Source organism: Tyto alba, unplaced genomic scaffold (assembly GCF_018691265.1).
Source record: "Tyto alba isolate M040663 unplaced genomic scaffold, T.alba_DEE_v4.0 Super-Scaffold_10, whole genome shotgun sequence".
NCBI classification, from domain to species: Eukaryota; Metazoa; Chordata; class Aves; order Strigiformes; family Tytonidae; genus Tyto; species Tyto alba.
The window spans coordinates 2176311-2318262 of record NW_024881262.1 but is presented as its reverse complement, the minus strand read 5'-3'; the positions used below and the strand labels follow the sequence as shown (position 1 = coordinate 2318262).

At 45.6% G+C, this 141952-nt stretch overlaps 3 protein-coding genes across 7 annotated transcripts; 1 reads left to right on the top strand and 2 right to left on the bottom strand.

The window, feature by feature from the left end:
- Positions 1–21290: 21290 nt before the first annotated feature.
- On the bottom strand, positions 21291–38745 carry LOC104360584 (lysosomal amino acid transporter 1 homolog). 4 transcript variants are annotated; one of them, XM_033000074.2, is made up of 11 exons: positions 38520–38745; positions 35799–35922; positions 34274–34357; positions 34016–34151; positions 32644–32773; positions 31385–31475; positions 30001–30012; positions 29504–29628; positions 28505–28600; positions 27315–27500; positions 21291–21559 (listed from the first exon to the last, which is right to left on the bottom strand). In XM_033000074.2, exons 3-11 carry the CDS (start codon positions 34347–34349, stop codon positions 21431–21433), a joined length of 981 nt encoding a protein of 326 aa, XP_032855965.1. In that variant the 5' UTR covers positions 34350–34357; positions 35799–35922; positions 38520–38745; the 3' UTR covers positions 21291–21430. The 4 variants fall into 4 exon arrangements, with proteins under 4 accessions (XP_032855965.1, XP_032855967.1, XP_032855968.1 ...); XM_033000075.2 differs by lacking the exon at positions 21291–21559 and adding an exon at positions 21688–26765 and having other exon boundaries at positions 34247–34357; XM_033000076.2 differs by lacking the exons at positions 32644–32773; positions 35799–35922; positions 38520–38745.
- Positions 38746–53864: 15119 nt separating this feature from the next.
- VEPH1 (ventricular zone expressed PH domain containing 1) lies at positions 53865–141089 on the top strand. 2 transcript variants are annotated; one of them, XM_033000091.2, is made up of 14 exons: positions 53865–54011; positions 59170–59461; positions 61508–61723; positions 66148–66322; positions 80309–80475; positions 82004–82213; positions 90626–90846; positions 97243–97452; positions 98322–98716; positions 113822–113961; positions 117799–117933; positions 124327–124444; positions 135480–135616; positions 140186–141089. In XM_033000091.2, the coding sequence occupies exons 2-14, from the start codon at positions 59324–59326 to the stop codon at positions 140420–140422; spliced, it is 2499 nt and encodes an 832-aa protein (XP_032855982.1). In that variant the 5' UTR covers positions 53865–54011; positions 59170–59323; the 3' UTR covers positions 140423–141089. The 2 variants fall into 2 exon arrangements, with proteins under 2 accessions (XP_032855982.1, XP_009973891.2); XM_009975589.2 differs by lacking the exons at positions 53865–54011; positions 80309–80475; positions 82004–82213; ... (6 more) ...; positions 135480–135616; positions 140186–141089 and adding exons at positions 56196–56258; positions 68736–68881.
- Positions 70620–75541, bottom strand: PTX3 (pentraxin 3). Its single transcript, XM_042800199.1, has 3 exons — positions 75209–75541; positions 74281–74814; positions 70620–71476 (listed from the first exon to the last, which is right to left on the bottom strand). The coding sequence occupies exons 1-3, from the start codon at positions 75354–75356 to the stop codon at positions 70863–70865; spliced, it is 1296 nt and encodes a 431-aa protein (XP_042656133.1). The 5' UTR covers positions 75357–75541; the 3' UTR covers positions 70620–70862.
- Positions 141090–141952: the final 863 nt, after the last annotated feature.

Below are 141952 nucleotides of genomic sequence, written 5' to 3'. Positions count from 1 at the left end.
TCCTTTGCCCGGGAGGAGAAGGTACAAGGGCTGCTGCTGGGGCGAGCCGGGCTCCCAGCGGCGTCACCCCCCGGTGCAATCACCTCCGGAGCTGGAGGCTGAGCTCCGGTCACGGGGGCACAGCACCAGCCTCTTGGAAAATCCTCAGCAGCACATGCCTAGGAAACCCCCCCCACCACCACTGTGGGATCTCTCAGCGATAATTCCAGCCCCAGGGGCAGGGGCGAGGCTGAATTTCTGCACCAGCGGTGCCGGGCTGAGCCCTGGGTCGGTGCACCCCGAGGCGCTGCACCGTGGTTTCCAGCGATCCGTTTCTGATCGCTGAGGCTCACCGTCTGTCCCGTCACCCTCTGCAGTTTCTGCTACTTTCCCGTCGTGATTGCTTTGAAAATACTTTTTTTTTTTTTTTTTTTTTTTTTAATAAATCACTAGAGAAACTCTTTTAAGATCAATTGTCATTTCCCTGGGGGATGTAAGAGATGCGCAGCTGGTGGCTTGGTCCTGCAAACCACCTGCGCAAGCGCGTTGCTCGCTTGAAACCAGAAAGGACCAGTCACCCGAGGAAAATCAGTCACCTAACGCAGCAGCACATGCTGACTCCGCGATGAAAGTTTTGCACAGGCAGGCCACCATCCAGGGCAGAATGGACATGATTTTACTGACCCATCTCTCTGGCATCAGTAGGCAATTCTTCATCAGACACTTTTCTTGAGCCAAAAGGTAATGGGGATTAGCCAAAAGGTACCAGGGATGAGCCAAAAGGTACCAGGGATGAGCCAAAAGGTACCAGGGATGGGCTAAAAAGTATAAGGGATGGGCTAAAAGGTACCAGGGATGGGCTAAAAGGTACCGGGGATGAGCCAAAAGGTGCTGGGGATGCAATTTAAGATACAGAGGAAATCCTGGTATTTAAATCCTTGCATTTGGAAACGGTACGGTGATGTGCTCATCCCCCATCTGGACCGTTCTATTTGAGATGAGGATTTGGCATGCAAGCTCCAGGTAACTCAGGGGAAAGGGTGCCCCCGGGACCATGCCCCAGTGGGGGCTGTCACCACGGGGAGCCCTCCCACAGTCCACCAGCACCTCCCAGCAGGAAGCCCTGGGGGCGTGCGAGGTCCCTTCACACCACAGTGCTCTGAACTTGGGAGTCCCGTCGCCGCGGGTGCCTCCTTTGGGGGTTCAGCTTCCCGCCTTGCTTGAAGTTGCGCTTATTTTCACCTCCCCTCACCAAATGCCTCTGCTGAGTTTGCCCGGGTTGCTTTGGAAAGCAGCAGCACGACGCGTGGTGCTGAAGAACCTCACCCCCGAGGCCGGGTTGCTGCTTCTTAAGGGATGAAAAACAAGAGGCGCAGTTATAAAAACAACGCTCTTCAGTCCTCGCTGCCAAGCCCGTGGGGCCACCGGAGGAAGAGTGGGGAAGGACAAGCACACCCTTCCCAAGGTACCCCCAGCCCCCTGGTACCCCCAGCACCCCAAAGGTGGCTGATGCCTGTGGCCAGGTGGGTGGGAGCCTGTGCCGGGACACCCCCCCCCCCCCCCCCCCACTGCTCCCAACAAGCAAAGGACCAGTTTGAAAAGCAAGGGAAAGCAGAGAAATCGTATCTTTAAAGAAATCGATGATGGGAGGCAGAGGAAGGAGAGGACCAGGCTTCTAAGAAGCAGAGCACATTTCATCTCGGCTCCCCGTCCCAGTCCCTGCAGGACCCGCGCCGGCTGTGGCTTCCGACAAACCGGCGGTTTCAATCGCAGCCGCGCCGCTCTGCCGGCACCGCGTTTGAAGATGTCATGGGAGAACGGGGCTCTCTGTGAAGCCCGGAGTTTCAAGAAAATAGTCTGTTCCCTGCCCCTGTTCAGAGACGAGCTCTTTAAAGCCTTCAGAAACGCCACCAAAACGGCATCGCTCCCCTTCCCGAGAGCGCTGACGTCCCGCTGCACCGCGACTGCTCTCACCTGCCTGGCTTTATGCTTCAGAATGGATGTGGGGAGGCTCTTAAATAAACCTTTTCTTGCTTTCTTCCTATTTAGATTAATAAGAAGAAAACAAAAAGACAACTTCACTCCTTTTTTTCTGACAACATATTTAAAGCCATCGCAGTATTTTCTGCAAGGCGGAAGCCCCAGGGTCTCCTCCTGCTTGCCCAGGGAAACCCTCGCGAGCCCAGCAAAGGTCTGTGATGGGCTCTGGGTTTTTTTTTTTTCCCTTTTCTGACCATGCAGGTGGGGCAGGAGGTGAAAAACCCTGGCAGGAGCTGCCCCAACCCACGGCCAGCCCTGGCAAAGGGCATCTCCCACAGCACCCACGCTGCCCCCGCACCACGGTGGGACAAGGCACTTCTTCTGGTTCCATCCTGGTCCCCTAGCAGCACCAAGCCTCGTTTGATTTTTAGCATTTTTTTCTTTTTAAAGAACAGTAAAAGAAATTATTTACGAAGCTCATTAGGTTGAAAATTTCAATAGGTGTTTGCTCTCTTTTGGGGAGAGCACACGAGCCTCCAGTTGCCGGCGGCGAGGGCGAAGCTACACAACCTCACACCCCACGCCGCCTGATTTGTCCCTTTCCCAGTGACTCCAAAATATCCGATATTTTTTGGTGCAGAAAGCTTGTGTCGCGCTAGTTGACTTTCAGTGAGAGGGAGCCAGCTGATGGGGATGCTTTTGCAGCTCTGGCCCAGGGTGGTGGGTGCAGGATGGGTGCTGGTAGCCAGCCCGCGGGGCAGGTCCTGGGTGGAAACTGCCCAGGGAGATATTTCACTCTTACTTTGGCTCAAATATTTGTAATGGGGGAAGGAGGGAGATTTTACTGAACCTGAATGAAAGAGACTTCGTGTCAAACTTCCTAAAGAAAACAAATGCAAATTTTGCTAGAAAATTTGCTAAAGAAAGCAAATGCAAGTTTTGCTAGAAAAATTTGCTGTTAATATTTTTTTGCTATTCATTAATTTTTGCATTGGTGAGTAAAGGGCCTTTAATATCATTTAATGCAGTTCCACAAGAGACAAGCGTTGCCCCGAGTTCTTGAGAAGAAGACAGCAGTGCCAGGGTTCCCAGGCTCTGTTCTCCCACCAGGACAAGCGCAGTTGCCACCGATGGGGACAAGGGCAAAGGGGCCACATCCTTCAAGCTCCTTTATTTTCCCCACTGCGTGTCAGTCCGGTGCCTAGAACCCGCAAAATATTTACACGAAGGACTCAGCAGTGGAAAAAAACTTCAGCAAAAGGCTGTGGTTGAAGGCGACTGAAACTTGACTGAAATAATCCCCCCGTACTCAGCAGCCCGGGGAGGCTCTGCAGTGATGTAATGAAGAAAGAAAGCAGGAAAACTCCTTCCTGAATGCCAGGGACGTCCCATAACTGAAACGGGGTCAATATTCACTATATATTCACAATGGGTTCAAGATCCACTAACACTGAACCTCCCTGCGCTGTGGCTTGTGGAGATTTGAAACCGAGTAAGAAAACAGTGGGAAAAATACCTGATAGCGTGATCCACATCGCCGTGCAGAGAAAAATATTTTAAAAAAATCACCCAAACCCAAGGCTTCTGGAAGAACCGGTGGTTTTGTTCTATTGGCACAGGCTGGTTTGGGGAGTTTCTGATTTTATTTTTTTGTTTGCTTTTAAGCAAGGTGCCGTACCTTGCGCTTCTTTCCCCGGCGCGGGAGCGCTGGCGGGGGGCTGCGGCAGCCCTGCGGCCCGCGGCTGGTGTCACACCAAAATCCCAGATTTCGGGCGGCTGCCGCTGGAGCCGGGCCCGGAGCTGGTGTTTGGAGCTACTCAGCATTCAGTGGCACGGCTTACCTAATGCACGTGGATTTAATTCATTTCCGATTGATCCCATAATTACAAAATTTGTTTAAAGCTGTTATATTATCTCCTTATTTGACACAATATGGCACAATTTTGTTATAGGATTGAAAACCAAATAAGACAACTGCAGTTGGTAGCGTTTCAAAGAGATATTCCCTTTAAGATGAAATCAATCCTGTTTCAAGTTTATTCCCTTGCTTTATGACTGAGGCTCTAGGGGTGCATTTTGCTGAAAAACGCCTTTTTGATTTGTCAGGATTTCTTTAGATTAATATGCAGCTGTCATTGCAAGGCAAATCCAGACCCGCTTTCATGTGCCTCCTCTCTCCCCGGGCTGTGGCGAAGTGCCTCTCGCTGCCGGGGAAGGAGCCGCGGGGCCGGCGGGCAGCGCCGGGCACGGCCGCCCCGGCCCCCGCGCTCCCCTCGCCCCCCGCGCCCGCTTCTCCCCCCTCCTCACGCTCACCACCCATTTGTAACCCAGGCGCGAAGCGCAGCCCCGTGGCCCTATCAAGCGCGTTCGGGCCCTTTGTGTTTCCCTTTGCAAGTCACTTTGACTTGCAGATCGTGCCGAATAAACTTTCCGAGGGGGATGCTGCTGAGTAAATAGACGCCGAAGGCCGTTCAAATGTTTATGTCGATATTGAAGCGCTTCTTATTCTTTCGGCGGCGGCGGCGGGCGATCAGCCCGGCTCGGAGGGCGCATCCGCCTCCCCGGTTGGTGACGCCGGCTCCGTGCACGGCGCTGCCCGCCCGGCCGCGGCCACGGCAGGGATGGGAAGCGAGCGATGCCCCGACGTGGGGCTGCGTCCTCTTCGCCAACGCCATCAGCTCCCCCCCCAAGTTGCCCGCGAGCGGGGCGTCCCCCCGTGTGTGTCCCCCCCCCCCCCCCTCCCCGCCCCGGGGAGTTGATGCCGATGGCACCCGCTGCTCTCCCGGCGCCGGCAGCATCATCCATCACCCATCGCCAGTGAGCGGGGAAGGGTTGGGGGCGGAGAAAGTAGATTTTTGTTGCTGGGAAGGGGAACGTCGATCCAACGCGGCGGTGACGCTCGTGCGCTTGCGTTAGGGCGAACGGTTAAAAGATGGATTTTCATTCCGTCAGCCGTGTTAGATGGAAAAGCGCTTCCCGGGTAGCTCCGTTAAAGCAAATTATCAACCGAAACCCACCGGGGAGGGTGAGCCCAGCCGGGAGGCAGGGGAGGGGGTCGCGGGGGCCGGGGGCACCTCTGCTTGCCCCACGCAACCCTCAGGCTCCTGAGAATTTATCTTAGGGTTTCCAACTTGATACCAAAATAGAATTTATCAGGTCAGCAGAGCAGTGTCAAACTCAGCCCTGCATGTTGGTTTGGGGCCAGATCTCACCTCGCCCCCCCCCCCCCCGACAAGGTTTGTGCCATTGCCCCCAGCACGGACGTGGCAAAGACACTGCATATAAAACCGCATTAGGCAATAGCAGGATGGATAAAAACCTGCCAAATGTGGTTCCGGTGCATCATAGAGATTATTTTAAGAGAAGAGAGATAAAATGGTGTCACCGTTTTCATGAAAAGCTCTTTGACTTCTCTACGTTCCGGTCCTGCCCATCCACCGCCGCCCTGCCTGCTCAGCGAGCAGAGATGCCACGTGCGGGGCTCCCCTTGGTATTTAACTACTCATCGATGAAGTTCGTATGCAAATGAGCCCCTTCCACTCATGACAGCAGCGGGGACGTGGGGAGCAGGGTGGGCCCGGGGAGCCCGGCCAGGAGGGGGGACCCCGGGTGCTGCACGGAGCAGGATGGATCCCGGCGGCGGGAGCAATGTGCCCAAATCACCCTGCGCAGGTTTCCGTGCGATTTCACCAGACATTAATGAAAACTATTATTTGGGAGAGTTTTTGCATATTTTATTCCCTTATCTAAACGGGAGCATTCCAAATCAGGCATTTCTTCTGTTTCAAAGAATGAGAAATGCTGTTAGGGAATAAAACATTAATAGCTGAAATGCTGCACACACTTGCTTTAGTAAGGCTGTTTCTGCACTGGCTGAATAATTCTGTTGATTCCTTCACTTTAACATAAAATTTGTATTTGAACTTCTTTCTCAGAAGCCTTTGGCCACAGCTGGAATTACAGGATGAGTCAAAACAAGAATATATGAACACAGAGAGCACAGGAGTGGGAGCATTGTGTGCAGAAGTGCTCATCTCGCCCTAAAATTTGACTCTTCTTTTCTTTGTACTCTGTTTCATTTCCCTTTTTCCCTATTTCCTTCATATTTCCATTTTCCTTCAGGGCAACTGCAAACAGCTCGGCTAGGTCAGGGTTTATATCAAGTATCAGGAGTCTAAGTTTAGCGTGGTTGGAAAATGCAAAAACCTTTTGCTCTTCCTGAAAATAAATATCAGCAGTGTGTGTAATCAAGTGCTGAGAAATTTTCCAAAAATCCTTATCAACAAATTTTCTTGACAAGCCTGAACCCAGATGCTCAAAACCATTTATCTCGTGGCTGATTATATATCCCAGCTAGGTTTACAGCTGCGGCCCTCTGAGCCCACAGCACTGCATTCCTGAGGAACGGCAAAAATAAAGGTGAACCCCCTCTCAAACGCTTTTCTGACTGCACCCTCCATCCCGAGCAAAACCCAAGTACCCAAACCCCAACCTCCTGCTGTAGATGTGGGGGGAACCAAGGGAGCAGCACCGCCGGCACCAGGAGAAGCAACTGTTCTCAGAGATGCTGGAAATGTAATGTGTTAAAGACCCAAAGTTCCTCTTTTTTTTGGTTTTGTTTTGTTTGTTTGTTTGGGGTTTTTTTGGTTTTGTTTTTTTTTTTTTTGTTTGTTTGGTTGGTTGGTTGGTTGTTTTTTTTAAAAAAACATTCAATAGTTTTTCCTTACCAGGACAATATCCCTGAAAATTTCTTACTGGAGGATACTGCATACTACACACGCAAGGAGCATGTGCATACTTTCACACAACCTATAATTTTTCCTGCCTAATATGGAGTGTTTTATATAAGCAAACATTCAGAAGGGGAAAGGGTGAGAGGAGCTTTGGGATGCTCACTTGTGCTAATGAAGCACAGACTAACAAAAACTTAAGAAAAAGAAATTAAAATGCTTGTTTTCTGTCCTGACATCACTCACTGCAGATCCAGCCCCTGGTCCATGGCCCGGGGCCGCATCCTGCGCGGGGCTGGGCAGCCAGATCCCGGGCATGGCACTGGGCACTGCACCCCCAGAGCTGCTCGCCGGCGCTAGAAACATCTTGGAGGATAATCCTGAGAGGAGCTGGATCTTTTCCAAAGGAATTTCCCAAACTCCTCCTCCTCCATGTGTTTTATTGACTGTGGTCTTATTATTTAAAATGATTTACGACGGATTTTGGCTGATGCTCCTCGCTCAGCACCACTTTCTGAAGGTTTCATAATTACTGCGAGGACAAACCTCGGTTCCAAGAGCAGCCGTCGCTCGTGCCGGGAACGGACGCGTGCTGCGGGCCCGGCTGACGGCTGGGCATCGCTGCGTTGCTCCACGTCCCATCGCCATTTTCAGTGAAAAAAAAAAAATTGCAATTCGCATTAAATGAGCGTTTGGGAGCGCTGCTGCGTGAGCGTCAAGGCTTTTCTTCTGAAATACTGAAACGCCGGGCAGGAGGCAGCGAAGCTTCCCAGCCGGGGAGGAGCCCTTCGGCAAACCAGCCTTGGTTTCTAGTAAATGAATTTGGGGTACGGGTGGAGATCTGATCGTGTAATTAGCGAACGCGGATTGAAAACCCGCGCAGCGTTCACGGGCCGGTCGTCTGCGTTTCCACCGGCACGGGCGCGGCTTTTGTTTGCTGCGGGGGCCGCGGGAACGCTGGTGATTTACACATGTTTCGGATGAAGGACGGTCACGTGCATCTTGTGCTTACAACGTTTTACATTACTCTAGATTATACATCTGTCATGTTGGTTATTAAGTCGCTGCAGATTACATTGCATCCCCGCCTAACAAGGAGATGCATTGCAGAGCAGGGGAACGCCGGGCTGGTTCCAGCAAAGGACATTGTTTTCCCATATTTCTCTAGAAAGATCACACATTATAATCGCTGTATACAGTATACCATGTAAAATGATCCCCATTTATTTCATACAATAGATACTGTGTCGTTTAATTAATTTAGACTAAAGAGGAACGATCAGCATTCACTAACAACATCACCTTTGGGACTGTAAATGAAAAACCCTCATTCTGCACAGCAGCCGGAGCCAGGAGAGCACCCCTGGAGAGAAGGTTTGCACAGAGAGGAAAACTGCTCCTGCACCCCTTTTCCTCCTCCCCACCCCCTAAAAAAAAAAAAAAAAAAAATTACAACAAATTTATAAAATGGATCTAATGCATCTAGAAAGTCAGGAAAGCTACAGCACGGCGTGGTGCCTAAGATGGACCCACAGAAGAACTGGTACCAGTAGCACTGCTTTCTAATTCTAATACTTGTACTTTTTTAGAGGTTTGGTTTTTTTTTTTTTTTTTTCCTGTTGTTCTTAAAAAATGTGTAATAGGAAAATATAAAGGTACAGAGGAACATCTCTAAGGGTGATGTTTATGGTGCACGGGGCACCACACCAGCGGCTGCCTGAGGTGGTGACGCCGCCTTTCAGCATTCCTGTCCCTGCAGAATCCGTTTCTATATTATGGAGATTTCTGCAGATCTTAGGCCTTGCTTATTGAACAGCCCTCACCTCTCACGGCTTCTCATTGACCCAGAGTACAACACAGGCTTTTTTGAACATAAAAGCATCATCGACAACCCCTATATTACTCCAAGATATTGTTTACCCATGTGCTAGAGGAGACTTTTAAACTTGCCGCTAATTAGAAGTACATTAGCAAGGCCAAGCCTTCAGTGGGTTATCACAGCTCCTTCGTTGTCGCTTCCATTGGAGACAGCCTCTGAATCATGATTGCCCTGGGTCTGATGAGCCCCGAGGCAGCACCCTCTATTTTGTTTGCTGTTTATTTTTTCCCGCGCGAAGCCGGGGGGGAGCAGACCCCGAGCCGCCCCTGCAAACCCTCAGTGTGTCTCATACCTCGCCCGGAGCTTTTTCCTCTCACATTTATAGCTCCGTGCATTTACTGCAAGCGCTATTTTCAGCGTGCATTAAGTGAACTATTTTAATCACGAGTAGCAGAGCTCCTCACTCCAAACCAGTTTTTCTCCTTGGGAGAGATGATGTGCGCTGGAGGCCTGGGTTAGCCTCCGCGATGCTCCTCGGTAAATTGGCTGTGGAAAAGTCTTTCACTGGAGCCTTTAGCAGTTGGAGTATTTAAATATAACCACACAGCTTTCATTGGATGTAATAAAAGATTCTCATCCGTATTACCGGGTTCGATATAAGTGGTTTGCCTCTCAAATGTATTATAGTTCATTTCATATTTAGTGATACGGTAATAGCTTAAATTGTGCATTGAGGTCAAGGACAGGCATTGATCTGTTTAAACAAATACTGCTATTAATTAGAGGTGGGCTCGCACTGGAATACCTGGCCTTTGTGGGACACTTCAGACACCCCCGAAGAACAGCCACTGGCAGTTATTTTCCCGATTACTCCATTGCTGAGGAGATGATCACTAGAATGTGAACCCGGGTACCCCGATCACAGGATGAGGAAGGGTTGGGGGATCCCCCAGGGCACCCCACAGCCGAGCTCCAGCCAGCTCAGCTCAGCCCACCACGGTCCCCGCTTCCTTTCTTCCCCCAGTGGCGAGCAGTAGGCAGCAGAACTTTCCCAGAAGTTCGATTTTTTTTTTTTTTTTTTTTTTACATTTTCCAGAATTTCCTTACTAATGCTCTTGTAAACCCTGTTGTGCCCGCAGGCGCTAAGCCGGAATGTGCCACCCTGCAGGTGCGGGGAGCGGGAGAGAGCTCACGGTAACGAACCCCAACAGCATTAATTACCTACCACGCCCGTACCGGAGGATGCTCAAGCTCCCCGGGGTGAACCACAGCCCGTCCGGGGCCTCTGCAGCGCTGCCCAACCGCGCTGCCCTGGCCCGTGGGGCTGCCCCGTGCTGCCGGCCCCGCGTGGGCGAGGGACGGCTCCTGCCCCACAGCCCACAGCGGATCGAGGGTAACAACCTCAAGGACAACCTCAAGGATAACCTCAAACCTCCTTTCTCAGCCCTTTCACTCCACTTCCCATCAATCCTCTTCCCACAACTTTTTTTTCTTCTTTCCTTTTTAAAGCTACTGCCTAGCCAATTCCTTTTAAGCGAGGAAGACTTTACAAAGCCTCATGGGCCATTTCCCATGTCTATAAACGTTTTATTACTCGGGCAATATGGCCAAAGCACTCACTTGTCTCCTCTTCAAGACCTCAAACACAACAAAACAACTCCCCTAAATCCTCACTCCCAAGTGCACACTCATTTCCTTGCCACCACCTTAATGAAATCAATGAGTCTATACAAGCAACACTAAGCTGTCCAGAAAAGTCTTTCTATATTAAAGAAGTGATTTTATTAAAATGTTTCAAGCGAAAACAAACAAAGAACTTAAACAGGTCTGGTGAAAGAAAAAAGTCATGGACAAGAGATGGTGGAAAACACTGCAGTGTCAGACACAGCGGCTGCAAAGATCAGGGGTACAAGCGGTGTTTTGGCCAGGTCTGCTCCTTACCTAAAGGTATTTGCTTAAGAGCAACAGGCTCCAGAAAGGTTTTGCTACTCTCAGCATCATTTGCAAACAGTTTGCTCTGGCACACACAAGGAGCTGTTGACGAATAACTCCGACGCCACGAGCTCCCAGCCTTGGTTTACCCAAATCCACTTGCGAGAGCAAAACCTCGCCTGAACCGGGGTGTCTTGGTGCTTTCCCGTGGGGTTTCAAGGGTGCTGGCCAGGAGCTTTGGGGCTGGGAGCCTGCAGGGAAAACGCGCCCCTCCAGCAGCCCCCCTGCCCTCCCCCTGCCCACGGCGGGGAGGAGGAGGAGGAGGAGGGAGGCAGGCGGTGAGCGCGCAAAGGCTGAGCGTGGCCCCACGCGAGAAACCCGACACAAACACAAAGCAAAGGCCAGAGAAACCAAACCTGCTGCTGAGAAGTTGCAGAGGTTATCCATCACTGTCAAAGCTCCCTTCGCAGCATAAACCATCAGAGCAATTCGGAATACCGGCAGCTATAGCTGTTCCTACATCTTAAGGACATCCTTCTCAGAAGACATCGCTAACAACAACAACACCAACAAAAATATCCCTCTTTTTAAGGGTCTCGTGACACTGAAAACTTGCTTGAGTTTGTGACAGCACTTTTACATAAAGATAAAAGAATTCAGAGTTTCCCCATAACGTGGTACCAAAAATCACATTAGCAGATAGTTGAGCAAGAAGATCAACATTTAATATGTCCCCATCATATATTCGTTTTTAAGTATAAAATTAAATATTGGATAAAGAGGGCTTAAAATAAAACCTGTCTCCAGCTCTGTGCTTGGGGCATCTCCGTGCAGCGGTGGTAGCCGCCAGGACTGCATTATATTTGTTGGCGGTTACATCGGGTTCCAAAGCACAACTGAAATAATTTGTCTGTTGTAGGTAGGGAGATTGAACTGATACACGTTGGCACGGGGAAGATTAGGAGAAAAGACATGCTCTAAAGCTTAGTACATCTGGAATATATATATTATAATCTATTCTAAACCAAACGCTGTGTGTGTGCGGCAATTGGAGTTGGCACTGGAGGCCTGGAGACCTCGGTGCGACGCAGACCCCCTCCCGAGCCCCTTTAGCTCACACCGTTCCTAAATTGAGCCAGACATGGCATACCAGAAGGAGCAGGGGCACATATCAGAGATCTGGGCTCAACGCGGCGTGACTTGCATCCAAAATTAAATCCCTCTTTCTTTCGGCGGGCCGCGGATTTGACACGGGGCGCGGACGGGGTGGTGGGTGCCGGCAGAGCCCAGCCCCGGCTCGTGCTGCACGTCGCGGTCATTGCATCGAGCAGCAAAATGTGTGTTTTAGCAGCACCCGGATCTGTTATTTGGGTGCCTGGGCAGCACGGCAGGAATCTGCGCGTGCCTATGCCTGCCCTGACGCTCCCACGGCAGCACCAGGAAAAGGCAGAGAACAATCCGGGGGGAGTTACGTGCACAGGCGATTTCGAGGCCGACAACACCCTTTTGTGGGGGGTCTTTCGTAGCAGCAGCAGCCCGACATCCAAGCGATTTATCGCAAATATTTGGCTGAGACACATCTCCCAGGACAAGCCGCGGCTCCTGTCCCGCTGCCGGCCAGCTCAGCTGCTCTGAGGTCGCACTTTGCAGAAGTTACGGCAGTTTTATAGGCACAAATGGGCCGAAGATGTCGGTTTCTTTTGGAAAGACTTTGCCCCATCCCGTCCTCCCGACCCCGGGCAGGAGAGCTGCCTGCTCCCCAGCACTGCCCACCATCCCGCAGCGGGACCCCGCCGCCTCACCAGGAAAAGCACGAAGGACATTATCCACCAGGAGAGAGGGTGAAGCGTCCACATCTGTGCAGGGAGAGAATGCAATAAATAACAGATGAGATTAGATTATATAACATAATATTACTTTCAATGTAAAAATGAATTACGCTGCATGCAATAATAAATCAAAACTTTACATTTCACCAGCACAGAGCCAGTTCTGAACGGCAACATCTGGAGCTCTGGCTGAGCCTTCCAACTTTTGGGGATACCTGGACCCCAAGCTTCATCTCCAGGGGATCAGATGAAAAACTTGAGCCTGATTATCATGAAAGTACCTGCTTGTGGGAAGAAGGCAATTCCATGGCAATACGCAACCCTTGGAAGAAGGCCAGATGGGTTGGGAACGATTTTTTTTTTATGGGAATAACAAAGAAAAGTCAAGAATCCCTAAGCTTGGTAAGTCGAACAAGTTTCTTACTCTGGTTGCAGCAGCACATGAAGGTATCGGTCAGTGATATGTGTGGGGTCAACATGATGGGTCGTCCTCCTGGGGAGCAGCACCTCTCCGCAGCTGGGACTGGGGGAAAACTCCCTGCTTTCTGTCACAGGGCAGGTGCCGGATCCACCAGGAGCAAGGGCGTGGGATGGGATTTAGGGCAAAATGCAGACGAGGCAGGTGAGCTCAGCGCCGATGTTTTTCCAGGCCCCAGTGCTGCCCCGGTGGGCGAGCAGGGTCTGGCCGAGCGTGGGCATCCCACTGCGGGGGGTCACCGCTCGCCCCGGCGGCCCCCCCTCTCCCGTACAGAGCTCTGGGGAACGCACCCACCGGGTCAAATACCCCGCACAGGTACCCCTTACCCACGCCACGTTGCCGGTGGCACCCGTGGAACCGAAGCACAAACCTGGCTGGCGCAGGGCGAGCTGCCCAAATCCGTGTCCCCCGCGCAGCCCGGTGGGTGCCGGAGCTCTGCCGAGGGGGGTGGCTGCTGCCCGGGCAGCGCGGCGGCTGCTCCCACCCGGGGAAAGAACCACCCGGGGTCTGCAGCTGGGTCACGTTTTAAGTGTTGCGTGATTTTTAAGCAGCTGTTTGGCATTTTTGACGAAGCAGGTGGAAGGAGACAGTTGGCTAAAAAAAAAAAAAAAAAGGCGCCGGTCCCCTGGCGCCCCAGCCTGTACTGCAAAAAGCAAAGTTAGAAAAAAACAAACAAACAAACAAACAAAAAAATTAGGCAGAGAGGCTTGGGCGCGTTCGCAAAGCCAAAAAGCAAAGAGAAGGATCAAATCAGAGACAGTGCTTCGGCAGGGCTGTCACAGCTCTGTGATTTTTACACCAGATTTACACCCCGGGAGAAAACACGAGATCAGCTTGCAGGGCACTTGGTGAGGATGCGCTGCAGGGTCCCTCTTCTGGGCGCCCCCCCCCCTCCCGGGGGGTTTGGGGGTTTTCCCAGCTCGGCAGCACTGGAACGGCAACTGCTCCATCTGGTGGGAACGGCTCTGTCTGGGTTGGGCTTGCAGCTTCATCCCGGAGAGCCGGCAGCCCCATCGTGCTGGGAGCCCCTGAGCCGATGCAGCAAAGGCTGGACGAGGGAAATGCGCTTCTTGGTGAAGGGGATGGGGGAAAAGAGGAGCAGAACGCCGAGGATGGACCGGGGGTGAAGCGTTTACCCTGCGCTACAAAGGGGAACTGCTGCTCCTTGCACAACAACGGGGAAAGGAAAGCAGGCGTGCTGGGAAAGGTATTGGAAGGTCCATCCAAGGGGGGTTTGATGAACAAGGCCAATGCGCAACCGGCCCAACCGCGGCAGCGAGCCGGGTCAGTGCGGTGAAACGGGCGTGCAGCCTTAGCGACCAAACCCCCGGCACGAGGGAGAGACACGGTGAGGATGTAACCTTAAATAAACCCGAAGCCAGGGCCGGCTTCTTTCTGGTTTTCTGCGTATGACATTAGAAAGGTTTAAAAGGAGGTTTCACGGGCGGGCGGGCGGCACAGCCCCGGCATCGCGGCACGGGGCAGGGACGGGAGCGCACGGCCTGTGCCCGGGCTCTGCCTGTGTTCGCTGATTCTTGGGCGATTGGTTGAACAATCTTAATATTTAGGGGAAGGAAAACAAAAAAAAAAAAAAAAAAAGAAAAACAATGAGCAAAGATAAAAGCGGAAGGAACTGCTTTTACTACAGCTTCAGTTCAAGAAACTAAGCCAGTGGCGAAGCGGTGGTGTGGCCTGGCTGAGCGGAGCAGCTCTGCCACTCCAGCTGCCAACAATTCAACAGCCCGTTACCATTTCGTCCTACAGCAAACGTTTCTTGCTTCTTCCCTAGAAATACATAAAGAAGAGAGGACTGCAGCACCCTAGGACTTGTAGAAAGCTTCCAGCTTTTGTACTTTAAAAAAAGAGGCACGGAAATGCAGAAAAAACTTCCGTGTCCGGCATTTAAACTTTCCTTCCATGTGAGTTTTTGCTTGCTTGCAAGGCAGGGAGAGTGCTGAGTGACGAGGCTGTAGTGCAGGACTCTTTTCCAAATTAATCATCATAGATGTGCTTAGACATCATTGACTCCATACATTTATCCAGCGCCAACTCAAATGAGCCCATGCAACAAAATGGGTCAAAACGGTCCTTAGAGGTGTGATGGGAGAGGTGGCCCGAGCCCAGCCCCGCTGGCCCTGTGGCCGGGGGCTCGTGGTGGGTTTCTGTGCCATCCAACACAACTGATGTGCTGTATGGAGACACACAAACAAGCAGAGATGCTGGAAGAAGAGGGGAAGAAATACTTGCTTGCTTTCTAAGCGTGGCACTTTTGTATCTCGGCGAATTGGCGTAACTACAACTGGCAGTCCTTATTTTAAATTATGGGCATTTCTCTGCTGGAAATGCTAGCCTCCACTATTTCCTTGATCTGAAAGCTGCAAGTGTCAATACATCAGCACTGAAATCTGCTGAGTGCCTAGAAATAAGGCGGTATCATTTCCAAAAAAAAAGTGACCACCCGGCTGCTGTTAGCTCTGCCAGCGCAGAGGGAGAGATGGCTTTTTGCAGCTTTGATTTACTGGCAATTGTTGGAAAAGAAGCAAGCAAGAAATGAAAACCCAATATTTCCATTACAGTTTACTTAATAAAAAAATATTGTAGGGAAGTCAGACATCATAAAATGCCCATCTTCCCCTCTGTATTTACAGGATCATACAATAACTTGAGCCAGGCCAGTAATCAATTTTAAAAAGCCCTTTGCAATTGAAGGCGCAGACAAGGGAGTGTTCAATAGCCCAATAATGTCCAAACCAGCGGCCACACTTCGCCGGAGCGCCCCGAACATGGCCAGAGGGCGTTACAGCAAAGGGCAGAGGGTAAAGAAGCACCCAAAGGCTGCTGGCAGAGGGCTCCAGAGCGGGACACTGTATTTCCAAGAAGCCTTTTTGAACACTGAGTGGTTTTGCCTCCAACGTGCCCAAGAGCTCTTCTGCATCATCCATTCTCCCCACTTGCAAAACACCTTCCCTCGTTGATATGGGGGGGATATTTTTAACGTCAAGATCCTGTGCTATGGGCAATCCATCAGGCGGCAAGTGCTGCCTATGGCAAAAGAAGATTAATTCTGACTAGGAGCTTCTCCTCCCCTTCAAACACACCTCCCTCTCCTCTCGCCCAGCATTACACCCCCTTTTCCTTGGCTTCTTCTCGTCCTTCCCATTATCTTCACTTACTCCTGGGCCTGCTAAAGTCTTTGGTTTTGCTGCAGCTACCGTGACCTTGGTGCTGGGGGACTGTCCTGGAGGAGAGGGGCTGTGGAGGACCATGTCACCCTGCCCAACTGCTCGGCTCCAGCATTCCACTCCTCCTGCCACCACCCACACCGGGCGCTCTGCCCTGGGGGGCTGCGGGTGCCTGGGGGTGTCCCCAGCCTTCCCGGGATCTGCCCTGGTTTCAGCTGGGTGTCCTACCTCCTGCTGAGCCGATGGCCCCGATGGCCCCTGGGCTGGTGGGTTTAGGGCTACGACGGGTCCATCCACACTCCACCTACGGCTTTGCTTGTGCGGCGGTCCCCGTGGGCAGCTCAGGCCACTCCCGCTGTTCACCTTCATCAGGAAAACTGAGTCATTTCATTTACGAGTCACTTTGGGCCGCATCTACAAGAACGTCCCTTAAGAGGAGAAAGTTCAGGCTGCCGCTAAAGGGAATGCAACGAGAGGTGCTGAGAAATAAAGGCTCATTTCCCAGTGAGGGCTGCTCCCTCGGGGTGTGTTAAGACCCTGGAAGCTGTCCTTCAGCCAGACAATGGCGTGAGCTCCGAGCAGGAGCAGGTACAAGCCCTTGACCCATTATCAGGTCAGACAAAATGGTGCAGTGCTGCTTTCTTCCTGAAGCCTGCAACCTGTCCTCCAAAGGCATTTAAGGACGAAATGCGCTGTTACAAAAGGTGCTAATTTTGAGGCACGTGATGCTCATGAAGAACAGCAACTGGTGCGTGCCTGAACCTCCACGGAGCAGCAAGAGGTTTCAGGGGGCAGGAAGGGAGCTGCTGTAAAGCCAAACCAGCGCTCCTGCCAGACTCGACCAGCGTTTCTTATTTCTCAGTCGATCGTTTAATCTATTTTAATGATTATCAGTACTGATGTTGAGTGTAATCACCTTGTCTGATACGATTGCTAGAATCTAAAAGTCAACTTGATTTTAACGGTTTATCATTAGGAGTATTATTTAGTGGGATTAAACTGGTCTTAATTCCTCCGCAGTCATCATTTAGAAGCTGTTGGGAGCACATTACGGTGACCCCCCTCATCACAATATGAATCAATGCCCTGTCTCCATACCATATATTTTCAGCAGCATCTAGCAAGCAGCCACACGGATGGACACCCAAGTCCTACGAGCTATTAACATTCATGAACCATCCCAACCACCATTAAAAGTTCCTTAAAATGCACCAGAGCAGCCGTTGGCTTTACCTCTCCTGGAGGTGGTGAGGCCCATTAACCCCTGAGGGTCTGGCTGGGAAAAGCTCACGAACGGGGATTTGGAGGAGGAGAAGCTGGAGCAGCCCTGGCTGCAGTGCTGAGGAGCTTTTAGGGGCCGGATGCGGCCCCGTTGGAGGAAGAGCTGTGCTGCAAAGGCAGCTCCGGGCACATCCCCAGGGCTGACGTCCCCCACGTGCAGAGCGTTCATTGCCCAACCCTCTCTGCCGCTGGGAAATCAGCGGGGAGGATCTGTGCTGCTGGGGGGAAATTGTGCTGCTCGCTTTGGGAAGCCGCCCCAGCGTGCCCGGACCCCCGGCTCGGCGTCGTGCCACCCGCTCACTGCAGCCATCAACCCAAAGCGTTTTCCACGCCTTTTCCTCATTATCCATTAAGTCATCGTCCTGTTCTTACCCGAGTGCTAACAAATGCCATTCGAAGGGACCCAAGCCCTGGATGTGGGTAACGGTTTCTCAGGGTTCACTCAGTCAAGAGCTTTGATTAACTTAACCCGCCGCTTCTTACACACAGTGCCGCATGGGTGTTTAGCTCTTAACCTAAACATCTGTAAACTAAAAACATCACGGATGCGTTAAGTCGCGCAAAGAGGCAGCAACAAGGCACAGGGCACAGCTGCCATTTTTCTCCAGCACAAGCGTTGCTCTGCTAGAAAAATGCTATTTCATACCTGTAAGAACCGCTGCTGTAACAAACCACGATTTTCTCTTGCATCTCTGAGGTGACAGAGGAATCAACAAGCAAATCGTGACGGAGTAACTACAACAAGGCGGCCGTTGCTCCCTCTTGGATATTCTTGCCTGAGATTTTAGCTAAATTCCAGCTAAAGCGGCGACCTTGCGCAGGTTGAGTCACAGCCCTGATGGCGGAGAGACGTGTCGTCGGCTTCTGCTCTCTGAACCTGGAAAGCAGCTTCTTTTTCTTGCTGTACTTTTGGCACAGCTGTAAACAACCCCCCTCTCAGCGGTATTGTACTAAAAAGCTTGTGGGAGCGTCTTTTGTCGCTTCCGCAAGATGCTGCAGACCTTAGAAGCCAGTTAGTAGGAAACAGAGGGAATGAGATGCTGGAGCAGCCAACAGTGCTCCATGCTTCTTAGTAAATGAACCAACTTTCTTTCCTTTAGACTAACAACACGTTTTGTCAGTGAGAATGCAAGCATAAATTTAGAATAAAAAAAAAAAAAATTCCAAGAGATGGTCAGAAGTGGCAAATTAAGTACCTATTTTTCTTACTGAAACAAGTGACCAAAACCGATGTGTAACAGCCAGGAGTCCATTCCTGGGAGAATCTTCCTTGGATAATGGAGAACTATGTTAGCTAAATTATGTGATTAATTTGTTTAAAAATAAAGCCCTGAAGATATCTTAGATGTTTCCTTTAGTTAATGAAATTTCCATAATAGTTAAAAAAAATTAGAAAACAATGGCGTTAATCTTGGATTACATGCAGCACGAGGGAAGAATTAGCAGCATAAAGCGAGAAGATTAAGACACTTTGCTTTCCAGCAAAGTAGCTGGGAGAGCAGCTACGTGCCGTATTTTCCCAAGATTAACAAAGAGGTGACCAGGATCTGCCCTTTAGTCTCTCACCTGGTGGGCCTGAGCACGGCTCTACCTTCTGCTTCCGACCGGGCAGCGTCTGGTCCTGAGAAAATAATCACGGGCTGAGCAAAGGGGTGGCCAAGATCTTCCATTCTAACAGGCGATGGGAAACAGCTGGATGTATTTGAGCAGCACTTGCAATCAAATAGTTAATTGGATATAATGTTTTTTCGAGTATAAGTATTCACTTAACCTGTATACTAAATATTACATATTCATGAACTATCAATAAATAACTATCATCGCTTCACATTTTAAAATATTTTCCATTAAAAGTCTCAAATTAAATCGCAGGAACTTTATATACCCCGTATTTGGCTGTTCCAACAAACGGCAGTATGAAACGGGGATAAGAAGCCGTCCCAAAATAGGATGACATGTAGCAAAAAAAAAAAAAGAAAAAAAAAAAAAGGGGAAATAATCTTTGAAGAAACGACCTAAGAGCAAATTCTAACCGCCTTAAGGAGTAACAAGTGGTGGTTTCAAGCGCCAGCGGGGCGAGAGTCTGGTAACGCCCCGGGCACAGCGCACAGACCCGCCAGTGCCGCAAACGGCCTTTGAATTTCTGGGGGGGGGGAAGGCTGACCCACTTCTCGCCCCCCTCCGCTCGCCTCGGCAACGTTTGGCCAGCGCTCAGCTTCCCCCAACACGATGGAACAGAGCCCCCCCGCGGGGGGGGTAGGTTTTTTTTGGGGGGGGGGCAGGCCTGTACCCCCCCCCAGGGCGAGGGGAACGGCGGGATGGATTCATCCCGTTAGGCCCCCAGCACCCAACCCGCCACCTCGCCGGCGGGACCCAGCTCCCCTCTAGCAAGAAAGGGGACGCAGTGGCTCGTGCGGGTCACAGAGGCTGGAATTAAATATTCAGGGGTGAGGGTGCCCCCCACCCCACCAGAGCCACCCAACCCCCCTTCACGGGGCTTTCTCAGCCCTGCGCGAGGCTCCACAGAAGCTCAGAGGTGCACACGCTTCAGCTGTAGGGCACGCTTCTGGCAGCAATTTAGATATGGTCAGTGGCACTCATTATTTTAGTATTTTAAAATAAGTTTATTATTTGTTTTTATTTATTATTCTTTTTATTATTTAAAAGCAACTTTATTGGTTTTATTTATTATTCATTATTTTAAAACAAGTTTACTATTTATTATTTTTATTATTTAAAACCAAGTTTATTCTTTGTTTTTATTTTTTTTAATTATTTAAACCCAAGTTTATTATTTGTTTTTATTTATTATTCTTTTTATTATTTAAAACCAAGTTTATTCTTTGTTTTTATTTTTTTTATTATTTAAAACCAAGTTTATTATTTGTTTTTATTTTTCTTTTTATTATTTAAAACCAAGTTTATTGTTTTTATTTATTATTCTTTTTGTTATTTAAAACCAAGTTTATTATTTGTTTTTATTTTTTTTTATTATTTAAAACCAAGTCTATTATTTGTTTTTATTTCTTTTTTTTTTATTATTTAAAACCAGAATTTTAATCCTGTCCCTGTAAGCTACCTGAAATCAAAGGGATAACCCCACAAACGTATAAAACGCTCACACTGACCTTTTTAAAAAAGCAGCCCTCTTTTTCCACAAACTTCTTTATCGAAGACTTAACCATTATACATACACTCAGTACTAACAAGAAGGTTACTGAGATAACTTTATTAAAGTTTTCTTCAAACACAACCCAGCACTGAAAAAAATCTGCAATTGCAAGGTACAGTCTCCTTCGCATCCAATTCTTTTTTCTCTGCGGTACTTATCTAAACCAGAAGCTTGCAAAGAAAATGCGTGTTGTACAGAAATATAATCTGGGGTATCCGATGACATATGGCAATTACAGTCCTTGGAACACACAGGTATGGACGTATAAATGCTTTAACTCTTAAAAATAAAATGCAGAGTGATACTCTGGCACCAGGCTCCCACCAACGTACACCAGGATTCTGCTTTCGCATCAATGACGGATCCTCTGCACCAAAGTCACTTAATTACAGGATGTTTTCAATTCTGAAGCACACCGAATGGAGTATGAAGAAAAAAAAAAAAAAGGCCAAATCTTATCATTCCGTGCAGCCGGACTGAACAGTCTGTAACTGCAGGCCACGCTCAAGGCACGGGGACCACCTCCCCCGCTGACGTTAGCCCAGCCACGCCACCGCGAGCTAGGGGCAGGTGGTCACCTGGAAATAAAGAGTCCCCCCGCGACGTGCACTGTCTCGTGATGTCAAATGGATATTTCTACAGCACCTAGTGCTGTGGCTCCGTATCGCACTTTGGGGAGAAACAGTTCAAATCGGTGGCAGGGCCGGGTATCTGCCCTGAAACGGCACGGGAAATATTAAACAGCTCATTGTTGGCATGTCATTTGCCACGAAGTGATGAGAAATTAATGACAAATAATAAAAATAAAAAAAAAAACACAAACAGGCAATAAAGGCGGTCGCCAGGCACCTGCGATCTTAGCTGCTGGACAAAGCCATCCCAGAGGAAAATCCGGGGCGAGCGGGAGCGGGGCCGGCGGCACTAGGCAGGCTCCCCCGGCCCCAGCAAGGGTTCCACCTCCAGCGCCCCCGCCCCGCGGCACCGCTCCCGGGGCTGGCGGTACAGGAGGAACTGCACGCTCACCTGGCCTCTCGGGGTAAGGAGGTAATTAACCGCGGTCCTTGCTTTCAATTAGAACCAAAAGAAGCCGTGCAGAACGCAAGCAGCCAGCCGTTTCAGTCCTGGCGCTGACTCTGAATGCCGCAGTCCGCAGAGGAAAGCTTAAAACTCGCTGAATCTAATTCGTGTACTGTAATGGAAGTATGCTCCATTTATTTAATCCCGACTGTGGAATTCTCTACATTAGCATATAACCTTTTCCAAATCCTACTTAACGTTCATTTTCAGTAACTTCTTTCCGGCAAAAAAGTTTAATCGTATTTTACTTCCACCACTAGAAAAGGGAACATACAGAAAAATTCAAACTCACAACTTCAGATCCCCTTAGTTACACGGCTCAACCACACACGAAATATCCTTTACTACCTCATCTGGGTGCTTGCAAGTGTGAAACTGCTGAGTAGCAGCGCAGGAGCAACGGGGAATCCAACGTATTGTCCCATGCTGCTCCAGCCTCGGGGGTCTAAATACTGCAGGCTGGGCTGTGGGGGGGGGGGGGATGCTGGCAAGGAGGGGGAGTTATTCGAAACTTCTCTGATCCAAAACCAACCAAACAAAAAATCCTAATCCAAAAGCAAAATTCTCATTTCCTGCAAGATTCTAGGCGGTGGGACATTGACAGGCCCTGCCACGCAGACAACACTGTGAGTCAGTATTTAACACTGTTTTCAACATAGAATTGTGCAACTAGACATAATTATTTATTTCTACTGTAAAAATAGACCATTGGAAATACTGCTAATGTAAAAAGAATTAACAAATACGTACTTGTCCTTTTTCTCGATGGTTCCAGCTCTCAAGCGGAATTATTGACTTGGAGCATAGATAGTCATTAAATAAAAAAAAAAAAAAAAAAAAACAAAAAACAAACAGGGGTGTGCATCTCGAGCTGATAGGAGAGGTTTCTTACTCTTCAGAATTTTTGCTAGTTGGGGAGTTTTAGATTCGAGTACTGAACTTGATCCAAACCACTTTGTTCTCTGCTAGAGCTACCATTTTAAGACGTAGATATTGTACCAACCTCTCCAGCTACACCCTTCCCTTCCATATTCTCTTCTATTCTATTCTACCAAATATCTCCTACTCACAGCAGATGAGACAGAAGCCACGTGCGATGCAAAGCAGCAGGTACCAGAAGCTGGCTTCACAAAGACAAGCCACCGCCGGCCAGCAAAGCCGCAATCCCCTCTGCACGGCTTTAGGCTCCTACTTTTTTTCCCCCTGCTCACTTGAGGCACTTTTTTTTTTTTTTTTTTACTTTTCCTAAAAGATGGAGTGATTTCAGCAGCGGGCTGTGCTAAACCCGGCACTGCTTGCTATCCGGCTTTGATGAAGGCAGTTTTAAGGAGGACATTAGCTGGGTGGAAGCAGGTGTCGTAGATGAGGTCAAGCAGGGAACCTCCGACACGAGGATCTGCATGCAAGCGGGTTTAAAGGTACGTGGTGTGGAAAGAAGTGGCCAGCTGCAGAGCCAGGTACCTTGCACAAAATCCAACGTATGCTCAGGGCGGGTGAGGTTTCAATAAAGCCTGGCTCACCACTACCGTTAGATGTAATATCCCAGTTTAAAAATTAAATCGTTTCGCTGGGAGGAAATCTGACGTGTAGAATTCTACCAGAAACACTTTAGATCAGTTAAAATAACTTGGCTGGTAGACAAGGGTTGCGAGAAGTTTGATGCTAATGTATGTAATTATTTATACAAATAAGGAGGGGGAAAAAAGCAAAAAGCTTTCTGGGAGGCCTGGATGAACGGAGAGGAAATTCTCTACATCCCAGGCAGAGCCCCAAGAATTATCCCACCTTCCCAAAGCTTTCCAGCATCCCACCGCTGAGGCCCCCCAGCTAAAGACTAGACAGGATTTCCTTCAGAGACAGCAGGTCAGCACTCCTTTTTCAGTATTTCTACAGTATTATGTGGGGAATGCTTTCTTCTTAGACCTTAGCAAATTAGTTTTATAGCATATATACCTACCACTTAAATTTCCTGCCTTTTTCTTCTTTCATTTTTTATAGGCTTTGCTGCGCTTGCAGCTGAGCACCTCCCCGAGTCTTAATAGTTGCACTGGTGGAAAAAGACACTGGGAACTGGGAACCAAATTTGCTGAAATCACACTGTGGGCTTGGGGCGAGCCTGGGCTGCAGCACCGCACGTTATTGCTCGTAGCCACCAAGCTGGCAACAGCAAATGGAGCTTTGAAGGGGGAATAAATTATAAACACGAGTTACGTGAAGCTTATCAAACAGTATTTCCAGAATAAGTTTTGGTAGCATATGTACTCAGCTGCTCATGTTTTTTAAATAAATGCCAAACTGCCAAGACTACTTAATACAGAAACTAATTTGCTGCTCAAGTCTGATTTTCTGGAGGAAACTTTTAAGACCTAAGCGTGCAGACAGCCCGAATTGGAGGAGACAACCAAACTGACTTCTCAGAGTCAAGTTCGGGACAGCCACAGAGGGAGTGCATCAAATTTGTTTCATTACTTTAAACAACGTAACAACAATTCAAAAAACTAAACAGTTTTGAGACAAAAGCGAGTATTTGCACAGAGAAGTGGTATGTTTGGCTGGGAAATTCTCCCGGCTGAATTGTCAGGTCAGACTTATATTCTTCGCACAGTGTAATTAAATTACAAAGCGCGATGTTTTGTAGAAGTACATAATGGATTCCAAGTGGTTGCCCTGCAAATCACAAAAGGTGCAAGAGAAGAGTCTGTGTACAACAGCTTGGCTCTTGCTGAATAAACTTTGGCTATCTAGTAACAACCTGGCTCCACTTAATGAAAAGAAGTGCATGTGGAGGATCTGAACACAGCTCTCCGACAATAGGGTGATGTCAAATAAAAAAATAAAATAAAGGCAAAAATCTTGGTAAAGGGCTTTGTCTGAGCTAAACACAAAGCAGAGTTGTTTGGTTTTGGTGGGAGCAGGGGAAGAAGGAAGCAGGGTGAAAGAGGGTAGCAGACTTACAGAAAAGGATGAAGTTTTCTGGAAAAACTTGCACTAGATTCAGTCTCTTAGAAACTTAGCGATGGCTGCTGCTGCAAGTCTAAGGGCAGAACTGCTCATCGACTGACTAAAACACAGAGTATTACATCCTTGTGTACAAGTGAAACATTAAGTCATCATGCACAGAAAATAAAGCTCTAATAATGTTCACCGTGGAACCCTACCGTAGGCAAACCCGGACTAAGCACCCCTGGCTGCCCGGGCGCCCCACCAGGCCCATCTAAAGCCCTGGCTTTGTGGTTTCTTGAGAAACTCCAACCACCTTCCATGGCAAAGGTGCAGTTGGAAGGAAACATTTGCTGGAAAAGAAGATCGTGTCCAATTTATAACTCAAATGTGGAATGCTATGAAACTCCTCTTAAAATGAAAAAGAGGACAATTCATACTTTACAAACAACGGGGCACTTCCATTTACTGAAAATAACTGGCTGCTTATGCAAGCAAATAACTGTAACTGTGGACACCAAGGGAACAGGATGACTGTGTTATCCTCTTAAACTGGGCTGAAACAACTCCTCTGTAATCCCACACTAAATAACGCTGGAGCTGCTGTTACAGCCATGATCAGGAGTCCATTTGTTTCTAAAAATAGTGCCAGCCATGTCAGACGGAAGCAAAAGAATACTGCAGCAGACACAGAGTAAGTGAACTCCTAATCCTGGCTTGGACCTTGAGAAATGAGAGTTTGTTTTCCACCTAATGAAACTCTGGACACTATCAGGAATAAGGTCTACTAGAATTAGGCAATTCCTTCGACTGTTCCTCAAAACAGAGCCTGTCTGTTACACGAATGATCACTTATGAAACACCTCCCTCTTAGAAATGATGACCTTCTGGTTTCATTCCTCTGCTTTCCAAAACCCAGGTGATCCCGCTCTTTGTTTTCCGGTCTAACGTGATATATCAGTTTGCTAGATTTTTTTTTTTTATTCTCTTGCTTGGCAAGAGACAGTAATGAAGCTCTCTTTTTAAAAGCACTGACTTCCTTACCTTCAGGGCTTCTCAAAGCAGGAGGTCTGCTTTTGTTTTCTCTTGATTACAAATACTTCATAGATTTTCAACTAACACTATATACTTGACTAGATTCCTATAAGCTCCTCAACCTGATTTAGAAGCATCTGTTTTCAATATAATTTGAACTGGAGGACTATTAGCAAGATTGGATTCAGGCTCCAATCAAGACAGAACCCAGAAATGAAAGTCATGTGCACACTGGCACTGCAATCCTGGGGCAGGGCTCGCAGAGGGGGGCGGTTTGTGGCCAATATAAAAGTCCCTTTTCAGAGTACATCATAGAAAAGCATCTGCAAATACGCACATAACGCACTGTAAGGGTCATCAAGATCAAGTTCTAGGGTTTGTTGGGTAAATAAATACTGGCTGGTTTATGTTTCCAGCTGGGGGGGGGGGGCGGGTGGAAGAAAGAGTCACTGCTTCATTTGGGGCACGAAAGGCCCGAGCGCTCCAAGCAGCCACAGGGGCTGGCAGCCCCGAATCCCTACAGCCTGCTCGTGCAGAAGGAACGGCACTGTCTCGTACAAGATAAGGCTACAGTTCATTTCCAAAAGCAAAAAACCCAGACGGCTATTCTGAACGACAGCATAATTTAACAGCCCAGCCAAAGGCCAGGGTCGGCTGTCCCATCGCTCGTCTAATTGGAGGGGCTTATGAAATTACTTTAATCAGAAAGACAAGACTGATGCCTGGGAATCATAACTTCTGGAACTGTTCCAGGTAAAGCTGGTAAAGAACTTCCTTTTAATATGGAACGGATTAACACAATATGCTTCAGCATGGTCCTGAAATCACTCTTCATTTTATCCTGTTTGCTAGTTTGAGCTCATGGAGCGAAGTACCGAGATGTTTTCAGACACAAACCTAAAATTCTTACTTCAGGAGAAATCAGAAAATCTCCTCTTCCTACCCTTTTAAGTGAAAATACACGCTATAGTAACAAGACAGGTGACTATAAACCTCCAGTGAACAGAAAGACCAAGTACCACCACATTACTGTTCACTAGGCTTTTAAAGCAAAAACCCAAAACTACTCTAAACATTTTACTTTTAGTATCTTGATCGCAAAATGCTAATGTTCCATCTAGAAAGAGCACAACTAACAATAACTAATATATCGTGGGCATCTTATGTGTGTCCCCTGAACATAATAATAAAAAACTATAATGTTTTGCGTTTGCTCAGGACTTTCAAGAAACTGGCACACTGATCTCGGTAACTGTGTAGCTGGCTGGCCCTTAGCATGACTCCATGAGCATAGCGGCTGGTTTTCAGAGGCATTGGGTGTCTCAATGCATCTGATTTTGCCCCGAATTGTGCAGTTAAGGGTAGCTGCAGCATTTCTTTGTTACGTGCTATTTTCTGAAACTAAGTCTGCCAAAACCTCACTGTTTGTCTCTGATGTTAATGCAATCTTGCAGTAACGCTTACAATTTAACCAAATTCTCAAAGCTATAATTCTGTATTTGCATTTAAAACCAAGCAGGTTTGGGGTTGGCTTGTGTTTGGGGTTTTTTGATTTTTTACATTTATCAGATAGCAAACCTAAGAAAAAGAGCACAATGTGCAAACGCCTTCCCTGGCCAACTTTAAGTATACTACATGCTGGCTACAAGATATAAATTAGCCTGTGCAATGTAGCTTTCACATAGATATTTTCTATAAACTTGTTACTCTGACCAAGAAATCTGATTATAAAAACCATACGAATCATTGCTCAGAAAGATTTTATGATCAGGGTTAGAATCACGGAAAATCTTTTCATTAAAAAACCATCCACTTCATTTCTGATCTACTTATTGACAAGCCCACCCTGGGAAACTCTAGCTATAACAGGAAAAGGATACAAAAATGTCTAGAAACAAGACTCCAAAGCTCCCAATAAGCCACGGAAGATGGTGTAAAAAGTAGAGGGCCCAGAAGGATTTGGTAGCTGGCATCTTTAAAACAAGGCTCAGCCCGTATGTACAGTTTCCCATCATGGCCAGTGCAAACAGCAGGTAAGAGGTGCCTTCTGTTGATCTTCTTCGGAACTAAATACAAAGAAGTTTTTACAAATACAGAGAAATGTTAAAACATGTATGACCGTAGGAAGTTATAGTTAATTTTGGCATTTTGCACTAGAAAACATCCAGAGACTTTCAGTCATTCCTGTCCATCTCTTCCTGGGCTCTGAATCCTCCAAGCTTAGTACTTTCACCACCTATCACTGAAAACTACTGAACCTGTTCCAGTTCTTAGAAGCAGCTTCAGTTAACGTAATTTTGATGTAAGTGCAAAGAAGCAGGAATAATCTGCTTCCAAGTGATACTTAGTTCTTAAGAAATCCGTTGCCCTATCAATCTGTTTAGCAGATCTTTTTGAAAATATTGTTGTATTCCAGCTGTGAAGGAAAAGGTAGAGGGAATATGAATAGTCTTGGGAATGAACTAATCGTTTCTATAATCAATTAAAATGCCCGGATATAACTGACAATGTAAAACCTAGTCTTTTGTTGTGTTTGCTTTTGGTGTGGTTTTTTTGCTTGGTTTTGTTTGTTTGGTTGTTTTTTTAATATACCGATAGTGAAGAAGCTGTGAAAAAAAAAGAAAAGTCAGTAATGGCATCTTTGTGAAAAGGGAATAAAACTCTAAACTAATCTTCCTCTAATTCTAACTTTCGATCTCATGGTTCATTACTTACGGGAGAATATTTTAGGGAAAGAAAAGGGGAGGTATCACTTGCTCATGACAACAATCACACGAAGCATGTTTCTGCCCATATCTGATAAATCCAACTGTAAATACTTCACTTCCTCTTCCCCTGCCAATCAGTTCTCTTCCATCACTCAAAGACCATCATTTTCCTAAAATTCTCACCATCCTCCTCTGAATGGGGAAAAAAACCTTTTTTTTTTTCTCTACAGTTTTAGACAGTCACAAAAGCAAAATAGGCTTTCAAGTCCAAGAGGGCTCACTGTTAGGGAGAATCCAACATCTAAAGCAACAGAGAGTATTTTGTAAAATATACAAGTATACTTAGCCAAAAACCTACTTACATTTTTATACAGCTGAGGAAATCTACTTCCCAAGTAAAACACACAGGATATATAGCCACAAACGAAGCCTGACATTTCAATCATATCAAGAGAGTTCTGAAAAAGAAAGGTACGTATATTTTGGCAAGAATGTTTTCGGGCATTTTAGAGGATTAAACTGAGAGTCCACTGGCTGATTTTCTGGACAGAACTCCTTTCAAAGCAGTTTGGTGCTGCTCTTCAAATGACCAGAGAGGGCTAGAAAGGGTTTAATCTTTATCTCACAACAATGCACACTGCTGCATCATAGCCATGACTGAGATCAAAACTAGTGCTGGGCTTTAGGATACGACACTAATATCTATCCAGTCCTCCTGCTAAAAAAGCCTGGGCACAATAATTCAAACCAAAACTAAGAACTGTAGCTAGGGCCACTAAAAAAAAATGAATCATCCTGTCTGGAGAAAGCAAAATAGTCATTTTTCACAGTTTAAGAGTTGCTAGTTTTCTCACTCTAGCTGTGTTTTGAAAATAAGCTGCTTCCCTGCTGGGCAATGTTGCTGGATTACAATTATTTTACTGGCATTAGTATGAAGGCCAAATTGTTAAAATAGCCTGTGAGCTTTCCTGCTGAAATGACAGCAGCAGCAGGTACAATTGTAATTTTCCACTTTTATTGATTTCACTTGTGACTATGTAGTCTCTACGTGGATGCCTACAGTATTTAACACCAGCAGAAACACAACACATATACGTGTTATTTTGCCGAGCAGCACATCCTAGGGACCAAAGGGACAGAATAAACCCAAAACACAGGAAGCTGCTGAAAGAAGCAATTTTATAAAACTTCTTTATTTTGGGATGTATGGTCCATAGTTAAAACATCCACAGTGCCACACGTACAACTTCTAAATCATTGTTAAAAACATCATGCAGATTTCTTTAAAGCTCAGAGTACACAATCTTTTCAAGACACTTTTGGGAGGGATTATTTTGGAATGGAAGCAGGCAAGAACTTACATTACTTCTTTGGATTACTGTAGTCTGGTCTTGGTTTCTTAGTGACAGTTGACAGAGTAAAATAACACACAGCGCTATATACACTATGATCCAGGTTACACAGAAATTCTTCAGGCTTCTGCTGCCTAGAATGACATACAAACAAATTAGCTGAAAACCAACATCTGCCATTGATTTGAGGTTACTTTTTGTTTGCAATAAATATGCAAATTTAAAGGTAAAATTTCTGTTATCTTTTTCTTGGCGCCAATGCAAATCCACCTCTTCTGGGTTCTGTGCCCACCCCTGCTCACTCTCATAGCTGTGCTGTGTCTTTGTGCAACAGCTGAGGGTAGCAGTGCAGGAACAGAACTCCTTGAATGTGCATTGTTACTAAGAGAAAATTTTCATACTCAGCTTCTCTCTTATATTAGCTCCTAGTAGTTTACGGTTAAATAGGAGCTGATAAACAGAAAACTGCTAAGTAGAATAGAGTGTAACAGTTTCTTTCAACATACCTTGATTAAAAACTGCAAAAGCAAGGATATTTGAAATATAAATTAATGAAAGTATCTTTCAGATAAATATGTAATCTAAGTGCTGTGCTGAACCAGTCTCTGTGTCCACGGTCAGCTCGATACCGAGCCTTCCAGAGATCCACATATCCAAAGACACAGATCCCATGCAGCAAATCTCCACAGCCACCTACAAGAGAACCTGAAAATGGCAGACAATCCTACAGAACTCTGGAGCTACGTAAGGTGCTGGTAAAGTCCTGCAGCCACTGTTTCCAGTGGAACAAATTGCTGTACGGCATTAGAAAGCCTACCCTAGAGACCTGAGGTCTAAACAACACAGGCTGAGCAGTGCCGTCCCACAGGCTGCACTTTGGGATGCAAAACTGAGCAAGTTGTGTAGGGTAACTGCTCCAGAAGTGGGTACTGAAAAGCCCTTTCTTGTGGCTTTAATCACGGTGCCATTCCTCCCTCTCCAGCTATGCAAATCATTGAGCTGAAACAGGGACTGGCAGTTAAAATGTACAAAAGCCTGTGTTTGTTTTCAAGAGTAGGCAGCAGGAAGGAAATATCTTCAGCACTGACCTATCTCCAGGTTTATTATCAGTTCCATATTGAATGAATCTGCTTTATCCCTATTTAGTCTCCTGGGCAGGCATCTGTTTTACTTCAGCTTTTTGTTACCTCTGCTGTACCATGATTTTCTTTGATACTTTTTTTTTTTTTTGTAGATCGATGAGTTAATGTTTTTGATTTGATACAATGTGAACAGAGCTTTCTGTCTTCCATTTCAGTCAAAACAGTAGTCCATTCGTAGGCTGAATACTACAACCAGTGCCAGGATTTTATGAAGCACAACTCAAGTAATTTCATTCCCCTTGATTATGTTTTTTAACTATATGTATTGAAACAGAACACATGAAGATGTCAAGATATTTTATGTTATAAGCAAACAAAGCCAGTTCTCAATCAACATGCAGAAAACTGACCCACAGAAAGAAATAATGCTTGCTTTCAACTTACACATATATTTAGATAGATGTAAGTAGAGAGTAAAACCATGGAGTAACTTAAAATATGGAACCAGATTCCACAAAACTATTGCATTTTGAAAGTCTATATAATCTAAAATTACTACATGGAAAATATTTACAGACATTACGTGGGTAAAAAAAGAGAAAGGCAGGGAGGAAGAGAAGAGAAATGGCACGATTTTCACAAGACCCTGAGAAAACTGGCAGTAACAGGCCTAACAACTTCAACCAGAATTTGTGCACTCTGTTTTCTGATCCCTCTGAAAAAAAAATGGATTTAAATGCTGTAGACAATATTAAAGCAAAGAGTGTGCTACCTTATGGAGAACATTTAAATTGCTGAAAAACCTTACATTTTGTCATCTTCTGATTCTTGAGCTTATAGTAGACAAATTGTGAAATCATAATTATATCCATGTTAACATAAAAAATGGCGGTGACAATCTGAAAGAGAAGACACATTTGTTTGTTCAGTATACAAATAGTTCAAAATACCTTATTTTAACTGCATAGAAACTGCTTCATAATAATAATGTGAATGACAAATACCAAAGTACTGCCAAAAGAAAAAAAAAAAGAGGCAAGCTTTCCCGGTACCAAACAAGTTAGGCCACTGCAGATGAGTGCAGTGTAAACCTTACGCAACAGGGACTTGCTGACAGAACTGCAATAGTTGCTCATTTCCCAGGATGTGTAGCACAAACTCCTACCTGGCAAACTGATAAATCCTTCCTGCCCAGAAGCTTACGCCTGGCACACCTAGTTTCCCAGCACTTTGGAAGCTACGAATCTTTCCCAGTGCTTCTTGTCTCAATAAGAGAAAACTAACATTCTCTCTTCCCCCTTTCCTAATGGGGAGATGGAACGGTTAGCTCCACGTGTGAAGTTGTAAAAGAGAAGACAACTCTGTCCACCCTTGGGTCCACCTCCACCTTGTGAAAACATCTGCAAGTGGCTGACACATAACCCTTTCTCTTTTAATTAAGAGTCAAAGATAAAAAACACAGATAAGAAAGTTTCAGACACAATGAATGTATCGCAGGGAAGGACTGTTCCTTTCAGAGAAACCCTCCCTTTAACGAAGAAAGTACATTTTCAAATTAGTCAGATATTAACAGCTTTGAACTAGTATCTCCCTGTTAATAAATAGTCTCCTTACAAAAAAAAAAAAACAAAACAAAACAAAACAAAAAAGACAAAAAAAACCAACCACCAAAACCACAAGAGGAAGTATAAAGGGTAGCTGCCCCAAAACAGCTTGATTATGACAAGCTAAACAACACAACTTCCTTCCAGCTCTATTTGCTCTGCAAGCTTACTTTGAAGCTGAAGTTCAGATGAAAATTCCCCACTTCATTCATCATTGAACAACACCCAGTAAGTCTCTTTGAATGCTAACTGCAAGTGTGAAATGGTTCCTAAAGCACATAACAGTATCCATGTAAATATTTGCAAAATGATGACTTGTTTTATAGATGGTAGATCAGTTAACAGAATACAAAACTATTTTATTTCCCAATATGTACTTTGCTGTGCAATATTCAGTTATCCTAGAGTTTAAAAGGACAGTCTAAAAAGGGTAAATCAAAAGGTAGAAATATTGACAGATTACCTGAATCGGCAGTTGATTTGTTAAATAACAGCCTACAAAATTTGTAAGATCTCCAGCTATCCAACACAGCAGAAAGCCCAAAGACAGCGCTTGATCCACTCTTCCACTCCGATAGGCAACGTAAATTTGACTGGCACAAATTCCAGAATTAATTGTAAAACAGTGTAAGCAAAAGACGATTCATAAGCTCAGAAGTACATTTTTCAAAAATCTGAATAAAGAAAGATTAAAACTCTAGCCACAAGAGACTGATCCCAGCAACACTCCCCTTACCTTTTGAAGAAGAACTCAGTATCACTACAGCTCACCATGTCTTCCTCTAACATAACAAAAGACTCAAATCACAACCTCATTACTGCTTGAATGTGCTCCTTTTTTGTGGCCTGCACAGAAATACCATTTTCTGGTCACTGGAACTACGCTGTAAGCATTTTATATTCATCTGCTGTAAATACCAGCCTTTAAAATACTGAAATAAAAAAAACACTCTCATTTAACATAGAAGGGCTAAGAAATAACAAAGCTGCTAAAAGAGTTGACAACTACACTTTCAACTCTAAATTGGAGAAGTATTATTCAGATTCACAATGGGGACTATGAAGCACTCCCAAACAGGAGTCCATTAGACGTATCTTGATGAATTCCATGCTCACCAACATGACAGTTTTAATGTAAAGCCCCCTTTCAACTAATATTTCTGAAGCTCAACAGCTTACTAAAAGTGGTTTTATTTTGCTTGATTTCCATAGCCCTTTGAGTAGTTCAGTAAATTATATCCCCCTTATGGGGACAGACTTTGGAGTCAATCCCATTTTGTTTCAGGCATTTTCACCTGCTGGGAGCATTTCTACTATTCCTTTGTCATCTCCTACCTACATCTTTGAAACCTGAGCCCAGTGCCAGCGACCAAACAGCAACTGATTTAGCACTACCGAAGCGCTAACTCATGTGCCGCTTCTGACCTCTTCCCGGTCCAAATTTAATTGGCAGGAGCCAGCACAACAGTACTGGTGACATAGCACGTGGTTTAAATAAACACCGCGCCTGCTGCAAGTGTGCCTGCGCGTGCACACGCATCTCAGGGTGGAGAAGATAAGAGAGAAGAGGTGATTTATTCTCATTTGCTCTAAGTGGCAGAGATTAGTGTCAATTCGGTACAACGGAACAGTACATCAAGCTCATTTGTCAACCACCAAATATTTTTGCAAACACGAGCAACATGCTTCTCTGGCATATTGTATCTGCATTACACAGATGGAGAAACGTATCCAAGATAAAATAAATAAATAAAATAAAAGGCAGCTTTTGAAAAAGGCTTCAGGCAAGATTACTCATGTTTGAATCTGAGGACTGCTTAAGACTTTAAACTTACGGTAGTGCAGCAAACAGAAAACAGACAATGGAAATCAGTCCGATGACAACGCTCCAATACTCCCACGCATTCTCGACACATTCTTCTAGGAGATGCCAAATCCATGGTGTTCCATTTATGCACAATCTCCTATTCTCTATTGGGGAGATATTGAAAGCATGTGTATACAGCTGAGAAGCCATCGTTCCTGGACCGAGATTCAATTCAGTTTATTTCTGCCTCCATTTTTACCCCATGCAAATCCGCAAATCCGTTTACCAATGCTGAACATCCTCTGTGAAAAGACCTCTGCATCCAGACGGATGCTTGATATCACAGTTCTTTCCAATCTCATAAACGAACCTGCCAAAGTCAAAGAAATAAATATAGCCAGTGTGAAGAAGACATTAAGCGTACAGTGCTTGCTTATATTTATTGCTTACAGCAGAGAAGTTAGTCTTCCAAGAAAGAAAAATACTTTGTGGTCCATTGCATTCATTAGCTCTTGACAAATATGCAACACTCGAGATTTATATCAATACAGCATTTTAGTCTGAGGTTGTGTTAGACTGAGACTGCCAGTTACACTGCGGTGCCAGCAGTTTGCTACAGGGTAAAGTAAACCAAGTAATTTATTTGCACTTAAGACCAAAACTCGGATTTTTATGTTCAACATTATGCCAATAAAGTAACAGCATTTTCTTTAATGGTACTAACCCAGGTTCCGAACACTCTACTCATACTTACAAAACATAATGTTGCTTTCTATGCAACTAATTTCAGGATAACGTTATGAAAAAGAAGTCACTTGTGACTCAGATTCCAGATAAGCTCTAAGGTCTGCTCGAACCTATCTAGCCCACCACACTAACTAGTCATTCAACACAGGGTCAAACAGTTTGCATTATTCAATGCTTCAGCGGAAAGACAGAAACCATAAGAAACTTGCAGAAAGCAAATGCAGGGTACTCCTGCCCCCCAAATCCCCAGAATGAAACGTAATAGTACAATATGGCTTAAATTTTGAAGCAAGGGAGGGTTGGGTTTGACCTTTAAAAATATTTTACTGTAGCCAATTATAATAATTCTGGATGTTTTTTGCTCCTGCTGAAATATTCATCCTTATTGAAATTTTAATATTTACTTAGAAGGCTAACCACTACAAAATTGAAGAAAACTTTAACAAAAACACAGAATTATCTATTACTATTTATTGAAATTTTATAGTGACAAAATCCAGCTGATATTGTGCTCATTTGGATGATAATTTAAGTCCTCTGAAGGTTAAGAATCCCTCATACAGAGGAATCTAAAATCAATGAGCTATTAAGGAAAAAAGCCAAAGCAAACGCACTGCTTAAAAAAAAACAAAACAAAACAAAACAATAAAATAAAATAAATACTATACTAGTAAGTTCACCTGTTTAGTATTTAAAGACAGATGTAGAACCAGTAACAAGAAAGATGGTGAAAATTTTTAAGACCATTTGGAACATCTCAGACACACAGTGATTTAGAGAAACAGGAAAAAGTAATACTGAGGTGCAAGAGAATCCCTCTAGAAGTGAATAAAGTTATGCAGTGTCTCAGACACCAGTCCCCGAAGGCCTGATGTTCATGGCTGGGATTTTTGATGTTCTTCACACACATGGGGACAGGACTTGGAAGGGCTGACAATATACCCTTTCTGCAACGTAACAGGTTGGAGCCATCCTCATTATGCATCAAACTACTTCCAAATCTTGATAAAGTTTCACAGAGTTTGTTTTCATAGAGCAACAGTCACTGTGAAGTTAGGACTCACTTTGCTAGTCATCGAGAAACTTTCTTTTTCTTTTCCTAAGACTTCAGGTATTCGTGGCATTAAATGCTGGAACAAGTTTTCTGCAGAAACTGGCTGCCTCTCAAGAGAACTGTCATCATTGGACCTAAACCAAGCAAATGATAAAAAAAGAATATGTATTCGTACACTGAGAACTCACCTTAGCCTATTAGACGTATTCAGTTTATTCAGCTTACACTAGTGAAGTTATTAGACTTTGTAGCCATCTCTGAAAATAAATTTTAAAGTTAAAAAAAAAAAAAAAAAAAAAAGTTGTGAGTAATGTTTCAAGTAAGCTTTCCCATTCTGGTACTCTGCAGCCGAGCAGGGTTTTACCAACCACTAAAAAGGGAGAAACATCAAAGCACACATACTACTTAGGAGACAGGTTTTAGGCATGAACTTTCAACCATTCATAAACAGTGTAACAAAAACCTTATACATTTTCTTAAGCTTCATCCCAAAATGCGCATTTCAAGATAAGGGAAATAATTCAGATGTAAAAAAATAAAATAAAAAAGGTTGAACATGGTATTTTAAAACCATGTCTGAAAAATTAGGTTTAACATGGTATTTAAAACCATGCTTGAATATCATAATTGCAGTTTGACTCATGCATGCAAAAATTCTCCCATAAGATCAAGGACTATGTGGCAGCAAGTCTAAACAAGGCAATTCAGACTCAACCACCTGATCTTATGCAATACCCTGCTCCAAAACCCTGCAGCCATTACGGAAAACCAAACAGTTTAAAAAGTGGTAGGAATTAAGACAGGCCACTGACGCTTCCCAGATGAGCGAAGACTTGAGCGTTGGCCTCCTGCCACACAACAACACATTTAAAGCATGTGGATATTCTTGGTTTGCTACAACTTAACATTTATGCAGCAGAATAATGTTCATCTTGCCAGTCCTCGGGACTGTATTTTTAATCTTATAATAATTGCTATTTTTCTTAAATCCCCAGCAAAATACTGTGTCCCAGTAAGAGCCCAATCGCCAAACCCAGCAATTCGACCAGCGGCAAGAACTGGATGTCATCAACTAAACGTATCTGCCACAAAACCTGCCCTCCTCCTGCCATGGCTGGAAAGGCAAAAGGCAATGGTGTCAGTGTCTGAACTCCAGTTATTTTCACCCCTGGACTGGGTGTGCCGTATTAGCATATACCCTTCACCAAATAACTTCTGTCTTCTGACACGGAAGTACTTTATAACTACACATCAAGCTTAAAAGAATAATAGTGTTTGAGCTAGACCAATACAGATGGTTCCCTCCTCCAATATGTAAATTCTTGCATAGAGAATTGAGTTTTCCCTCAACGTGAAAAAAAAAACCAAACAAACCCTTCCACATTTCTTTTGTTGCATTGAATGTTTTCCACCTGAAAAGAGGATAAGGAGACTCCTATGACATTTCTTCCTGTAGTATTTAAGTTGTCAATGATGAGAAAATAAAATAATATTAAATGGTGATTCATCTTCCTATAACAATTCCCTGCCTGTAACCTCATATTCTTTCTCTCATTACTGCCCAAATACTAGTTACTACCATTTGGAAAAGTTACAGTAAAGCTGTTACTTTCACAGAACAGTTAACTTAGAACCTTGACATCATATCTTTCTGAAAAGGTGCAGTGTTTGTCTATCTAGAAATAAAACTGTTATGGTGTAAGATATTCAGTAATAAGGAATCAGTAGCATGAAACTCCTGTTTGGACACTTTTTCTTATTTTAATACCTTATTCTGGAGTAAAAATGTTCACACAGAACTAGTCAATGGTTTAAAAGTGAAAAATCACTAAGAATAGCATCACAGTGAGGATGAGGAAAAGTAAGCTTTTCCTGGAACTTGGGGCACTTGCCACAGATTCTTTGCCTCTCCAGCTGCCAAGCTGCCACGAACATCCACGCGTTGTGGCTGCTGTGTGTTCCGAGATGTCAAATAACGAGACATTGCTAGCAACGTGTAAAGATGTCAGATATGTGTGTTTGGCAGATTTGCACGTTCTCTAAATAGCAGCTAACAACAGCTTGAAATCTAAAAGGATGTTCAGTTGTACAGTCTCCATAATTCAATTACTCTTGGGTGGAAAGGGCTAAAAATAAAAAAAAAAAAAAAAAAGTGGAGCTAAACTAAGGAACAATTCAGGGCTTCTTCAAACACTTCCCAGTATTAACCTGGTCATCGTATTTTGTCTCCTGCTATTTTCTGAACACATTGCTACACGCCCTTGCTTGTTAACGCTGATTCTTCAGAGCTGATGATAAAGCATGACCAAATTTTACCTGGAAACCAAGCCCAGTTCTCACAGAACACTTCCAACTTAGATTGGTAAAAAAAAAAAAAAAAAACCAAAAAAAAAAACAAAACCAAAACCAACCATGAATAAACCCAACAAAACACAAAGAAGCACCTTTCCTCAGGAGAGTCCAGCAGGCACCCCAGCCCTAAAGCCGCCGGGGAGCCCCATCCCTCGGGGGAAGGTGGGTGCAGGAGGCAGCCCCGGGGTGCCCCGGCACGGGTGGCAGCACCGGGGCGCCTGAGGAGAAACGGGCAACGTTCAAGGGGTAACGATGAAGAACGGTTTGAAGGAAGGGCAGCGGCCCCCCGGCTCCCCGCAGACGGGCGCGGCCGGCTGGGCGCGGAGCGGGCTCGGCCCCGGGGGGCGAAGCCACGGACCCGAGCGCGGCGGGCACCGACCTGGCGAAAGCTGCTGCTGCTGCTGCTGCTGCTGCTCCGGGGACCGGCGGCGCCCGCCCGGCGCCGCGCACCTCTCCTCCCCGCCGCCAGCCCCGGAGCGCGGTTTCGCCGCGCTCCCCCTTCCTCCGGTCGCCCACCCGCGGCGGGGAAGGCGTGAGGGGGAGAAGGGCCGGGCCGCCGCCGTCCCTCCCCTTCCCGCGCCGCCGCCATCAGCCGCCGCAGCGGCGGGGCCGGGGCGCCCCCTGCCGGCGGGCGGGCGGGCGGCGCCGGGGCCGCCCCCTCAGGGGAAGGCGGGCGGCGGGGTGTGAGGGCGCCGAGGCTGAGGGCGCCGAGGATGAGGAGGCCGAGGATGAGGAGGCCGAGGCTGAAGCTGAAGCTGAAGGAGGCAGCGGTGCTCTTAGCGTGAAGCTCCGTCGTTTTTCTCCTCCCCGGCGTGCGGAAGGCCCGGGGGAGGGTGAGGAGCTAACGCAGCACGGCCGAAAGCGCGTGAAGCGGGGCTTAGTGCTGGCGAGGCGCAAGCCACGGTGGTATTTTGAAGACCTGGGCGCTTACGGCAGCGGGGGATGTACGTTTTTCACAAAAAAAGAAAAAAAAAAAATAAAAAAGTGGCTTTCGGGGCGGCTTGTTGTGAGAAATGGGGAAGCAATGGAGAAGCAAGGGTTTGCGGGGCCGATGCGACCTTTGCAAGCTCAGCTTCTGCTCTGGGCGCCCGATAAACGCCACAGTGACCTTTCCGCTGCGGTGATAGTGCCCACCGGGCTTGCCGAGCCTTTAAACACCACTTTTTAATCTGAGCGGGAACAACGGCTAGTGATCCGCGATACAAAGAAGTCTTAATGAATAATCCTGGGGATCTTTGTAGGAGACGTACTTTCGGACATGAATATTTTAAAATATTTTGATAGGAAAGAGTGTTGTATAATTTACTGAATTTTTAATATAATTTTACTTTTTATTCTCATACAGGCTGATCATTTCTGCAGCTACTGCAGTCTAGCTAATTAACACAGGGTTGAGAGAATGATTAAAGGAAGGCTCCGGGTATCTGCATTGTTCTAGCTTAATTGCTGCTCAAGCAATGAATCAGTGTTGGTTTTGGCAGTTGAGCAGCATTTGTCTGGCACTGTGTAATTCCCTGTTTTATGTCCATGAGACTCATCTGTCGTTGATGGGCAAAAGCATGCAGATTTGTAAAATTTTTAGTGGCATACAGACTTGTGGAAGAAATAGGTTTTGTTACTTGCCTTACAATCCTAGAATGGGTTGCGTTGGAAGGGGACCTCAAACCCCCCCAGTGCCCCCCCCTGCCCCGGGCAGGGCCCCCTTCCCCCAGCCCAGGGGGCTCCCAGCCCCGTCCAACCTGGCCTTGAACCCTTCCAGGGAGGGGGCAGCCACAGCTGCTCTGGGCACCCTGGGCCAGCGCCTCACCCCCCGCACAGGGAACAATTTCTGCTTTAGATCTCATCTAAATCTGCCCTTTTTTAGTGCAAAACCATCCCCCCTCATCCCATCCCCACCCCCTGACCCAGAGTCCCTCCCCACCTCTCCTGTCCCCCCTTTAAGCCCTGGGAGGCTGCTCGAAGGGCTCCCCGGAGCCTTCTCTTCTCCAGGCTGAACCCCCCCAACTCTCTCAGCCCGGCCCCCCAGGGGAGCTGCTCCAGCCCCCCCAGCATCTCCGTGGGCTCCTCTGGCCCCGCTCGAGCAGCTCCGTGTCCTTCTGCTGTTGGGGGCCCCCGAGCTGGCCCCAGCACTGCAGGGGGGTCTCCCCAGAGCGGAGCAGAGGGGGAGAATCCCCTCCCTGGCCCTGCTGCCCCCCCTGCTCTGGCTGCAGCCCAGGGCACGGGTGGGTTCTGGGCTGCGAGCGCACGGGGCTGCCTCACGGGCAGTTTTCCCCCCCACCAACACCCCCAGTCCCTCTCCTCGGGGCTGCTCTCCAGCCACATCTCGCCCAGCCTGGGTTTGTGCTTGGGATTGCCCCGACCCACGGGCAATGTTTTGGCTGAGATGCTCAGGGGGTGCCTGTTGTTACAGAGCCTGCCAGCTGGAGTCTCCTCACCTGTGCAGGTAGAATTGAGTCCTGTGGCCAGTGCAGGGCAGGAGAAGAGGGGAGCAGGCTGGAAGGAGCCAAGGCTGGAAGGAGCCACCGCGCTGCAGGAGGGGCTGTGCTGGCAGCAGGACTGCAGAGGACTTGCTTCTTACACCTCCTCAGTGCCTAAAGAAGAGCCCTCTCAGTACAAGGAACCCGTGTGGTACCTAACCCCGAAGTGGATGTGAACCCGAAGCATGCAAGGGCAGTAACTGGAGAGACCATGCAGGTGACCGGGGAGGATAAAATAACCTGCAAATGCTCCCCATAACAATTTATGAAGGCGAACAAAATTTGAGCAAATGGGTAATGGAACCTGGAAAGCGTTTGTGCTCTGAGGTCACCGAGAGGCCTCGATGGCCCTGGCCAGCCCCTCCTGGGGCCACCCCCCCACACCTGCCCGAGGCCCCAGTTCAGCTCAAACTGGGTCCCTCGGACCGATGCTGTTAGCAGCTTGGCTCCTGGATGGACCCTTCGTGCAAGAACACCATCGCTCGCGTCCAGCCCTGTTTCCTGGGTGGGCTTCGGCCCTTTGCTGTAGCTTTGTCACCAGCCCTGTCTCTGGCTTTGTCTCTTTTTGCTCCTGGCTGGACTCCCGGGGCGTATTTGGGACTTGGTTCACCACTTGACTCTCCTGGGACCGTTGGTGGCCGGTGTTGCCTGCACCCGGCTCTGCCAGGCCAAGATCTCCCTCTGCTCAGGGCTTCCCTTGCTCTGAGATGCCGAGTAAGGAGGTTTGAGTACTGAGGCCTTATTGTTTAAGTCAAAACCCCACGTCCCATTACATACACGAACATAAGCATGCCGATGATTAGATACAATTTGTTGACCTCAAATGCGTTAATACATTTAAAAATACATAAGGTTAATTGTAAGGAAAGAGGAACAAAGTAGCAGTTTATACATGAAAAAATAATGTAAAGATACCTCCAGAATCCTTCCAGAAACTAGAAAATATTTTCAGAAACAAAGGTTGAAATTCATAGGTTTATCCAGGCCGGTTGCTATCTCTGTTCCTGGAATAAACACAGCTTCTATGTCATGAACTGCATTTTATGACATCCGCTTAAAAAAAAAAGTGAATAAAGAGAGGATAATGTGGTGAAAGACAGCCAATTATTTCATAAATGTAAACTACATTAAAAAGTGGTGTACAACATTATATATTTATGGATACAATTTTGTTCTGCTGTCACATAACAAAATGAATAATACATTAGTCCAAGAACTTGTCATTAAGTGAATTTCTTTGTTGCCTTGCCATTAAAATAAAAAAGTCCTTGGCCTGTGTATATGCATGACATTAAACCCTTTTCGGGGAGCATAATGTAGGGTGGGTGAAGGTACTGTTAGACTGCAAATTGGAAGTAGATTTTAAAATTTTTAAGGTGAAATAATGCTAATGAAATTAGTGAGTTTTGAAGACATTCAGGAAGGCTTTACAGTTTTTTTCTGTTAATGAGATGTGATAAATAGAACTGATATTGGATATTATTTAGACCAGAAAATGTTGCTCTTTTTTACCCTCTCTATTGCCAGAATATTATGCCGGTAATCTGTAGGCAAGAGTTTCTTTGCAAGAATTAATGAGAATGTGGAGTTGGGGAAGATTTATTTAAGCATCAGGAACCTTCCAGGTAAGGCTGACAGTTCTGTTTGATCAGTTTTAACTCTAGAATACCAATTATTTTTCTCTTGTAAGTCACCGTGTATTGCAATACCAGTATCACACTTAGATCTCTCTTGTTGTAATGAGGTTGCGTCCGCTTGTGACAGCCATGACTTTTCTCTGTCGTGCCTGCTTATGTTGCTCTAAAGCCCGATTCTCACAAGTAGTGAATGCAAACATTTGAAAACAACGTGTGGGAAGCCGAACCAGTGTCTACAGAAATTTATGGATACAGAGGGCTTCCAGTGGCTCGCGAGCCAGCGATGTGCCCTTGCAGCACACCGGGCTGCCTTCGGCAGAGCGTCACACGCCGCTGGAGGGAGGGGATCCTGCCCCTCTGCTCAGCACCGGGGAGATGTGTCTGGAGCGCGGGGTCCAGCGCTGGGCTCCTCACTACATGAAAGAGAGGGACATACTGAAGCGAGTCCAGCGAAGAGCCGTGAAGGTGGTGAGGGGGTGGGAGCATCTGCTGTGGAGGGGAGAGGCTGAGAGAGCTGAGACTGCTTAGCCCGGAGGTTCAGGGAGATCTTACCAATCTTATCAATAAATACCTGATGGAGAGGAGCGAAGCAAGACTCCTCTCAGCATCATCCAGTGACGGGACAGAAGGCAGTAGGCACAAGCAGAAATACAGGCAACTCCAGTTAAATGTGAAGAAAAACTCCTTCACTATGGGGCAGGTCAAACACCGGACCAGGCTGGCCGGAGGGACTGTGCACTCTTCGTCCTTGGAGATGTTCACAGCCCAACTGGAGGTGCCCCTGACCAACCTGCTCTGGCTCACCCTGCTTTGAGCAGGGGGTTGGACTAGATGATCACTGGAGGTGCCTTCCAGTCTCAACCATGCTGTGATTCTCTGACTCTCTGAAGTGGAGCGATGAATAATTAAAAAGAACGAGACATACTCATATGATTAAAGTTCATATTGTTCAAGAATCTATTGACTTAAGACATAGTACCTCCTAACAATGTCTCCTAAGTTCATGGTATCTACCTCTAACTTGTATGGGTTTCAATCTTTTTCCATGTCTTTTAATTCTTGTCCTTCCAAGAAGCGAGAGGATCATTGATTTACAGTCTGATGAGGAAGACTGAAGGGGCAATCTTACTTGATGATTGGGAGAAAATTACCTTTATGGTTCAAGTCAGTCAGACTGGATATGGGAATTTCAGGCCCCAGCCTAAATTCTTGTCTCATCCCATGAGTCCTGATAAGGAAAAGAAGAAGGAAACCCTAATACAGTTAGATGATGATATAACTGTTTCGATATTGAGCCTTCCAGGTGTTCTGAGGAGTTCTCCATGTAGAGGTATGTGATGAGTTTGCACCTTTCAAAAGTAAGATTAAACTTACCTGAAATACCATTTATCTCAGAACACATTAATCTGATTTTTTTTTTCTATTTTCTCCTTTTTCTCCCTAATGTAATTGACAGCAAAATTGAATCAGTTTACTACCGAGTTGGACTTGAAAGGCGAACACTGAATTTTCTATTACTTGATTTTAATGCAATGTGTACACCTCACTATTTGATAAATTCAGAACTGCTGGGGAAAAACTGAAAACCACCTTTTGGACACGAAAGATCAGATGTTGCGGAGACTATTGGTTTAAATTTTTAGTTTATGAGAGAAAAATGATTTCTCTGCAATATGTTTTTGAAAATTCAGGGAGTTGGTTTCATAGCAGAGTCCCTGCAGCTGGCCGTGTGCCATGTCTGTGGAGCAGGAGGTCCTCAGGCTAGGGGGAACGCGTACGGAAAAAGACAATGGGTAGAGGGGTACCACTCCCAAAAAAACGCAACCCCCCCAAAAAACCCAAACTAACAAAAAAAAAACATAAACATGAAGAAATGGAGGTCCTGGCCTGAGGTTAAGCCAAGTGAACAGGACATGAAAAAGCACTGGGCACAACGTGTGAAATTGCCAGCGGTGACAGCTAAGGGTGTGAGAAGCTCACAAATGGTACAGGTATGGGGGGGCTGGACTGCACAGCTGGTTAAGAGGGGCTGTCGGGGAAACCCTCGAACCTCAGATAATTTGGGGGGAGTACTGGGGCTGGGACTCTTGCAAGGCCAGCTGTATCTGTAATCCTATTTGAAATTGAGTTTACCTGGATAACGGTAATGGAAACGGTAGCGGAAAGGGGCTGAGAGATTGCAGGAAAGGGTCCAGAAGGGGGTTCAACAAGAAAGAAAAAAAGCAAGAAAATAATGAGAAGGGTGAGAAACTGAGAGAGCTGCTTGCTCCGAAAGGAGAGGCTTGAGCGAGCAATGAATCGTGAAGTCAAACACCATAACAAAACAGCGATCTGTTGTCCTCTGTTTGTCTTGGAGTAGGAAGAAGTCTGGCTACTGGGTAAAGTCCTGATTATGAAGTGTTGAAAAGCTTTGCTTAGGGAACCAGGGTCAGAACAAACCTCACGTGTGCCTAGACCTGACAGCTCTTGCCTCACCATAAGGAAGGAGGTTGGATAGTTTCCTGGGAATTTTCCAATCCTACATTTCGATGATTTCATGCTCACATATTTATAGAGAGGATTTCTTCTATAAATCTAGCAAACAAAACTTCATCCTGGAAAGGCATTTACGTAGCCATATTAGTGCTGATATTTATTAATTTAAATAACATGTTCCTATGAGGTGCTGCCTCTTGTTTTGTTTTGTTTTTTTTCTGTTGTCTGGTTTCCTTAAGCCTCCAAATCACAGCCTCTACTTAGCTCTGATGCCTTTATTGAAATTAGTTTCTGGAAATACTGCTCCTCTTGCTTGTCTTTCAAAGCATTAGTGCTCATCTGTGAGGTACAGCGTTAACGATGGTAAGCTTATTAAGCACCTGAACAGATGTTTTAGTGTTTTCTGAATGCTGGCTCTTACTGTGGCATCTCTCCCTAACCAAGAGGAGAAGCCGTGCACAAGCAAGGTCTGAGCGCAGTGTATTGTGTGCACTGCTTCTTTCTTGTAAGTTAGCATAAATGCCTGTATTAATTTTAAATGTGAATCAATGGTGCAGATTATCTGGTTTCATTAGTAGCTTCAGAGGGTAGGTGTTTAATATTAATAATCACTGCTAGCCTATAGCCTTAATTAGGATGAGAAACAGCTGGATGCTGTGCAGAACCAGCCTTGGCTCCAGACGCTGTGTCTCTGCAGCAGGCATGCCCTGATTGCTGAGCTCTTAACTCGTGGCAGCTGAGAACAGCATGTCCTCATGGTTACTTATCAATATTGCTTTTCCTTCCTGCTTCTAGGAACTTTTTAAAGGCTTCTGGCTCTTGACCAGAAACTAGGAGCATGAGCACCTCTTGGAACAGGTCCTTGGGGTCAGGCAGTTTTTCTTCTGTGTGGGAGTAGCTGCATTTGTTCTCCTAGGGTAAGTTTTCTTGACTTCTGCTCTCAGGGACAGAATACAAGGGTTACTTGGACTGTCACCAACAGTTTAATTCATTTGTCCTGGCTATGCTTAAAAAAGGGGATATTTGCTTAAGCCAAATACAAATTTCAACCCATTTGGGTATTACAAAGTAGGAAAAACATACAGAAATCGAAGAAGTGAAAAATACAGTAGAACTGTTAAAATATTCCTCAGCTTGCAGAGCGTGGCAGAGCTCCAGCACTTGACGCTGTGCTTGGTACAGCATATAAAAATTCAGCAGCAGAGTTACGTAGCTCAATTAGCACAGATCATAAACTATGCAGCTCAATTAAGAAAGCCCTGTATGTGGGATAGCGAGTGAATGGAAATAGATGCCTGAAGTAATAAAACATGCAGTTCGATTGGAAAATGATGCAGGTGGTTAATGAAAATGTTATCTGATATGCAAAATATGAGCGTGAGGGTGCGTATGCACGTACATGTATATGTAAAAAGGAGATTGGGTGTGTTTGCAGTTTGTCCATCGCAGCGAGGGAGGCTGTGCAGCGTCTGAAAGTCCCGTCAGATGGGCCTGCGGTGGCATTTGCTAGTTGCCTATGAGTATTCTGGAACTGTCTCCAGAACAGCAGTGGCTATAAAGAAAGGAGTATGCAAACTTTTTCCATTTCTGGTATACTTTATGGACGAGATGGCACCTAGATGCACAGCAGATGTTGTCTTTTGTGATGCAGATGAGCCTTTTGGAGCAGTGCAGCTGATAATGAGCTCTGTGTATTGTTATAAGATAGGGCTGCCAGGCAATAACCACCTACGAACCTGACGAAGGAACAGCTAGAGTGCTGATGTAGGGTCTAGCTCCTCTGAGACAATGGGTCAAATCGTATAGTTTTTCGACTTCATTTGGGGAAAACCTCTTTTAATTTCAACAGGAGCTCTGACTTTGTCTGGTACACAGGATTTGGCCTTTAGAAAGAAACAGCTATGCTAAAAGTGTCAAGCAAGATTGCTGTGCTTTGCCAGCAGTTGAAGTGGAATATAAGCAATACTTAAGATGAGGGGGGAAAAAAAAATTAGAATAGTTAGAAAATAGCTGTAGTAATTAATATGGAATTTGATAGAAATATTAGGTTGGCATGTAACATTTGTTATTTGTCAGGACAGTTTACAATACTGGATCTTTCATACACTTACTGTATGAAACTATGCAAGTACATTAAATATTGTGCTGCTGCCAGTCAAATGCATGTCCCAGAGGTGCTTTTTGTTACCTGGTCCATATAGAAACCAAGGACTGCTTTCTAACTGTCTGTGTCATTATCCACTCCATCTGGGACAGCAAATAGGCATAAGGTAACTTCAGAAAATACCTACTGGGAGAACAAAATAGCCTATAGATCCTTATAATGGCAATAAGAGTCTCTCCATTAACTTCAGTGGGCTTTTGAGAGGCTCTGTTATTTCTGGAGAGAAATATTCCAACCTCACAAGAATAGAAACAACAGGATGTGTTATCTTCAGGGGAGGAGGGGTGAAAATCAAGTAGTAGGTCTCCTATTGTGGTAGAGGAAACATTGCATCCAGTTCTACAATTCCTGGACAAAATTCCCAATGTCTGTGTAAAAGATGCAGCTGTGACTTAATGAACAATATGGCACGTGATAAATAAGGAACTTGCTTACACAGGAAATGTTTTCATGGTCCTCGAGGTAGTTATATCCTTGTTGATTCCATCAGAGTCAGAGGAATGTTGCCAGGTTTTAAAAATATGAGTGGGTTAGGGGCACATTCATCAGTGTCTTGCTTGGCGAGAGTTTGAGAGCGTGAGTGCGCGTATTGGAAGGACAGGAAGAGGTGGTGCCCCATCGTGTGCTGAACCTGTCCTCTGACAACGCCGTCGCCAGGGACAGGCTGCCAGGTCCTACGACACAGAACAGAATTTTGCGATGTGAACTCGGTATTTATTGCAATGCAGACTTTAACTTCAAAATCGAATAATTAGCAGTCAAACATTCAAACCATTGGGAGGGATGATCTGTGATTTCTGTACTATTCTTCTTGGCTTTCCATGGCTGACTCTTGGCATTCAGCAGATTTTTGGCATCGAGGCAGACTGCAGGGACGTAAACCTGTTTTTTCCATTAGCCTTTTCTCTTAGTAGGTTGGGAGGGGGTTGGATTTTTATGAATACTCTAAATTAAAGAGACTCCAGCCTGACAGTGAAATTAATAGAGCTATCAAAAAACCCACTGTCATTATACAACAATTGTTAATTATTTACAAGCAAACTTCTGCAAGAACAGTATTGTAGCTGTCAGCATTGTCGTTATTAAAACTAAAGCGCTTTGTCTGGGTAGAAGATAACATGACTCATTTAAGCTAAATGCAATGAATATGGAATATTCTGTTTCTCTTCACCAGTTAGTCAGAGGGAGAACAATAGTATGTCTTTTTCTTAACGAGATGTTTATTTTAAAAAGGCTAACAAAATAAATATTTTCAGGGCTTTGTTTAAAAATGACATAAATTCATTGTAGCTATTCTAACAGAAGTTAAAATCAAGGTTTGTTGTGGTTTTTTTTTTTTTTTCTAAGATGGTAAAAACTGTTTTCATAAAGTACCTACATTTTGCTATCTGAAAATGGAGTACGTGTGAATCTTTGCCTTATTATCAAGATATCTTGGTTTGCTTTATCATTACAACATATTGTTTACCACGTGCATTAGAGTTGTGAGTTGCTGACTCTGATTTCATTTGTCTTTCCAAGCATATCCTGGTTTAGTGGTGTAATTTATTGGTTCTCTGTGTGGTTAATTACAATTTTTATAAGCAGCAAGAGGAGAGTCAGAGAACTTTTGACTGAGCTGGGTGGCTTAAGTCAGTCTTCCTGCTGTGTTCTTTTACATGCCATCTTGCATTAGCTAAGATTTCGTTGTCTTAGTGACATTAATGGCTTATAGCAGTGAGTCCCCTGAAAAAGCAGAAGCAAAAGAATTAAGGTATGACTATGTCAGGGTTGCAAAGGATGATGCCAGAATGGCAAACTGCTGCAGGGAGCGTACAGATCGGGAGAGATCCAAGTGCCTGGCTCGGAAGGGGCCAAGTCCCTGTCTTCCTCCAAGGTAATGCCATCAGTCTTCTTTTCAAAGCTCGTTTGGGTCTCTCTCGCTGATCCTTACTTTGCTGCCTTACATCCCCCAGCCTGCTGTCTGTCTTGGTTTTCTTACTGAGTGTACAGATGATTCTGGGAGTGGAGTCCATTCACTTCAGAGCGAGAGGAACTCCTTTCTACTGTCCACTTTGTGACATTAAGAAAACGGGTTGTCTGAGAAGACAATCAACACTGGTCTCATCCTTTCAATGTAGTTGTCAGGAAAGGTTTTCTGTGTAAATCTTTAGAGGATTGTCATTAGCTACAGCTGTAGTTGTGTTTGCGTAAGTACGAAACCAGCTTGTGGTTCTACTTTTCCTTCCACGTGAAAAATTAAAAATTGTCAGACACTGAGGGGGAAATGTTACTTTGGTTGCTATAAGAAGTCACAGGTAGGCTCACGGTGAGTGAAGGAATCAACCGCTTAATTCTTACTGTACAATGACTTAAGTAGTTATTGGATGCAGAAGTAAAATCCAAGACCCTTGTTTATGCTCTCCTAGTTAATCCACACTGCCTTTTGAAACTTTTTTTTTTTTTTTAAAAAATCTCTTGTTTGGAAAACAATTTTTGGAGTGACAGTGTTCTGCTATCAGCCTGCAAGTTTTTTAGTCTGGTAGAGGTAGGTGGGAGAGAAGCAAGCTGTGTTCGTAGTATGCATACTAAGTTAAAAAGAAGATGTAGAGAACACACAATTGCGTTTTCCATGACTTTTTTAACATCGTTAAAAGTATGTGTTCACCCACCATTAATTCATTATTTGGTTGGAGAGGCCACGGTGCAATGAACAGCAGCAAAAGAAGCTGATTGGAGGATTTGCCATCAAAATTGAGGACTTGCATAACTGAACGTGTATTCTAGGGAGCAGATTTTTTTTTTTAAACCATATAATTTATAAACCCTTTCTGTATTACGAAAGGACAAAAGCCCTAACAGGAGTGGTACAAACATGCCGCCTCCTTATCTTTGGGCAAACAGTCTTTTTCTTTTCTTCCAGCAGCTGGCTAAAAGTACTTGACCTTCCACTTTGCTGTTCTGCGAGTTGGTTCATTTGATACTACTTTGGCAATTATTAGAAAAATGTCGGTGCTGGGACACTCCTGGGGTGGGTTTGCTCCTGTGGTCCCTTGGGAGAGGAGGACATAGCCGGTATCCGTTCCATCAAGATCTTTCAGGCCTGTGTGTAGGGTAGGCTTTAGTTATGGCCGATTTGTTGGGAATCGGGGATTTCTTTATCAAAGGAAAGTTAAGGGAGGGAGTACGCGGGCGTGCTTAATGTGGAAGGAAAGCACGTTCTGCTTGCGCACAGTGTTGCCGGAATGATTTGGAAATCCTTTCTCCGCCACGGCTGCCAAGCTGCGGAGGTGTTCAGGCAGGTCTGGGGCACTGGTTCCACCTGGGCAGTTATGTTTTTGAAAGGCTGGCTGAAGTGCTACGATTTGGTGAGATGCAACAGGTGTCAACCCAAAGAATGCATTTTCTCCAGCGTCCTGCCCTTTCCTGATGTTTCTTTTGGCTAATGTTTCCTCCAAAGACACTAAAAGGGTCCAGCCTTCTCACCGACTTCTGAGCAGAGGCCCCATAAGTAATATTAACTTCTGAAATTTCCTCGTTACTCTTAAGCAAGTTATTAATTAACTGAATGTAACCACTGGCTGTTGATAAATCCTTTTAACTAATTCAAATTCCATATCAAGCTCGGAGCATTTTCACTCAAGCTGCTGCTGAAGTTAAGCTTTGTGAAGAATTAGTTCTGATCTGTTTTTGAGTGCCGGGGTTGGGGAAAACAGAGAGAAGATATTTGTTTGCTTGATTCCACATGACAACTCCAGGGTAACTGAATAGACTGTACGGTTGGTTTGACAAGGCTGTGCACCGAGCCAGCAGCCTTGCATACCAGAGACAGGGGGATGGAAGGGGGACTGACAACTGTAATGGATTTTATCAGAATTTCTCTAAAGAGCAACAATTTGCCTTCAATTATTAATGTTTTTCAGAGGTTTCTCTTCTGAGAGGTATGAATAACTAACTTAATATGCATTCATGTAACATTTTCAATAGCGAATAAATTACTGCATGGCAAGAAGTTGAGTAGCAGATCCAAATGTTAAATAATGGAAGAGGTTTTTGAGAGCGTAGGAAATGTAGTCTTTAATAGTGTGACTGTTACTGGTTTTTCTGCGAATGCAGGAACTGGGGCTATTATATGTATAAATGCATTACAATGACGGTTGTGAAAAGCGTTGTAAGTTACCTTAAAGTGCCACAGAAAGAAAAAGCAGTGCCTGCCTACTGTGGTGTGTGACAGCGTGTACGTTAATCCTGTGGAGCTCTGGGCTCATCCTGGGGCTCAGAAATGGGTGTCACTGTCCTCCCCGAGCTCAGGAGGCACTTTGTGCCCAGGGCTGCAGGATTATTGCATTACGTTAGCGGAGCTTTGAAAATGCAAGTGAGAGAAGCTGTTGGCCCTGCTAAAGCTTGTGCTGAAGAGAAACTGGAGTGGGTTTCCAGGTGGGAACCTTAGGAAGTTCAGTGATCAGTGACTGCTGTTCAGGAGACTCTGAGGGACAATGACTTTACATTTATTTATTGCTGTAGTCCAGTGACTTTACACTTATTTATTGCCGTAGTCCAATTTTCATTTCCAGAGTGGCATTCTTAGGGACGCAATCCTGCAGTCCCTCGTGCTCTGTTCTGTTTAGTTTTTCACTCTCTTTAGACAGAAATACATACTTCTACGTTTTGTAAAATTTTGTATCAAGTTCTCTTTCTGTAACATCACTACAGTCTTGAAAATTTGTCACAGGTATGAAAGCTCGTAAAACAACACTTGAAAAGAAGCAGCTTTTGACAGCATTGCCATGACAATGAGGGTATTGGTGTTTGTTATATGAAACAATTCATTCCATATTAGCAGTCTATTTATTTTAATATCACAAAGGTATTTAGGAATGGAATTCTTACAGATCTGTCGTTCTGATGTTAAAAAATGCTAAGTGTTATGAAGTGTTACATACAGTATTGGTATGTTCCAAAACAGCAGTCAAATAGAAGCCTTTGTGATTTCTTATGTACTGAAAATTGTAGAAAACTGTTTTGACAGCACATAGGTTATCAGGTAGATGTTTAAATATTAAAAAATCGGTCAAGTTGTAAACCGTTTGCAAAAGCAGCACTTGGCAAACTTATAAGTACATTCTTCCCACTCTGCATCAGTTGGGTTCTACATGGACTGTGCAGCCTAAATTCTCTTGGAGATCTGTGAAATCTGGTTCACTTAAAGCAGCACCTGACCTGTAAAACCTACCCATTAAGCCACTCTATTGCAGGGGAGAACATTAACATGTCGGTTTACATGTCTAGGAAGAACACTGAACTTCAAACTGAGGATGGTAGTATAGCCCTGCAGTTCTTAAAGGTGGATCCTAAAAGAGGCTGTAGAATTCCTCTGCTTATTTTGAAGTTGTCTCCAATTAGACTACTGCTTCCTTGTGTATAAGAACTGGATGTTGAGAGCAAGTCAGTTCACAGCAAGGAGGATTGCAGCAAGGTGTTTTATTAGCACAACACCCCCCCCCCACCCCCCCCGAAACCAAACAACTCCCCCCCCAAAAAACCCAACAAAACAAAAAACATTTTTAACCTTAGCCTAATCAATAGACTTCCTAATTTATTGTTTCATCATCTGGTCCAGCTCAGCATCCATGGGATTTCTAGCCGACATGAAGTGTGGAAACCTGTCATGACAGAAGAAAAACAGAGGGGCTTGTAGGAAACAATGGTTGTCTTGTGGGAAGAGATTAAATATATGCAGCTGATCCCATGGGAACTGCTGTAGTCTATTCACCCTGTGTGAAAATGATGTTCTTTCAATATAATCTTTAATCCTTTTCTTTCACTGAAAAATGTGAGAACTTTATTTAAAAGTTTTGAAAGAATGTTCTATTTTAGAGAGTAAATGCTTTTCAAACGTAAAAATAAATCAAATTATTACTGTAACACAGAGGGGGAAAGTTCTCTAAAATATCTTGCAATAGTCTGTCCAGAAATTGTGTATGTGAATGTTCTTGGGAAAGTTTCTGGCTGAAAATAACCAGGAAAAGTATCCAGGCTTTCTTTTTTTCCTTGATGAGTGTATGTGGGGAAGGAAGTATCCAGCAGCCTTGGAGATATTACAGACTTCTGTAACTGTTCGAGACATACTTTTCCTAATTCCACAAAACAGATTTTTCCTGTGAGGTGGGGGAGAAGGTTTCAAGAGAAGGGAATCCTATCATATGCACAGAATAAAAGTTTGCTTTTAAGATGATTCTAATCTTCCTCCTGCTCACAGAAAAGTAAAATTAAACTAAATATGCCGTTGTTGAAAACATTTGTCCCCACCCCCAGAGAGAATGGAAATCTAAACCTTGCTTTGTTCAGTCCATGCATGTGTGAATAACATTGTGAACTCCCACAGGGTTTAGTAGAGCTGCTGTCCTGTTCTTTTTTTTTTTTTTTATGGGACCATGTCCTAAATATTAAACCCTGTTTGGTGAAATACACAGTTGTATTCCTGGAGGTACCATGCAGCATATATTTTATAGTCTGCACACTGAGTGCTGAAAGGCAAAGAGTTACTAATACTATTCTGCTTTTGCTTTCCTATAGCGTCTTTCATCCAAGGCATCCAAAGCACTTCATACAACCCAGTGTATTAAGCATGGCAATGTGTCTGCAAGGTAAGGAAATTGATTATTTTTTTTCCTTTTTTTTTTTTTTTTTTTTTTTTTTCCTTTTTATAGATAGAATAGCCAAAAGCATTGGGCTGTGCTTTGCCCAAGATGACCATTGTAAACAAGACCTCTGGCCTCCCAGTCCTTTAACGCAAGCCTCTCCGTTTCTAGAGGAATTCTCAGATCGCCTTCCTCTCCCGTGTAATTTACTTGACAATTAAAGTTACTTTTTTGAACCGGGTGCTCGGTTTCTACCTTTCAGATTTCTTGAATATCTCAGAAGAAGAGCGTTACCTGTCATTTGTCAGAGAGCTTTGGTGCCTGGGGTAGCCTGGTCCTTCGGTACAGAACGAGAAAGCCCGGCTGGAAGTGCTCCAGTCAGGAGCTGTGCTGTGGTGTTTGAGGAGAGCCCTGCCTGGTGCCCTCCGCAAACTGAGCGTTACAGAGGAGAATGGGGCTTGGGGAGAGCTGAACGGATCCTGAAATATGCAGCAGTATGTAAGTTCCTGTACAAACTTGGTTCACCAGTATAATAAGGTTTTAATTGCCTCTTGTTTTGCAGTGAGCAAACCAGAAGATGCTATCAGGTTCACTGAACATGAACTCTAGGTGGCCTGTGTTTCCTAAAATTCCTTAAATATAGTGAGGGTTTCCTCAACTTATGTCGTTTAGCATGGAACTAGATTAACAATGTTATTGCACAGTTCTTTGAAGGTTGCGCTTTTGTTTTCAGTGGAATAGCACTATCTGTGCAACTGTACTTACGTTACAAGTCTCTTGAAATTTAAGGAAATTATTCTAATTTCTCGTAGAATTTCCTTCACTGTAAATTTAAAAATTTTTATCCTCTCCCCTTCCTCTTTGATTTAACAGTGTTGGGTGTGTTGGTTTTTTTTTTTTTTTTTTTTGTCCTTCTAATGTCATTCTGCAGAATCCAAGTTCCTGATAAAACTGTAAGACTCAATCTTTTAGCTCAAAGTTCAATTGGCTTTTGGATGCCCTTAGGTCCAACTGCCCTTTTACATGGAATTTTTATTGTTAATCTTCTATTATTGGGGGAATTATTTTGCAAACAGACCAATTCAATTGCTTCAAGCTCTGAAACCTGTCAGGCTAGCTTTTATTCTGATTGCTTCTGATAAGGAGCTTTGGTAAGAATGCTGTGCCTCCAGCAAGTTAAGAGACTCACCTTGGAGGGGAACAGCTTCAAGGTCCCAGGGAACGTATGGCTCTTTCAGCTTGTCATGAAAAGGGAAACTAGGTGTTGAAAAATCAGAATCAAAACTTTGAATTAGATGTGGGACTTCCACCACGAACCAGTGGAAATTGGCCTATGTTACAAGCTGAGTATTTTTTTTTTTTTCCCCTGCATAACGATGAGTTGAAGCTTGCTACAAGAGCTGGAGTCACTGCTTTGTTTCCCACCTTTTGACCATAAGAAGGTACAGATCCCTGCTGTGACCCCCCCCAGACACTGGGCCGATGGGGAGCCACGTGGCAGGTACAAACTTTGGCAAGATCCTTTGCCTCTTTTCCCTTGCTTTGTCTGACAGATAATCTCAGTCCTATCTAAATGAGGAGATACTGGTAGGTGATATGGGGTCAAGGTGATGAGACATCTCAGGAATCACACTCTGAAGCAATTTTATCATCTAACCTGACCCTTTTTTTTTTTTTAAAGGACATTTTAGAAGACACATGTATGACATCTCTCCTTTCAGTGCCAGCTACCTATTAGTAGGAAACAGTACAGTCTTGTAGTAAGCAAGGAGATACTTAAGGGACAGGTCTCTCTTTTTAAGATCTATGCAAGAAAAGTATTTTCAGCACTGTTACATAATGCAATTATTAAGAAGATTTGCTGTGATTCCATTTCACAGAGCTTACAGTAGGTAAATGTTTTTCTATATTGTCCTTAGTGTTGTCTGTAAAACTTACATAAAAAGCATCTGCTCATCAGGTAGAGAACAGGGCATTTCTGAGAAACTCTTCTGCTGCAGAAGCACAGTGAGTGGAATATCATTTTCAAAAGGTCAAGAAGGGGCTGCTGTGTTTCAGTGCAGCTCATCAAAAAGAGGGTTCAAATGGATCTCCGTTCCTAGAGAATTTTTCTAAATTATAAGTAGCACAACAAAATCTGCACATACGAGAGTAATGTTAAAAAGCCAAAGTGAACTTCAGACCCTCTTTTGTATTAGTGTTCCAGAATGATAGCATATATTTTTTTTTTTTTGGACAGAAAATCTTTTCTGTAGCAAGTTTGTTCGCTTGTTCTTTTTCTTTCAAACAGTGTGAGCTTACCGAGGGTTTTTTTACCTTCTTCCCAGGGAAGGATAGCTTTCCACTAACACAGAGAGTTCTGTTTTCTCTATTAAAAACAACTGCCCTCAAGTGGAGTAGGCTTTGTATTTTGTCCTAGGAACAGAGCGTTTCATTCAGAGATAAGGCCTCTCTGCATTTAGGTTCCTTTAGTCACCTGACGGAGCCGCTGGTAACTTTTAGGCTGCTTTAGTCTGCATTCCTGAAATGCCTTGCTCCTGGCACTGCAATTAACAGCTTCAGGTTCACTGCTTGCCACCCGAGTCCCGGCTTTCCGCTCGCTGTGCCCTCGGATGCTGCCGCTGGAAGGGGGGGGGGGGGTGTAGGTAGCAGGAGAGCAAAGCTGATGGTCAGGCTTTGTTTCCAAGATCACAAGCCTTGCACCTGTGACCATCATTGAGGATGTCGCTGTGGAATCGTGAACAGGTAAAAAAAAAAAAAAAAAAAAAAAAAATCAGCTTGTGTCTGCGGCTTTTGGAGCTCTTACTTTTAAACTTGAGAATTGCAGAGTATGAGTACGATGGGCCCAATCTTCTCTGCATTTACACCATCCCCTTCAGTTCCGTGACTGGCAATTTATGCCATAATCATTTTCAGGAGGATCTAGCCTGTTGTGCTTTGGGGTTTGCAATCTTATTTGCTCTTTTCTGCTTCTGTCATGCTGGAAATAATCAAGGTAGAAGTCCTGTGTAACGATATTGATAGATTTGGGAAAATTAATAACCCCTTACAATCGGCTTATGGCAGACCAAGTGCAAGGTGCTGTCTATGCTATTAAAATAAAGGTGGTTTCATTATTTCCAGAAGGTTCTCAGCATTGGTTTTGCCCCTTATTTGACATTTTGCCTTTTTTTTCCTGAAAAATAGCACAAAACAGAGTCACAGGGATTAAGGTGCTCAGCATCTTAATTAGAAAAATTAGAAGCGATCTAGTTTGTGACACTGTAGTACTTGGTTCATCAATTCAGGAGAAGAACCTAGAGGAACTGGCTGTGAATCCGCATGGGCCCCCTGGAAGATGTGCTTGGTAGTTCTCTTCCTAGCCTCAAACTCCGTGAAAATTCTGTATCAGTTGACTAAGTGAGGCCAGAGGGAAAGTTTTTGGTTGTGCTGTGATGTTTGTACTTTAATGCGTGTTCTCGTGTCGAACTCTGCCGGGGTTTGTGGCGTGCCTGTGGGTCTTGCTGCCGCCGCTGCCCGCTCCGTGGCCGAGCTCTCTGCCTGCCCCGCTGGGCTCCAGCCCTCGGGCTGGCCGGGGCTGTGAGCTGCTGTAGCAGGTTCACCTGAGGCAAGCCTGGGTGGAAAATGCGGTCGCGTTTGTAATTTGTCACTTTTACCCAGCCTCTTCATCGCTCCGTCCAGATTACAAATGCTTTTCGTAAGATTCCCTTTTCCCCTGTATTTTACTTCAGGTAACGTATGTAAAATCTTCTCAAACATTTCTCTTTCCTCTATATAAAGATACAGGGAAATTTTACTCGTTGGAAACACAAAGTCATTTAAGTGATGTGAGCAAACAAAGGCAGAGTGATCCAGTTCTAGCAACTGCTTTTCCAGTGCGTGGCATTTGCAGCTCACTCAGACTCTTGCATCATATTTAGTGTATGCCTACCTTAATGGCATAATTTTGCCAGCTAGTTAGTCGTGTGTGTTGTATTCCTGCAAAGACAGCCACTAGTGGCTAACCTGAAACTTTGGATTATTGCATACCTAAAAGTAAAGGAGAAACACATAAATACGTGTATATATGTATGTTCTTTACATTTAGGTACGTTTACTTCAATTCAGAAAGACATTTTGATTCGCAAAACAGCAACTAACAGCCCACTTGGCAGTTTCTCTGATTGATGCTGTGTTTATCTCCGCACGCCTCATTATTGAGAAGATATTGATGATGTGGAAGATGTTGGTGTTGAAGGAGTGAGAATAATTGCTTGTATACTAAAAGACTGGCTAGCCCAGATGCAGTTTAAAGGGAGCTTGAAGGTGACTGAAGAGCAGAGCTTGTCTGGGGTGAGGTCACAGAGCTGTGCAGCAGCTTCCCTGGGGCACAGAGGCATTGCTGTTTGAAACCTTCCCTTTTGTGTCGGTCTGAGCTTACTGAGCCCCTCTGGCCAGCGTGGCTGCTATGAGTGCTGGTGACTGTCCTCTGGCTCTCCTACCTCCCCAATTCCCTTGCAGCTCTGCCTGAAGCACCAGCAGCCCGTGGAGGGCCCCACACTTAGAGGTGGTCTTTGTGGCTGAGAAATTGTGGCTTGCTGGGTTTCTTTGTCATGGCAAATTATTGTTGGTGGGAAAGGATGGAAGAAAAGTAGTACCATCAGGAGCTGGGGGAGGCAGGACCCTTGTCCTGTTCCTACTGGTAGGGCTGTTGTGGAGACCCTTGGAAGGCTCAAGGACAGATACCTTCTGCCTGCATGGATTTGGATCTGCCTCGGTGAAGTCCAAGAAGGGTATCCAAGCCCCATGGGATGTTCTGGGCTTGAAGGACCCTGTGCTGCTGGTGCCCTTCTCATGTGCACTGAGGTTGGCCATGAAGACCCTCGCTTCAAAGGTGTATGAGCAGAGGGGACCCATCGGCACGAGGCAAGTCCTGGCAGTCTTGGAATGACAAATAGCACTTTTGAAATGTGGAGGAAAAAAAAAAAAAAGGACTTCTATAAAAGGCAAATGTCTCCTCTGCAGATGCTTTAAACACCAGAGTTTTGGGGCACAAGTACAGGACTGTCCTCTTCCACGAGTGTGGGCGTGGTGCTGAGCCCGGCCCCACTTGGCTCAGCTTCTGTTAAATTCCTCAGCCAAGAAGTGCATAGTTTCAGCTCAGCCAAGTGTTTGTTTTACATGAGTTGAAAAGGCTGCAGGGATCATTTTGGCAACGGAACTGACTGTTTTTTCTAAACAGAAGTCATTATCTTCACAATCTTGCTAATAGTGTATTTTTGAAGTCAAGACACAACAACTCAGAAAACAAAGCGGCTTCCCCCGCCTCCTCTAGCTCCGCTCTGCTACTGACCAAGGGAAGGCGGTTTGTAATCCTTATCAATTAGTCTAGTCACCATCCTGCCCAGGTAATATGCGTTGAAATAAATAAAACCAAGGTTTTTTTCATTAAAAGTTATGCATTGTTTAGCTAATTATAAGCTGTTTTAGTGTTTGAGGGCCAAAGGTCCTTCAACACTCAGTTCATGGTATGTTCTGAAGGATGCCCCTGGATCAGGGGATCCTGTACACTCCTTACACACACCCCTTAAAAATATTTGCTAAGATGGAATATGATGGTCAATATATTTGCTAATTTTTCCCCCTTTTTATTTTTTTTTTTTAATTTTCCTTTTAGATTGGGGCCAAGGAAGTCTTGAAATATGCCTCAAATTTTTTCCTCGTGTTAAATTGATCGCTAGTCCACAGGATTGTTTCCATTCTGTCCTCATCTGAGTCGTTCATGCACATGGTGCACGCAGGGGTCTGGCCGAGCGGCAGTGAACGCAGCCATGCATCATCTTTTTGGGCTGGTTTTGGCACAAAAAGACCTTTCACGTGCAGGGGATCTCTTTTCCTTAGAGGATGCTGAAATCGAAGGAAGCCTCTCAGAAGCTCTTGAACAAATAAGAATAATTAGTTCATCTGCGGTAAGTGAAACACTGTCCTTAATTGTTTTTCGTGAATTTAAATACATTGTATAAATAAAAAAAAAAAAAAGCAGGGACATACACAATTTAAGTTTCTAAAAAACTCAAGAATGTCGAGCAAAGTGTAAGATTTCAAAATGTGGTAACCGAATCAAATTCCCACTTGCTGGATTTCCTTTAAAGATATTTCAAGTTCATCTTTATCATAGGGTTTATTAAATAGTTCTTTAAGGCATATTAAAGATTAACAGGAGGTTACAGGTACACTGTATGTATAGTGCGTGTTCTGTTTGGAGCAGAAAGTGTTCTTAATGATGGTAGGCTCATGGATTTTTGGTAAACTCTTTTAAAGTGTTGTCCAAAAAAAAAAAAAATCTCCCTATCCTTCCTGCTTCCAGTCTGCTGAAGGGAAGGAAGATCTCTTTTGAGCCTTGGGATATTCAGTTAGCAACACGCGTTCGTGTTCTCACAGCTGCACTTTTGTGGCACCTCATACAGCACGTGACTTTGGAAATTGGTTTTGGCAATGTGCAAACCTCTGACTCTCAGAGCCTTGACCACGGCATTGCTGATTGCACCAAGAACGGACTCGTCTATCAGGACACAGGCTCCTCAGGCGCTTCTTTGACAACAATTACATCTGCACAGTCTTTCAGAATATTAATTGAGTTATTTTGGCCATTGCCTCTGCTGTTTGACATACTGTTTAACTCACCTACCTGCAAGTTATCAGGAATTTTACACACATTCCCTCTAATATGCTTTTTGAGAAAAAAAAATGCCTGAATTTGCTATGAAATTTTTTTAGGAACATGCCAGTGTGAGCGAAGCAGCTGAAGCATCCTGCAGAGATGCTCCCTACCTTGGAGCTGCTGAGCGGAGGCTCCTGCCGGAGGGGTCCAGAGATTGGGGACCCACTTCTGGAGATTGGGGACCCGCTCCGGTGTGACCCCGAGTGGGCTGCCTTGGACAGAGGGCTTTCCCCAAATGCGAGGAGTTTCACAGCAGCATGGGCAGGACTGCTCTGCTCTCCGTGTCCACCCAGGACTGTGACTCCTTTGCCCTTGTGCTGTCCCAGCCAGCGGCTGTTACCTTGCTCACCTCTTTATCAGTGGGTAACCTACAGAAGAAAAAGTGTGTTTTCTTATTTTGTTTGTTTATTAAGTGCGTTGGTTTTTCTGTCACGCCAAGCAAAGCTTGTAGGGGGCTAGCTGTGGATAAAGGCAGAGAATTGCTTGGAGACAGACCCCAAAGTCGTGGCTTCTGCCCGCGATACACCGTCATGATACGCTGCAGCGCGGAGCCCCCGGAGCTGACTCTGGAGCTGGGCTTCTGCAGCCTGGTGCTGAACTTGGCTCCAGCCCTTTAAAAATGAGCACGCTTTATCTGGGCAAAACAATGACTTTTGGTTAATAGCACAGTCTGTCTTTATCTTCATCATTTTTTAGGGTGGAACAGCATAGGGGACTGAGGGACTGTGATTGTGTCGTCTTTTAGTTATTGCGAAGCGCTGCCACTTCATATCCACGTGGCATCTGTGGTGGTGATTATGGGGGATTACAGGATTTTGTGAGAGCGCCTATTTAATTCACTTTTATTCATGTTACACTGATACTAATTGGAACTAACTGTGTTTACATCAGGGACTCGACGTGATGTGAAATATCTGCAACCCTGCATTTGGGTATATATATTGTGGATATAACAATTCCAGTTTTAGGATGGTTATGGGAGAAGAGGCCTGTGTGAGTGGTTTGAAGGCTGCAATCCTTGGTCAAGAAGGCCATGCTTCAAGACAGACTACCAAAAAATAATTTGATTACATAATCCATACCTTTACAATAACAAGAATTAAGACCTAAACTAGTGAAGTGTCTGTGGGATGAGTGGTTTTGGCGTTTAATAGCACTAAATCTTTGTTGTAAAGAGAGAAGTGAGAAAATAGACACTGGACAGCTACAAAAACTTCCTGTCCTCAGGCTAATTTTGTGGGGTCCTTGAAAAGGATGGGCATTCACTGGCAAATGTCTCTTTCATTTGAACCAGGACTACCAGACCAATGACAACGACCAGGCTGTGGTGGAAATCTGCATCACTCGCATCACCACTGCCATCAGGGAGACGGCGTCCATCGAGAAGCACGGGAGAGCCCTCGTGGCTCTCTGGGAGTCGTGTCTGGAGCACAACCTGAAGCCTTCTGGAAAAGATGAGGACACACCGCATGCGAAAATAGCATCCGATATCATGAGCTGTATCTTGCAGGTGAGACCGAGCTGGAAGCAGGGGAGTGTAACCCCTTCACTGGCTATTCAGCTTTATCTTTTAAAGTGTGGTTGTGCTTTAGGTTTTCTGAGGGTGCATGGGAGTGCTTGCATGTGTTTGAAACTGAGTATGACCCCGAATGTTAATGTATATCTATTACATGTATACGACATCCATTGCAGTGAATCAAAAGTTTTGGCAGCTTCCTTATCTTTAGAAGTGTCTTGACTATTTAGTGCCAGATTTCTTTAATTCTCCATTAATTCTAAGTATTTGCATTTCATGTAAATATTAAAGTGGGAAAAATAGAACTATCATTTTCTGATGTTATAAAAAGATTCATTTGAAAGCACTTAATATCAGGGAAGAGCTTATTTTTTCTAATCGTTCTGGAAGGCAACAAAATGCCAAAGAGATTTTAATGACATGAAATTTAGGTTATTAGATATGCTGTCGGTAAGGAGGATCTCCCTTAACATTTTGACTGTAAAAGATACAACACAGAAAACTGACTTCTGAACTGCAATCCAATTACTACTACTCTATTTAGAGGAGTAGAAAGAAGTTACGCTCTGGCCAGGAGTGTTGGAATAATTTCTTGGAATGTACTAAATGTTAGAGGCAGCAACAAGATAGGAAAAGTGTTTAGGTTCCGAAAGCATTTGCTAGAAGAACAGCTGAAATTGGGTCGCATTTGAACTCAGTAGTCAGTGCACTATTGCTCCCTGTGAACGCAAGGCTAAAAAGAAGATATCTTGGTATATAGCAGCCTTGTGGGGATAGGAGTGGGCAATTCCAAGGCTTTCTAAGAAAGGAAGCTGAGGGTGAAAAGCCATTTAAAGTGGTGGGGAAGGGGGAATCTGGCATTAAATCAGGGTGTTTAGGGTGTTTTTTGTTTGTTTGTTTGTAGTTTGGTTTTTGTTGTGTGTGTTTTGGTTTTGTTTTGTTTTGTTTTTTAACTGGGACTGCAGGCAATACCATTCCTTGCTAGGAAAGGACTAAAGTACACCAGAGAGACACACAGAGAATGTGCACAGTTATCTACCTGGAAGCAGAAGTCAGGGTTGTCTCCAAAGTTTCAGCTGTGGTTACAATTCATGAGGACCAGCTCTGTGTTAGATGGAGAAATAGTTGCTAGGAAGTGCCTTTCTGTACGGGCTCCTCTGGGGTGATGCGTGCAGTTTGTCCACTGTTTCACAGTTGACTTCTTTACCTCTGCCTCTTAAATCAGATCTGGGATGTTTTTGTTTTTTTTTTTTTATTCTTTCATTATAAAATTTCAAACGATAGTGGCGCAAGTATGTCACTGTCCCACGAAAGGTACTGCTTAGCCCCTTGTAGGATATATTGTTCCATAAACTTATTGAAATTCCTCATCTGGTTTGGCTGAAAGCGTTTGAAGTCCAAAAGAAGCGATGTGTTTCAGAACAAATAACACCAATGCCGAATTTGCTTCAGTGAAATTTTACTTTACAATGCTTTAGTATGGTCAGTTCTGTTTACCTCATCTGTCACTCTGAAGACACACAAAAAAGTGTATTATAGCAAAATATTAAAAGAAGGAAAAAACCTCCTTTTCTGAAGCCTGGGTTCTTGTTGATTTTTGGTTGGGGTACCATAAAAGTTTATTCTAGCCAGGTATTTGGTCGAGACTGAAGATGAGGTTTAGCAAGACTTCTTTTGTTCTACACTGGCAGCCCTGAGCCGCCATCCCTAAGCTGCGCCCCAGCGCAGGGCACCGTAACACAGCCTGTGAAGGTCAGTGGTGTATCGGGGGGGGTTGTGTCCCCTCCTTTCTCTGCAAACGGCTGGCTTTGGTAGGGACCATGCTTTCTGACAGGCGACGAGTTCCTGGGGGAGTTGCCTCCCTTCCCTGTGTGTCTTCTGTCCCTGGAGGTCAGACAGTAACTGGGTTTGGCTACCAGTAGCAGCACTGCTTAAACTTTCCAGACTGTGCATTGTAAAATCACATTTTGTCTTTGCAGTACTAGAAATCATATTTCATGAGAATACTGAAGTATGCAGTGGCTTGTCTAAGCTTTCGGTTTGTGCTGTTGGCAACTGTGTGACTCAATCAGGCTAGCTCATATCCAAATGTTTTGGGGGTTGCACTGTGTTGCAGATGATTTCAAGAAAGGAGTTCATTGAAATGAAAAGAGAAAGTTATAAAGGTACATTCACTGCTCCCTGAAACAGAGCTATTATCAGCGAGTTTCTTTGCATAATAAAAGAAGGCATAAAATGAGTTTTTTATACAATACGTGAGGCATAGTTGAAGTAGTAATGAATATCTGACAGCTGGGTTGAATCTCACAACATGTCCCTGTTGATATTAGCAGCAGGGAGTTCCCCTAGGTTTGCAAACATCACTATATCATATTATTGAAATCTGTTTTTCATTGTCACCTTCACATTTTCATAAGTGTGCATTCATGCCCTGATATTTATAGTATAACAAAGGAATCCTTTCTCTTCCCTCTCTTCCCATCTGAATTCAAACCTTTTCTTAACTAAGTATTTTATCTTTATTGTAGGAAAAGAAAAAAAAAAAAAGAAATTGTTCTTTGGAATTTTCTTGGGTCTTTTAAAACCTAGTCAGAGGGCCAAACCTTATCTTCCTGTTCTTTCTGCATGGAGTCCTAGAGTATAACTTGGAGGCAGAATTTGGCTCCTACTCAGTAGTGCCTTTCTGCCAAATATAATGAGGCATTAGGTTGATTTAAACATGCTGCCACATAAAGCTCTATTTGTAAGGGCTTTTTTTCATTAAAGATGCAATTTTTGGTCATATGGCAGTTACCCCGATGAGCTATCTCGACACCTAGGAGTTGCTAGTCCTGAGGGTCCAAGCAGAAGTGGCTGCAGCACTCCACTGCTTGGCAGGTCTCTCTTGCAAGGTAAAATCCTCACAGCCACTTAAACTTGGCTCTTGGGTTGGTTAAATAGCACAGTGCAGCCGTAATTAGGGTTAGTCCTGCTCTCCGTGAGGCTGATGGCAAAGGCAGTTACTGCTGATGGAGGCAGAGCTGGCCTAGGAGGCAACATAACAGAGTTTATGGAATATCAGATTTGTTTTTTCTCAGGTCTAAACTTACTTTCTCAGTGATGCTCCAGAATGATCATGTGTTAAGTCTGGACTGCCTTTCTTCGCACTGTTTTGTTGCCTTCTGAAACATCTGGGTTCCAGTGGTTGCCTGTGATTTCAGGTGCTAATTAAATATAATCATATTGCAGGATTATTTTCAAAACCAGTGAGGTACTCCAGTTTCAAAGAGATGTTCAAAACTGGGTGAAGAGGAAAAAAAAAAACCACTGAATAAGGAGGCTCCAGAGAGAATGTAGGTCCTCAGTTACACATAAACATATCCTACTAGTTTCAAGGGCAGTTAGGTATGGGAGCTTACTGGGCAGTTGATGTGTCTAGCCTGTGCACACAATTTCACGTATACAAATAGTTGCAGGAAACCTTTTCTGACCTTAATGTCGAAACCTAAGTGCATGTGCAGATACCCCTGAGATTGCGGAAGCTCGGTGCCATTTTGAAAACAGAAGTTAGCGGTCCCGAAAAAATTCAGTTGACCCTGGCGTTCAGAGAAACTGGCTGGAGTTTTAAAAAGGAAATCTTAATTATTACTGGACAATTGATGATCAATTCTAAGGCTATTACCCAGTGAACAAGTCTCCCTACGCACGAGTAACTGCGCTATCTTTTTCCTCATTTGACCAGTTTGCCTTTGATACAGTCCTAGTGGTTTAGCATGAGGTCTTCTTCTGGGAGCAGAGGAGTCCTTTCTTCTCATGGTCTCTGCCAGCACAAAGGTAGGCCACGACTCGGAGTAGCAGCACCCTCTGGTTTAGGTGAGGGAAGCTGTGACTCGTGCTGGGGAAGATTTACCCGCCCTTGAAATTATTTGACTGGGGCAGGCTGCTGCGAGGCCAGAGCGGAAGGCAGCAATGCCTCTCTTACTGCAGGGAGCAATATTTAACAGTCAAGAGCATGAGCGACTGCTCCAAGGTGTCTCCTACGCTTTGGGAGGAAAATGACTTACTCTGTGTGGATGATGGATACAGCTTCTGCTGTCTTCTCAGAGAGCACCAAACACAAAATGTCTTGTTAAGCGTTAACTGCTATAACACTTCTAACTAGTACACTTCATATCATGTTTTCTCCTCCTCTTGCAGAATAGGTGTGTTATTAGCATTTCCTGATGCAGTAGACTTAAATTTCTCTATTTGCACTTTCTTTGAAGTCTGCTTTTGGTGGTGTTACCAAAACATAACCTTTCTTGATGTTTTTTCCTTTTTTCCTCTGCTGTTTTAATTTTTTTGTTTTGCTTTGTTTTTCTACTCTGATCAGCATGAAACTTATTTTAATCATTTTTTCCCAGCTGCTTATTTTTCAGTGCTTGTTCATGTTTTTACAGAATTACAATCGACCTCCAGTAATGGCCTTAGCTGTTCCAGTGGCAGTGAAATTTCTTCAGAGGGGCCCTAAGGAACTGTGCAGAAACATGTCAAGTTATCTATCCTTGGCTGCAATCGCTAAAGCAGATCTGCTGGCTGATCACACAGACACCATTGTCAAAAGTGTCCTTCAAGGTATGAACGGGCTGAGATTTTTGGATTTAGTCCTGCAGTGTGCCCACCATTAGGTTAGTTAGGCTGTATTAGGCGTGTATGCAAGCAAACGAGTTATACATAAAAACATGTATGAGGCATGTATGTATAAACCAGACGTATCGCGTTTCTAGATATGTACATAAAATGTGTTAGACACAGTCTAATAACAGACCGTATCAAGGAAGACCTTTCAAGAATATGAGTTGTGAATTTACTGAAAATGTGAATTTACTGAACCGTGTTGACTATGGAAGTGTCATTATAGATTGGATGACACAGAGGGCAGGAAATACATTTGTACTTGTTCGTATATTGTACTAATGGACTTCAAATTGTAAGCCATGATATGAGACACTAGTTACTGGCCTCTTATCCCTTCTATTAGTGTCGTTGGCAATACTCCAAAATATAAATGGGGATGAAATGAATCCCATTCTGTGGCAAAATAGTCAGATGTAAGATATAAAAGCTTTGTAGTGGTTCTTTAATTTTGCCTACATTATTAGCTTTACACAGAGTATTGTTGCTAACCTCTGTACATTTTACTCTTGTGGTTTAAAAAGCCAAAATATTCAGACCTCTACAAAAGGAAGTCCAGTTTAGTTGAAGTAGTAAAGTTCACAGTATTTGTTGCAGTGTAGTGCCACTGCAGTAGTAAAATCACTGTTTGTTTTTCTTCAAGTATGGGTAATAGCAGTAAGTAGCAAGAGCTGTCTAATTATTCCAAGAACATTGTTATGAAGATGTTAAGCCCTCAAATGAAATGTGTGCATTCTGTATTTATTTTAAAATATAAATGGAGTCTATTATGTAGTAATAGCTAAGCTAGAAAGTAGTTTTGTCCTTAAGGCATTATGCTAAGAGCTTGCATATTTCTGTCTGCTTTAAGGACAGATGTGTGATAAACATAATAAATATGTATGAGCTATGTGATAATAGCAACTGAGTAGAGTCCAAGAACAGAATATTTTTAACAACTTACAAGGCCACATGGATAATTATTTTAAGACTTGTGACACTATTTATGTGTTAACATTGTGCATTACCACTTGTAACTCTATTAATAGAAAGAAGCAGAGTGAAACAGGTTTTATGGTATAGTCATAGGTTTGGGAAAAGTGATACATACCCACAGCTGAAGGTTTCATCGTGCTTGTGCCTGCTCGGTTTTGTGTATTTATGTTATTCTACCAGCAGATGTTGCTGTGGACATCAGGTTTGGAAATTCCAGCCTGGAAGAGGGCACTCTGAATAGGCAAAGTGCTTTGTTTTGCATAGTGGTTTAATTGCACCGTGTGTAATTTGTATTTCAGACATGCAGAGGTTGGTTTGCAGCAGGCTAGGAACAGTGCTTAAAGACTGTTTGCTGAAGGGAGAAGGGAAGCAAGAGGATAAGCTGCTCGGGATGTATTTACAAAGCAGCGTGGAGACAAAGGGCCTTGTTGGGGTGCTGCACAGACAGGGCTCAGCCTCATGGCACCAGTGAGACTGATAGGAGACTCTGGCCCGCTGCCTGCGAGTGTTTGGGAGCTAACTGGATTTTTTTTTTATTCCTTTGGGCAACTGTTTGGCTGCATAATTGGTTTCTTATCTTATTAGCTAAAAAAGAGCTCTTTAAAAAGAGTGTTTAACTACTCTGTTCCAGTTGGTGCGAACTCAGCTTCTAAACATGCAAATGCCTGTACGGTGCTGCAATGCTGAAAGGGCCTGTGCTGACACCTTCCCCCAGCGTGAGGGATCGGGCAGATTCATTCCTCTTTCCAGGGTGCAGCAGCAAAACCCTGCAGTCATCGCGCTGATCTGAGGATCCCACGGCTGCTCCACCTTCTAGAGGAGCTCAGGCAAGGGATGCAGGTGCTGCCTTCCGCAGAGGCTTGTTGGAGAGAGCAACTGGGCACAGAAACATACTCCAGGCACGCATGTCTCGTGCGTGCTCCTTCAGTTCTAGATTTGCAGTGCAACAGCAGGGTTGCAGTGGCTTTTCCCGTATTTGGAGCCCAAACTCCCCCCAAATACTATTTACTTGGTGTTTTCCAAACAGGAAAACCAACTGTCGAAAGAAAAATGTAGGTAAGCTAGGAAGGAAAGAGAAATGTGTTGATGGAGGTGAGTTGTGGTGCTGGGCAGGAGGGGACTGGGCTGTGGGAAAGCTTTGCTAGTCCACAGGTGTGATAAAGGAAGAGCAAAGCGGTTGGAAAGCGGCGAGTTTTCCAGCTGAGTCAGTGAGAAGGGAAGGCCTGGCTTTGCATTTGTGCCAAACCAGAACAGAGATAGGAAGAAGCTACTTCCAAGGCACTCCAAGCATTTCAGGTATGAGGTACAGGAAGAAAAGTAGCTGGGAAGGACTTGTGGCACGCTTTTTTTTTTTTTTTTTTTTTTTTTTTTTAAAAAGGATTTTGCTTTATCTGCTGTGTTTCACGGACATTTGTTTTCATTTAATGGAGGGCACTGTATGGTAAGAGGATTTGACAGCGGTTTTGCCCTTGCACAATGTTGGGACCTCAAGTGTTTTTCGTAACTCTGAAGCTCTGTTTTCTGGCTGGCAGCAGATGAACAGAGGTAATCTTTCATTGTTTTGTAGTTAAGGTTATTTGCGGATCTGATTTAGTAAGGGATTTTTGTCATGTTTACTACTAAGCATTTATAATTTGGCTACATTTTTATTACAGGGTAATAGGAGAAATTCCAGCAATCGAAGCCGTTATTTATCAAACAGTATTGCTGTAACTTTGGAGCAGATTATGTAACTTTAGCTATGAAGCACGAACCCCCTTGAATGGCATAGTAAAGTGGAAATTACCTTGTCATAGCTTTTTCTTACTACTTTTGTATCTTGGAAGGATCTGGTAGCTGTGTCATACTCGGGAATAAGCATAGCAGCAACAGGTCAAGAGGCTTTTCAGAGTGCATTCTTAGGGCATCTGTAGAGAATGAGAAAGACAGAAACATGTGAGTAGAACAGAAGGGTGGGCTGCTTCCAGTGGAAATAAGAACTGCTTTGAACAAGACATTTTCCACCATAACTTGTTCAGAGGCTTCAACAGGTAGTGAATAATTGTTCTTGTCATAAACAGTTACGTATCCAGCAAATAACTATTCATCATTGTCCGCTGCTGCTCTGTTTTCTACACACGAATCCCCACCAGTGTCTTGGCTCTCTGCATCTGCTGCTTATGCACTGTGTCCAGCCCTATGGTTTTACTGGATTTTGGAGAAGCTTGTGAACGTGAGAGAAGAAAGCCACTGCCACTGAATATTCATCAATTCTACCTTCTACAAACCTGTTAGCATCAAACTAGTTGGTTACTTTGGATGCCTAAGCATATCTTAAAACTGACCATGTCCTTCTCAGATGGCCAGCATTATGCAGGAGGTACTGATTGATTTTTTTTTTTTTTTTTTTTTTTTTTTTTGGGGGGGGTATATCTCAAAACTACTTCTTCAGCCTCCAAGCACCGTGTTAGCTGAGCCTCAGGCCACCACCCCTGTGTCAGTATGTCCAAGCATCTTTCTGTATGAGTGACCCCGTGGGACAGCTTCTGGAGTGGCAGATCTTGCACATGGCAGCATTCACAAGAGGGATCGTTATCGTGATGGGCCTTTAAAACTGTCTCTGGCTAACGCTTGGATTTCAGTCCTATGAGGGTCTCTCCATTTGTATGAGATGTTGATATTTATGTTCTTTTTCTGTTAGCAGCTAAACTAGCGTGATTCAAAATATAGAAAAATTCCCAATTGGTACTACTTTGAGAGTTTCTATTCATGAGAAGTGTGGAAAGATTCAGTTTAGTAAAGATCTTTATTTACAGAGCAACTTTACAAAAATAATTTCAATAAAATTATTACAAGGACAATTTACAATATAATACAGCTGTGTTTTCTCCATATATAACATCAGATTATGAAAGGGAATATTACTTTTATATGTTAGGTCAATCTGTGGCATAAATAATGCTTTAAACAAGGAGCTAGTTTTGTTATAGTCTACAAGTTACTACAATGATTAATAAACAACACATTTCTCGGTTTACGTGGCTCCTCTGTCCAATTCACATTAGCAGTATAAAGACCAATGGCTGGAGGAGCCTGGAAGATGCACAGCCTTACGAGAGACCGATCAGCCACCGCGTTTGCTTCAGCACCGCTCGGCTCCGAAACGTCCACGGTGGCACTTGGCTTTGTACATCAGAAAGCTGGGGAGACAGCAGTCGTCTGACCTCAGGAACAGCTTTTCCCATGTCATGCCTTGATATGTTTGGGTTTGGGTTAGTTTTTGTTTTGGTTTGTTTTTTTTTGTTTTGTTTTGTTTTGTTTTGTTTTTTTTTTTTTCCAATGCTTTGCCAAAACAGCAGGCAGAGATCAAATCTGATGTCCACAGTTCCTAATTTTGTAAACTTTCAATGCTAATCTTCCTTGGGAATTCGAGACACGGGCTCCTATGGCTCTGTTTACTTGTAAGTACTGGTGTTCAGCTCTTCATGAACTACATTCTCTGCTTCAGAAACTGCCTCGCCAGAACTTAAGAAACATACTGGGCTCCTCCATACGGCAGAACTTCTGTGACTCCCCACCCGATGATGTTGCCCCTGATACTGCACGCATCTTCCCCGCTCTGCGCTGCTATCTCTTTGGCGCTGAGCACTCTGTCCCACATGTTAAAGCCTGTTAATTTTCCAGAGAACGCTAAAGCTTCGTCAAATCCACCTCCGACGCAGCAACCGTTCTTTTCTTGACCGATCTGCAAAATCCCTCCGTCTGGCACGGTGTGAGCATCAGCAACATCCAAGGCGGTGGCTGCGAGCTCTCCCTTCACCCACAGGGACGCGGATCCATTCTCCGAGCTCCAGGCACCGCAGAGATGGAGCCACTTCCCGGGAACAACCACATTTTTGACAGCTAACTTGTGCTGGTCACCACCAACAACAAGCACTGCAGACTCCCGGCTGAGATAAAGCTGGATTTCATACGGATTTAACTTGGTTCCGTAGGAGAAGACAATAGTTTTGTCCAAAGCCTCAGTCACCTTGATCCAGATACAAGCAGTAAAGGAGTGAAGGGTCATTCCAGCAGTTGGGTGAACGCTCCCAAATATCTTTTTCGAACGCATGGGGAATAGAATTGCTGTTTCACACCCTGAAAAAGTTAAGAAGATTGTTAGGTGAATAAAAACGGGTCTATTTGTACATGCACAGTTGGGACCCCGGACCTGTGCTCACTTCTGGGCTTCTCAAAGGGGAAGCTGAGAGCTCAGCGCATCTGGGGGGCTGGGGGGATGCCCTGAAGAAGCTGGCAGAGCTGATGGATGGATTCGCCGAACGCTATGGTAAGGGCTTTAGGGGCTAATCAGGCTGCAGGAACAAGGCTTTTGGCTCTTCCCTCGCTGCAGGAGTGGTGTGCTGTGCAGTGCTGAGCCGCGCAAAGCAACGTTTAGGTTTGCTGCTGCCTGTCCTGGTGGCTGCCTTGGGAAGTCGGGCTTCCCCCAGGCTCCCCACGGGGTGGGCGCCTCCTGTTCTGCCACACCTCCCGGGAGGCTTTTGCCAGGTCCCCCAGAAAAAGGAGCCCCTTTACTTTGGGCAGTCCTCTCTCCCTTTCATTTAAGTCTTGGCAGAAGCGTGCTGAGCTGTGTGTATTTATTATAACGACTCCCTTTTCCAAGCCTGCCTTTAGAGTTATTGCTCAGGGACGTTCGTGTGCCCTGATTAAGCGTGGGCGATGTAGAAGACAACTTCTATTTTTAACCCAGTTATTTTCTAATTAATCAATATGTTGATTGTAGAAATCAGATTAGTTAAAACCGCTAATAGAAATTTATGAAACTTGGGAAAGTAACTGATGATCGCTAAGCCCAAGCCATTTTTGGTGTTCTATATACTGTTCCCTAGTTGTATATAACTTAATATTCTAGGTGACACGGGGCGGCGGGAAGCAGCCCCCTTCTACAATTTAAACTGGTTCATTTCCTGTTTAAACAAGGTAGAGGATCTAAGATGCCTAAAACGTGTGTGGAAATTTCTGCTTCAGCGAATGAAGGACTCTTTGTGTCCTCCAGGATTGCGCTGCTGTGTTATTTCATAGACTGCTTCCTTTCAGCTTGGAGCAGATTTTACATTTCTTCGTTGACCCTTTTGAGGAAGAGCAGGGTCAGTGAGCAACTGTTGGGGATACTCCTTAAAATGCTACTTAAGAACACTATTGTGGAAAAAGCTTTCAATTAGCAAGCTTTCAGGCTTTATTATCAAGGCCTAAGCAAAATTAAAAACAGCGTCACTGAAGAACAAAAAGTGTGATTAGAAAATCCCTCAAGAGCATGGCTGGCAGTAATTCAAGATGTGAGAAATTAAAGGCAGTTGCTAAAAATTTGCTTGAAAAAAACTTTTCAGAGAGACTCTGCAAGTACTTAAAATGTAGCCTTTAAACTGAAAAAAGAACATTTTATATAAAAACACGTAGGAATCAGTGGAAATAATCTGGATTTCCATTGGTGAGACTGGGATCCTTAATGCTGATCGAGTTTTTTTTTCTGTCACCTGGTGCAGAGTAACTGACTGTGAGGCTGGCTGTGTTACAGGAGAGATAAAGAATGAGATCATGCTTTCTGGAAGGCAAGATTTGATGTGTCTGGGGAAAAAAAAAAAAAAAAAAAGAAGGAATATGCTCTAAGATCTATTCCCCAAAGATTGCTAAAGTGTTATGATAAATAAAGGAGTAAAAGCAATTTACTTATCAGGCTGAATCCCTGACCTACATGAAAGGATAGATTCACGTTAGATTGTAGAATGCTTTGATGTAAACTATTGTTACGCTGTGTTTGTGTTGTAATAAGCTTGTGTAAGTTGTTGCCTTTGCTTTAGCAGTTCCAAGCAGCGTTTCTTCTTGCTCACCTGTGTAAGAGCTCGTGCTGCTAAGGGTCGCTGGCAAGGCTGGTGTAACTGCAACCCTAACTTCTACCCGCCCGTGCCCACGGGATTCTGCAGATGTAGATTTCTGTGGGGTTTTTAAGCTGCAGTAACTTACATTCGTGGAAAATACAGTCTTTAAAGACAGGCCAACATTTAGAAGACATGCAGTGCTAGCTCTCCGGGAGGCAGAGTACATTCCGTGTAGTTATATTGTGCATGTTGCAGTTTTGCACCCACGCTTTAAATAGATGGGGGTCTGCTCTGCCATCCCCAAGTTGCTGTAGCTGCTTTTAGGGGGGGGGTCATATTACAGCGTACAGAAAAACTGAAGTGAAATTTGAAAGATAAGCTCATCTTTCTATGGCCGTCTTGCTTGCTGATCTATGCAAACGTTTTGGAAGGGGGGGGCGGAAAAAAGCCCAGCCAAAACAAAACAACAAAACACCCACCACGGTGTTAGTAATTTTTCCATGCTCAAAGAAATACTCTGTCCTGACAGTTGCGTGCAGTGAGCGTGCCCTCCCTGCTGCGGGACATCAGCAGCGTGTCCTCGGCTCCAGCTCTGCTCTCGGGCAGTGGGAGTCGGTGAGGAGACAACGTTTAGTTTAGGAAGAGGAAGGAGTGAGTAGGTGCACGAGGAGAAGGGGAGAGCTCAGTGACTGGCGCGGGTGTGGAGGAGTTACCAGCTGGGAAGGTAAAAGGTGAGAGAATAGAATTTGTACATTTAAAATACGGTTGCTGCTCTCTGGCAACCGTTTCGACCTGGGAGCCAGGGGGCGGTGGGATCCTCGCTGGCTGTGCCCGGCGTAATGGCTTTGATTAAACCCTTCTTTCAGCCCACGTTTGAAAAGCTCAGCCCCTCTTTTTCCGAGAACAGTTAATGGGTTCCCTCCCTCTACCTACGGACTGCTCAAAGCTGCTGTGCTGCTTGCAAGATCGCTTTGGAGTCAGACGCTTAGGAGGGGTGTTTATGGGATGTCTGCTGGGCAGGCCCACCAAAGAGAGCTCTCCGGTAAAGCACAGCGCGCGTGGACTTACCTGCTGGCAGTAAGTGCTGAGCGGCCCATGTCTGCGACACCTTCAGTTCGGCTCTGGTTTGCTGTAGCTCTTTCCACAGAGAGTTCAAAAGGAGGTTGTCTCCTCTGGCGGGACTGAATTTATCCTGCTGAAAAGCTGTCTCCTGAGCCTCCGCCTCAGACCTCCTCAGCCAAGCGCTCTCCAGCCGGCCGAGCCTGCTGGACACGTTGTGGCTCAGCAGGAGAACGCGCTCGAGAACCTTCCCTTGCTCAGACTCGTAAAGCTTCTTGGCTTCTTCCGCCCGCTCGCTGTTCCTCGCAAGCGCCTGCTCGACCTGTGACGCGACGTGGGAGGTGACTTTCTCGGCCACGGTGGCGAAGGTGCCCGCGAGGCCGGTGATGAGCTGGCTCAGCTCTGCTTTCAGGGTCTGCAGGTCCACCTTCAGCACCTCGTCCATCGCCTGCAGCATCATGTTCTCTTTCATCTGCGAGTTCTCGAGCATGATGAAGAGCTTGTCCCACTCGGAGTGGTCTCGCTGGCGGTCGCACGAAACACCTGGAATAGAAGATACAGCTGTTGCTATTCCTTCGTACTTACATTTTTAAACAGAAGGAACGTTTGACAAAATCTGACTCTGTGCAGGGCTTATGTGCGCCCGGCCGTCAGTGTGTTTCCTTCCATATCAAACCAGAAAAGTAGCGTGTGTTAGAGCAGTTCTAAAATTGAGGGTCATCAGCAGTCTGCTGCAGGAAAACTGTAAAAGAAGAGTATAAAGCAAATTCCGAGGCACATCATCCAAGTGCTTTAGCGTTTGCTGTCCGTAGTGTAGTGGTGTAAGCACATGCTGCTTCCCCTAAAAAGCAAAATAAATTTATGCTTGTAATAATAACTGTTACAAGAGCTAGGCAACAAAGACTGCAATTGACACAAATTGAGTTTAAATACTTACTTTCCTCGGTGCCGAGAACCGGACCTTCGATTTCATTATCCAGATTCACATACATGAGATCATAGTCATCGTCTTCATCCAGCACAGAAACAGAAGCCCTGAAAACACAGAAGAGCGTAAGAAGAGAAAGTATTTCTTGGGGCAGCATTCTCTAGCTGCTTCCTGAAAAGAGCTGGAGCCGAAGCGGGGCTTGAGCAGAGGCAAGACGGCGAGTGAGAGGCTGCGAGCCCCTAATAAATACTGCGAGCGCCTCGGCTTGAATGAATGAGCACTGCTAGTGCCAGTGTTGTAATAAGAGCGCTCCTGACTGTTGGTTTTGGCCGGGAGGAGGAGGGGGCGTGCAGCTTGCTCAATCCCAGCCTTCCAGGTTTGCGCTGGGGGGAGACGGAGGGACTCGCGGAGGGGAAGAAAATAGGGAAAGCTGCTGCCGCTTCCCCTCCGAGGGCGGGTGGCTGGGACGTGCAGCAATGCGAGGGGGAGAGCGGGGGCTGAAATCGCTCCGAGTTCGCTGCCCGCCTCGGTTGTGTCACTCTCTGTGATTTGTGGACAGGGAAGTGTGCTCTGCGAGCCCCTCTGGTAGTCGGTATGTGCCAGGGCTCTGGAGGGGATTGGTAGAAAAATAAACATACCTAGGGTTGGTTTGGATACGCGTGTGTGGTTTAACCTAAATATTGTAGCTTTTTTTGATAGTTATGTGTAAAAACGTCTGTTATATCCTAACAGTTTACTGCTTTAAGCAATAAAGGAGAACTCGTGAAGACAGCTTGTTAGAATTTTCCTCTTCTAGCCCTAATTACCAATAACAACGTCATAACTATGTGGCTAACATAGTGTCTTGTTTCAGGAGCATGGAGATTAGCAGCTGCACGATAAGAGTTGTTTCTGTTAATTCTGAGAAAACAAAACAAGGCACTCTTGGATTACACGTTAGTTTACTGCTAAGTATTATGGTTATTGGTGTTAATCTGTTTTCAGTTCTGGATGTCTCATCAGTTCAATGGGCCATCATTTCAGAGATGCATTGCTGAGGTGAGATTAGGGGTAATGTCGTACAAATTATATACTGGCTCTGAAATATTCAGAGAAAAAAAAAAAACAAAAACAAACCCTAACCCACATAACTGCATCTAACTTGCAATCTGTGTTCCCTTTCCCTGTGAGTTTGGTTTAGCCCCTCGGCGCTGGACGCAGGAGCGTGTAACGAGAGCCCTGTGCTCCTGCCCTTGCTCCTCCTGCCTCCGACCCCCGGGCCGGGAGCGGGAGGTGCGGCCGCACGAGGCAGCCGTGACGGGGTCCGGGGGCTCGGCCATCACCCCGTCCCACAGCAGGAACCGGGAGGCACCTCCCAGGTGTCACCTTTTGCCGAGCAGGCAGGTAAGGCTGGAGCCACCGGCTCCTCCGGGTTGGCTCCGTGCGCCCCAGGGGTGCTCCGGGGCTCCTCCGCCGTGCCGGGGGCCGCAGAAGGCTGCTGAGAGCCCGGTGCTGCTGCACCAGGTGCCTCCCAGCACCCAACCTTGCTTGTGCAAACCTGGGCTACCTGCCCCTTGGGCTGCTGGCCGCAGTACCGTGCTGTTCCCACGTGCCAAAGTGTCTCCCTGGTTTTTACCCTCTGTGTACAGGGAGTTCCTGCCACTGTGGGGCCTCCAGCTGCTCTCCTGCAAAAGTACGTGTTAAGCAATGCGTTAGAAGCCTCAAAAGCTTGGTAAAGTAGTGGTGAACGTTTTCAGGGAGGTATGTGCCTAACTTTGAGTCATCCCGGGGGGGGGGAAAAATAACTAGCCTCGGGGCGTGGGCTTTTATCCTTGAACACTCAATTTGGAGCGAATGTCCCAACGCAGCCGCGTAGCTCTGAGAGCTCCTTCAGTCCCTGTTACCTTGGCGGTGTGCTACCAGGCTCACTTCTTAATTTTTTTATTTATTTATTTTTTTTTTTCACAAGCTCTCTGTGCCGCTGGGTTGGGCAGAGCAAAGGTGACCTTGGGTGCTCGCCGTGCGCTCAGGGAGCTCCGGCAAAGCGTGCCCGGGGGGGCTGGCACTGGCGCAGCGCCCCGGCGGGGTTGCTCCCCTTGTACCTGGCGCCTCCTCCCCGCCTGACTCGCAGCCGACGGCGCGAAGCCATCGAGTGTCCCCAACTGTACCTGAGCCTCTGCCTGAGTTGTGTAATTCCCAGTGTGTGGTCTGCTTGGAAAGTCTGAGAAAATCCAATCTGGAAAGTATTGGGGGTAAGGGTGGGAGAGGAAGGAAGGGGGAGAGAAGGTAATTAAGAAGCTGACTATAATGCTTTTCCGTTCACAGACAACAAACATACTTTTCAGGCTCTTTGTTTAGACTGAGAGGGATGGAAAAAAGCAAATTACTTGGGAACGGGCACAATATCACCTCTGACTTGCCCAGGCTCTGCAAATCAAAAGGATGGTGAGCTGCGTGTGCGTGAATCCCGTAGAAACGGGAAAGGCGTGACAAACAAATGGCAAAAGGGACTCGGAGCTAGCTTGAAACATGAAAAGACGAGGAAGTAGTGAATTGGGTTGTACTTTGTGACCTTTCTTAGGTTACGTGGAGAACAGGCACAAGCTGCGGCATCTGCTTGGGTTGTTTACAAGGTTGTATGCACAGGTTATTCAATTAAAAGCAATTCCGTGTCAGTGAGGTCACTTAAATATCACTCCAAAGCGATGGGGTTGCTTCTAAATTGCCGTTGCTTTTCACTTGTCTCGGTTAGCAAATATAGAGCCAGCAATGTTTGCTGTAGGAAACTGCCCAAATCTGCGTTTGTACAAAGTATTTTTGTTCCGAGAAATTCCATGGCTGCAAACCATCGTGTGTCATGTCAAATTGCATCACTCCTCTAATACATCCAATACTTAAAATGCTCGTTTTCTCAGACTGAATAATTAGTCTTAATTTCCAGATACCTCCTATCTGTGACATCCCAGCTTAGGCAATAGCAGGTCTCGGGTTAGAGGCTGTCTTTCCTTGTTTAAAGCTGCCAGTCTTTGTTACTCTCTGCTGAATTCCTTCCCTCCACACTTTTACAGCTGAGATGAATTTTTCCTGTCGAGGAACACGGGAATTTTCATCTTTTGCAATTGTTAGCATTGCTGAAATCCAACTGGAGCTTAAGGGCTTTGTTCCATATGGGCAGAAAACTTCCAGTGAAAGCTAAACATGTGCAAGTGCAAAGAAAGGACTTATTTCTGTAAGCACTAAATTATCTGGAGAAGAAAATAATTTTTAGCGTATTCGGTTACAAAATTGCTCAATTTCAGGCTCAGATGTGACTCTAGAAAAGTTCAATAAATACATCCTCTCGCCATTTCAGTTCTAACTTCGGGTGAATTGGTGCTTTTCATGAATCCCACGGTACGTTAGTGACACTTAAAAAAAAAAAAAAAAAAAAAAAAAGTGACACTTTTTTACAGACTGACTTGTAACATCAGGAAGGGATTTGCACAAAGAACGTGGGTAGAAAATGGCCAGACCTGACCAGCTTACAGATTTATTTAGTGTAATTCATCAGCAAACATCTTTCCTTTGCAACTGGCCTTTGTGTTTTATACGTAGAGCAAAACAAGACAGAAATTTGCCCCATCCAAGGGACCGGAGGTGGGGTGGGAGCCTTGCCCTTGGCACGGCAGGGGTTGCACAGAGGGCTCGGAGAGGCCTTCGAGGAGAAGCCGACCATCCTTCAAGCAGAATAAACACTCCAGGATGGGGTGCTGAGGTGTGGCCGGCCGAACAGCGCGGAGGCGCTCCTCCGACGCACGGGGACCCTTAGGGATCTTTACAAGCTGCTCAACTAAAAGTTGTCTGAGCCTGCGATGAATTATGTGCTAGTGATTTGGCTCAAAGGTGATGCTGCAAGTCCTCGCGGTGTCTTGGGGTGCGTTTTCTGTGCCTGGCAAGAGCACGATGGGGTCCAGTCTGAACCCATACATCCTTTTTTTTTTTCGGCCGTCCATGAAGTGACCTGCTTATCTTCCAAAATTGCATGGCTGGGATTTAAATGGGAGCCAAAGCAGCAGGCCAGAGAGCTAGTTCCTATTGGAAACCAAATCCAAAGAGACCTTAAGGACTTTCAGGGGTTTACAAAACGGAGCCGTACTACGTTGCAATAGGCAGATGTTTTCCATATGTTGCTCAAGTGAAACTTAAATATATTGAGGCAGGCATGTACAGCAATGTGAAGTTATATATTTTGGTATGAGCCTGGGCTTCAAATTGAATTATGCACAGACATCTTAAGAAAATGTGTGAGAGGGTTTTGCATATCTTTGTCTGTCTGCAGTTGACTCTCTCTGGCTCTTTTCTATTCCTGGAAATGGCATCCTTAACTATTTATGTTCAAATTTACTGTCGGGCATATTTAGTTCTCTTAATAACCAGCTATTCTTTCCATATGTTGCTTATTTAATTTGAAAGTCTGAATCTTGACAAAAGAGAAATGTAGCTTTTATGTCCTTCCTAGCCTTTTTTTTTTTTTTTTTGATCTATTTATTTAAATGACACATAGTTTGGTCTAGGACTCAGAGTATCATCCAAATTTGAAAGCTCGTTAAGCAGCCTTCTCATGATATTGTACTTGAGAATGAAAATTGTAATTAATAGGATTTTATTTTTTCAATCTTCTCATGATATTGTACTTGAGAATGAAAATTGTAATTAATAGGATTTTATTTTTTCAACCTTCTCATGATATTGTACTTGAGAGTTAAAATTGTAATTAATAGGATTTTTTTTTTCAACCTTCTCATGATATTGTACTTGAGAGTTAAAATTGTAATTAATAGGATTTTTTTTTTTTTCAACCTTCTCATATCGTACTTGAGAATGAAAATTGTAATTAATAGGATTATTTTTTTTTTTTTAGCACCTACTTTGTTATACCTCCAGTGATTCACTCTGTTTAGGTTATTTTATTGGGCCTCCTGGCCCGGTGTATATATTTCTGCGGTGCGTTTTATACCTCCCTGGTTTTGTACTGATGATTCTTGAAAACTGGTGTCTCCAGGTGTGTGTGCTGATTTTTCTAGGGCTCTCTCCAGCTGCAGGGGACGGACACGCAGTAAGTCCCCGGCCTCTCATCTGCTCTGTTCCCAGGGAACGCGATGCTGCTGCGGGTCCTGCCTGCTCTGTACGAGCAGCGGCCGGGGCCGATAAACCTCCGGCTGAGGGAGCTGGTGGCACTGATGGCTCAGCTGGACCCGGCCGAACAGCACCACCTCCTCCGGCTCCTCCAGATTGTGGCCAGGAAAAAGGAACTGGGGGTAAAACCGTGTTTGGAAGATCGTTACTGCTTAAACGCTGCACCTCCTTTCGGAGGAGTTTATTTGTTTCAGATGGCTTGGCAAGGTCTGTCTGCTAGCTGCTCTCCCAACAGTGAGGAGTCCCATAACATGCATGACAGTGCTTTCCTACGCTAATTCCCTGTGAATTCTTTAATTCCATTCCAAATTCTCCATCTAATCATAAAGAGAACATAACAATGACTCTACTGCACCAAAATGTTTGTGTTAAACCAGAACTGTTTTCAGCTTTTTTGGCTCTTGCTCTGTCAGCTGAGTATGAATTCCCATAACTGTGTTTCCATTAGAACAGATGAACTGTATTAAATTACATATCGAGGAAAATCAAAATGAGTTCAGAATTGATTAGGAGTGAGCCAGAGATTAGTTAACTAAGGCAAAACATCCCATGCTTTGGAAATTGCATGTCACTGACCGCACCTATCAGGACAAGGCGCAAAACTACCTGCTTTGTGAATTTACAAAATTCATAAAGTCTTTGGAAAAGAAGCAGCAACAGTGGTCAGTGCTGGTCCCCCAGGTAGCCAGGGCAACTTTCTCGCAGTGCACAGCCCCAGATGGAGTAGAGCTCCCGTGGGAAGGAAGGGACGTGTCACCGAGGGAGCCGGGGTGCACCGCTGGCTGTTGCGAGGCTCCACGCTGGAGCCGACACGTCTGAAGAGGTTTTGTGTTCTCATTATTACCATTAATATCGTTTATTACTACTGACGAGTTATTCAGCCACCCACCTGCAGTATTTTGCCAGAGCGGTAGGTGTCAACTTGCTAAAGCAGGTAATCTTCAAAAAAATAACAGAACGGGTCACTTTATGCCCCATTTCTGTGTTGAAATGTCTTTTACACAGATGCAACAGTTTCACTGAGTCAGAGGTGGGTGTATTAGTGTACCTGTGTGTTTACATGAAAACTAATCCTTCAGTAGGTAGTTGTTTACTCTGCATCCTGTTTGTAAGATGATTTTAAGGGCTACAACCTCAGCCTCTTGAAAATTGTTGCAAGAAATGACAACTTGCCTACAGCGTTTTTCTGTGCAGTGAGGATTTGCCTCTTATTTTTTCCTCTGTTCCAGCTATTAAATTTGTCACGTTATTTAGTTTCTGGTGGAAACCAAAAATTTCTACTAGTACTTTAATTTACTTTATCACTGGGGAAGGATAAGTCTTACCTTCTCTTAATCAATAAAGTGTAGGACTGGCCCAGAGCAAGGGAAATATTTGGTGAGGGTTTTTTTGTCTTTTTTAGCAGTTGGGCATTTCCTTACTTATATATGCATAACTGCAATATTTCAGGGCTACAGCTTACCCTTATTCCACATGTTGAGCTGAACTTTGATTGACCTCAGCAATAGCTCTGTGCAAAGGTCAAGCAAGGGTTGAAAACTATTTTTAGTTTTATTTTTAACACTCCAGTGTATCGTACTTCTTTTGGTTATATGTGTTCCCAATTGAAAAATATATTCACAATTTGTTTCTGTTTGATTTTTTTATTAGGTGCTGAAAGAGTGTGTTCCATCTCTATTTGGACACTTGAGAGACCCTAACCATAGCGACGCTATTCTAAACATACTCACAGAAATATCCACCTATGAACCAACAGCCTTAGCCCCTTTTCTTCCGATGCTGAAGGAAATTGGTGAGAGTTTTCCAAGTCTGATTGGGCAAACAGCAAAGATCTTTGGAGCTGTTGGACATATCGATGAGGTAAGTTTAAAAACAAAAGAAGTTGATTGGTTTGGGGGTTGGGTGGTTTGATGGATTTTTTTTTTTTTTTTTTCCTAAATCTTGTGTAAAGTAATACATCTGAGTATTCATTTCTTCGTGAGTAACTAGACTGCCCAAGCAGAACATATTCCTGGTCAGGACACCATGATATGTCTAGACTGTAATACCAGTATGGATAGGAGAGTAAGTACCACAAAACTCAGACGTGGTATTTAGTGACTAAGACTGCCCTTCACTCTTCTAACCAAGGAACAGTCGCACAGTAAAGGGTCTCCACAGAAACGGGCTTCAGGTTAGTGGGAAAGAAAGAAACTTTCTCTAAGAGATTAGTAAGCATGAAAAAGATAAATATTTTTCTCATAGTTGTAAAGACAAACATATAAATGCTTATTACATTACTATAAAGATAAATATATAAATTATTATTACATCAATAGAAAGATAAATATATAAATTATTATTACATGTCATCCGTGCACATATGCATTCTGTTGATATGAATTGTCTTTTTATGGAATGGCTAAAACTCCTATTTGATAAAACTACATATTTGTCGTTATTCCGGGGACTTAGCTAAGCCAGGTTGCCATATACCTATGTGTGAAATGAAAGGCAGAGAAAAAGAAAAACATACTTTGCACACCCTTTGTATGGTATTATATTTTAGATTCATATAGCCTTCAGGAATGCTGTAATCATGCAGTGAAATATGAACTTCCTTGTATAGTATAATCCAGATATTTTGGCTTTGTAGCTGTAGTTAATTGGATACTTTAGACAAATGTCTTTATAATGAAAACACGCGGTGGTGATGCTGGGCTTAAGCCGCATCACAGGAACATCTTGGTTTGGGATGTGACCCAACGGGAACATTATGCCTAAAAAGGATTTATGGGGACAAACTCCTAAAAAATCACGGGAATTTCATGGCAGCGTAATGAATTTGCAGTGGAGTTTTTGCTTTAGTCGTGGCTGTGCGGTCGGGATGCGGGAGCGATGCTCACCTAATAACGGGCCGCGAACAGACCCAAACCCCCTGTGTGCACAGAGACCCTTGGGCAGCTCGCGGGTCCCCGAGCCCTCTGCCCTCCCCAAAATACCAGCTCTGATGGGAACCCCAAGAGCCCTGCCTCCCCAGCAGCAAGGGATGCTGCTCGTGAAGATCCCTGTCCCGCTGGATCTGGGAAATCCCTTGCACCCCAACCAGACCTGTCTTACCCTGCCGCTATCCCCTGCTCCTAAAAATCCAGCCTGGAGGAGGTTACCACCACGAGCTTGTAAACTACCTGATTGCTCAAGACCTTGGGTGTCCTGAGGACACCAAACTGGTTAAACTTACGACACGTCATGATTTTTAATGAGATTTTATTTTCACCCCCAGGTATGAGCTTATGTGTCTTTCACCACTGTTAATAGACATTTTCCTTCCACCTCAAATCATGGTCCTGTAAAGGCAAAAATAATGTTCTGCCGAAATCAAAGAGTTTCTGGTAAATAATCCAGATTCTTATGGCTGCGACATAACTCGTTTATGTAGCAGAAAATGAAGGGCATGCCGTGAATCTAACCGTTTGCTGAAGCGTGGCACTGATGCTAGCCATACGGTAACCTGGATAATTTATTTCAGTAAAGAGCTGAATCCCGCGGTTTCCACATCCTTCCAGTGATCCTTGAGGCAAAACTTGCACTAAGTCAAGTGGAGTTTGTTTGCATAAAGGCTAGAGATTGCACTGCGCGTTCTGCCTCTCCAAACCAGACTTTTTTGGTTGTCCTTCCTTTGACTCCGCTGGAGGCCAGTTTGGAGGGAGGAGGGGAGAAAAGTGGCGTCGTTTTGCTGTGCGGGGGAAAATCCTGTATAAATTCTTCTTCTGCCTTTAAGATGACAGTTCTTCTATTTACTTTTGTGGATACAGATAACGGTGTGCTTTCACCGATGATAGTGGTCATCAGAGACTCTCCAGAGAGGCTTCTGTGTCCGGAGATAATGGTTTCTTTTGGCCTCTATCCAAAGTTAGTCCCTTAAGTGTCGGGAGGGGGTGTTGTCGGGGGGTCAGGCTCCGTGCCCGGTGCCGCGGCTCTGCTCGGTGACAAAGGACCAGCCGCGAGCCTCGGGGCACCTCGCCTGCCCTCGTGCAGGCCCGTCGGGCAAACGCCGGGCCGTACGCCCCGTTACGTGTTGCTGGAGGTAAAACCAGACACGTGAGAAGCAAGGGGAAGTTTTCCTGTGCGCAGCCTTTTTAATAATTCAGAATTGTCTCGATAATACTCTTAGATGAGGCGGTCGCGCTGATTCAAGTGGATAGTGTGGCGTGGGGGAGCCTGGTGGGAGGCAGAGGGGGGGACAGCCCCTCCGTGCTCCCGTTCACCAGAGTGGATGGATGTTGTGAAGCCTCACCTCACTTGTTGCAATAAGGCAAATTATTTCTCCTTTGGCACTTGGTTTTGACGTGGATTGGCTGGTCAACGGGCATCTGATCGCTGTGGGTACGGCCCAGGAAGACACTACGCTTGCTGTTTCTGCTGATCTTGAGCTTTATAGTCATTTAAAGTGCAATTTATCTCATAAGAATCAAACCCAGATTTGGTTTGGCTTTGTAAATCTTATTTTGGGGTGGGGGGGAAGCCAAAATCACGTTGAAGACTGTGAGCTAAATGAACTTTGTTGTTCTCTCCTCGTTTACTTACATCACCCGAGCAAAATTTACCTTTATAAGAACTGCAGCTGACCACATTTAGCTCTGTGTTTAGTACTTAAGAGTCAACATCTCCTATAAGCTTTACAAGTTATAACCAGCTAATCCTCAAATGAGCACAGCTGGGATCAGAATTTAAGGATTTAATTCAGATTCTGTGTTTTAGTGTGTTGAACCAGCTCTTCCCATGTGAGTGTCTGAGGCCCCTTTTCTGCTGTGTTCTGCTACTTAAAAGGGACTGTATTTATTTTGCCTTTTGTTGTTATTGATTTATATCAGTACCAAGAACAAGCAAGGAACCAACTGGGCATGTTGCATTTCATATATTGTTGGAAACTACAGACTACAGTAAAGTTTACAAAGAAGTGATTTGCAGAACATTTTCTCCTTATATTTTTTAATCTGTTGGTTTGTGCAGACACACGTAGCTACCAAGTGTTACATGTGCAGCTTGGGGAAGCCTGCATTGAATAATTAGTCTCCAATCTCTGTCTTATAAGTAACTGGCATTACGTCCCATGTCATATGTCTTATTTTTCTAAGAAGCTGCTGATGTAGCAGCAGTCTGCATTCCAGCCCACTCTGCCGCCACGAGCGCTGCGTGTTTGCAGAGATGGGACACTTCTCGTTTGTTTGCTGTGGGCTCTGCTTTAGTGACATCCAGGAGACCTTTCCCTAGATACTCAAAAAACATTGATAAAAGCAACACCCAAAGGGTGGCAGAGCGGGGTTTTCCAAAGTGAGACGAATGGTTCCGCTCCTCTCCTCGTTTTGCTTTCCGAAAAGATGAATAATTCTGAATTATGGAAGATCTGCTCTGATCGAAATGTCTAAGCGGTTGCCAGCGCTCCGGTGACTTGATTTTCTTTCTGCAATCACCTTTGAGCCTTATCAGTCCGTGGGGCTCCTGACCTCAGTGCCAGGCTTGCACAACGCCGATGGCCACAACCGGGACGCGGGTTACGCGCTCCGTGAAACGTCCCCACTGGATCCTGCTCCGGAGGGTTGTCCCCGCTCCGTCCCGTCTCCTCCGTGCCGGGCAGAGGAGCCAGGGTGGCAGAAAGAGCCTCTCAACGCTGTGCCTCAAGCCAGGGAGAACCTCTTGGTGGGAAAAGGAAGGCAAGCTTTCCAGGTGAGGAGAGGTCCGAGCATAATATAGAGGAGCTTTGGGGCATCCTGAGGAGCAAGTGGGTCTCGGGGACCGTCTGCAGGGCCACGGGTGCCCCAGCCCTGCCCGCGAGCAGCCTGGCAGCTCCCTCTGCCAGCACTGCTGCTCTCTCTCGGTAGGGACCAGTGTCTATTCATCACCGTTGCTCCTGGAGGATTTGGATGTGCTTCTGGCAGTGCCACTCTGCCAGTTTGCTTGTTCCCTCTGGTATAAAACATGCAGAAAGGGCCTTAAAATGTGCTCGGGTGGTGGCTGGGCGTTGCAGGCTGGAGCCAAGGTTAGTGACCATTTTGGGAGCAAAACCTATGCTGGAGTTGCTGAGGAGGCTTAGGCAGACGTGGGGGAAGTTTTCCATTTTCTCTATGTTGAACACTTTTGTTTCATGGGGCTTTTGCCTCTTTTGTGCTGTGGGATGCAGTCTGCTGCCCCACATCACCTGCGTGCTTTCACGTAACAAGTTCCCTCTCCCTTCAGAGATGTTATAACTGATGGTCTTTCTCTCCCCTTCTGCTTGTGAGTTTTTCCTCTTTACCCTAAAGGGTTTTCCATTTTATTTCGGGGAACTTGAGTACCCACAGTTTTGGAGGGGTATGAGGAGCTACTTTGGGGGGACATTCATTGGTCCACAATTGTGTCAGACCAGACGTGGTGACCGAAGGGTCCCTGTGGCTCTTGTGTGATTAGTAACACAGCGGATTTCTCATAGGCTTCCTTTTCCCCTGTAAAGGTTTTGTTTTGTTCATTCTGGTGGTTTCTTGTGCTGATTTTACCCCCCACCCTATCGTGAGCCAAGAGACGGGTCGTGTCTCTTCATGCTCCCATGCAGATCAGGCTTTTTGAAAGGAAAGAAAAAAAAAAAAAAAAAAAGTAGTGCCATGGGTTTCTCTGATGTATGGGGCATGACTCACTGCAATGCAGACAATCAGCCTGTGATAAAATAAGCAGAAACACATCTGGCACCGTAAAAGCTGGACAGATCTTAAAGGCTCAGTATATAAGTGAGCGCACCCACAAGAAAGAATTAAAATAATACTCTGATCTGTGAGCGTAACTGCTAAGTTTCAAGCATTGCTGCAGCCAGTTAATTTATTTAGATCAGGTCCAAGTAGAAATGTGCAAGCAGCAAAATGGTCCCTGCAGACACAGGCACTGCCGATGGCCTTGTCCCGCAGCCCACCGTGGCGATGCCTTCCTCAAAGCCTCTGCTGTCACTTCTCCCCCTCTTCCTTTCCCTGTAACGGAGCCGTGTTACAGATACGCTGCTCGTTCTTACTTACAGACGTGAACCAGCATCAGCATCTCCTTCCCGGCCAAGCAAAGCAAGTGGGAAATGAAATGACGGTGGTAGCGCTGGAATTTTGCTGATATTTTATTTCACCGAGAGGTTTACGTGGGGCAAAGAGGGTGGCAAGGATTGAGGCTTGGCCCTTTAGGGTATAGATCGCAGATAGGAGCCGAAAATCCTTTCTGCTGGTTTCTAGAAGCAGCCTCTCGTGCTTTCCCTGAGCTGCTCTCTGCACCTTGGCAGTTCAGACAGACCCCTGGAGAGATGAGAGCTTTGGCTGAAAAGAGATCCCTTTATTTTAACGGTTGCCCCCTTGTTTATACACACCATTTCTGTTGATGTCAGTGACGGTCTCATGGGTGAAGTTGAAATCAGAACTTGTCCCTTAACCATAAATTTGTGCAAAGCAAAACACCATCTTGGGGCATAGGTCAATTTGAACGTTTTTGTGAGGGTTTTTTTTGTTGTTTTTTTTTGTTTTGTTTTGTTTTTTCCCCAATACCTGTATGTTTTGAATCCACTGGAAGTCAGAGTTACTTCTGAAAGCCTTTTTGTAGTCTCCTCAGCCTGATTTTAAGATAAAGCAAAATACTTTGCCACACCTCGTTATTTATATTTTAGATCTTCACCTACTGGCAGATGTAAAGCCATAAAATGCAAAGGATCCTTATGAAAAAATACATGAATACATAAAATAAGCATTGTTAAAAAAACCCAAGGGGTTGCCTACATCCAAATAGGCTTTCTGAAAATTTTGGGGTAAAAATTGTGGCAAGGATAATGACTGCTTTCATGTTGAGCTATTTTGCTGTAATTTTGTTTTGTGTAACAGTTACATATTATATTACTCAGTAAAGTTTATTGTTCTTTTACCTCACTCCAGGCGAGTAGCAGCATTTCAGCATGGCTGGAGACACTCCAGCTGGATCAAAGTGACATGAAAATGGTCAAAACTTCTCTTCCAGTTACGTCTGCTGCACAGTTTGTTTAGGAAACAAAAATGTGTTTTAAATGTTAATTGAGCCTGTGTTTATCTCTTGGAGGGAGGATCGTCTTCCAAATAAACTAGTGAATATGTACCAAAAAGTCAACCTCTTTCAAGCCATTGAGGAAAAAGCTCATTCCGTCACACCGTCCCAGCCCATCCGAGGATGTAGCTGCAGTTTTTCCCCATATGGCTGAAGGGAAGCAATTTGTCTGATACGCTTTTCTCATTTATCTCTGTCATGGCGCGGTGTCGCAGATCCCCTTTTGTTTGAAATAAGTTGACTTTTTCTTCCAAAAATGTCTTGCTTGTGATGCTCAGGCCATGTTCTGCTGAAGTCCCCCGTGTATTTTTACGACCCAGCTGCATTTGGAATCAAACTTTCAGCAATTTTTTCTCTCCCGTTACGAGGTCCCAGAAGAGAAGAGGTAATAATGTTATTGCCCCACAGTGTTTGGAGTATGTGTATGGCACACGACCTCTCCTCCTTTTCTGCTAACCCTTGGGAAGAAGAGGATTTTTTATTTTTGCCATTGTTTGCATTTCAGCACAGGCTCTAGAGGCAAAATATCATCCAATTTCTGTAACAATCCGCTGAGTCTCAAGTGGGCTTCACTGAGCAGAACCATACCCAGTTACCCGAGCGGAGGATCTGGTGTGAGCTCCTGAGTTAATTGTGACTTTCTCTGCTGCTCTTCCCACTTAGTTATTTTTAGGACTGTGGAACCTGATACACTTAGAACAATTAAAACAGAGGAATCCTAATGTGTTTCTTCACCTTTGCGGTTTCTGTTTCAATATGTGAATATGTGCACGTACATACAGAACTAGTTGGAACTGGAGTTGTGTGCCCTTGCCAAGCAGAGGCGATAAAGTAGCTTTGCTAGAAAATATTTGCATGTTTAATATCATGATCTGAAACAGGCCCTTGAATCCTAATTTGTGGGGGATGTGATCTTGCTGATAAATTGGCGCGATCGCATCCCCCTGGAAAATTGACCAGCAAAACTTTGGCTACAGAGGGCATATCAGACTTCAGTGATTGATACGGCTGCCAGACAGCGCCTTATCACGTGTGATGAGATCTTAAAATGAAATCTCATTTTGAACTTCTCTTTGTTGCAGCGTTAGTCACAGCTCTAATCTGAGTGTTGCTCCTAAATGAATTGCTGTGAAAGGAGAGAACCCCTGTGATTTACGAGGTACTTTAACCTCTCGCCATTAGCGAGAGGAGATGCTGATAGTCCCCTCGCTCCTCTGCCGAGGCTCTGCTGGAAGAGCCCTGCTCAGGCTGGGTAGCACCGGTGACGACAGGCTCTTAGGTGACACTGCTAAATATAGCAACACTCAACAGGTCCAGAAAGGGAAGTCGTGACTGGGGAGTGTTTTATGGTCTGAAAAATAGATCTTTGCTCCTGGCGGAGTATTTGTAACAGCTAATGGCATACGCAGAATTCACTGCAATCGCCTGGTGACCCTTGATTACTTGCAGTTATGGAGTGGAGAGTAAGAGGGACAAAGCCAAAATTCTGGACCTTAGCCTGTTAATACACTGAGGCCATAAGGAAGGCGCAGAAGCACAGACAGTCATGGGTCACGCAGTGCCACCAAGCAGGGCAGACCTGAGCCGCAGGGTCTGTTGAGCTGAGCTCTGCCGGCAGGTTAGAATTTGTTCGTGTCCGTGCTAATGCCTCTGTGAGCTCAGTGTGCACCGGGCCGGGTATGGACACGGGGAAAAACACCCTGGGGGGAGCAGAGCCTGTGAACTGGAGCAGCGTGCGCGAGCGCTTGGCCCTTCTCGAGAGAAACGGCAGAGAATAAAGCAAAGAAAGGGCACAGAAACTGGGTATGGGGAGGTGAAGTAGCTTGGCCAGGCTCACAAGGCTCATCAAAGGTGGAAGGGGGAGCTAGGTCTGTTGCTGGTGCTCTGGGCACTCAGCCAGGCTGATCTAACACCCTTGAGCAGCGCAGGGCCCTTCAGAGGTGCTTTAGGGACGCTGACTCTAGGTTTGGAGGAGGACACAAGGTGTACTGAGTTTGGGCCAAGTTAGGTAATACCAAGAGGAATAAATGTAACATCAGTAGTACACAAAAATAAACACTCTGTTTGGTGCAGTTGCCTTTTTGTTAGTTATCGTGGGGTAGCCACTATTCCCCAATGACAATGGTTTAATCAGCAGCACGCACACAAACCTTCTTTGTACAAGGAAACAATGAACTCATTTATTTAAAACTGTTGTTCTTTCCTTGTGTTGTGTAGGAGAGCGCCAGAATATGTCTGATGTATTTAGTGAACCAGCTGGCCAATATGGAGCACTCGTTTCACCATATTCTTTTGCTGGAAATTAAGAGTCTCACTGACACCTTCTCGAGCATCTTGGGCACTCAGAGCAGAGATATCTACCGCATGAGCAACAGTTTCACTGCCATAGCCAAGCTCCTCGTCCGACAGCTAGAGAAAAACGACGCATCAGGAGCCAGGTAAAGCTAGTTTTCACGTGATGAAGCCACAGCCATCTCTGTGGCTGTGTGAGGCAGTATAAATTTATACTAAATATATTCCAGTTGCAATGAATGACCAGTCAACTGAAAAATATATTCAAGTTGCAATGAATGACCAGTCAACTGAAAGATGGATGTGCTGCAGTTCCTACACGTTACTACATTGCTATTTTCATACTGATCTTGATATCTCTGCTGTATCATTCCAGTATATACTCACTCAGATGTTGGATCGTGTTATTTATAGGGTGGGGTTCGCATACAAAATAGTTTACAGACACCTGATGGGCAACATATCCCTGCTTGTAGAAGTAACTTGAGGTATGCATTTCAGATGCAAGCATAAAGATGATTGACACTAAAGCAGAAATCTGTAATTAAAGTAAGAGCTGTAGGTGCACTGCAGAGACCAGCTTCATGCTACCAGGCAGAATGACCTCTGAACATTACACAGCTGAAGTTGCGTCATCTGGCAGTGAAGAATAAAGAAGCTCTTCAAGTTTTAGCACTTAAAGAGTAGGAAAAAATCCATGTCTTGGATAAGTAGACTAAGGCAGTCTAAAAAGCTTCGGTTAAAAATAAATCGGTGAAGTCAGGCTACACAATTATCACTGAGTTTATTCTAGAAGATAACGACTGAAGCTGATGAGAACGATGACTGGTATAGCTCCCTGATAAAGGTTTGCTAAAAAAAGTCTGAAAAGAATTTCTCAAGCTTGTACAAAAGACATTCTGCTCACTCAGCTTCTTTTAAATGTGTGTTCTAAGGTTAAAGCAGTAGAAGCGTTGCTGCATTTGTCAGAGTAAGAATATAAGTGTTATTTAGATATATGGTGGTAGTCACTTTTAATTAGGAAGAGACTTATAATTAGCATTGTGTATACTGAAATAGGTCAAGAGGGCACAAAGGAATAGTAATTCTTTGAAAAAAATGTAACACAGATGTCAGAAAACTCATAACCATGAAGGATAGCCTTGGAGACAGACTTGTAGAGTTGGAGCCAAAACATTGAGGTCATTTGAGAAACAATTAATTGGTATCCTGGAGAGAGTTAAAAATGAAAAAGGAAAGGAACCCTGATGTAGTCTCTCACTTTACAACAAGGCTGTAGGAAACGTCTGAACTTCACCTGGTGGCAGAAACCTCAGCTGAAATCGAGCCCTCAGAAGTCATTTTATGAAAAGTTTCACTGAAAATAATGAAAAAGCCTGTGGAGATAGCAAAGTGAGCATGAAATGACATACACGTTTTCCAAACCAGTCAAGTTCAGCTGTGAAGAAGAGTGCGCCAGATGTCACTTAGTGAAGGGGATCAGAAGGATGTCATGTATTCTGGGAACTGCAACGGAGCAGGACAGGAATTGCGAGGCTTCAGTAACAAAGCATAATAATTATTCATGCAGACCATCGTGGTCCCCGGATTCGTGGTAGAAAAATTACTTTCTTTGCTAAAATGTTGTGATATTCCTATTCCTGATTATCTTCTGTGCTTAACACTTTTCTCTAGAGCTGATAAAAACCAGTAAAAAACAAGGAAAGGTTTTCATTAAAATGTTGTTGCTGTGTTTTCCCATTTCCCTCTAAAATTCCCCTTTGTTAAGGACTTGCTTTGCTGAGGAGTAGAAGCTTCTTCATCTGTGTGAGTGTGGTTACGGATGCAAAATACTGTTTGGGAGGGGGGAGTCTGGGGGAGAGAAGGATGGAAATGATAATATTTTTCAGTGGGTTTTTCAGAAAACGTCGTTTTCCTTCGGGAAGAAAACTCTACTGATTATACGGAGCATGAAAGGAAAAGGCTTTGGTCTCTTGTTTAAGTTGTATTTGCTTCTGAGTGACAAGTTTGAACACAGCTACGCATCTAAGTGAATGAAAATGGAACAGCTGTCTTTGGAGTATGAAAGTGGCCAGGGGGCCAGACTGGAGGGGAAAATGTAGGGGCAGGCCATGAGAATGCACCCACCTTACCCCAGGGCTGCGGGGGAGCTGCTCAGGGTTTATCCTGCTTTAAGGAAGGGCAGAGTTTGGCCTTACGTCTGCAGTGGAAGGCACTTAAAATAGACATTCCTCCACGCTGATTTGTTTTGTTGTTAGCGGTTTTTAACATTTCTGTGGATAAATTGGTGCTTTTAGAAGAGGGGGCAGGCCCCGGGGGTGCAGCCGGGCTCGCCACGAGGCGGGCGTGAGTGTAGCCAGAACCGAAGGGGCGGAAAACCCGTCCCTGCTGCTCCCCTGAGTAAGGAACGATGGAAAACCCGTCCCCACTGCTCCTCTGAGTAAGGAACGATGGAAAACCCGTCCCTGCTGCTCCTCTGAGTAAGGAACGATGGAAAACCCGTCCCTGCTGCTCCCCTGAGTAAGGAACGATGGAAAACCCGTCCCTGCTGCTCCCCTGAGTAAGGAACGGTGTCCTGGGACGCGGCTGCCTCAGCCGGGTCTGCCCCGCGCGCCGCTGCCTCGGGCCAGCAGTGGGACCTGCACCCTTTCAAACAAACCTCTCTGAAATGACTTATTCTCCCTCTGCTGCTTGATTTTTTTTTTTTTTTTTTATTTTTATTTTAAAAATTTTATTCCCCCCCCCAAATCCTCTGTGACCCTGGTTGCACGCAGCTACCATCATCTTATCTCAGCGTGGCCGTGAGAGATCACAGTGAAACACTGATTTTTTCATAATTATACTTTTTAGGTATTTGGTTTTATATTTCAGGCCTGTGTCGAGCCAAGTATCGGCTAAATTGGACAAGAACAAGTATGGTGCAGCAGTTAAGGCTAAAATGAGGATTTTCCGCTGATTTAAGCGGAGTTTATTCTGACTTGTACCAGCGTGAGTAGGGCTGGTCCAGACGTCAACGTGGAAATACCCTCCTAGCTCCAGAGCCGCTGCAGTTACTGAACTGCAGCGTTTTTTAAGGAGCAGCAATCCAGAGTATTTGTGCTGAGAAAAGAAAACAGGATTTTAAAATGTGTGGCTGGATTATAACCATTCCTTCCAGAATCATGTGTTTACATAAGAAGAAACGGATTCTTTAGAGTGATGGCTGGCTTGGAGTCGTCTGACACGGAGAATTTTACATGCAGTTAGCGCAGAGTATAATTAAAACCATGCGACGCTCTGTTGCCCCTTACTGTCACAAAATTGCAAGTTGTTCAGTCTCAGAGGTGCTTTTTAAGAACGTATGCAGAGTTTTATCAGACTGATCCAACCTAGAAGTATAGCATGGTCATTTACAAGAAGGCAAGAAAGGAAAAATGAAAGAAAATTTAATGATGCTTCCAAGCCCTCGTTCTGGGTGAGAACTGATGGTAGCAGGCTATAGCAGCGCTACGCAGTGTAGCAGCTGTATGAAATGATCTCCTCTCCTTGAAGGAGAGGATAGATCTATCACATGGCACCACTGAGCATCTCTTTAACATTCATTTGCCTTTCATTTTCTACAGTATTTGTCCTTCCAATTTGTAGTGGTGAAGAGAGCTGGAGTAGCATCTAAGACTCTCCTGTGTTGTTAAGGGACTACGGTGTGATTTAAATCAGCGATTAGAACGTCCTGGCCTCCACCATTAGCACCCATGAGTGCAGAGGCTGCGTGCGAAGTGCCGGGGGATGCAGCCTCCAGCTCCCCGTGGCACCTCAGCCTCGAACCTTATCTGGCTGCTGCTGATTCCACGACCATTCCTTAACAATATTTGGCAGCTCCTGAGGGGCTTCCCAACCATGAGCCGGAGGTTTCGAGATCGCCATCGCTACCCACCACTTGCCTTCTTCAAACCTGTGCATCCATTGTAGTTGAGGAGGTGATTATGTCTGGACGTTGATGGACCACAAGGACCTGCACTCGATCCATTTGTGCTGCCTCCATCCACACAGAGTTGAAGCCCTGGAAGCTGTCCCACCTCGAGTGCATTTTTAGCAATTTCTATTTATGTATCCTCTTTTTCCCATTTTAAGCACCTGACTGGTGGTGTTGATAATGGTGCTGGTGGTCTGGAGAAATGCTTCTCAAATTAATGTCTCGCTCTTGACTCGCTGACCTGTATATTTAGGTCTTTTTTTACAGAGAATATAAAAGCAGTGAAACGATGAGTGGCATAGTACTGTCTTTGCAAGCCAGGTCCTTATGATTTCTCGATAGGTTTGTGCATCCTTTTTCCTCTTGAAAAGAGCCTGAGCTTTGGTGTAAGCTGATCCAGCTCCAGCAACCTCAGCAATGTACCGAACGTCTCTTGCCAAGATTTCAAACAATAGTTTATTTTACTGTTGCTGGAAGGGGAGGCCAGCAGGAAGGCCTGCCAGGCGTCCCGCTGGGCGTGGGGTGGAGGCTCCATTGAACATTTTGCTTGGGGTATGTGCTTTTGGCTTCCCGGGAATTGATGCGAGCGCAAAGCGGGTACACGTGAGAGCAACTGGTCCCCTGGGGACACCAACGGGGTCAGACCCACGGGGGTGGCTTGAGGAGCACCAGGGGCAGCCACGAGCCCCGCCTGCGCGAACTCAGGGGTGCTTTGGGTGTGGCAAATCGGATTCATGGATGTGTTTCTTTAGCAGAAGCGTTTTCTGGTATTTCCTTCACAAAGCCATCTGAGCTCAACGGGAGGATGCTGGACAAAAAGGCCATTTTTATTTCCAAACATCATCAAGACTTGCTGGTTTGGGTCTGTCATTCATAAACCCCATCAGTCCATCAATCCCCTCTCTGTAGCCAGAGGGCTTTATATGTGTTTACGTATGTAACAGACATTTTTCTTAGCGTTTAGTTCCCACAATGGGAGCAGTGTTGAGAGTTATGTTGGAGTGACAGCCTTCTAATAAATTAAATCTTGTCCCACATCTCCAGAAAGATTTGTTAGTAAAGGTCATACCGAGGTTCTTTATTACAGAAGAATATTTTTTTTCAAAGTGTTCTGCAGTGTTAATATATTATGAGATCTTGCCTAAATTAAAAACAAAACAAGACAAAACCTGCCAACTCCCCTGAGAAGTATCCTGAACTGCCTTTATCAAAACAAATGAAAAAGTGCTTTTTGTGATGCAGTACCAGTGGTTGGGGTTTTTTTAAACATGCTTTTTTGTTTCCACAATTGGTAATTTGCAGTATTTGGGAGTTTTTAATAGGCTTCCCGACTGTGAGCATGACTTGTTGAGACTCTGCTGCTTTGAAATTGCTGTCTTAAAACTCTTATTTGTGGCTTTCCATATCCATATTTTACCGATTTAGCTCTTCAGATGTTTGCTCATCAGGAGAAAAAAAAAAAAAAAAAACAAACAACAAAACAAAAAACCAAAACAACAACAACAAAAACCCCCAACAACCAAAAAAAAAAAACCAAAAACAACAAAGAAATGGTCAGAAACAAAATGAGCTTGTTTTAGAGCTGTGGGTAGAGTTTACAAAATAAATACCGTCAAATGCCCCTTAATTCTCTAAGAGGTTTCTGATTGTCTTTGTATTGCCTTCATGATTTTTTGGTCCAGTTACTCCATAGTTGCAGGAATAAGATGGGAACATCCAAATCCTCAGCAGAAGGCACCTCCCTGAGGAAGAGGGGAAGGGGCAACTGTGCTTTTGCCACCGTGTGCTGTTGGTGCCCTGGGAAGTTCAGTCCTGCTACTGCTGCTCAAGGGAGAGGACAGACACCCAAGGTTTTGGTTTCTGGCAAATGGCCCAATATCTGAAGGATATTTGTCCTTTACAATTAACAGCTTCCCTTCAATTTATTTTAAAGCTATCTTCGAGTTTTGCATTGAAAGGTTACATAGTCTAAGACTGACGGAACGATCCAATTTAAAATCAAACAGCTTCCCCTGCGGTCCTAAAAGTTCGTTTTAACTCTTCATTTTCTCTTTTGCTGAACGTCAGTCACATTGCTTCAAACTTTTCGTGAGCCTATTTCTGTCCATGTGCTGTGTTTTAAAAGATGTTTTTCTTACTCAGAGTACAATAATTCAGTAGGAACTGCATGTACTTTTGTCAAATCTTTAAAACCACAGACTTCTATAAACTCTGCAATTAGTTTGACTTTTGGTTTATGAAAGTAATGTAATAAGCCACTGTTTAGCAAGCTTGAGAATGGTTTAAGTTCAGTTGAAAAACTTTTGCTATGGGGCTGTCAGGGAAAGAGTTGGGTTTTGCTTATGTAGATATAGCACATGCAGCTTCTAATCCAGTGTTGTCAGATATGTTCAATGTTTCTGGTCCATCTGACAGAGACATGGATCTAGAAAATGTTTCTGAAAATGATTAATCAACCTCTAGGAGAATCTCTGCTGAAACGTGATTATTTTACCAGATACATAGTACAGGTCACAGGCAGGAATTGCAGCATCAGCATCACTTTGAACACAGCGTACCAGAGTTAAACCTCTGCTTTCTAATTCCTTAGAACAGAAAATGATACGGAAACAGAATCTCCCGTGCCACTGGATGATTTAAAATCTGTTATGAGTGGAAATGATGAAGATGGGAAGCTTCAAGTTAAAATACAGGCTTTTGAAGAGAAAATAAATGTCGACAACAGTACTCCTGGCTCAGTGCGGAGATACAGTTTAGGACAGGTTTCTAAAGAAGAAAGGAAGGATATGAGATTTAACAGGTATGGCTCTGTAAAAAGTGTGAGTGATTTTCATGAATATCAGTTTTGTAATAAAACTTTATCCAAACATTGAGAACTTGGTCTGCTTGCATGATACCTATGGGCATCATAAGTCTCATTTTAACCAAGTCTCATATCCATGAATTCAAAGGCTGGATAAAATCTTTCAAAATTATTTATTTAATCTCTTCTGTGCCCTAAAACAGCACAAGGGAGAGGAAAATAGTTGCATACGGATATTAGATGGAAAGGAGGATACAGAGACCATTCTTGGGTATTATTGCTGACAATACATATCAGACATTTGAATCAAATTTTGCCCACGTGCTGTGTGAGAAGAGTGCGACTCCCGGGACCCTGGGTGAGATAAGGGCTCAGACAGCATCGTGCACCCACGGTGTCCTCAGTGTTTGCCCTTTCAGTCATTTCCCTTCTACCCTTCTTACTCCTATGGGGGCTTAGCTTCATCCTCGGTGTATAGGTACAGGGCAGTGAAGAACTGGAGGCTGAATCTTGGTTCAGTGAAATGGCTGCTGGATGGCATTTTTATGATGTGATCGATAAAGCATATACCCCAGTCCTGGGGTTAAATGTTTCTTGCAGATAGGTTGACTAGCTCCCTCCATGGCACGCAGATGTGGTGATATATGGATATTATTTAGTTTAATTTGCTTATTAAAGTTGTGGCTTGGGTTTGGCTTTTGAAATGCATATTTATCAAAAGATACTCGCCTCGGGCTAAGTGAGCCCCGCAATCAGCTCCCCGAGCCAGCTGCACAGAGGTAATTCGGAAGAGCACGTGTTCGGGTGATTTTTGTGTCTTGCCTCTATTCCAAAGCATTTTTTTCCTTTCCTTAATCGCCTTCCAGGTCCAAAAGCCTCGCTTTGCATGCAGTCCGCATGAAGGGGGTACACTCAGAGAGCGGACAGGACGAGGAGAACGGGGAGATAACTGCTGGCATCTCCTTCACTGAGATCTACTTTAGCCAAGAAAATGACAAAGTGTCTTTCAGCGTCGATACTGAAGCAATGCAACTGGGAAATTCTTTGGTTTCACACCAAAGTATCGATTACTCGGAATCAGCAAATTTGCCAGAATCTACTAAAGAAAAGGCCCTCGAAGGAAGCGCAGAGGCAGTGACGAGCCCTGTGGAATACCAGGACAAGCTCTACTTGCACTTGAAGGAAAACCTGGGTAAAGTGAAAGCATATGTCACAGAGATGGGGAGGAAAATTCCAGTCCCCGATCGGTGTGTTATTGAAGGTAAGAGGTCTGAGCCTTTCCAATTACGAGAACTTTACACTGAAAGTCCTCAGGGTTCAAGCAAAAGGGTAGCAAAGATCCTCTAGCACAGAGCTCATGCATGGGGAGGAACGTTAGTTTTATAAAACAATGTCATTCACCAAGTGGAGCGTTTTGAACTCTTCCAGGACTGTCATTGTTATCCCTCGGGGTTATGGTGCAGCCCTCACCTACCCCAGGCTCCCGTGAAGGTTAGGGTGAGGATTGCCTTTTGGCTGCCGTAGGGAACGATCCCCGAGCTCTCGGGGTGGGGAAAAAGGCAGGACCATCACACTGAGCTGAAGAGACGTGGCTGTTGGCTTGGACTAGCAATCCCTCTGGGCACGTCTGCAGGGCGGGCAGGCAGGGGAACGTCCCCCAGCTCCGGGCTGAACGTTACGGAGCTGTGCTGGCCGTTGTGGAGCGCTGGGCGCAACGGAGCGCACGTGCCACGGGTGGGACTCGCCCACGCATGGGTAAGCACGTGCTTGTACTTAAGCCTCTTCCTTGGCCTGCTGGGTTGGTCTAGAGCAGATCCATATCTCTTTCCTCGTAACCATGATATCGCTGCATCAGTTGCCTTAGAAGATGCACCAGAAATGAAGCAGGTCAGGACCCTCGGGTCAGCACAGAGCTCCTTGAGTGAGATCTCCCGTGCTTCGGGTTGGGTTGGATCCTATCTCACCGCTTCCCTGGGGTCGTTTCATGTTTTCTGCTTTCATCAAGGGTGCGAGAAAGCTGGGTTGGTGAGGCTGGGGGGGGGGGGTGGGCGATCCACTGCGAGATGGGCCTTTGATGCTCCTCTCTGAAGTAAACGCTTTAGGTCGGGTTGGGAGCCTCTTGCTCCTACTGAGCAGCAGTCGCTTCCCCTAACACGAATTTGTGTGCGTCTGGCCACGCACTGGTGGTCGTGAGCGATTCTGCCTTCAGTGGGCCACACTGATTCCACAGAGTAAGCTGACTCAATAAATTACATTTATTTGCAGTCACTTAAAACGTCGTCATCTAATACTACATAACTTCAGGCCCATCAAATATCAACTTTTGTTGAGAAAATATTTTACTTTTTCAGTGGTCAAGAAGTTGAAAAACGACCTCCACTCAAACAGTGTACAACTACATAGATTTTAAAAGCTGAAGTTTCTGAAGAATTTCCAAATATCTTAAATTCCAGGTTTACTGTTTGAAACGGTACTTTGGTAGAATTAATGGTAAAAATTTTGTTTCCTAAAATTACAGTGGAAACATGAGTGCAGAATCTGGCTTTCGAAATGCTGAACGCTATGACCTTGCGTTAATCAAATACAAAATGTTGAGTATTTTTAAATGTATTGCTCATTTTCTGTTCTGAAGTACTTATTATGATATGCTCTAAGCATGTGACTGTTTCTAAATTCATTCAAACTATTGTAATTTCCTGAAAATCCTCAACTAGCATTCTTAGGGAAATTTTTTGAGTGGGGACACATGTGCAGAACAGGAGATTTATGTGACTCATTCTAAATATGTTGAAGAAATGCAGTCTGGCTCATTACGCAGGGGACAGCTTTGTTAATATTTCAGTTATTACACACACAGTTCCATCAAAAACCTTACAGTTATTGGAGTTCTGTGATTCCCACACACTACAAAGGCCCATTCAGATGTATCTGTTTTACTTTTCAAAGAGGATGTTTAGAAAATAGTGAAAAAAATGTTAGAAAATATTCATATACACAGGTGGCTAATTTTATGTTGGTTAGGTAGGAGTTTGAGCTGGAAATTTAATGTGTCAAACATGGAAAATATGAAAAGACAGGCACTTCAGAGCAATCTGCCATGGAACAAAGTGCTTGAAGTGGCAAAACGTGTTGCAAGAAAATACCACAGCAGTGTGCTAATAACCCTTTTGTTAGTCATGCCTTTCCTGGGCTTTCAAGTGGCAGCTCGCACCCAGGTCAACGGAGGGCTCGTGGCAGTTGTAAGAATTGCTGAGTAACGCTGGGCCAAATCCTGTTCCCTTCAGCAGAATTCAAACCCCTGCTTGCATTTCTCGTGACGACGACGGCTGAGCTTTGGGCAGGCAGGTTTGTGGATGTGGTGGAGTCCTTATTGCTGAAGGCTGGGACCGGGTGGCATCCCCGAAAGGACAGCATACTGGTGAGGAGGACAGAAGGAGCTTGGGTGCCTTTGGGTACGTCCAGAATTGGCACGGCCCCCGCCCAGTGTGGGGGCACTGCTATCAAGAGCAGCGGGAGTAAAAGAAAGGGGCTGCTCAAGGGCTTCCAAATACAGAGCCCCTGCCCTGCAGAAAGACAGAGAACATTCAGTTGAGTGCTCAGCAGCCGACAAAGAGGCAAATGGACAGGAGAAGAATTATTAAGAAAAATGGATACATCAAATGACATCGTTATATCATTGTCTGCATTAATTGGAGCCTGCGTCTTGAAGGACAGAGGAGACCTGTAGCGGGAGTATGAGGATAATCAGAGACCTCCATATGAAGAAAAATGGACTGGGACTCTGTAGTCTGGAAAAGAGACAGCTGATAGAGATTTGCAATATCATGAATGACTGATGAGATTAATTGGGAGTAGTGGCTCACTAGATATCGGCACTAGAGAACATGTGATGAAGTTGCCAGGAAGCAAATTCAAAATACACAAAATAGGCACCTCTTAACACATAATGAGATACACGTAATTAAACAGCAGAACGGATTGCTACAGTACATTAAGTATGCTCAAAGGGTAACTGGTTTCAAAAGTGATTAGGTAAATTCATGGATTAGAGCCATTCTAGGGTTATCGAGATAATACCACCCCTGACGCTGGAAACGGAGCCACAGATGGAGGAACCAGGAGGGCAGGAGGGAAATTACTGCTGTCTGCTTGTTCTGTTCTTGCACTCCTCACTTACAGCTCTCTTCCTCGCCCTTTGCGAGCTAATACCAGGATAAGGTACTGGTGAAGCTTTGATTCAAATCAGAATTGCCATTCCAACATCCCTCGAAAGGACTCAAATTGAGAAAATCTGGTTTCTTAACCAAAGTAGGAGAAAGCTGAAGGAGGACTTGATAATTTTTAGCTTTGTGCACGACGGTTAAGGGAACAGGCCATGCTGGACAAGGCAAAAAAATAATGAGCTTAAATAGCAGTAAAAAAGATTCCGCTTAAACAGTGGAAAAAGCTCTCTAGCTTGTGCTGGCAGAAGAGGTTTGTGGAGGTTAAAAGCACGCTAAAGAAACCTGGAAAGCTGGCCTAGGCAAGGCAAGGCTGTGAGGTTTGACAGACCTGAAGAAGGGTTGGTGCTCCCTAAAATATGTCTGTTTTTTCCACATACATCAGTTGATTTAATACAAGATTTTCTTTCTTCCGAAGCTTGCCTTACACCAGCCACCAGCTGTGCTGCTACTACAGCTCCCAGTGTCACTCTTGGCTCCCAGTGGGGGCAGGGGGGAAGAGCCAGCGACCACCCCAGGTCCCCTGCGTGTCTTTGATGCATTTTCTGCTCTGTAACGTTGTCTGTGATTTGCAAAGTTTCTTTTGGCTATTGAGTCAGACATTTGCTGTGTAGGTCTTAGCCCTCACAAAATAGTCTTGCTTTACAGGGTGTGTTTTGTCAGCCTCCTTGTTGACTTATAAGCTCATTTGAATTATACTATATGTCAAAACTTATGTAATATTAAGTGTTAGATTTTACAGTTTAAGAACTGTAAGGGTGGATCCATGATGTGTCTGTGACAGTTTGAAGATGCCTCCTATACACACTGAAAAGTTGGCGTGTCCTCAGCCTTGTTATCTCATTTAGTATTTACTGGTTTTGGCTGCACGTGCTTCAGGCAGAGGAGAATTGTGAATTGGGTGATGATCCTGCAGCAGAAGCAGGGTTAAGACTGGGCTGTTGGCCAGAATGTTTTATCCTAAGAAAATGGTCAAGTTGAGGGTGTTTTGAAGAACAGGGAAGCTACAACGGCTTACCAGATGCGTGTGTGTATGTGCATAAGTGAATCTTTTGGAACTAACACCACAGTCAGAGAGGGGATTTACACTGGGGCAGAAAAAAGGCATCTGAAACCACAAAAATCCATTTATTTGAGTGTGTTTCAATTTGGGGCTCATGATGTGGTTCAGTTCCTGCTTAGTTTGAACCGCTTTGCCCAGATTAGCATCTCTGCCATACCTTAAGCAATTTGAGGCCTTCTTTTATGTCATATTAGTCACTTTAATCTTCTTAATCCCGTGGGTCGTCTTCTCAAAAAAAAAAAAAAAAAAAGAGCCACCATATTTGTCAGGCTCTTTAGCTTTCATGGAGCTAAGCAAAGAAGTTTTCATCAGCCTGTATTTTTCCAGATGGCTTGTGATCTTGTATCTTATCAGTACCTCCAGGATCTTGTCGATGGCAGTGGCCCAGACTTGTGCGTCTATAATTTCCTGAATGCTCCCAAGTTTGGTTGTTGCTTTTCAGCGTAGGCTGGCCAGGATTTCTGCTGCCTCGGCGTGGCTGGGGTCCCAGTGATTAAGAACAAGAGCCCGTGCTCAGGACCCCCACGTTGCATTTGCAGTTTCTCCGCTGGCTGCAGTAGGTGCTCGCTGGAAGGTCCTTCGGGCTTTCTGCTTTCCCAGGTCTCCTGCTCCCTTCTGGGTGTGGGTTTGAGCTGGTTGCTCTGAAAGGCTCCGGTGAATGATTCCTGCATTAGGCATTGTTGGTGTTACGACCTGCCAGAATTGGCTTTGGGAATGCCACAGCGTCCAGCTGAGACCTGAGTCCACTCAGCTGGAGCTGGTGTAGCCCCGGGCTCGCGAGCGACGGGCCCAGACCTCGCTGGGGCTCACCTTGAACCCTGCATGTTGGGTGATTTGTGATTTATCCTCATTTCCTAGATGCATAGGGATGGTGGATCAAATGCATGGCCATGTGCACCCTGCCTCTGGGAGCGGCTGGTGTCAGATGGTTCCCAGACACAAGCCTGTACGGCTGCTGGATTTGGTTATAACTTGAGGGCAGGTCCTTGTTTTCCACTCTAGTTCTACTTGCTCTTTAGATAATTGGGGTAAAAAACGCCGCCATTCACGCCTACAGTTCAGAGCACTGAGTGAGCTGTTGGAAAGAAAGCAGTTGATAATATCTCTGTGTAGAGGATGCTGAAGGATTTGCACATCTCCGGCCTGCCTAGCCCCCTTTATAAACAGACATCCCGGGGAGATCTAATGCATCGTTCGGTCCTTGGTCACTGAAGCCACATTCAAAATGCAATGCCATATAAAATATTACAGCCGTTTCACAGTAGTAAGTCACTCCTGGCTCCTCGGTGCCCTACAGGAGGAAATACAAACGGCAAACATTTTGTGGGATTAATGACAGAATGCTGAAAGAGGAGGAGGCGGCAGGGGAAACAGGTTGCAGTGTGTTGGCCCTAAATCTGGTTGTTGTTATGTTTTATGCTGTACTGAGAGATAATCGGTACCATATGACGGTGTAGATGGAAAAGCTCATTGCTCCCCTGCAGTGCTCACCCCTGCACCGGTCTGATAAATTCCAGCATTCCATAAGCCAAACGTTGATTTGGAACAGATGGACCTCTGCTCCTTCAGTGGGACCACAAAGTTGCACAGGCTCAGGCCAGCGTTTTCCAGAGATCAACTCTGCAGCTGCTAGGCCAAAAATAATATTAGCTGGCATTTTATTCCCCGGGACTGGTATTTCAGATGCATCCCAGCGAGGGCGGAGGTGCTCGCTCACAGCGTGGCCATCGCGCTCGCGGAGATCTGCGTCCTCAGGCCGCGGAGAAGCTCCCAGCGCGACGGGGAGCGTGCCAGGAACGCGAACGCGCTCGTAACTTGCTGCCCTCGCGTGCGTGATAGTGGCGAATCCTCACCTGGAAGCGTCGGTGTAAGCAGGCTGGTCTCCAGATGCGCTTTACCTGGTAGCTGGGAGATTCCTGGCGGGGCGGTGGTATCGCTCTCCTGGGGGAAAAAAAAAAAAACACCAAACCGGAGGACTTCCGAGCTTCTGGGTTGGACCAGAACAGATGTGCTGGTTCCTCCAGGAGCTGCCTGCAGCCCCCTGCCAGGGCCCAGAGGAGCCGGGCAGCGGCAGGAGCGGGGGGCTTGCCCGGGACCCCCCTTCCCCGCGCGCTCCTGACGGGCCCTTCGCGCTTCAGTCACCGGTACGGGCAGCGAGAAGGTGCGCGCCCTTCTCCTTCGGAGGGTGGGACAGCGATATCGTACTGCTGTGCCTTCCCAAACGGCACAGGCTCTTCATTATCCCAGTGCTGAAGGGGTTTATAAAATCAAGCTAATCTGTATGTTCTCAAATGTGGCTTTGCCCGCTCAGGTGTGGGCTCTGTGTTTTGAGTGCATTGTAGTGGCTGTTCAAACCCCCTTATAGTCATGCCTTCTCCATTAAATTTTGTGTAACTCACCGGAGGTGAAATCTGTTGGACCAAGTTATGGTGTGCGTGCAAAGCTAATAGTGTTAAAAAAATATACACCAGCATTTCCTGAAGCTGGTTGCTTTAAAAGTTACCCTTTTCTCCCATAAACATGTCTATTGTTTGCATACTTATTTGTAATCTGAACTGACGAGACTGAGCAAAGGAAACGGAGGAAGCTAAAAAGGCTTAAAATTGAAATTTAAAAAGTTATATCCATTTCTTATTCCCTGGTTTCACATTTATGGGTGGGTTTCAGTCTATCTGGGAAATTTATGAGCATACTTTTACTCCTATTAACAGATTTTATTTAACGGTAAAGCATTACCACTGTAAATCAAACCATGCATTAATTATCCCCAGAACCAGTGACTCTGTACCTACTTGCCTGTGTCCCTCCTGGTTTAGCCCAGCATGTTAGGCTGGAATAAACAACAATTAACAACTCTACTGACATTCTTCTGTTTATATTTTGTTCTTTTTCCCCAGGCACAATCATTTAGCAGTAAACTTTAAAATTGCAACATATATTCTCTTGTTTCCTGCAGGAAAAACAAGTTGTTGCTTGTTCTCTTGCTAGAAGTTTGAGACTTGCCAGCAGATGTGATGAGAACTGTTTCTTGACGTGAGGAGCGTTTCCTTGGGACCTTGATTAGTTTCTGCCATTTGGGGCATTTGGTGACTACGTAGGGTTGTGTGGTGCCTTGCATTGCCTTTCACGTGTTCTCCGTGTTTTAAAATCCTTTCTTTGTGCTACTCGGACTCTAGTTCTAAGCCAAGCCAAGGAGAACTGGTCCTTGGTGCCTTTTGATGGAGGAGACGTGCCCGAGTGGCACCGGCCGGTGCTGGCGGCGATGCAGGAGAGCAGGACATGGGTGCAGCTGGCTAAGATGATGCTGAGGTGAGGAGCTGCCCGAGCAGAGGCATACCCAGAGCTCTAAAATGTCTTGCCTTAGGTTCACCTTTAGGTGCTCATCAATAGGGATAAATCATCATAGTTGGACAAAACAAGCACTTCAAGCACTTGCTCTGTCTGCTCAGTGTGGCACCCCAGATACTCAGCAGCAGTGGATGTTGCTTTGCTGCTCATGAGGTGAAGCAGAGCTATGAACTTTTCTCCGTTGCTGAGTTAACCGGGCTGGTGCTTAGCCTAAACCAAAACTCCCATCAACACACCCAAACTTCTCACCTAATAAACCCGCTCTGCACCAGAGCTCGCTGGCCTCTCCCCGAGTACGAGGTAGATCCAGGCTGGCCACCTCTCCTCCAGGACGTGGGGTCACGGGCTGCGAGGTCCCAAGTGCTGAGAAATTTTCTCTGCCATTACCAAAGGGAGTGCTGGCAAGATGTACTTAATGCGCCGTATTTCCCTCTGAGAAGGTCAGAGCGTGGCTCAGCCGGCAGCAGCTCCCGGGTGCACGAGAAGCTCGTTTTTCACGCGAGCGACGCAGCAGCAGCGTGGCCGTGGGGGTGATTCGTGTTCCGACCAGGGCAGGGTGTGCATTTACCCCCGCCTGCCTGCATTAAGTCAGTGCCCCACTGAAGACACACCTGGTGTCGTATCTGCTTGTCCTTGAACTGTCCCCTTCCTCCTCGTGCAGTATCTTTTGATGTGTTGACATTTACAAAAGACTTTTCTTAGCCCAAGCAAAACGATCATATCCATCGTCCAGCTCCAAGAGCTAGCGCTCTTAAATAGTCATAAGACAAGTCTCTCTCTGGATTTGTTTTTTTTTCCTTTTTCCCCACTCAGAGCACCTATGAGCCCATGCAGTATAGAAGATCTATTAGAGTCACAGATCTAGTGGTTGAAATGGTGTTTCCATAAATCCTAATTTAGGTCAGATGGGGCAGGTTACTCGGTGAAATAGAAGTTGGCTTAAACGCCCTGGTTCAAATTTGCTTTCCGCATTTAGAAGCAACAGTAGTTTTTAAAGTACAAAACTGGTTCTAGAGTCTGTAAATGTCTAGCTTAAATGTGACCAATATAATAGGCTTAATGTCCTCAGGGAAATTAGTTATTTTTTTCCTTCCTCTCTCCCTTACATACTTTTGACCAATTATTTTAAAGAGTTGCAGATCCATCTTTGCCATAATTTGGAATTCATTGCTTTAAAACACATCAGTAGGGCCTTTAGTCAACATTGGACTACCAGCACTCGCCAAGATGTGCCGTGTCCTGGGGGAGCTGTTGCAGGGCAAGTAGGTTTTGTTGAGAGGACTCTCCTCTGTGTGGTATCTTACTGATAACCCGAAAATTTCTTGGGGCTAAGTTAACCTTTCTTTACCAGGCAAAGTCAGGGTGAGCTGTTACGTGTTTCTACACAGAGATTCAGGGAACTAAGTTGTCTCCACCTTTGTCTGAGACTGGTTTCTTTTCACCTTCAAAGCTTTTTTGCTAACTCAAGCCTGCAAGTGATTTATTTTTGCTCTTCCTAGCAAAAATTTTTGTTCCCTTTCCTAACTAAACCTACAGACCTGATCCCTGCCCACTCATCAGATTCCCATTTGTCGGTCCTGTGCATTGCCAAGTGGAAATGCAGTGAGTTGTTTTCCCTAGAAACAACTGCCTTCGAGTCTCACAAGCGTGAGTAGGTCTTGCCATATTGTATTATCTCTGCTTTAACTCCTCTGAAATCTGTCGGGATTACACAGGGGTGATATTTGGTTTATAATGTTTTACATAACTTGCAATGATGGACTAGGAAAAGTATGCAACAGAGCTTGCCTAGAGGTCAGACGATTTAGGTACCCGTGTTTTAGGAAAGCCCAAAATGTATCTTCTTAAACTGCACATCATACTGAGTACATAAGTGCATGCAGTTCATAAATACCACAATGATTTTACAAGGGCCTTTTTCGTTCTCGGTTAGAGTATGTTTGAGCCCAAGTGTGAACACGGATGTGTTGTACGCATGCTTCACTCCTAAATGATCCTGCCACACTTCTAACTTATTCACAAGGTACAGCAAAACCCGACCCACGGTGATGGACATTTTGAGGTTGAAGTAACAGTTCTTTGGAATTCTTGAATAAGAGTTTGTAAAAGTGCAATATTATACGAGAACTATCAAAACCCACGGTGAATGTTAGTACTCTGCCCCAGTGGGATGCAGTGCATAGACTCTGAACCGAAATTGCTACACAAGTGGGGAAATACTTGCAAAGAGCAATGCTGTCACTTCTAGAAACATTCAAAGCTTTGGTTTGGCTTCTTAAGAATGAAAATGTAGCAGACAAAAGTTAGTGTCTAACCACCGCTGGGGGTTAGGACAACACTTGCCATATATAGTACAGACATTTTGGGGGATATTTTGAGTACAGCAGACTCATTGAGCAATATTTGCAACATCTGCATTGCTTTTATATGGCATGTAGTGCAAGAGAACTCTACCAACACAGTTATATTTGACTAAAAGTTTATACCTATTTTATTATTCATATTGCTAGAAGGAGGAGGCTGCAGTGGTCAAAGATCTCTCAAAGCTTTGGCCAGACGCTTGAGCGCCTGGTTACTTGTGAGCAGCAGTGCACGTTCCTGGGTGGGAAGGGCTCCAGTGGGCAGAACTGCAGGCAGGCCATGCTTTTAGTACTGCTCCTTCACCTTCAGTGGATGCTGTCAAATTTTAGGAGACTGTGACCCGACCTATGTGGCTTTTACAATTCGTCTTTTTACTTGGAGGTCTGTCTCTGTGGGGGTGTTAGCGATACAACGGGCCACTGGTGGCTCTGAGGCGTGTGTGTATCCGTGTGCCACCCTCACGTGCCGTGGGCCAGTCTCTGATGGTGCTATTCATTAAAACAGTATTTTTAAAATCTTAGTCTTAGTCTTCATCAGAATAGGTTCAGTATTTAAACACCATTTTCCACTGACTTTGGGATAACTGAGATTAGCTGTTAAATGTTGAAACTGGTAGTTCATTGAAAACCCTTGAAAAACACACGTAGTAAACTGTGGCTTGTTATCAGACATTGCCAAGTTCAGCATATGAAACGGAGCAGAAATAGCTATGAGTAATTGCTCATCTCATACCAAAGGTTTGAAGATTGTCTGAGTATGAGGCTTTTCTCAGTTGGTATTGACAAATGAATGCTGCTTTTTTCCAGGAACTAACTTTTTGTTCAGCCAGCATGAACTCTAGTGTTTGAGCTGACGTTTATTTTGGCACGTATTATCAGCCTCAGTGCTTTTTCAGTGTCATCCACAGTGTCTTGCTAAGCAATATTTTAGGACTTTGTGTCTCTCCATATATCTTTGCAATTTTTGGTTCTACAGCATTTGGGAACCCCCTTCAAAGTCCCATCACACACAGTCCCCCCCTAGCATGGGGCACCCTTTCTTAATTGCTGGCCAGGGGCTGATATCCTGGAGCTCGGCCACCTCCTGCTCACAGCTGCAATCACTTCTGTGGGAGATGCCCAGGTGGGATTTAATCAGCTTGATGGGGACTTACTGTGGGTGACAAGAAACTGTAGCTCTGGACTCTGCTGCCTTGCACGGTTTAATGCACTCCAGCATTTGCCTGCAGCCTTTAAATGCCTCCCGGGTTTCTTGTCAATTCATACATTTGTAACTGAAAAAATAACCACTGTACTCACTGAAGAGGAAAGCACTGACTGCCAGCTCCTTTTCACAGTGGCAGTACAGGGTTTATGGTCACTTCTAGCTAAGAGTGATTTCCCATAATGAAGCATTAAACTTTTCACACACATGGACCAAGGCCAAGCCTCTCCTTCTGGTTGAGTGTAGTGAAGTTAAGGTTTTGTTAGCGTCTGTGATGCATAAACCAGGGGTCTTTAGTTTGGACCATGCAGTTGGAAGAGCGTTCTGTCGACAGCCTCCTTGGAGACATCATTTAGTTTTGTGCTTTAATATGTCCCAGGACTTCAGGTTGCTCTAATTAGCCCCTTCGGTTTCTCAAACTCCTTTATATTGACCATGAAAACAGGCAGGTTTGGGTAATTAGGTTAAACTCAAATTTTCCCCATAGCCACTACTCCAAGAGTAATGAGTGGATTTTATGCCCCGTCTTTTTCCTGCTAGGGTGAGTGTGTTGCTTATGGGCATAACATACCTGTGACCTGCAGCTAAGTTAATTTTCTTTTCAGAACTGTTATCTCAGTTTAGCAGCGTTTGCATCTTTGTTGGTTTAACTTTAAGTCCTGGCTTTCTACTGCTGAAAGCTTGCGGTCATACACACGCTTCTAATACTGTCCCACTGGAGATGTTAGAGTATGTTTGTGCTCTGGCAGTCGACGGAGCCCAAACAGCACTTCCACGTTCTAGAGGGTTCAGTCAATGTGCACAAATCAATCCTGTCATCTTTAAAGAGCAGCCTACAAATGCCCAGTTCTTGGCATCGAGCCACCACGCTGTGTGGATTCTTCCCTTCTTCAAGGCAACGTTCTCCTGTAATAAGGCATACACGGGAGGAAAGAGCGGCGTATTTCCTAACACCAATGAGCAGGCCTCTTTTTTTTTTTTTTTTTTTGGTATGTTTGGTGAAGCCAAGAGCAGTGACCCCTCTTTCCATCGTTCTCTCAAGGCAAAGGAAACATCTTCAAAGCTGTCCCCTGCTAAACGCACTCTCTCGACACAAATACGGGCGGGTTTTCTTGTTGGCTCACCCATGGGTTAGGAGAGCCGGGGCTGGTCTAGGTCCTTTTTGTCTCTTTGGAGGAGAGTGATCCGGATGATAGCTGTAGTCCTGTTCAGCTCAACATCGGTTTGACTTGGTTCATGCACTCCCTCTCTGTGGGGAAGCTCCCCACCTGGGCTGGCTCTCTGACTTAGTGCCTGTGGCTTTTTTTCTCCTTTCACTGTTGCTCCTCCTGGCCCCGTATGGGCTTACGCACCTGCCTATGAGTAAAGATTAGTGAACACCCCATTGGTTTCCAGATAACCCAAGCTTCACCTGCTATAATAATCTTGCTGATTATACCGTGTTCCTCTGAGGAAGGAGTGCTGTTGTCATCCCTTGCTCTCTGGTTCCTACAATCTGCTTTGGTTCTTGCGCTCACCTCCAAATATCATGCACTGCTTTGGCTCGTGCGTGTTACCCCACAGTACGTGTAGTGACTACTGGTTTTTGTGAACTCTAACTTTAATCTTCCCGTGCCTTTACATCTCAGATCTTTTCTCCTGTGCTACAGTGGAGTCTCAATGAGCTCTGCAGCCCCAGCTTGACACTGGTGACTTCCTTTTCTCAGCAAATTCAAACAGCTTTGTGAAAGGGTAACAAAGGGATTTCCACTTGCCAGCTTCTGAAGTTTTTTATCCCAGCCTAACAGCCATTTGGTCCCTCTTTGGCAGGTTCCAGTACCTCAGTTTTGAATTTTCTGCATTTTCAGTGACAGTCTGATCCGTTGATACTTCTGGCCTAGGGACCCATCCTTTTGTGTCCCTCTGGTGAAATTCTTCAAGTGCTGTGCTTTTATGTGAAATACTGAATTTATTACATTTCTCTCCCATGCTTTCGCATCTTGATTAGATGAAAAGTGTTAAAAACAACAAGTATTTCAAGATGGTCTGTCGTCGGACAGAAAGGCTGCGTTCTGATATCAGTCCTCCCTGCTGCTGGCTCTCTCTGACAGTAGATCCAGAAGGCTGTGCTATGTAAAGCGTCTCCCGTGAGCCACATTTTCTAAAAAGCTACAACTCCTGTTTTCCAGCATTTTATTCCCACGCACCTTCGCCGCACGGTGACTCGCCAGGGGTAGCACGAGACTCCAGAGCATCTCCCCGCGCACAGCCTCAGCCTTCTCCCCGGGGTGGTTCCTCCCGTGGACCATCGGGCAGGGCCCTCTGGGAGGTTTTCTGCCTTTAGCTGGGGAACCAGTGCAGCGGCAGCGACTGGTGGGACTGGTTGGTTGGTCCCCTCCCCTTCCGAGCTCAACTCTCCAGCTGGGTGAGGAGGGTGCAGCTCTCCCCTGCGTTTACATCAAGATCATCATCTAAGGATCTCCATCTTTTTTTTTTTTTTTTTTTTTTTTTTTTCCCCCCTCCCATGCTTTTTTAATTGGATAGCCGCTTGTTCCTGTTCAAAGTGGCTATAAAATGATACCGCTATTTGAAGTTAATAAAGAAACCTGATTAGGTTATGCCTAACATGCTGTTATCATTATGAGCAGTCATCCAAAGACAGAAAACAAGGGTTCGAGGTCAATATTTTGCAAAAGCAGAATCATGTTTCTCAAGGGCTTAACTTCCAGTTAAAACCAGCATGGGAAGTTCAGAGTCAGGTAACATTACGTAGCTTATAGCTTTTGCACTGAGCAGTTGATCTCAAAGGACACTTCTGGATCGCATGTAACCACGGCGGGATTTTTTATCGACAAGATGACATGATCACAGGTGGCATAAAGAGTCGGTGTTAGACAGAGCAGTGAGAACCGCAGTGCCCCCGAGCTGGGACTGGGAGTCAAACCGCGCTTTTGGAGAAAACCTGTGTGTTGAGTGGGTGACACTGAGTCACAGCTGTGAACGGACACATCCCACCTTTCCCAGTGGGTAACTGGGGAAGTGTTTGCAGTCTCCTGTCTGGTCAGACCCGCAGCTCCGTGCCTTTTCCTTCTCCATGTGTTTTTTGCTGCGAAGCCTGTGGCTGTGCTGGCAGAGGTGGCCCGTGGGCTCTGCCAGCGGCTGCCCTCGCGCTGGCCTGAGGATTTGAGCAAGTCACTGCGTCATGTCGTCCCTTGCAGCGACGGTTCCTGTCCCCTGCGTGTCGTGCCTCTCGGAGAAGGGCTGCAAAATCTGCAGGTCCCTGGCTCAGCGTGTAAAAATGGGGGTATGACCAGCAGACTCGTAGGACATACGCTTGATACAAAGTGGGGTTCGTAGGACCCGGAGCCCCTAGAAGCCAGAGCATCCCTGCACGGGCAGGTTTGGGGGGGACCTTGAGCTCTAGGGCTGGGGGTCCTGGGTGGACGGGGAGAGGGGCTGCGGCCGGGAGCCCGCACGGCGCGGGGCAGGAGCCGCCACGTCGGCTCAGCAACTACTCACCAATGCTCTTCTTTGAAACCGCGGCGTTTCTGGTGACAAATTTCTAAGATGGCCAAACGCGGGGCGTGCACAGGGGTGTCGTGAATCGATCTGCGCATCTTCTGGCTCCTCCAGGATCCATCGCAAAGGGCCTTTTACCGGTGCCTGAATGAGCCGGTTGCTACGTGGGAGCCGCGCGCTTCGCTCCCCCGTCCCTACAGCCACCAGTGTTCGGCCACGCAAGGTCACGGCAAGGATCCCGCAGATGTCAGGCCCCGGTATGGCTGTTTCCTAGGATGGGGTGGGTTGTTTTTTGTTTTTTTTTTATCCAACAAACTCTTTAAATAAGCGACGCACCGTTTTGACCGATCCGTCTGCTTCGATAAGCTAAACGACAGTACGGAGCGCGTGAGAAAGCACAAAGAAGATAAACAGCCTGACTGTGCGCTGCCTTGCGCCTTTTAAATTTGGGAGTAAATGATTGCTACGTAAGATTTCAAGCGCTGGAGACTGACTTTCTCTAGTGCTGTCAGATGGTGTGTGTGCAGACACAGCAATGCCCCTCTGAACGCTGCAGGAGTTGACCCAGATTGAGATGCCCACGCGCTGCGTGACTGCACGTACGCTGGTAATGGACAGTTAGCTTTCTGTCTTTTATGTCCTTCATTTTAATATTCTGTATATTTATTTCTAGATACTGTTAGAAGTTGTGTAGCAAAGCTGTTCTTCAGCTGTCCCCTGAAGGGCCATTACTGCTTGTACAGTAAATCCAGTTTTACCCTCGTCAGCCAGCAGCCCCCGCTGTGGATCCACATCATGTTCCTCTTTCAGCAGGTGTGTGCGATATAAATTAGTGGCACCTCTCTATTGTTCATGTTGTACTTGGGAAAAATGTTTTAATGGTTAATCTCCTTAAATATGCTTCTAATCCGCAGTGCTTTGTGACCCTTGTGATTTCTCAGAAAGCCATTATAGTAGGTTGAAGCGATTTTGCAGTTTATAAGTTTCTATATTTCTATTAACTATGACAAATTCAAACTGTCTGGAGAGATTACGAAGTCTGGGGATAAAAAAGCGGGACCAAACCTTATTTGTCCTCAGTCAGGCAGAACTTCCAGTAAGTCCCAGGTGCTTTGCAAACAAACAGGAATGTTGCTGTAGGTTTGCAGGGGAGCAGAGTCAACCCCGAGGCTGCAGGTGGAGGTTGGAGGTGCAGCACCCACTGGGATTTTAAGTTTTGACCGAGCAGGATTTGCAAAGCTGCTCAGTACTGCTCTCCTACCAACCCTGAAGCTATTTTCTCACGTTTAATACCGTTTCCAGATACAGCCCGGTATTTGGACATACGTGGAGTATCCTAATAGGTTACAAATAGTATGAAATTGTAAGAGAAAACCCTATATTCACACTTCAAGATGAAACAGGTGGGTTTTGTGTTAAAATAGTAAGGTTCAGTTTCTTAACCTATGCAGAGCTCTTCACCACAGTTCATTCCACCCTAATGCAACCTTAGAAATACAAAGGATTTCTTTGAAATTTAAAGCATGCACAGTGACTTATGCTGTGAATTTAACAGCTCAAATCACTTTTCCCTGTGTTTGCTCCTAAAAAATAAGTACGAAAAAAAATGGTTTTCAAAAAGGCAGGTCAGTAGGAGGTGATCAGGGAGAGAGAGGACAGTGACAGAGCAAAGCAAAGGAAGCAAAAAGAGCAGAGGCAGAAATAGGAATGAGAAGACAAGATGAAAGGGGAAAATAAAGGAGGTGAATTGCTCTGTAAATGAAAACCTGAAGAGAGGGGTTGAACTTTAGCAGGACCTAGAGAGAATAAATGATTTATGCTCCAAATGTATCGTTTTATTCCTGATGAGAGGAAAACAGATGTTGAAAAATACGGACAGAAGTACTAAAGCGCAGGAAAACGAGGAAGGAGGAGCCGAGGCGGAGGAGCTGGGAACCCCGCTGGCCCCTGCCGCGGGATTTCAGCACGATGGCCCCCGCTCTGCCTGCGGCTCGTGGCTGCAATCAACTGCCCTGATAATTTAATCACCCAGCCACCTTTACTCCCTGGTGCCTCGCCTTTTCCTCAGACATTTTTCATTGAAAAAAAACCCCCTCCCTTTAACCCCTCCCTGGGTTACTCTGAGCCTGGCCCTGCCAGTTCCGTCTTTTACCAGGACTATTGAGCTTCGCGTCATTCCCAGCTCACAGGGACAATATTATTTCCCTTCCCCGTTCCTCTGCACTCGGGTGCCTGTTGCCCCCCATCCCCACGGGCTTCCTTCGGACGCTGCCCCAAACCCTGGCCCCCCCGTTTCCCATGGCTTTCCCAGACAGGATAATTCCATTTGTCCCACTGCAGCTACTCTGCCCAAAGCTTTGCTTTTATTCCCTACAATCTTGCTAGTTTGCTCCGGCTGTGCTAGCGCTACCTTTGGCCCTGGGTTCACCCCCCCCCCCCAGCAGAATCCCCCCACGCTGCCGGGGCCAGGCACTAAGCAACGCAGTTTAGTTTGTGTCTTTACAAACGTGCTGTAAACACAGCACCTAACGTGCTTTTTTTTTTATGGAAAAAACAAAAAAAAAAAGAAAAGAAAAAAAAAGTTTCCTCTTGCGTTGCACCGAGCGTTCGAGCCTGCTGCGCATCAGGGTGGTGTTTAATGTCAGACACCTTATATTTTAATTTTGTTCTAAATCCTAAAACTTTTAAGTATTGGATATATAACTACTATTAAATTAAATACAGGGCACTAAATTGAGCCCTGGGACAACGTTATTTAAGCCTCTGAAATTGTACAAGGGAGAAATTGGACATAAAATGTACTAATAGTGTGTTAATAATAAATGAGAAGCTGGCGATAAAAATGTAGGTTTCAGCAGGTCTGTCACAGATTCACAGACAACTAATACACAGTTTCTGAAGATTTCAATACTAGTTACCATGTTTTTATTCCTTTTTTTTTTTTTTTCTTTTTTTCCAATTACTCCATACTCTGTTTGACATTGCATTCTGCAAAGTAAAAACAAGAGAGACTTTTTCTCCCAGGTCTCCAGAACAGATCCTTAAATTCATGACCCTGTTTTCTGTTTAATTTTAAAAATATTAGTGCATAGTTATATCGTGTTTCGAAACCCTTGGATGGAAGTTGTGAAATGGCAAATTATTAGTGCAGGGCAGTAGGAAGAGAAACGTGTGTCAGCAGAGATCTGAGAAATTGTCTTACAGTTGAGCAGTGATTAACAAAAGGAAAAGAAATGGAATAAGGAGTGATGTTGAAGGGGTTATTCAGTAGACAGGATGCTTAGTTTCACAGATTCATTCATTACAATCGTCCCCTAGTGTTATATGATTTATGGTTTAATTTCCCCCATCAGATGGGACAGTGTCACGCTGCTGCGGTAGCGGCAGCGAGCGAGGGGCTGCCTGACATGTCCCTTTTTAATGCCACCCCTAAAATTGCTCAGGAATTTGTCAGACAGGATCTATTTGGGCTGCCGTCTTCTCGTGCCAGGTGGCTGCCTGGAGCTGACTGCTTCTCCCTTTTAATTTGGACAAAATGATCCCACTGTTTCTGACAGCTTAGCTGGAAAAATGCGTTGCCTCAGCCGTGATAAAATTCCTGGTTGAGTCGTAAGGGAGCGTGTCTGTGTCTGTGGGATGCCAGAGAGCGGGATTAGGATTGCTGGGTTTCTGCTTAGAAGAAGGAACATCCATCCAGGAAACCTACATTAAAAGGACATTGTTCATATTGCAAAATCAAATACTTGAAATATGGAAAATCAGACTTGCTTGTGCATTCAACTTGGCTCCTGTGTGCAAATGCATTTTTTAATTACAAGATCATGTAGCAGATATAGTAGAGGCAGAAACGTTAAGCCCTCTCAGCTGCAGTAGTGTTCTTGTAACATTGACTTTGTGTGCGGTTTATACAATGAAGAACTTAATGTTCTTGAAATATTAGAATCATTTAAGGCAGGGTAAGGTTGGGTCCTTGCTGTCCATTGAAAATGGGGAGCTTTGGAGGAGAGAGCACCCACCCCAACACAGGTTTCATCTTGTTTTGCGAATGTTCAGGGCATGAAAATTCCTGTCCTCTGCCAGCAAAATCTGTGTTGAAAATGTTCTGTGGAGTTTTTTTCTCTTGCGTTTCATCCCGCTGCCTGCTCAGTGCAGTCCCAGACATTGCACCCTTACTCCCCCTGGCACGAGGACCGAGAGCTGTAGTCAGCTCTGAGTTAAACCCGTACAAACCTGCAGCGGTGCTAAGCATCTCTTCGCATTACCTGGGAAATGACCTGTCTTTGCCAAAAAAAGATGCACGTCACCGAGATCTGCGCCTGGTTCACAGAGGCCAGTGCTGCTAACGTTTTGAGAAACTAGCATTTCAACACAAAAATGGCATGCAAGTTGCTGTGCATAGTGGTAGCTGATAGATAATCTTTGGTGAGCCACAGACCTTAAAGACATGTAATGTACAATTTAAAAATCCCCAAAGGGAAATTAAATATTTGAGGATTTATCTAATTGTGTGCACATTCCATGGTAACTCCTTTCAGAGAAGTGACCTAATCCCTGGTTATTCACATGGCTGTCCCACTGTAAGAACAAGATGCTCTTTGTTAATGACAAAGTCAAAAATGCTTGAAATCCTGTTTTCAACGTTTTCTTCAGAGCTTGTTTGCAGAACCTTTGTCCATACAGAGTAATTCTGTTCAAGTCCTTAAGGCCTTGTGGGAGAAGACACAGCTCAAGGGGACGCACAGTTTTGAAACTGCCATGATCCAGTCGACATTTCCACACCAAAAGGTAAGCAGTTTTTTTCTTAGAAAAAAAAAAAAAAAAACCAACAGAATAGTTGAAGAACTTTACCCTGACTTTTAAAGCAGCTGTACGAAGACCTTTAGAATAGCTACTGCGAGTCTTTGCTGTGCATAAATTGTGAAAAAGAAAACCCATTTCCCTGCTCCTTCCCCTTCTTTGCCTTAGCTCCAGCATCTTCTGAGCATTTGCACTTAGGACATGCCAAGTTCTCCTCTCCCGGACAGCCACAGGGCGATCCACGGTGCGTGTCTCTGACCTCCCTTCTACACGAAGCACCCAGCTGGGGGGGGGGGGGGGTTGAAAAACATTCACCAGCCGTGACGTTCTGCGACCCCGCAGAGGGGCCACAGGGTTGTTTTGTACTGTGCTTCGAGAGGCCTCCAGGCTTGTCCTCCATCCTCTCCTTCGTGCTTCACGTGGGTTGTTCTCAACGTGATGAAAACTAGTGACGCTACGTGTGGATTTTTTTTCCTGCTCTGGGTTTCAAGCTCTAGATTCCGTTTAGCTGCCGCTGTGAACTGTTTGGCAGGCACTTGGAAATTCACCGAGTTAAACAGAAACTTGGATTTTATGGAAATGATCATTGCACGCGCACCATCAGTAACCCCCCATCGTTACTCTTTCAAAGCTGTTTACCGTCCCCGGGATTTCAGTGAAGGCCATTTCAAAGCTATTAATCAGGCTTCTTGGAAGAGGACGATCTGTTTCTTCCTGAATGTCTCAATCCAGATCGGTCGGGTGAAATGAATTGTCAAACGTGGTTTTAAAATACTCTCTGTCAGAATACTGTACGCGTGAAGATGTCTGACTGAATAAGATTAATTTAGTAAGGTTATGGCTAATTTAAAAACAGGAGTTTTGTTAGAAACACCATCTGCACCCCCAAGATAATGTTACATTGAAGTGGGAACTCCTGCTGCGGGTTGTAAGAGGAGTAGGGGATCCCCACATCTGAGACCCAGGTGATGGGCCAGTTTTACTTAGACACAGTGGAGCTTGCACTAAGTATTTTAGCTGCTGTTGAAATCCTAGCCTGGCTCATCCAAAGGCATTAGAAGTGCTTTTCTGTTCAATACTGCCTTAACTTGAGTCCGTGCCAAGATCTACTATTCAAAAGTCAGAGCTGGTGGAGTGTGAAAGAGTTTGGGGTGAAAAAAAGACATTAGGGAAGAGCCTGCCTTCACGGGTAGGATTAGATGTAGTGTGTCATGCACACAAAGTCTACAAAACGTGTCCAACACCCTAGAAACGTGATTAGTCTCCAGCACATTGGTTGCATAATCCTGCTACTGCTCAGATTCTAGCATTTGGCCTATTTTGGCAACTTTCATCACCCCATGACAGTAAGAGTATCTCCGAGTTCCCAAAATAGTGGAGCTGGAAAAAGAGATGCTGATCTTCACTGATTTCATGAATTAAGCAGTGAATTGGAGTTTGGAAACTCCGGGAGCTGCAGATTGCCTAACAGCTTTCGAAGGCAGGAGACAGTCAGGCACATGTAATGCATCTGAAACGGTAAAAGATTTTATTTTCAGTCTTGCTCTCCGCAGCATGCTGCTGGATTTACGTTCTCAGTTTCGGTTTTGCTTATTAATGCAGAACCTGAGTTTGTTTCTAGTGCAATTTCCGTTCAGTTTACTGAGAAAATTCTCACTGAGTTTTCTGGGAGCAAGAGCTGGGCCTGCGATAAGGAAGGGTTCCTTTAGCTTTTACATTCCCCAAAAATCTAGCGGGAGCATTCTCGGCATGACCCGGTCCTTACTTTGCTTGACAGACTAAGCTTCTGCAGTAATTTTCATTTCAGAAGTTCTTCCCATTCCTAGTAGCACTTTAAATATTGTGAATGATTTGACAAAATTATTGCAGTTCTTAGTATTATTCCTCTGCCAGTAGCGCAGGAACCAAAATTACAGGTGTGTGGTTGTTTCAATAAGCGTAGCACTTTTAATTTAAAATATTTTGAAATCTGTTGGTATAATTGCAGCATCAGCATCCTGTATTATATTTTTTTATTAAGTTTTATGTGTTGTGTGACAGCAATGTCTGAACGCTTTGTCAGAACCAAGGAATTTCTGTGCTGTGAGCATGCAGGGAAGGTCCAGCCCCCCGCAGCCAACAGGAACCACAGCGGAGCCAGCGCTGCCACACCGCTCTGCAATTGCTCCGCGTTTGCCCCGTGACCCTGTGACTAGTCCAGAGTAAATTAATTCAGACTTTTTTTTTTTTTTTTTGTCTCAATCTATATTCTAAAGTATTTTGCAAACCTGGAGGGGAAAAAAAAAAAAAAAATCTATTACATCAGTGATTTATTTCAGGGTAAATTCCATGAAATAGTTTCAGATTTACATCACCGCAGGCGATTTCTGAACTTGGCCCAATACGCGTGTGCAAGGAATTGCAGTGAATACCTGACTTACAGAAAGCATGTCGTGTTTCACTGGGCAGCCTGTTCATGCCACGAAAAATATTGATACAACACGGCTTAAAACGTGCCAGAAGTAAAGCGTTTCCAGATGTACATCCTTACAGATTTCCGTTCGGTTGCTTCATAGTTCTTTATCAAAGTACACGCAGGCCACAGTACAAAAACGAAGCTGGTTTCGAGCTCGGTGCCGAATTCTTTGTGTTGACTCATGCTGTGTCAGAAGAGTGAGATGGTGACTACTTTACGAGCCCCATGTGATGCCTTCAGAGAGTCTTTTGTTGAGCAGCATTGCAAAAGAATAATTAACATTTTTTTAAGCCATTGTTAGTTCTGCTCTTCCCTTGCCTTCGTTTGCTATCTCAGTTTACGCAGCAGAAAGAAGCACCGTGTTTTCGCCATCGAGTCGTGAAGTTTTCAAGATGATGGAGCATGGGGATGAAATAAATCTCTCCTCTCCAATTAAGTTTTTTCCCCGTTCTTTCCCTCCTGAAATAAGTGACTTACTGCAGATTTTTTCAAGCGTACTGGAGTACAGAGTGGAAAAGAAAGATTGCTGCATTGATATTTCAGCGACATTTGTTCTCCTCCAGTCCAGCGTGGGCTCGTTGCAGCCACTAAAAGGTTTTTTTTCACAGGATGGAGAAGCTCTGAGGCTTTTTGTTCAGCACGATCCAGGATAATGTCCTGCACAGGCCCTTCCGAGAGCAGCGCCGTCGCTATTTTGCCCATTTTGTGTCCTCCCAGATGCCACGGCGGGAGAGGAGGATCGGGGCAGGGTGTGCTCGCGGGGACGTCGGGAGCCCGCAGGTGGGGAGGAGACCCCGGCGGGGGGGGTGGCTGGTGTGGTCGGTCCCTCCCGAGGACTCGGTGTTGTGGTTTAGGCCTGGTTGGCAGCCAACCACAATGCAGCAGCTCTCTCTCCCTTCCCCTCCGGCAATGAGAAGGGACAGAGAGCCAGGCTTGGGGTTCAGGATAGGACTGGGATGGGGAAAAATTCCCCTTTTATGATCACGAGCAAAAGGCAGACTCGTTAGGGGAAGAAAAAAAAGAACATACATTTATTACAGACACTAACAACACCTAACAGAGTAGGACAGTGAGAAGCATTGCCACATCTTGAGAACACCTTCCCCCCACCCCTCCCTTCTTCCCGGGCTCAGCTCTGCTCCCGATATCTCTACCTCCTCCCCCAGTGGCGCAGGGGCAGGGAATGGGGGGTGCAGTCAGTGCTGCCACTTCCTTCATCTTCGGTGAGGGGAGTGTCCGAAACTTGTTCCCCCCTGCTCCATCGTGGTCCCCCTCTCACAGGAGACAGTCCTCCACAAACTTTCTCTGACTTGAATTCCTCCCACGGGCCGTAGAGTTCCCCACGCTGATCCGTCATGGGTCACTAACTTCCTCCGACTGGATTCCCTCCCACGGCTGCAGCCCTTCCCGAGCTGCTCCGGCGTGGGACTCCCCCGCATGCTGCAATCCTCCCAGCGCTGAATTACAGCAGCGGGGCTGCCTTTTCCCACGAGACCCCGGCCTTCTTTGGGCACAGAACCTTGATCAGCCGAGCAGGAGCAACAGGCTGTAAATCAATGTCTGCTCCACCGTAGATCTCCATGGGTGGCGGGGGGGGGCCGCCCTGCCGTCTCACCACAGGATACAGGGGGGTCTCTGCTCCTGCACACCTCCCCCCTCCTTTCTTCCTCCGTTCCTCCACTGACCTTGGTGTTCACGCAGCTGCAGCGACTCCTCCTCACCAGTCCCCCTGCCCGTCACCACGTCCCTTCTTAAATATGTTATCGCAGAGGCGCAGCCGATTGGCTCAATTTCCCAAACAGAAGTGGAGCTGACGTGGAGCTGGGGGAGCTTCGAGAAGCTTCTCACAGGGGGCCGCCCCGATAGCCCCCTCCCCTGCCACCAAAAAAACTCCACCACTCACTCAACCCAGGACACTCGGTTCTCCTCGGGACCCCACAACACGCACGGAGCGTCCGAAGGGAGGAAGGACTCTCAGATCCGCCGCCGACCGGAGAAACACGGAGGGAAGCTTCGCAGCGTTCCTCCCGCACAGCGCAGCAGCCGGCGGGATTCCTCGGAGGTATAGAATTCCTCTCGGGAGGAAAATAAGGACTGCAGCAGTGCCCGAGGAGCAGTTACAAAGTGAAGTAATCGAGTTTCACCCGCGATCCCCCCGTAGGAGGTGGATTGGGAGGGCTGGGGCAGGGCAGCCCAGCAGCCGACCGCGCGGAGGGATTGCCCCGCCGGGCGTTGGGAGGGAACCCACCGAGGTGCCAGGGCGTGCCGGGACCCCTCTGCCGCAGCCTGGCCGCTCGTCCCCCGCCACGCGAGGACGGCGAGGGGAGCCGGGGCTGGGGGGGCCGCTGCCCTGCCAACCTGCACCCGAGAGCTCTGGGCGTGCGGTCGGCGTCTCCCCGTGCGTTGTGAAGCCCGTTTCTCTGCCTGTCCCTGCTGGGAAGGGAAGAAAACCTTTGTCGGTTGGAGCTTCTCGGGTGGTGTGAGTCGTGCTCCCCGTTCTGCCTTTGCCATCCTTCCTTCAGGCAGCCTAAAATCCATCGGAGACGGTCTCCGGCATGCGGGGGGTTGGGGCACCCCAGAGCCCCCGTGAAACTAAAACTTGACATTTGGCTCAGCTGAGCTTGTTGCCCGGTGCCGTGGCTGGAGGTTTGAATTGGTCTCGGGTGTCTCAGTTCTTGCGAAAACGGCCATTTCCCGGCCATTTCCTGAGTTGAAAGAGGATGGGGAGGAGAGAGGCCGTGCTGCCGGCCTCCTGCTCCCGCTCCTTCGCTCAATCTCCTCTCAGAAGGCCTGGATGGAACAGCTCCGTCCTCTGCACAGCCTTTCTTCAGTGCGTTGAACTAATGTCCCTGGCAAGGGATGGTATTTTCCCCACTGACTGCGTAAATCCGTGTTTTCTTTGGGCTGCAGCGTGCGGTGTTGCAGATCTGCGAAGACCCCATGCAAATAAACAGGAGTGTTTTCTGAGCCGCCCTGGCAATTCCCTTTGTGTTTGCAGCGAGTAACTTGGTTGCTGTTATTTAACACCAATGTTTGTTTAAGTATGAGATCACAATCTGGTTTAAAATTAAATAACGGAGTTTAAAATACACTGAATTATACCATATTATTTATTAATTGACTCAAAAGGAGTATCCTCTGGCTCTTCCCGCACTTGGAGCTGCAAGTATACTTTCTGTAGGTTTCTGTGATCAATTCAGACATGCAGATTACTTTGCAAATGCCTAATCCTTACTTCCCTGGCTTGTCACTGGCAGAATAACATCACAATTACCTGGGTATGTTTTGTGTGAGCTAAATCAGCCCTGTTGTCGCTGCGTTTTTGGAAATGTTCATATTAATGTTCGCATTAAACATTTGTATGAGTGCTTCTCACAGGGTCTGGGTTCGGAGCCTCTATGCTTTCTTTTAAAAAAATTAAAAATAAAGCAGTACCCAGCCACTAACTCCTGCTCTGATGGGGGGTCCCGTTGGGCGGGAGGAAGCCCCCAGCACTGCAGTGTGTTAGCAGGGGCCGCTGCCTTCTGGATCGCTGAAAAAATCCTGAGAGACGGCTGGAGGTAATAAAAGGGGTTCAGCTGGTGGGAAACGTGCTGGGCAGGACCGCTGAGCGCACTGCTGGCAGCAGTGTTGAAAAGGCAAAAAAAAAACAAAAAAAAAACCAAAACAAAAAAAAAACCCCAGACCAGTCGTCTGCCTCCTACAGACTAATATATAATTTATATATTAGCTGCTACTGATGAGAGAGGGAGATATGTCCTGCTTAGCACGTTTGCCCCAGCAGGCTGTTTGCCTGCAGGAGACACGTGGAGGAGGATGCTCCTTGGTTCCCGCTGTGCATCCCTCTGTGATTTCAGGTTACGAGCTGTTAACCGTGCGGCGCTTCGCCTCCTGAGTGAGTTTGCTTTTTCTCTTTGCTGGCCCAGGACCTGGACCGCGTGCAGACGCACCTGGAGGAAGTGAGGTTCTTTGATTTGTTCGGCTACAGCGAGGAAGCGGGGACTTGGCAGTGTTTCATGTGCAATAACCCTGAAAAGGCAACGGGTAAGCGGTCTGCCCTCGTCGCTGGTGGGCGAGTTGTGGTGGGTGGGGGACGGGGCGAAGCTCACGGGTAACGCCGTGTCTCTGGGGCGGGTGGCAGAGCTTGGGGAAAAGGGAAAGCAAACTCTCCAGCACAGCACAGGCAGCGTCTATTTTAACTGGAATTCTCCATTAAACTCTGGTCTCATCACCTCTGGTGGGATGTAGTCTCAAGAACAAACCTTATTTGGTGTATGCCGAGAGGGATACAATCCGAAATTAATGTAGGCTTGTAAATCTGCATGTCTGCGAACCCCTGGGGAGTGGGAGGGATCTGCACCCATCTTGTAGCGGCCAGATAAGAGAGTTGCATCTGCTGGACCGCGTCCCAGGTCCTCTGGAGGCTGCCCAGGTGCCACACCGCAGGGGACTTTGGCATAAATGCTACACCCAAGTCGTGTCTTCTTCGTTCTCAGAGTTATTTGCTTGAATATAACTGAATCCATAGTACGCGTCTTTGTAGGAACAAGGCAGTGCTTAAGAACAGCCACAATACTTCAGCTATATTAGAAAACAGGCTGAGTGGAAAATACACTTTTTCCCAGGTAAAAGATCCTGGTGACTGGTTTTTTGAAGCGTTCTGATACCCATGTGTTTTAGATCAGTGCACTGAAATTCAGAGAAATGACCTTTTTCTTAGATGTTCTTCACCACTCTGTAAAAGTCCGCACAATTGTGGCCAAGAATTTTGAATATTTTGGCCAAGCCATTGAATAATTGGCTGTTTCAGCTATTTATTTTAACAGCTAGCATCAATTTATATTTCATCGAGCCTGAATTTAGTAAGTCTTGCAAGAGTGGCACAGCCCCTGCTGCAGGCCGGGCTACCCGTGCTCATTTCATGGGTGCTTGACCATCTTCCTCCTTCCACAACTCTCAGGGGACTCAACAACCATACAAGAAATCACGCTTTGAGCTGAAATTTCATCTTAGTACCCTGGCCTTGCTGTGGGTTGCCCATCACATCGGTGATAGACGTATGTCAAGCTACAAGGAAAAGGAGTCTGGCTTAAAATTTCGAAGCTGAATGAAATAGCTTTGTTTTGAATTTCCAAAAACGTTTAACTAGTCCAAAACAGGGAGCGTTTGCAGCAAGCTATTGATTATGCCGGTCGGACAGCTGTGTTAGAGCCAACAGAGCAGATGAAGGTGGCAAAGGCAAACCCTGGGGGTGATGTGGCACCGTTTCCTTGTTGGTGCCGTGGCTTTGGGTGATGACACTCATCTGGAGGCATCACAGGTCAGCCGACATCTCGCTTCCCTCTCGCTCTCCTGCCGAAGCGCCTCATCCCCCAAGGAGAGGTCTAAGAAGGGCTGGGATGCAGCGCAGGGAGGTCCGTGTTGGGGACGCAGCGTCGGGATCCAGACCCCGCCGGTACGACCGGGATAGAGCTGGTATTTTCAAATGGGTCCGAACTCAAGGCAAACGTCAATCAAAGACCGAGAGAGCAGGCAGCGCTTCCCCGGGAGCTCCTCAGTGCTCGGTGGTTGACTGCGAGAGCGGACAAAAGCGGGGACCGTCTCTGTGTCACTGTCAGGAGGCTCCTGAGCCTGTTTGGGGAGCGCTCGAGCAGGCACCTCGAGTGGGGTGAACCAGTAGACGCCGCCTGACGCCGATGGTCGTGGGGAAGCGGGAGCCCAACGCCTGCCGCCGGGTGGGTCGGCGCGCCGCCTCTCGCCTCCTCCCCCCCTTCTTTCAGGCGGGTGGTGAATCACACCGCGGCGGCGAAGGGGGGTGGATGTGGTGCCGCGATGGCCCACGGAGACGAGGGAGAAGGTCACGTCCCTCCCAAGGGCTCGCCGCTTCCCCTGGCTGCTGTGCAAGGGCCGCGATGAAATGCACGCGCGGACCCCGCTTCCCCGGGGGGGGTGGGGTGTCAATGCAGGTCTCCGTTTACACACGGGGGGCAGCGGAAGGGATTAATATGTTCAAAGCTCTGCCCCCCTCCCCGCCCCGGCCTGAGCAGATCCCACCAGCAGTGCGGCAGTTCTGTCCTTCCCAAGAAATGCACCAAACCCCCTCTGCGGGGGGGGGGATGTGCGAGCGCGGGAGCCGGGCGAGGCGGAGGGGGCTGCCCTCGTCAAGCTGCCCCAGAGGGTCCGGGTAGAAATTAGACTTTCGTTCCTATATGCTGGTATTTATACAGGCCCTTGTAAATGATACCGCCTCTTCCAAAAGCGGAAAAACAAATAATTCTTCCTCCGTTTAGAAAGGTTTCCAGCCTGTCCTCTTCCCTGCCCAGCCACCCTGCCGTAGCCCAGGAGAGGGGGGAGAAGACTTTAACAAATGTCAGCATCTACAAAATCACCATTTACCCTTTGGTTTAGAGCCACGGCTGAGAGTTCAGGGATGCCTTTTGAGGGCTGTCAGGAACAGGAGGAACTGGGCACAGAACATTTTTGGACTGCAGCAGTCCTTTTCATGAGCAATTACTCTCTTTTGTCTCAGTTTAAAGAAAATGTTGTAATAAAGGCACATTGCGAATATCACAATTCGCTTCTCAGCTCTAAAAGCCTTTAGAAGACCAAGAAAATAAAGTATTGTATGGGTCATAAAAAAGCTCAGGTGTAGGAAAGGAATGTGGAAGATAGTGCTCAATGGAATAAAAATCTGGAGGTGAATGACAAGTTCACCTTAGTGCTGGTGATGTGGAGCTGCGGTAGCTGGGAGAAGTCGTGCCAGAGTGGGAGACGCTCCAGGGCCCTCTGGGGTTTATAAGATGTGACACAAGAAGGAGGATTCGGAGGTCTCCTTGAATTGGTACAAAATGTAAAGACTGTAAAACATCTTTTATTTTCATTCCGCAGTGGGACAGACCCTTTGAAATCTCAAATACTTTTGAAAGACAAGAAAATAATTTCTTCCTCTCAGCAATGCTGTTTAGCAACCAAATTCTTCTTAAAGAAGGAATTCAGAGGCAAATTCTTTTTCTATTATTGCCTTTTGTTTTTTGTTAACGTTGGGTTTTGTTGCATTTTTTGGATGCCGTGTTGCAAGATGCCGTTTATCCTCCAGACTTAGGAAAGCATTATGCCTTAAAGCCCTGATCTTGCCTTGGGATGCCAGATCAATGATGTTTTTTTCGGATGCAGCTGGGAGGATTGTTGGAGCCAGACTACATTTAGAGGCTGAGTTTGCGAGGAAAGAGGCAGTTACGCTTAAGCAATGTGGTGGATGTACCCAAAGTGGCAATTAACCCAGAGAAAGTTTGAAGATTTCTCATGCATTCTTCTGATTTCTTATACAACCACACTCTTCCAGAAGTGCTGTTAAATCATCCCAAACTGTGTTTTTTTTTCCTCCCACCCAGGAAGATCATTCCCACAAATCCTACTCATCTGCTCAAATACATGTATGTGCCCTGACTGTGCAGCTGGCCTCAGAGCTGGGAAAACCAAGTTGTGGGTTTTTTTTTTTGTTTTGTTTTTGTTTTTTTTTTTTTTTTTTTTTCCTGAATGATGACCATTCAAGCACAGATACAAGGCATTTGAAATGTTGGTAAATGCGGTGTGTGCCTCTTGTTAGGAAAAGCTGGCCTTTAAGAGCCTCATTTCAACATAACCTCCTGTATTAACAGTTGGCTTCACAAGCTCTTGCACAAAAAAAATTCAGTAAACCCACTTGATAGCCGGAGAGGGAATTGCAGTACATTCCCTATTCTGGAAGCTTACAAAGAAATTGCAGTAATCCCTGTGGGCTGCAGAAGAGACATTGTGCCCATGGGCAATGATTCGGGTAAAACTGAGGGGGTTTTTTATGAATTCCTCTTTAAAAAAGCAATTCACTCAGAATAGCCTACACCGTATTAACTTCTGAATACATTTATCTTTTGCTAGCAGTGGTGATTATCTAGTGAACTGAAATATCCCAGCTATAATGCTTGCTTGAAAATTATAAAAAGTGGCATTCAGTAATGTGTCCTTTCCACGTTTTCAACAAAACCAAATGTGATGATTAATGAGAGAGTGAATCCATATTCCCCTAGGTTAATTGCATTTATCTGCGTCTGCTTGCCACCCACACATTCCATTCTTTCAAGTTAATAGGAGTTTATTATCATTGAGACCATTCATGATTGGACTGAATTTTTGTGGATGATTTTATGTTTCATCAAATGCAAGATTTAGTGCTTTGTTTTTTATCTGTCTTGAGTTCATCTTGGAAGAGTTTGGAGGTTTTTTTACTTTTTATTCGGTACCCAAACTACTTACAGCTTGATGCATTGTAGTTTTGCAAAAAATGCAGGAAACAATTAATAGAAAATAATTCCTGTGGACGCTTACATCAGTGGGTAGTATTCAGGGTTAAATTGATTTTTGGAGTTAGTGTCTCTATATTGAGGTGGTTTAAGAAGCAATGGATATTATAGTAAATATATTTTCATTTTGAGTTTGGGTAATATTTTTAGCTTTATTGTGCGTTCTGCAGAAAAAAAAGGTATGACAAATATATAGTAAATATAACCTTTTGAATCCTTTAACTCCCTTTTTCAAGCTAAAGATCTCATCATACCTGTCAGCATACCACCACACAGAGTGATTTCAAACCCAGAGATGATGCCATCGCCTAGTTTGACCTTCTATAAAACTGTAGTCAAAGAATCTAGTCTAGTAATGCTTACATCAAAGAAACGTTTTCCCTTTGATCTGTATTACTTTTGTATATTTTTCTAAAGATGTCTAAACTTGATTTCTAAAAGTCGAGTGAAGGAGAATCCATGACAGGACCAAGTTGTTGCTCAGGTAATTTAACCACACTGTTACCGTGGGTTTATTTCTAGGCTACCTCTAAACACTGCATCCCATTATGCCCTTCCCTGCTATGCAGAAAATCTCTGTAGACTTTATCATATCATAGCTTGATCTTTCCTCAGGCAAATTAAGGAAAATAAGCTTTATTAGTTTCCTGTGATATGAATAATCATATGAAAGATCAGTTTTAAATCATTCTTGTATCGCTTTTCTGAGGTCTTTTAATTTGTTCTTATTCATGAAAGGTGAAGAAATCAAAACAAGACCTAATTTTCCAATAATTAATAAGAACTAAGAAATAAAAGAACGTGCACGCTCCAGTTGTCAGCTGATGGCATTTAAAAAAAAAAAAAAAATCCTAACTGTATTATAAGTGCAGATGCTTTTTTCCATATAACCCCACTCTGCTGTGGAAAGCAGTGGGGGTCAGCAGCTACTGAATTTGGGTTTGGGAAGAGTTCAGATAGAAGAGTAAAGCTCTGCATTCCTGAGGCAGTACGGGTTTACTCGTGACGTCCCTTGCTAACACTGCTTCATGCAGTTGCTCCTACTCTGCACACGGCGGGAATGGAATGGTGACGGTGGTGACTGAGTAGAGTCCCAGTAAGGATTGGGACAGGCTCCACCGAGATGTTTGGGGGCTGAAGCTCTTGCCCCGGGAGGAGGGATGAGGGGCAAGGGCTGGGGAAGGCAGAGCTCAAGGGGGGATTCGCAGTGGTCTGTCCATCAGGACAAGGAGGTCACCAGGAAGATAGAGCCGGGCTCTTTGCGGTGGTGTGTGGCGGGAGGGCCAGAGACAACGGGCATGAATCGGAACGGGAGAGGTTCAGGCTGGTTACAAGGGAAAACTTTCCCACCATGAGGGCAGTCAAGCATTGGAGCAGCTTGCCTAGAGATGTTGTTGAGATTTTCAAGCCCCGGATGGATAAATACATGAGCAACCTAGTCTGACCCCATAGGTGACCTTGCTTTGAGCAGGAGGTTGGATTAGAGACCCCTTGAGCTCTCTTCCAGCAGAATTATTCCGTGATTCTATGAAGTTAACCGCAATGAAAATAAGCAAAAGGGCTTAGAAAAATATTGGAAAAGAGCTTCAGTCTTATCTTTCATGAATCTTTTTCTTCTAATCAGACCCTCAGACATACTGGCATCAGATTCATTACGACGACTTTGGAAGCTGACATCAGAATTCCCCATGGGCTTCTTTGTGGATGTACACAAGAAGTACTCTGTTAACATCGCTCCCAGCCACCGGGCACTTAAAGGGAGATCAGCATTGCTTTAGTAAATCCTGTTTTTGAAAGATTTTGGCCATAAAAATCCACTTTAGGCCAAAATTGCACATTCACTTCCTTTCTCATGTTGCATAACTGACCACTAAACCATCTCAGTATCTTCTGGTCCCCAATCTTTTTGTGCTTTACACCTCCTTAGTTTGGGCTAAAGCATGTTCCTACCGCTCTGGAATCCCTCCTGAAGCCACTCCTGTGGCACCGGGAGCCAGGTAGATGCACAAATCCCAACCACTGAGCACTTGTCTTTTCATATCAAGTCCTTCTTTTGCTGTATCTGGATGTTTATACAGCTGCCATCATGCTCTGCAAGTCACTGTGCCCATTATGAATTCTTTACCGTTATCACGTAGGAGTAAAAATTCTTTTCCTGTCCTGTCTTTGCCATCTTTTATTAAAGTGAAGTTCTCTCCTCTTCCTTTCATGCACACTTCAGGAAAGCTTGCTACTTGGTGATGCTGGTTTGAGTTTCCCACGTTCACAGCTTTTTGCTGCTCTCTGTCTCTCTCTGGGTAGACTTTGTCACAGCGGTTCTGACACTTCGGCCTGGGAGACGATATGGAGCCGTGTCCTGCTATTATCACCCACATGCGACAGAGAGGGTGATTTCCTGACACCAAACTGCATATTCTCATGGTGAGAAAACATCCTCCACCAAGAGAGTGCGCATGTGAATGGCAAATTACGGGAATGACAGGGATATTATCCTGTACACCGTTAAGTTAGAAATTTGATGAGGTGTTTGCGCAATAAGCTTTGCTTAGATGCTGTTTGAAACTAATTATTAAATTTTTAAACTTTTTATCTGTTCTCACAAATCTGAATAATTATAATGCTGATTTTACAAACGGGGCGCGAAGTCACCAGAAGATGAGGTGGCTGCTATGAGAGCAGGAGGGCTTGTACTCATGGGACTGGCCTTTTGCTCAGCTCCCGGAGAGGAATGGCTCTTCAGGGTGACCGTTACGGGTGCCCCAGCAAATCTCGGCTGCAGAAACGCCAGATAATACCTGATACAGCCTTAGAAAGCTGTTTAGAAAGAAGAGCGACCCTTCTGTTCCTGGTACGTTTCCCCCCTGAAGCTGCTGTTGGCAGATGGTGTCCCCTCTGACAGGAGCCACGGGCAGAAACGACGGCACGGTCCTGCTCGGGTGACAAAGCCAAGGCTTATCTCAAGCCTGATGGACCCAGGGTTTTTTGCAGAAACAAATTTATCTGAAAAAAAAAAAAAAAACAAAACAGCTTTTTCCTTGTTCAAATTGGATTATTATTTTCTCCGGTACTTTTTTGTTCAGTGGCATTTGATGGTATCTTGGGTGCATCTTGTTAGCGGTGCGAGCTGGATTTCAGCTGCTTTCTGCTCTGTTTGAACGGGGTTAGTTGTTATTAGGGAGTTTTGCCACAGGATATCGTTTCTCTTGTCTAGCAAGTGGGGAGTGTGCCTCTGCAGGAATTTTTCGCCATCGGTTCATCGGCAGTTAATTTGTAGGAGTGTAAATTCAGCGTAGACTGCGTGGCACGAGGCTCCTTCACAAAGATATCTGCCCTGGACCAGTGCTTCAGAAACCCACGTCAGGGAGGTCGTATGGAATTTGGGAGGCAGGGGGGGATGGATGGAATTTGGGCAGTTTGGTCTGCCCTGTTTCGTTTTTCTCTGCCATAGAGCAGGGAGATTCCCCGTGGCCTCTTCCACCCGCCTCGGCACAGCCCGTTGAGCAGAGGCTTTAAAAACCTGCACCCCAGGTTTCATTCCCAGCCCCAGCTCCACCAATTTTGAGTGCCCGGGGGCCCCAGAGGCCGCCCTCAGCAAAGAACTCTCGTGGAAGCACCCCATCACCGCACCTCGTAACGTCCTCACGGCCAAGGAAGACTTTAAATCCTCTCAGCTTTGCATTTTCCTGGTCCCATTTTCCAGGATTTTCACATAAACTGAGTATTTCTTTGAAGACAGCCCCCACTCCGGCCACGCTTCTCTGAAAGGCTGGGAAGAAAAGGTTGTCAGTTGAGGAAGACTCTGAAGCAAGTGAAATCGTGTATCTGCAGCAGTTCTGAGATCACTATTTAACACAGTTGCAAAGTTTTTATTAAGGGGCACACTGCAAAATGTGGCTCAGCCTGCTCGGAAGCGTGTTGTGAAATGAGTGCGGCCCCAAACCAGCTCCCCTGTGAATTTGTGCCATTTTGCAGTGGGGAAGCAAGCCTCTGTTTTACTTTGTCCCGTGCCAGGTTGGGTGGTGTAACGCAACGGTGCTGGCATGCAAACCTACAGAAAAAAAAAGAGCTGCTGCATCCAGCTAGGGATGCAGCGGGCTGCGAGGAGCAGAGGGAGCTGTTTTTATCCTGGAAATCACAGCTGCAGTTCCCCATTGAAGCTGAAAGTTGGCCACCCCCTTTTTCATTCAGTCCATCATCTTTCAGAAACTCCTTTTGTACAGAGAAAGATACTTACAGTCTTTCTTAAGGAAATTGCAATAGTACACACTGAAGACCCCTAAAGCCTGCCTGTCTGCCAATATAAACAACACTGGGGAAAAAAATACATTCTTTATCTAAATCTGATGCATTGTATTTGCATTGTTTTGTTTTGCCTCTGCCAGACAAGAGGCAGTGAAGATAAGTATGTGCCCAAAATGCTATAAAGCCTTTGAAACCCCAGGTGCTACCGTTGGTGGCTGCTCCGGCCACCCCGCTCACCTTGTGTCCTCAGCATCACACCAACCTACTGCATTTTGGGCTCTAAAAGCCTCGTGCACAGACAACAGCAAACACTTTCAAGAAAAAGCTTTGCTGGATAAACTTCAATGCTAAGGTATGCAAGTCGGGCCAGCCAGAGAATAACTGACCATCCGACAGATGCTGGGAAGGGCTCCAAGTCAAACATCACATCAAAAAACATCCGTTCTCAGACTGCTTATGCCTTGGACTGCTCTTCAGTCAGTCCGGTCCATCGTGTTCTGTCTATCGCTGTAAAAATAGAAAGGAAAAAGAAACCCAGCTATGGTATTAGAGAATTTTTAAATTGTTTGCTCCATATGTGAAGGGCAGTGGCTTGAGGTTGCTCTGAGATCGTGGCTTAAAGCCCACGATGACTCCTCGGCTGCTGGGCTTTTCTTCTGCTGGAAAATTCCTTTTTGCATGCAAGGTTTGGGAACGTTCTTCCAGCTCCCAAACCTCGCATGCTTCCAGCTGAGGTCACAGGGCCGGTGGTGGTGGTGGTCCCATCCTTACAAACACGCCGTAAATGAAGATGCAAGGCTTCTCAATATTCACGCAGTGCTTGGAATTCTGCAAGTATTTGTAAACATAGCAATAATTTTGCAACAGGGGAAAAAAAGGTTTTCCTTTCCTAGAGATTTTGTTTGGGTTTTATTTTGAAGGGAGTTGACTGAAGGAAATTCTATAGTGACAAGCATAAATTATTTTTCAAAGGCAAACTGAAGTCATTTTTTAGACCACTGTAGAATAAGGACTGGGAAGTGGCTGAGCCGAAGGTAAGGTTCAGAGTGTGCCTGTATTTCTGCTTCCATGCTGATTACAGTCACCACAGTTATTGAACTCTATGCTGTACACCGTGTATTTTTAATTACACTTCAAATTATTCGTGGGCAACGCACTGCAGTGCAGGTCGCTGGGGGGGACGGGAGCTTTTCTGTCTCTCCCTCCTCCTTCCTTGTCTTTGGCTTGGGCAGAGTTACTCATCTTGTATTTAGAGCAGGCTCTGCAAGGATGGCATTTACGCACGCACGTGGCAGAAATGCTGTTTTAGCTCTTACCACCCAGGGTACAGGCGAGGCAGTGTTATTGGCCAATGACACACCAGTAGTTTGTAAGGAAATTTTGCCACAAGATGGTAAAAACATCGATGTCCTCAGTGGGTAACAGGATGCAAAGACCCTGACTATTCCTGAGGGAGCAGGACAGACACCGGGTCCCGGGGGGACTGAGCTGTGAGTTGCTCTGGCCTTTGGCAGTCCAGATGTCAAAATAAATCGTATTATTTTAGAAATGCAAAAGGGATAGAAAACATCATATTCCCAAACGGTCAGTGCTGTGAGATTTACGGGACATAAGTAACTCTGGTTTTGTTGTAAGGATTAGTTTTTACAAAATGGTTTTCTAATGTTAAATGACTTTTGAAAAATTCCTGAAGAGAGAACTAGAGAAGTTAATAAAGATGTAACAGGGAGCGACCTCTACAAAGTGCAGGGCTAGGTTATTGCTCGAACACTGGGTAAGAGAGGGCTGACAACAAACACATCCCTTTCCCAAGGGAAGGAGGAGTTGTGAGGAAGGGAAGGGTCCTGTCTGGGAGACAAAGCCCTGGGACTCACCAACCCCTTTCTCGGTAAAAAGTGACGTTTCTGGGCTTGAATTACCTACGAGAGGTTGGCAGTCGTTCCCGTGGGATGGTGTCTGGTGCCTCGGACATCCCACTTCTGGCTCTTAATTCCTTCTCCATAGGGCTGCGGCTGCAATGAAGCAGGCTATTGCAGTTAACAGAGAGCAAGATCCTCAAAATATTCCTACCCAAAACGCCGCACAGCAGGAATATAACTGGAGTGAACTCTGTAGTGTGGATTAAAACCTCAGAGACAACATAAATCCCTACTTTTAATTGCATGAAATTATGAATTATCGTTGCAGGGCTGAGGAACAATTGGGAGGCGTAATGGTGGGGAGAAGTACGTGATGGTTCAGGGAATAGAAGAAGTGATGGGCAGAGGAGTCAGAGCTGTCAGCTCCATCTGCGAGGCCTCCCAAGCAAAACATGACTAAGGGCTGAAATGTCTCTCTGAAGTGACAGCTGAATGCTTGAGGTCGGGAGGAATGTGGCCTTGGAGCTGACGCAGCTAAACTGCAGGAAAACTTTTCTGCATCGCAGCAAAAGCCGGGCTTTCGGCTGGGACGAAGGGAGGACAGAAATAACCCCCCTCGTTGTGTGTTCACCTCCCCAGTTGTAAATCAGGATGGCCAACCTCTGATTGAAGGCAAGCTTAAAGAGAAGCAAGTCCGGTGGAAGTTTATCAAAAGGTGGAAAACTCGGTACTTCACTCTGGCTGGCAACCAGCTGCTTTTTCGGAAAGGAAAATCTGTAAGTCAGAAGACCATCAATTTGATTTCTCTCTTTCCCTCCTCCCCAACACCATTTCCCAGAGGTTTTGACCGCTCAGCTTTGCCCGTGGTCTCAGTACCCGTACGGCTGACTCCAGCCAAAGGGCTGCTCACCAGCTTCAGTTATATTTTTCTCTCTGGATCAAGAGCGTAAGATTTTCGAGAGTGCTCAGTGTCAGACTGGCGCGGCTCTTGTTCAGCCAAAAAATGCCCAGGGCTCAGCACTGCAGCTCACTGATTTATACCCTGGTAGCTGGTGACCTGTGCCTGAGCATCATCCCCTCTGCCTCGAGGCATCCCAGGGTCACCTCCGATATTGCGAAAGCTCCTGCTCCTGAAGGAATTACAGTGGGTTAAAAAATAGTTTCCAGTCTTGACCGGTGATTCTTTATTTCCTTGAAAGAGCACAAACTCGGTAAATTCTGCTCAGGTAAATGTATTTTTTCCACTTGCAAAGTGAAAGGCATGGGACAGCGACGCACGTAGCAGCCACAGGCAACGCGCTGCAAGGGAGCTGTCATTTCTGGGGCCCCGATTTCCCTGGGACCAGCAGTGTTTGGGGGGAGATGGCTGTGTTCAGCGTATCTGGAAAGTCAGGCCCTTCTCAACACCTCGGGGCAGTCTCCAAAGCCAAGCAGCTGTTCACCTTTTTTGAAAGTTCTTGCCTGCTTTTGTACATTAATAACTGTTCTTGAGATGATGGCATTCTAACAGGTGTTATTTGTGCAGGAAATACAGGTGTGTTTAAAGCAAGGTGATGCTAGAACGCTTTTCTCCCAAAGGAATGGAGAGTTTTTTTGCTTTCATTTCTACCTTCATCTAAATTCAGAGAAATCCTGCTGAAATTTCTGTGAAATTTTTTGAAATTTATATCAATAGACTCACAGAGGAGCGTGTCCCAGGGCGTGGAAGAGCAGGTAATTGAATCCAGTCCTCATTAGTCATTACTTCTCAGTTAGTAGAAACTAATTTTCCTCAGCTTTTTGCAATGAGAATTATCATTGTACAAAATAGTCTATTTATTTTACGTTATGAGCTCTCTCTTAGTGCAAAAACAGTTGAATCTTCCAACTATAGACAAAGCTTCATATTTCTGGTAAATAATCTTTATTTTTACAGAAATTTAGCAAAGCTCTTTAAGCTTCTCAAATGGTTTCCTGAGCCCCTTCCTATAAGAAATACAACAGGGTGTCCTGCCTAGGAGGAACACGTTTCGTGGGACAATGCAATCCTTCTGAAAGCAAGTAGTTCAGGAAACAGCCTTTTCCTTAATTTCTAGTAACTTTTTCTGTTTCGGTTGAGGTTCTGAAGACAGTTTAATCCATACACATCTCACAGCTACCACTCAGTACTGGCTGATGCTCACTTTTGAAAGGGTGTCAGAATAAGTGTCATTTTTTTAGCAAGACGATTGGCTTAGAGAAATGTATTTAATGGAATGGCTTTAATTAGCTCTCCAAACAAGCCAGGCATAAGGCACATCAGAATACCTTGATTACTCCTGGGATGCTGTTGCCTCCTTAGATTTGCATTCTCAGTGCTCCCCTTGTTCACGTGGGGAACGTACAGTGCGTCACAGGCGGGGGAAGCTGGCAGATTAGATTGCTGAACAGCAGGTTTTGCTCCACAGTGTAATTCATATATCTTAACTTGCCCTTTCTAACTGGAAAACCCAGGGCTTCTTTGCTTTTTTTTAAAGCTGAACACAAATACCTGGACTGGTTCGTCAGCGTGGCAGGCTGGCGTCCAGCTTCCCCCCGACCCCCCGGGACAGCAGCGGGGTTATCGCGCCTGGGTCACCCGTCTTTCAAGCTGGTGCGTTGTACCCTGCCACTTCGACAGTTTTGGCCTAAATTCGAGAGTCGGGCCTCGCTGTTAACCACGGCTTGGCTCGGAGCCTGGAGCCCACCAGTGTAGGTTGCACCACGCGCCCTGGGCTGAGGATTGCAGACACCAAGCACAAACTTTTAAGCCCTTTCAGCGGGTCTGGAGGCGGGAAGCCTCGCGGAAGTGGTTTGGGTAGTAAAAGCCTGATTTTCAGATCCCGCAGGAGGGAGCAGCCCCGCTCCTCGCGCGGGGCGACGGGCTGTGGCCAGCTAACGTTGGTGGCAGAGGCTCTTGCCCAGCTGCATCTGGGGCTTGTTTCAGTCGGCGTTTGCCTGGCTGAGCTCGTCGTGGAGCAGGGCTGGGTGCTGCGTGGGTGTTTGGACTTTACACGCTGCTCGCTTGAAAATACAAACCAGCACAGAGGAGGTATTGTGAGATGGCCAGCTGGCTGTGCCTGCTTATTCCTGGAGCCCCACCATGAACCTTCCCTTCGTCGGAGCAACCGCGTGGACAATATTCGCTCTGTGTGAGCAACTGCATGGCCAGTGGGTGAAGGGGAGGCAGGAGAAAACCAAAATATAAGAGGTCTGAAAAAGAGCCACATCTTCAACTCCTGGAAAATTGTGGTAAGCTCCTTCCCCAGAAATGTGCCTAGGGTACAATCAGCTTTCTGTAGCAACTTGAGGTCAAACGCTGTGTGGTAATGAAGGGAATATATCATTTTTGCTAGACGGTCTCCTAAATGTAAGGGTCTGGCTCATGGGTTGCAGAGTTTTGGTCCTCGGGTCTATCGCTGCTTTGTATTTTCTGTGATATGATTTTCATAATGTTTATCCCAGGTCAGATTTCGGTGCGGAGCCAGCTTAATGCTGTCGATCAAGCCTTAGTTGGTGTTTGTGGAAGCAGGGGAAGGTGGGCAGCTCCTGTGGTCGTGCACAGGGAATCAGCAGAAACGTTCGTTCCCAGGTGAAGCTGGAGATGAACTTCATTGCTCCTGGAAAGCCGTTTGGTCAGAACTGAACGTTTTCGTGAGGACTTATCCCTTTAAAGAAAAATCCTCAGGGCTGGAATAGGGTCCCTGATAAGAAATGAGGCAGACAAATAAATGTCCCATCCCAGGAGGAGGAACAGCAATGCCAGGGGGTGGAGCTGGGCCGGGAAGATGACGGCTCTGCGCTATCCCCGCCGTTCGCAGCCCAGGGACCTCCCGTGTCCCGGAGGGCTCCGTGTGCTCACCCAGTGTCACCCAGCCACTGGCCCTGCGAGGGGGGCCGTGCCTGCCGCTCTTGCCAGAGAGCTGCTCCGGGCAAGGGATGGACTTCAAGGCTGGTTTTGAGTCACAAGGAGGGGATTGCTCAGGGATCACGGCACTTCAGGAATGTGGGAGACCTTGACTGCAAACAATACGTATATATGCAACACAGAAGAGCTCTAAAAGTTGGGAAACGCGTGCTGGGTATTCATTATGAACGTGGAAGAACGGCAGATCAGTGGTAATGGCAGGGGACCATCAAATCCTAGAGAGGAATCACAGCCGTTGGGCTTGGGCCTCCTTTTGGGTGGTCTTTTCAGATGAACTTTTCCTTAGAACATAAAATGTTCCCGGTTCTTTCCCAGAAGGACTGAGACATTAGTGCAGGAGAAGTCTCCCCGCCCAGTTCTGGTCCTGTGTTTCGGAGCGGGGCTGCTGGGAGAGCAGCTCTGGAGGCAGCAGTTCCCACACCGCAGCCTCTCCTGGGTCGTGCTCAGCTCCTGTGAGATAATTAACCACTAATTCTCACTCAGATCAGTCCAGCCCTTTCCTATATGACAGGAGCAGAAAGCTTTTGTTTGGAAAATCTGCCCTGCTCCTTCTGGTAAAAAGTATAAGCAGCTCACCAGGAGAAGCATTCTGGAGGAATCAGGGCTTTGGGCTTAAACTTTGCACCTGGAGACCCAATTAGTACATTTTTTTCCTGAGCTCACGGATCTCTTCTCTCACAGAAAGCTTCCATGATTTTGTACAACTCTCTCTTACGCTCACTGCATCATATTTCTTACAATGACACTAAGATTTCCTAGACAGACCTACTTTATATGTTCTCAAACAAGATTGCAAGTGAGCTGTCCCGTATTCCCCATTCCCCACTGAGAAATTCCCCACTGAGAAACCCTTCAGGTCCCTGGGCCAGACTCGAGGTACCTGTTCTGTTTTCAAAACCAACAAAAGGACTTGCTGCTTCCAGTTTCAAGTGGAGAGTCTGAGAGGGGGGAACAACTTACCACTGCTTAAGAGAAGAGCTTGGGTCAGTCCCCGAGGACTGGCTGGTTTTTGTCCCTAGGAAGGATTTGCCACCGGCGTGAGCTCTGCCTGGTCCCGATAACAGAGCTCAACCATTATTAAAAGCCAGAGGAAGGCAAATCCAAGCCCACGTTGAAAGCTGAAGGTGGAACTAAAAAAGTGCAGATGCGGAGGGGGGAAGTGCTCACGGGCATCGGTGTGGACCCCTGGCTGTTGGGTGCACGACAGCCCCTGAAACCCGACGGTGTTCAGTGGGGGAGCGTGGCGCTGCGTGGCAGGGGGGTTCTAACTCCCCCAAGGCTCTTTTGGGAAATCCCCATCAGTGCGTCCGCCCGCACGAGCGGTGCTGACGAGCCCAGCTCTAGAGGCACCAACTGTGTGTGAAGGCGGTGGAAGCTCTACCAGATGATCTTGGTTCTGTCTGTCTTCCCTGTGTTTCAGAAAGACGACCCCGACGACTGCCCCATTGAGCTCAGCAAGGTGCAGAGCGTTAAAGTGGTGGCAAAGAAGCGCAGGGACCGCAGCCTGCCCCGGGCCTTTGAGATCTTCACCGACAGCAAGACCTACGTTTTCAAGGCCAAAGACGAGAAGAACGCCGAGGAGTGGCTTCAGTGCATCAACGTCGCCGTCGCGCAGGCTAGAGAGCGGGAGAGCCGCGAGGCCACCACCCACCTGTAGAGCTTGCTGGCGCCTCCGTGGCCGTGTCGGAGGAGCATCCCGCTGCCGTACCGTGGACCTCGCTCACCTCCAAAAGCCCCGCCGGCTCCTGGACCATGAGAAGAACACCTGTCAGCACGGGCCAGGGAGAGCTTCGTGCCGCGCGAGAGGTCTGAGGCATCAGCACCGCGGGCGGGCGGGCGGGGATGGAGTGCCACCGCGCGGGAGCGCTCCCCGGCACCGCGACATTTGCTGGTGCGGAAGCAGCTTCCACCTCCACGGGTGAAATGCAGGGTTTGTGGGTTTGTTTTTTTTTTTTTTTTCCCAGCCTAACAGCCTGCAAGACGGGTGCCGGGGTTCAAAACAAACCTTGGAGCCCGGCCCCTCAGCCTCTGCTTCCGAGGTGCGCAGGGTCTCGGTGGCTGTAGACACTGCCGACAGCGTTCGCGCGCGTAAGGACTTTTCTGCTTTCCTCGATCACTTTCTGACTGTAAAAAAGATAATTTCCCTTCTTATCTAATCTCAGCGTGCTTTCTCCTTTTACTGTTTATATGTGTCTGTGGAAAACAAAAAAAATCAAATTTGCTGCTTCTTTCACGTTTTTAGCTGAGCAATTTTAAAGATTTAATAATGCTGAAAAAGAGCTTAAGATATTTAGCTGTTTTGATTTTCCCTCTTTTTCCTGCTTTTTCTCCCCTTCATAATGGAATGTCATTTTAAAAATGTGTTTTCCTTTCATTTTTTAATTCTCTCCTCTGTTCTATAACTTTTCAAAATTTCCCCAAAACTGGAAAATTCCTAGTTTTTTTCATTTTCTTTGTCACTGTCGAATGATTCTGAAGTGGAGGAAGTACTGTAGAAAAGACTGAAAGCAAAAAAGCAGAAGAGGGGAAAAAATGAGCAAGAAATGTGCAAGTGAAAAAACTTACTCAGAGATCATTCAAACCTGAGTAGAAATAAAATTTAAAATTTTCCAACCTAGAAAAATGTATCTTTTGCAAAAAGTTGTTGCCAAAAAGAAGAAGTTAAGAGGGGGGCGGTCGGGGGAAATCAGGAAAATAATTAACTGTAATGCTTTTTACTGTAACGTGTGTCTTCTACTCAGTAGAAGAGGGAGTCCGCAGCGTTTTTGAAAGTTCCTTGCAGAGCACGGCAATATAATCTGCTTTCTGGACTATTCTCTTCTCGCCTTTCTGTAGCGTTTGCTGGGTGAGTTTTGGCTTTGGCTTTGCGGGCAGGAGGGCAGCAGGGGCTGGTGGCAGCGGGGACCGGCCGGGGGTCATCAAAAGCATTTGGGGAACAGGGAGCAAGAGGAATGACCTGGGAAATAAATTCGGATTAAAGCCTGTTGAGCAAAGCTAGCGCTGGTGCTGCTAAGCCAAGCCTGGTCTTGGTCACCACGAGGTTTACGTGTCATATCATGCTTCTCCGTTGGGGTGCAGCTTGAATGACTGCGTACCTCTGAATTTACAGCCTGCTTTTCCCACCATCCTCAACATTCCCCACTCTCTTGATTTCATGGGGGGCTGCGGTCAGCGGCTCTGCCAATGG

Coding starts and splice junctions, on each gene's coding strand:
- LOC104360584 (XM_033000074.2), bottom strand. CDS start 34,349: ATGAGATTGGAAAGAACTGTGATATCAAGCATCCGTCTGGATGCAGAG. Junction 28,601..29,503: donor CAGTAATCCAAAGAAGTAAT/GTAAGTTCTTGC, acceptor TTTCTTTTTCAG/AACTCTCTTGATATGATTGA. Junction 21,560..27,314: donor TCTTGTTTCTAGACATTTTT/GTATCCTTTTCC, acceptor TACACGAATTAG/ATTCAGCGAGTTTTAAGCTT.
- VEPH1 (XM_033000091.2), top strand. CDS start 59,324: ATGCATCATCTTTTTGGGCTGGTTTTGGCACAAAAAGACCTTTCACGT. Junction 59,462..61,507: donor GAATAATTAGTTCATCTGCG/GTAAGTGAAACA, acceptor CATTTGAACCAG/GACTACCAGACCAATGACAA. Junction 97,453..98,321: donor AAGGATATGAGATTTAACAG/GTATGGCTCTGT, acceptor ATCGCCTTCCAG/GTCCAAAAGCCTCGCTTTGC.
- PTX3 (XM_042800199.1), bottom strand. CDS start 75,356: ATGCTGCCCCAAGAAATACTTTCTCTTCTTACGCTCTTCTGTGTTTTC. Junction 74,815..75,208: donor GGTTCTCGGCACCGAGGAAA/GTAAGTATTTAA, acceptor CTTCTATTCCAG/GTGTTTCGTGCGACCGCCAG. Junction 71,477..74,280: donor TCAGCACTTACTGCCAGCAG/GTAAGTCCACGC, acceptor TAACTTTTTCAG/GGTGTGAAACAGCAATTCTA.